General features: G+C 41.1%; 1 protein-coding gene across 2 annotated transcripts; it reads left to right on the top strand.

Moving 5' to 3' along the window:
- The first annotated feature begins 31,636 nt into the window (after positions 1-31,636).
- On the top strand, positions 31,637-84,276 carry SETD7 (SET domain containing 7, histone lysine methyltransferase). Of its 2 annotated transcripts, none has more exons than XM_057502628.1 (8): positions 31,637-31,819; positions 39,520-39,649; positions 59,407-59,608; positions 63,441-63,630; positions 67,731-67,812; positions 70,502-70,619; positions 73,373-73,530; positions 78,050-78,519. In XM_057502628.1, the coding sequence occupies exons 1-8, from the start codon at positions 31,780-31,782 to the stop codon at positions 78,060-78,062; spliced, it is 933 nt and encodes a 310-aa protein (XP_057358611.1). In that variant the 5' UTR covers positions 31,637-31,779; the 3' UTR covers positions 78,063-78,519. The 2 variants fall into 2 exon arrangements, with proteins under 2 accessions (XP_057358611.1, XP_036785578.2); XM_036929683.2 differs by lacking the exon at positions 78,050-78,519 and adding an exon at positions 78,528-84,276 and having other exon boundaries at positions 31,640-31,819.
- The last annotated feature ends 44,610 nt before the right edge of the window (positions 84,277-128,886 follow it).

Genomic DNA, 128,886 nt, shown 5'->3' with positions numbered 1-128,886 from the left:
AAAATTGACCATACCCTTAAGACCATCTACATCCACATGACCTTTGCAGTATCTCAGAATACCTCTGGATTAGGTTTCCCAGTTTGAAACTACTGACATAATGAATAAAACATTGGCTTTTGAGTCAGAAAGACTGGATCTGAATCATGACTCTGTCACTTCCTGTGTATCTGGAGAGGTATGCCACTTGCTGTCTCTAAGCTTCAGTGATCCCTGTTATAATATCTATCTCAAAGTTGTTTGAAGAAGTGCATGAAATTATTTCTGTAAAACTATCAACCACAGGGTTAGGATCAGTGCAGATGTTTCCCTTTCCAGTTGCCCTGCTACCAACGTTCTGTCTACTGTGGCACTAACAACTTCTACTGCAGCACTTACAGTTTTGAACCATGCTCTGTAGTTATTTACATACAAGCTTACCTCCCCTAGTAAACATAATCTCTTAAGGGCATCAGCTAGGTCTTCTTTCCTCAGTCCCACCACTTGCTATTCACCCCCACACACATACATGTACACAACTCCTAGCCTAATACCTTAAACACAGCAGTCATTTGACAAATCTATGAGGAATGCCAATTTATGAACATTTTCCACTGAACTTAGTACAGTGTAATCACAAAGCTTGCTCAATCTATACTTATTGATTGGCTCATTGCTACAAATCCACATGCCAGCCACCACCTTGAATTTCACCAAGGGGAATGCTAGAGATGTGTGCTCCACAGGAGTGCACAGGCATGTGCATGCATGCCACAAATGCCCCCTCAGGGGATTGTGCTAGAAAGGCATTTTGGTCCCTGGTGTGCCTGTGATTAAGAGGAGGTGGGGTGAGTTGGCACCCCTCTGGCCTGCTGAAGGCTGTATGCAACGTGGTCAAGCCAAGTAGATGGAGTCAGGTGGTACTTCTCTTGATAACCCATCTTTGCTTTTCTTAAATTGTGGTAAATTATGTATAAAATTTATCTTAACCATTTTTTTATTTTAGATGTGCTTTTTTGGGTATCATTAATATACAATTACATGAACAACATTATGGTTACTAGACTCCCCCCATTATCAAGTCCCTACCACATACCCCATTACAGTCACTGTATCTTAACCATTTTACAAATATTTTTTATTAAGGTATCATTGATAAACAATCTTATGAAGGTTACACATGAGTAATATTGTGGTTACTACATTCACTCATATTATCAAGTACCCTCCACATGCCACCTTAGAGTCACTGTCTATCAACATAGTATATCTCTTCTTTTTTGTTGTTTTTTTGACATAGCTTCTTTTTTTTAGTAAGTATTATTGATATACATTCTTATGAAGGTTTCACATGAAAAACATTGTAGTTACTACATTCATATATATCAACTCCCCCCATATCCATTGAAGTCACTGTCCATCACTGTAGTAAACGCCACAGAGTCACTAATTGTCCCCGTGGGTCTTCCCTGTGACCCACACACACACTGTGTGTACCAATCATAATACCCCTCAATCCCCTTCTCCCTCAATCCCCACCCAACCTCTCCCACTGCTCCACTTTGGTAACTGCTAGTCTCTTCTTGGAGTTTGCGAGTCTGCTGCTGTTTTATTCCTTCAGTACTGCTTTGTTGTTATACTCCACAAATGAGGGAAATCATTTGGTATTTGTCCTTATCCCCCTGGCTTATTTCACTGAGCAAAATACCTTCTAGCTCCATCCATGTTGTTGCAAGAGGATTTGTTTTCTTCTTATGGCTGAATAATATTTCATTGTGTATATGTACCACATCTTCTTTATCCATTCATCTACTAATGAACACTTAGGTTGCTTCCATTTCTTGGCTATTGTAAATAGTGCTGTAATAAACATAGAGGTACAAATGTCTTTTTCAAACTGGGCTCCTGCATTCTTAGGGTAAATTTCTATAAGTGGAATTCCTGGGTCAAGTGGTGTTTCTATTTTGTGTTTCTTGAGGAACCTCCATACTGCTTTTCACAATGGTTGAACTAATTTACATTCCCACCAGCAGTATTGGAGGATTCCCCTTTCTCCACATCCTCACCAGCATTTGTTGTTGTTTGTCTTTTGGATGTTGTCCATCTTAACTGGTGTGAGGTAATATCTCATTGTGGTTTTAAATTGCATTTCTCTGATGATTAGTGATGTGGAGCATCTTTTCATGTGCCTGTTGGCCATTGAATTTCTTCTTTGGAGAAGTGTCTGTTCAGATACTCTGCCCATTTCTTAATTGGGTTGTTTGCTTTTTGTTTGTTGAGGTGCATGAGCTCTTTGTATATTTTCGATGTCAACCCCATATCAGATACGTTGTTTATGAATATGTTCTCCCATACTATAGGATGCCTTTTTTGTTCTACTGATAGTGTCCTTTGCTGTACAGAAGCTTTTTAGTTTGATATAGTCCCACTCATTCATTTTTGCTTTTGATTCCCTTGCTAGGGGAGATACGTTCATGAAGGAGTTGCTCATGTTTATATTCAAGATAGTTTTGCCTATATTTTCTTCTAATAGTTTTATGGTTTCATGACATACATTCAGGTCTTTGATCTATTTTGACTTTACTTTTGTGTATGGAGTTAGACAGTAATCCAGTTTCATTCTCTTACATGTAGCTGTCCAGTTTTGCCAACACCAGCTGTTGAAGAGGCTGTCATTTCCCCATTGTATATCCATGGCTCCTTTATCGTATATTAATTGACCATATATGCTTGGGTTAATATATGGACTCTCTATACTGTTCCACTGTTCTATGGGTCTGTTCTTGTACCGGTACCAAATTGTCTTGATTACAGTGGCTTTGTAGTAGAGCTTGAACTTGGGAAGCAAGATCCCCCCTGTTTTATTCTTCCTTTTCAGGATTGCTTTGGCTATTCTGGGTCTTTTGTGGTTCCACACAAATTTTAGAACTATTTGTTCCTGTTCATTGAAGAATGCTGTTGGTATTTTGATAGGGATTGCATTGAATCTGTAGATTGCTTTAGACAGGATGGCCATTTTAACAATATTAATTCTTCCTACCCAAGAGCAATGGGATGAATTTCCATTTATCAGTATCCTCTTTAATTTCTCTTAGGAGTCTCTTGTCGTTTTCAGGGTATAGGTCTTTCAATTCCTAGGTTTGGTTTATTCCTAGGTATTTTATTGTTTTTGATGCAATTGTGAATGGAATTGTTTTCCTGATTTATCTTTCTGCTAGTTCACCATTAGTGTATAGGAATGCACAGATTTATGTGTATTAATTTTGTTTCCTGCAACTTTGCTGAATTCAGATATTAGATCGAGTAGTTTTGGAGTGTATTCTTTAGGGTTTTTTATGTACAATATCATATAATCTGCAAATAGTGAGAGTTTGACTTCTTCCTTACCAATCTGGATGCCTTTTATTTATTTGTGTTGTCTGATTGCCATGGCTAGGACCTCTACTATGTTGAATAAAAGTGGGGAAGGTGGGCATCCTTGTCTTTTTCCTGATCTTAGAGGAAAAGCTTTCAGCTTCTCACTGTTAAGTATGATGTTGTTTGTAGGTTTGTCATATATGGCCTTTATTATGTTGAGGCACTTGCCCTCTACACTCATTTTCTTGAGTGTTTTTATCATGAGTGGATGTTGAATTTTATTGAATGTTTTCTCAGCATCTATGGAGATGATCATGTGGTTTTCATCTTTCTTTTTGTTGATGGCGTGGAAGACATTGATGGATTTTCGAATGTTGTACCATCCTTGCATCCATGAGATTAATCCCACTTGATCATGGTATATGATCCTCTTGATGTATTTTTGAATTTGGTTTGCTAATATTTTGTTGAGTATTATTTCATCTATGTTCATCATGGATTTGGTCTGTAGTTTTCTTTTTTGTGGTGTCTTTGCCTGGTTTGGGACTAGAGTGATGCTGGCTTCATAGAATGAGTTTGAAAATATTTCCTCTTCTATTTTTTGGAAAACTTTAAAGACATGGATATTGTGTCTTCTCTAAATGTCTGATAAAATTCAGTGGTAAATCCATCTGGCCCGGGAGTTTTATTCTTGGGTAATTTTGTTCTTGTGTAGTTTTTTGATTACTAATTCAATTTCATTGCTGACAATTGGTCTGGTTAGATTTTCTGTTTCTTCCTGGGTCAGTCTTGGAAGCTGTATTTTTCTAGAAAGTTGTCCATTTCTTCTAGGTTATCCAGTTTGTTATCTTATAGATTTTCATAGTATTCTCTAATAATTCTTTGTATTTCTGTGGTGTCCATCATGATTTTTACTTTCTTATTTGTGTAGATTTCTTATGTGTGTAGATTCTCTTTTTTTCTTAGTAAGTCTGGCTAGGGGTTTATCTATTTTGTTTATTTTCTCAAAGAACTAGCTCTTGGTTTCATTGATTTTTTTCTACTGTTTTATTCTTCTCAATTTTATTTATTTCTTCTCTGATTTTTATTATGTTCCTCCTTTTGCTGACTTTAGGCTTCATTTGTTCTTCTTTTTCCAGTTTCAATAATTGTGACTTTAGACTATTCATTTGGGATTGTTCTTCCTTTTTTAAATTGGCCTAGATGCTATATTCTTCCCTCTTTGAACTGCCTTCGCTGCAACCCACAGAAGTTGGGGTGTTGTGCAGTTGTTGTTATTTGTCTCCATATATTCCTTGATCTCTGTTTTAATTCGGTTATTGATCCATTGATTATTTAGGAGCATGTTGTTAAGCCTCCATGTGTTTGTGAGCCTTTTTGTTTTCTTTGTACAATTTATTTCTAGTTATATACCTTTGTGATCTGAGAAGTTGATTGGTAGAATTTCAATCTTTTTTAATTTACTGAGGCTCTTTTTGTGGCCTAGTATGTGGTCTATTCTGGAAAATGTTCCATGTGCACTTGAGAAGAGTGTATATCCTGCTGCTTTTGGGTGTAGAGTTCTGTAGATGTCTGTTAGTTCCATCTGTTCTAGTGTGTTCAATGGCTCTGTGTCTTTTCTTATTTTCTGTCTGGTTGATCTGTCCTTTGGAGTTAGTGGAGTGTTGAGGTCTCCTAGAATAAATTCATTACATTCTGTTTCTCCTTTTAATTCTGTTAGTATTTGTTTCACATATGTAGGTGTTTATGTGTTGGGTGCATAGATATTTATAATGGTTATATCCTCTTGTTGGACTGACCCCTTTACCATTATGTAATGTCTTTCTTTGTCTCTTGTTACTTCTTTGTTTTGAAGTCTATTGTCTGATACAAGTACTGCAACACCTGCTTTTTTCTCCCAATTAGTTGCATGAAATATTTTTTTCCATCCCTTCTCTTTTAGTCTGTGTATATCTTTGGGTTTGAGGTGAGTCTCTTGTAGGCAGCATATAGATGGGTCTTGTTTTTTTATCCATTCAGTGACTCTATGTCTTTTGATTGGTGCATTCAGACCATTTACATTTAGGGTGGTATTGATAGGTATGTACTTATTGCCATTGCGGGCTTTAGATTTGTGGTTACCAAAGGTTCAAGGGTAACTTCCTTACTATTTAAGTGTCTAACTTAACTCACTTAATATGCTATTACAAACATAATATAAAGGTCCTTTTTTAACCCTTCCTTTTCTTCCTCTTCCATTCTGTATATATTAGGTATCATATTCTGTACTCTTTCTCTATCCCTTTTTATTACCTCTGGTGACAGCTATTTAACCTTAGGAACACTTCCATCTATAGAAGTCCCTCCAAAATACAGTGTAGGGATGGTTTGTGGGAAGTAAATTCTCTCAGCTTTTGCTTATCTGGAAATTGTTTAATCCCCCCTTCAAATTTAAATGATAATCTTGCCAGATAAAGTATTCTTGGTTAGAGGCCCTTCTGCTTCATTGCATTAAATATATCATGCCACTCCCTCCTGGCCTGTAAGGTTTCTGCTGAGAAGTCTGATGATAGCCTAATGGGTTTTCCTTTGTATGTGATCTTATTTATCTCTCTGGGTACTTTTAATAGTCTGTCCTTATCCTTGATCTTTGCCATTTTAATTACTATATGTGTTGGTGTTGTCTTCCTTGAGTCCCTTGTGTTGGGCGATCTGTGCACCTCCATAGCCTGAGAGATTATCTCCTTCCCCAGAATCGGGAAGTTTTCAGCAATTACTTCCTCAAAGACACTTTCTATCTCTTTTTCTCTCTTCTTCTTCTTCTTATGGTATCCCTATAATATGAATATTGTTCCATTTGGATTGGCCACACAGTTCTCTCAGTATTCTTTCATTTTTAGAGATCCTTTTTTCTCTGTGCCTCACCTTCTTTATATTCCTCTTCCCTAATTTCTATTTCATTTATTGTCTCCTCCACTGTATCTAATCTGCTTTTAATACCCTCCATTTTTTTCTTCAATGATTGGATCTGTGTCCTAAATTCATACCTGAGTTATTGAATATATTTCTGTACCTCCATGAGCATGTTAATGATTATTATTTTGAAATCTCTTTCAAAAAGATTCATGAGGTCAATTTCATTTGAATCTTTCTGAGATGTATTCATAATTTTTCTTTGAACCAGGTTCCTTTGACCTTTCATAATTTGTGGTTACCTCTAGTGCCCAGAAGCTCTGCTCTCTGGAGGTTTTCAGCCCCTGGAGCAATGTCGGGAGTCGCAGAGGAGTGGTGTTGGTGCTTGTGGGAAGGAAAGAGCTGTTTCATGCTTCCTGGGTGCTATGTCTGTCTCCACTGCCAGAACCAGTGGGCCGAACATGTAGGTCTAAGCCTCTATGCTTTGTGTTTGTAGCTTCCATAGGCAGGGCTTTCCTCTGCCTGGCCTGACACCTGGGCAGGGGTTGCCGGTTTGCGAGCCTGAGCCAGGTGCAGGCTGGCCAGTAGGAAGACACAGCAGGCTGTGTGTCATGGTTAGGGGGCCTTGGGGCTGCATAGCCAGCCATGGGGATGGAGCTCCTGAATATCATTTAAGCTCCCAACCTGCTGGGCAGAGTGCACCCGGACAATTTTGTCTACCTGTCCTTTCTCCTGAGCAGTAAGCTCTGTGTAATCCTTGCCCCTTTAGCAGCCCTCTTGCTTTTTGGAAGTCTCTCAGGCTTCCCACCCAGATAGGCCAGATATGAATCCCTGTTTTCCACAAGCAGCTGGAATCTCCATCTCTCCAGGTATTCCTCCTGTCTTAGCTTTCCAACTCCACTAAATCACCAGAGCACCATGCAATGTAGGTTTGTACTCCCAGAGCAGATCTTCAGAGCTAGGTGTCCAGCAGTCCCATGCCTCCACTCCCTTCCCACTCTCTTTCTCTTCCTCCCACCAGTGAGCTGTGGTGGGGGAATGGCTCAGGCCCTGCTGGGTCACAGCTTTGGTACATTACCCTGTTCCATGAGGCCTGCTCTTTTCTCCAGGTGTATGCAGTCTGGTGCAGCCTTCTCTCCTGTTGCTCTTTCAGGATTACCTGTATTGATTACATTTTCATATTACATGTGGTTTTAGGAAGAGGTTTCCATCTCACCTCTCATGCTACAATCTTTAATCCCAGCATAGTATATCTTAGCCATTTCTAAGTGTACTGTTCAGTGGCATTAAGTACATCCACACTGTTGTGCAACCATCACTACCATCCTTCTCCAGAATTCTTCTTATTTTGCAAAACTCTATGCCCATGAAACAATTCCCCATTCCCCTTCCCCTAGGCAACCACCATTCTACTTTCTGTCTCTATGAAACAGAACACTCTGGGCTCCTCATATAAGTTGAATCAATCATTCAGTGTTTTTCTTTTTGTGACTGGCTTATTCACTTAACATAATAGCTTCAAGGTTCATCCATGTCGCAGCATGTGTCACAATTTCCTTTTTAAGGCTGAATAATATTCCATCGTGTGTGTGTGTGTGTGTGTGTGTGTGTGTGTGTGTGTGTGTATACACCACATTTGGTTTATCCATTTATCCACCAATGGACTCAAGTTTCTTCTACTTATTTTTGTTCACAGCTACTGTGAACAAGGCTGTTATGGATATGGTTGCACTGTCTTTTTTTTGTTTCTATCTCTTTATCTAAATATTCTCTTTCTCCCAGTTCCAGTCTATTTCTAATTCTCTTAATTTCCAACATCAACTCCTTCAACTTCTCAAATACAGCAAGGACACAAAGTTCATTCCCACTAGAACTGAGATATACAGAAAAATGTAGCTACTTTTGCCTGTAATTAATTTGATCTTTTTCCTTAGCTCTGAAGCTATGAAAGTATTGGAGGAAAATTAACATGCCCTACCATATTTAAGTTTGTTTTGATATGATTATGTCACTCATTTTAGGATTCAATCTTTTTGGATAAAAATGCTCACTCCTTCAGGACTGACTACACTTTTGTGGGGATGGACTTTTGTTCATTGGGGAGGTGGTTACATGAGTACCTTTGTCAACATTCAAACTATGTACTTAAATCTGTGATTTTATTGTATGTAAATAGGGGTAGTCAGTAAAGTTAATTACAAAAGCTTTTAAAACCTCTGTCTTTCAGGTAGCCTTTCCCTCCCCTTGCTTCTCTCCTAAAACAGCTCCTGGTTGTGTGAAAGGAGAGATCTTTGTGTCCTGGGCTTATCCTAGAACAGAGAGTCTAATCAGTTTTCCAACAGAAGAAGAATGTTGAATATAATAAGACAAGGAAATGGGTGAGACCTACATTTGCCTCCCCAAGAGGGGAAGAGGAAGGGTTCTCTAGCTTGGTATGATCCAAGTAACAAAATCTGGTACTTTCCCCCTGGATTGTCCCAGTGTAGCTGTGCTCCAGGGTTCTTTCTTTACTGTCATTGGTTGACAAATGTTTTCACCTGCACCATGGCAGGATAACCAGCCAGTTCAGAGACTTGTTTGGCATCTTTCTGAAGTGCTAAACTAGCACATTTTTTTACTGTCCCCATGGTGCTGGGTGGAGGGTGTGGCCCTGGTTTGGTGCTTGTGTCTGGGTGTCTGCTGACTGCAAACTGCTGGTGTCAAGATGGGCTTCCTCTTCCTCCTGGTGCTAGGAGCCTCAAATGCAGAACATGACAGCAGCTGGTTCAGCAACTCCAGGGCAGGCAATGCAGGGACAGTGCAGGGTTTGGGTGGGGGGGCTCCTCACTTACCAACATGGCCTCATCTCAGTTCTTGCTGCAGTATCCTGGACTTCTCACCACTTTCTCCATCTCGCTATGAGGTCTTCCCCAAGCCCTGCTGCAAGGCCACTCAACCAGTGCTTACAGAGGGGCCCTGTGGTGAGACCACCAACTCTCAGTTCAGCTTATGCACCATGAAGATGCTGAGGGCAGCTCAGGAAAGCTGAACTCAGTGTCCTGATCACACTGCTTTACTTTTCTATGACTGTATCAAAGAGATCATGTACTAAAAGACCAATGCCCATTAGTAATTTCTAAGCAGGCATACTTGTTAAAGGGTTTAGGATTAGTTGCTTGAGGCCCAGAGTCCAGTTATGAAGCTTGGAGAATTTAATAATTTACTCACTCATCAAACACTTTGAGTGCCTTCTGTATGCCAGCACTGTGTGGGTGTTAGATGTACGATAGTCAGCAAAGCTGACCCTGTCCTGTCCTCATGGACCTTACAGAAGAGGAAAAAACTGACAATCAAATGATAACACAAATGAGTAACTACACCCTCTATGAAGCTCCATGAAAAGATTCCAAGGTTCTATCTCCATTAGAATATAAGCTTCACAAGAGTTTTGTGTATTTTGTTCACTAATGTATCCCTACCACCTAAAAGGTGGCTTGGCACATATTACATGCTAAATGAATATTTGTTGAATGAGTGAGTGAGTGAGTGAATGAATGAGTGAAAGCTATGAGACTATTTCTGAGGAGTTAGGGTGAATTCCCTGAAGTACTATCTTGGCTGATGTTAAAGATAAGGAAGTCAGTTTTCTTAGCTCCAGTTCTACTGAATGAATTCGCATTAACCAAACCATCAGGAGACTAATTTATATACCACATTACACACTATTTTTCCAGTGGGAAGTATATCTGATTTAATATTTCCCTAGAAGCACCAAAAAAAATTCCAAGGGGAACTATCTTCAGCATTACTAAAATTCTGTTGAGTTGAGCAGTAGAGAGCTCTCAGGGAAACAAATTAATCATCAGAAGGCTAATATATCGGAATTTGGAATCAATAAATTGGAAACTACACACATTTAAAGGATGCTCATTCAAATCATTCATACAACTTAAATGAAATCACTTTTCTACCAGACACATGTAGATCAAAGTTCCTCCCCTCTCTTGTTAGTTCTGAGGAATCACAGCAACTTGGAATTATTTCTTTTCCTAGATTCCAAGCTGTCAACTATACTAATGTGAAATCCCAGTGCCCTTTGATATTTGAGAGGGCTCTCATTTTTTGCTTTTGGCAGACTGTGGACCTATTCTCAAGGCAGTTTCCTCATTGAGCGTGTGCCATTATACCTTCCTCCTTGTTCTTGGCATCCTTTTAAATCAAGAGTCTATGAGGGCTTTTGTATGCCTCTTATAGAAAGGCTCCCATGTATCCATCTGTACTCTCAAGGTAACATATTTATTTATGGATATGTGCGTGTGTTTCTGTGTGACTCTCTTGTGCATCTGCATTTGGGTGTATGAATTTATAGTGTGACAGCAAAGTCTTGTGCTTTACTTCACAAGCTCTTTGTGAACATTCCCCTCACTGTTTAGGCACACCACTCAGCCATGGATGCATACATATGCATATCTAGGTGTTCAAAGTGCATACACATATTTGCTGTCACAAGTCCTTTGGGGGCACTTTGAGAATAGCTGGCTGTCCTGAGATAATAATCTGTTTAAGCCAGATGCAAGTTGAGTCAAGGGAGAATCTAGAAGGCTGGGCTTTGCCTGGACACAGACAATCTCTCATTTGCTGAGCCCTGGAGAAAAGAAGGGAATGCGTTAATATATATATGAGTGCTAGCAGATCTCAGAAGAGTATTTTGCTCACAAAAACTGAAAATAGCATGTGGAAGTAGGACATTGGAACCTTATGGAAAAGAATTAAAGGGCATTTTGTAACAAAATGCAGTTGGGAAGGTAAGGGACATCTGTAGTCCCACATGGGTCTGAAGCACTGTGGAGCCAAAGGGTCATTTTTAGCTCATCAAACATTGTAAAGTTAATCTCTTAAAAATGAAGATTTCCCCCTCACCCCCCACTTCCTTCACAAAACAGATATTCCTGGTCACTGACTTCCATATCAACAATAGGACAACAAATTATTTCCTTCAAGTGACAATGTGGAACTTTCACAGACACCCTAGGTCCCAATCATTTTCCTAGGAGATCTGGGAAAGAACTGTCAACCAGGCAGCAGGGAAGAGTTCAGAGCTGGCTTGTGCTGGGTGCTCTGGCCCCAGGCCCTTGGAGGTCAATGCACTGGGCCCGCAGAATCACCACGTCTGGCCTGCCCTCCCTCCTTTCTTCCCTCAGAGACTTCACATTCTCATGAGTGCTGAACATGCCTTAAACATTTCCTTCAAAACAAAAACTCATTTCTGTCACCACACACTAACTGCCTCCTGTGATGCAGTCATAGTCATCAGGGCTGCTGCCTGCCCAAAAGGTGCTTTTAGACAAATTAGAAAAGGGGTGCCTTACACTCTATCTTTGTCTATTTAAAAATTATCATACTAGAATGATCTTTTTTGCATAAGATCATTTAAGGCCATCTGCAGGGAATCATTTATGATGTCTAGGATGTGAAAGGTGCCCTCTTAGAGTTAAAAGTTTGGGCCCTAAAGCCAAACAGTCTGGATCCAAACTCAAGCATTGCCTCTTCTAGCAATCTGATATTGGACAAATGGCTTAATTTCTCTGAGCACAGAGTTTCCCCTTTTTATAAAATGGGGAAAATACACCTATCAAGGGTGTTGTAAAGCACTCAGCATGACACTCCTCAAATTGTGTGGGGGGTGCAAAAAAAGGACAGGAGTACACATATATTAACAGCACACATGGTGTGAATTAAAAATGGGATTTATTGAGCAAAAACTTACAAGCACATAAGGAGTGTTCATGAAACTCTGAGGTCCCATAGTTCCCCAGAGGGTTGTGTGGAACTCGGCGCTGGAGGGCAGACACACCATGGAAAGATCTCAGAAGACGGACTCTGCACTTTAGTGCTCTACACACATTTGAGGAAAGCAGCGCAGGAAATCTGGATGACTCTGTAGTAACGGAGCTTCCTGAGCTGTGAAACAGCCTTGTTAGAGTGGGAGGCTCCAGGGCTCAGCCTCTGACAGCCTCTTCCTCCCCCATCGAACTACCCAGCTGAGCTGGCTTCTTGCTACAGAGGGGGAGGAAATGAACCTCCAGGGCCATAGATTTTCTCTGAGGATGTCATGCAAGAAAATATGTGAGTAAACTGAGGCATTTGCTTGCCCGTGGCAAGGGCCAAACTCAGCTTTTCCAGCTTCCAAGGCCAAGGGTCTTTCTTCTTGGCCATACTGCCTCAACTAACAAGTCAGCCTAGAAATCATTGAACCAGTTTAATTGAAACAATTCCAAATTTCTTAGGGTTGCAAATCAAAAAAGATATTAGAGATAATGTGATTCAATCCTACATTTGTGGTTAAAAGTAAGACTCAGAGTGGGTGGTTTATTTGGTTACCAGTAAGAGGTGGCAGAGCAGGACTTGAGCCTCCTTACAAGTTCATTTCCTTTTAAGTTGTCATGAAGTACAGTTTAAAATTGCTTAGCACACAAGTCACAGAGATCCTGTTAAAAAGGGCTTTATAGCTATGGGAAAAATACAAATAAAATTAGGAATTAGAAAATAGCTTAGCACACATACATAGGAAACTATAATTCCTTTTTAAAAACATAAAAAACAGAGCTACAATAATAAAGAAAAGACAATAGTTTCCTAAGTAAAGCAAGAAAGCAAGGAGACCCAAAGATGATTAATTTGGTTCAAAGCCTTCGACTTCCGTAAATAAGGAGCAGAAGCTAAATAATTTAGCTAATAATGATCAGGAAAACACTACTTATTAAAATCTTTGAAATGTAGTCAAAGATTTGTTCAGAGAAAAAGTTGTAATCTCAAAACCTTTTTAGTTTAAAAAGGATGAATGTGAAGGAAGTGCTTATTCAACAAGAAAGAAAAGACTTTTTAAAATCTAAGGAAAGTAGAGGAAGGAATTAAAAATGAAAGCAGAATATAATAAAGCAGAAAACAAAACCAGTGGCATTGACTGTTGGCAGTCCATACTCCACGTTTCTTGCACTCCTGCACATCTCAGGAGCAGACCCAGAGGCTGCTTTTGTTTTAGACTATCTTTTCAAGAATGTTTATGTAGCAAGCAGCTTTGGAAGACAGAGAGGATGTCTCTACCTGAAACCACAGGCAGGCATTCTTACAGTCCATTTTAAACGATTCAGGTTCCCTGAGATCAGGATTCTGATTCCTCTCCCTTAACCCAACCCACTCTTATGAGCAGGGGTCCTCCTGGTGAGTAGCGCAAATGCTGATATTCTCTCTCCACCCCGGAGGCTTGTGCATTCTGCCAGCAGAGTGACCTATTAGTTTGCAAATAGGATAAAATCTCAGACTCTTTTGTGGGTCTTAATTTTGGTAAAGAAATCTAGAGCTGGATCACTGAAAAAAAGAAAACAGCAACCACACGAACATTCCATGAAGGTAGCCTAATCAAGAAAAACAGGGAAAAATACAAATAAAGTTAGGAATTAGAAAATAGATTAGCACACATTTATAGAAAGTTATAATTCTTTCTAAAAAACATTTATTTATTTTATTGAGGTATAATTGATATATAAAATTAGTTTCAGGTGTAATATAATGATTCCGTATTTGTACATAGGAAACTATAATTCTTGTAGAATTATTTGTGTAACTACGTACTAATATTTTGAAAAGCTGAGTGTAATGGGTAATTCATGAGAAAAATGGAAAATACCAAAATTCATTCAAAAAGAAGCAGAAAACCTAAACAGGACAATCTCATGCAAGAAATTGAAAGGGCAGAGCCAAGGTATTGGTCTGCTCAGCAGATTATCCATGGTCTCTCAGTGCTTGCCCACTTGAGTTTCCCTGGCCCTCAGTCAAAGATTGACGGCCTCATCAGCCACAGCCATGGCTCTGCTTGGAGTGGTCAAATCTGCCAGCCTTGACTCCAAATATTATGATATGATAAGATGATCAGAATAATTGTATTTTTTTCATGGACAAAAAAGAGAGACTCCTCTAGAGCTGCTAACCCAATTCCAGTGTGTGTTGGTGGGGAGAGGGTCTTCTCACTCATGACACCAAGCAATTCTCGAACACCACTGGAGTGTCCAAAAATTTAACTCAATTCTGACACCATCTGTCCAAAGACAGCACCAGATTCCCCAGATTAAGGGCTCTATCCTACAAAACTGTCCCCCATCCCCCATCCCAGATACCAGTTGCAAGTCCCAGACTGTTCACCATGCTTCAGACCTACCAGCTACAGATCAGAGGTTCCCACTACCTCCCCATTACATTTGATTAATTTGCTATAGTGGCTCACAGAACTCAGGAAAACACTTATGCTTACATAGGGCAGGGTCCCAAACAAAGGAACTTCTATCCTCATGGAGCTTGGGGCCTGGCTTGGTGGCATGGAAAAGCATTCTGGTTCCCCAAACATGGAAGCTCTATCCAACAGACAAGTGGGATACAAAAAAGAGCAAAATGCTCTTCTCTCAGGATTTTGTGAGGGCTTCTTTGCATTGTCATGATTGACTAAGTCACTGGCCATTGGCTGATTCAACCTCTCCCCAGCCCTTGGGTGGGATCAAAAAATCTGTCATTAACATAACAACACACCCCTTTCACTTTTAATGGCTCTCAAGCTTTTCCTGGACCTGTGGATGAAGACCACATATACCTGGGAAATATGGGAATGACCAGATACACATTTCTTATAAGTCATTATATCACCAAGATAAAAAATTATTTCTAATAGTACACATACATATTTCTTTTGAATCCTCTTTTGATTTTATGCAGTTTTCTTTATTTAAAAAATAACACTTGCTTTGGAAATTGATTTGACAAGCACAGTAAAATCACCAGATTTTTGGTACATATCAGTGCATCCCTTTGTTTCAATCTGCTGCCATAAAAGATGACTCTTGCCTGTATATTCCACCCATTACAACAGAGCAGTGGTTCTCCAACCATCAGCATAGCAGAGAACTTGTTAGAAATGCACACTCTTGAGTGTGTGTCCTCCCAGCCCACCTACTGACGCAGACACTCTGGTTGCGGGAACCAGCAAATTGTATTTCAACAAACCACTCAGCGATTCAAATACCTGCCCAAGTTTGAGAAGTATTGTAATAGATTTCGTTCATGCACTAGAATTGGCTTCTATCAGAGCCTACTCCTGCTGGTCGCATCAAAACCGCTCAGGAGGGAAAAATTCCATTCCTTTGCAGCCCCCCTCTCACTATAAATAGTGAGCACTTGCTCACCAGCAGCTGGAGTTTTGGCCCATCCTCAGAGCTCTCCAGGCTCCATAAAAGCTGCCGCGGAATAGCAATTGCTGAAAGACCAAGGATAGTCATACGTGCTGAGGGGAAATTCCGACTCTCTTTTAGGCTTTGCTCAGTAAGGTCATAAAGTGGTGTTGCAGTGACAGATTAGCAAAGCAAGCGTTGCTCCACGGTGTTTTATTTTGTTTTGTTTTTTCATGAGGAAAGTTAAGATGGGACTATCTCATAGCTACAGCCCCTAGTTCTAATTAAATGTGGGATTTAAAGAGACAGCAAGATCTAACACGGAGGCTACAAGCAGGAAAGACCAGAAACTGGAATCCTTTCACTGTTACTAATTCACCCGTACAACCTTGAGAACATTACTTAAGCTTTTAATTTTTAATATTTTTCTGTGTGAAATATGAGAGATAATAACCCCTCCTTCCTTTATCACAGACAGGTAGGTGGATTGATTACATGATCCAGAAAAGAGGCTTTAAAAGAAAAGAGCCGCAGGCAGAGCTGGCCCAGTCCCACCTCCTCCCAAACTCAGGCAGGGATCAAGCAGGGCTCCCTCAGCACGCATCTACGCTGAGCGGCTGCACGGACACCACCGCCAGGGCACCAGGACAGCGCAGTCCTCAGCCTCCCCTCTGACTTTAGGAGTGGTGGGGAGAGGTGGGAGGTGCTTTTTCCTGATCCTGTTACCCCAAGGCTAACCAAAATAAGTGGTGTGAGCCCAAAATAGGGGTACACGCCTAAAAAATGCAGGATTTTGTAAATCAAAGGACACAGGCTGTACTCCTGTCACTTTCTGCACGATCTCTCCCCCAACACAAGCCCTTCCAAGAGTCTGTGGTCTACCCCCATTTCCTTTCATTAGAAGGCCCTTGGAACCATACCTTCTCTTTACATCTTTATGCATCCTGGGTGCTCAATACATGTTTGTTGAATGAAATGAAAAAGAAGAATGAATGGATTAATTCTTTCTCTTTGAGAGAGGGCTTGACACACATTTTATCCTACTTTCCCATTTCTTATGGCTAACAACATTTCCCTGAATTCTCCCCGCTGTGGACTGCTTGGGGCCAGTGCTTTTTGAGATACAGGATTTTGTCGGAATGAGGATCCTTAGCTGTTACTCAGACAACCTTCCTTTCCGTAGCATACCAAGTCTCAGAGAGAAGAAATGACCTGGATCTATGCTTTGCCTAGAAACTTCATTGTTAATATGTTAAGTGATTGATAATCAGTATATCGAAGGACTTAGAAACTTTAAGAAGCAAAGAGATTTGCAATATAAGTAACATCTGGGCATTGTGAAGAATAAAGAGCATACTCACGCACAAGGCAGCATTTGCCCCTGTGTTAATACAACTGAATTCAATGAGCCAGTCACAGAGAGCAAAAGGTAACCTTTTGAAAATAGGGTCAATGTAGTTTCGCTCCCACAGACCTGTTTGAGTCCTTTACAGGGTTACAGCAGCCCTTCCCGGAGCTCCAGGGGAGAGCAAATGTGCCCTCCAGGCATACAATCAAGACTTTCAGAGCTGTTCTCCATCTATCACTCATTTGTGCTAATCAATGTATGAGGGAGACCCTAGTCCTTAGAGATGACAAGGCTGGGACTTGGCTAGAGGAGCATCCTGCTCATGTGGACCAGTCAAAATTAGGGAAATAATTTAAGGCTTAAAATTAAGTCCACTGTTGGGAAGAAAGAAATTTCCTTTGCCCTTCAAGTTTCTTCTAGCTGGCCTAAGAATCAAATTGATGTGAGACATATTAACAGGAGGAATAAACAAAGTTTAAGTACATACATGCAGGCAAGCCATAGACATGGGTTCCAAAAACAGGGAGAATGAGGCATAATATTTCATCCTGAACTAAGAAGAAGGAAGTAGGGGGTGTGAGACTTCAAACCAAAAAGGAAGTAATTCACAAGAATTTGAAAAAAGTAAATGTTTGGTAAAAAAAATTACATGATGGGCCACACAGAAATTATGTGTCACAGTGAGAAAATCAACAGACTGTCACATCCCTCCCTGTCTACCACACTTAGTTTATATTATAATATAGTATCTATGGTGATAGCTCTCCTCCTGGGGCACTTCCTCCATCTAAATTCTTCCTATGCAGTTCGGGGCATGGAGGACTGTCAGAGTCTTTTGGGCCTTGATGATTTTCAGTCCAAAATAATGTGCATGTCACAATGGCACATCTAGGGGTAGCCTGCCCTTGGTCCCTAAGCTACCCAGCAGGGCGGGTCTGAACAGAATTCTAAAATGTACAAGACTGTTCTGTCTTTGCTGTGTTCCTTGTCTACTTCCTTTGCAGAGGTTGTCTCATCAACTGCATACCTTACCCTCTGGGGCCTGGCACCAGGTCCTCTCCAGAGCCAACTACACTTTTCTACCTCACACTTGATCTGCCCTCCCAAACATAATGCTTTTCCTGCATTGATGTCATTTGTGCAAAGTAAAGGGTTGCTATTTCAAACCCACTGACAGTAGACCAAAAGAGGGGCTAGATAGCCAGAGAGAATGCCTCCTTCTTCTGATAGCAAACTGAGACCACATCCAATCATACCACTTACTCTTCTCAAGTGGAGTGCAAGGCCCACTCTTCTCCCTTGTAAGGATATGTGCAGAAGGCCTCAAGCAAATAACAGAAAAATGTCCTGGCATGTCCTCAAAACATAATTTTTCATGATAATACCACCACCATTTGTACACTGTCTACCAGGTATCAGGCCCTTCAAATGTTTCCACTACCCTATGAGGTGTTACTACCCCCATGTTACAGATGGGGAAACTGAGGCTCAGAGACATTAGTACCAGCTTTTTGGTGATAGAGCTTGGATCTGAACCTGGGTCAGCCTGACTTCAACATCTATATCTGTAACTCGTACATTTTCACATTCAGCTGGACTCTGAGACAGCAGACTCATTCCAAGCTGCACTGATGGCCAGACAGTATCTTAATGTCAGGGGCTGGGCAATGCTATAGAAGCGGCCTCTTCCTCCTCTTCTGCATCCCACATTCTCACCTGTATGGAAGCTGACTTCCTGCACCTTTCCTCTCCCACTCCCCACTCCCTTCAATCTCTCTACCTTTCATGGGTAGTTTCTGATCAAAAGGAGTTGATGGCTCTTTATAACTATCTTTTCCTTTTTTAAAAAATGGGGAAAAAAACAAGTTTATATTTTAGCATGTGACTGCATGATTTGCTATAGTAAAAATATGAAGCCAGAACAAAGAACATAAAAGACAGAACCCTTAGAAGGGACACACCAAGCCTCTCCAACCATTGCAAAGCTATTTTACATGTTGAAGAAATCACAAACACCTCTAGCTACTGTGCCCTTGAAAGGCTCTCTGTAACTGACCCAAGCAGTGGGACATTCTTTGTGCTCCTCTTGCACATAACACCCGTATGAATGCCCTGGCACTGACAGAGAAAGATGCTGGAGCAGTGGAACCAGCCTTAACTTGGAATCAGTCAAGTATTTAACTACTGAGCAGCCATGCGGAGTCAGTCAGCCTCTGTGGGCTGCAGCTCCCCATCTGTCAGTGACTTCCAAATGCTGGTGCCAGGTGGGCCATAACCACATCACCTGAGGACCTTTTGAAAGTTCTACTCTACTCTGTAACCCTGATTGAGTCTCTCTCAGATGAAGCCTAGGAATTGACATATTTTTAAAAGTTCCCTGGGAGACCCCTGCCCATAGCCAGACTTGGGAACCATTTAAGTAGATGATATCTATCATATCTTCCAAACTCAAAGAACTTATAACATTTTCCCCTATTCCACTAAGAGCAGCTGACAGCACCCCCAAGGTTGCTGGTATCACCAAGTGCACTCCAAACATGAGGTAAAAGGAATATTGGTCTCTATTGCAAACCAAAGACCCAGAGGATGGGCTTTGATGACCATTTAAATCAAGCAGGGAGGGGCTTGGCTATCAACCAAGAAAAAATGGGGTTTGGCTCTTGCCTATCTACATGGAAGGTAGTTTGGAGTTTACTGGAAACAGAGATGATCCGTAACATGTTCTTCACAGATCCTACTAGAAAGAATGTCTCCCTGTCTAAACAAAGCAAATTCCTTGCTTCCAAGTTTATTGACAAACAGAACCAACTTAAGAGTTTATGTTTTTATATTTGAACATTCTTGCTGAGCAAAATCTCTGTGATGATAACATCTTGTGGGGAAGAGGTTTTAGATAGCAAAATGCCAGACACTAATTCTTATCTTAGAGAATTTTTGAAAGAAAGAACTTGTATTACCATTATGGGGTAAATTGTGTCCTCCCCTCTGCCATGAAAAGATATGTTGGAGCCTGAATCCAAGTACCTCAGAAGACAACCTCATTTGGAAACAGGATCTTTGCAGAAGTAATCAATTTAAAATGAGGCTACTAGTGTGAGCCCTAATTCAATATAACTGAAACCTTATAAAAAGGGGAAATTTAGACACAGGGACAGGCATCATGAGAGATCATGTGAAGACACACATGGAGAACATGCCATGTGACTGGAGTGATGCCTCTCCAAGCCAAGGAAACTAAGAGACGGCTGGCAAATGCCAGAAGCTAGGGAGAGACAAGGAAGGTTCCCCTGCGTGTTTCAGAGGGAGCGTGGGCCCTACTCTCACCTTAACTTCCAGCTGCTAGCCTCTAGTACTATGAAATGATACACTTCTGTTGTTTTAAGCCACTCAGTTTGTGGTACTTTGTTACCACAAATCGATTTTGGATGCAATTATCAACATAGATTTTTAAATAATAACAATAACAAAAATAAAGGCCACCATCTGTTTCTCCATTGTCCATGCATGATCTCACTTAATACCTATACAAGTGATGAAAACAATGATGTAAGAAGTGTGACTGTTCCCATTTGACAGGCAATGAAACTAAGCTATTTCAGAGAGAGAAATGACTTGCTCAGAGGACATGGCTATGATAACCCAAAGCCTGGGTCATCTAACTTTCACACTTGTAGCCCAGTATGCTCTGCTTCCGTGGGGGCAAACACGTACAGTCTGCGTTCCGCATTTGCCTAGTTATAAAGAGATGACTCATATATTGTGATCCTTATGTTTCCAATGAGATTTTTTCCCTCCCCTGAATTAGCCCAGTTGATATATGAACCATTAGGGCTACAGATGAAAGAGTCAAATATCTATAATATTTAATATATTAATTTGGTTGAGCATATATTTAAATCTCACATTATATACAAAATATCTTAATTCAGAAACATTGCAATCCAATCTCACATTATATGACCCAATATTATTCAGACTCTTCACAAACATCTTCAACATCTCTGGGGCCTTTTGGGATCATCTAACACAGTTTTCCAGAGCACATTCTTCTCCTGCCTAAAGCACTTTAAATTCTGTACCAGACACTGTCATTGGAAGTGCTATCTCATTTTGTATTTGTCCACTTAATTCAGATTCATCATGGCTACAAGTATAACTATTTACCCCTATTGCTTTTAAGTGATCTTTAAGAGTTCATTTACAATGGTATATATAACACTTAACAATTGTGAGGTCCTCCTTCAAGAAATAATAATAAACCATCTGTTAAATCTCTTTGCCTCCTTCTTTACCAATTCTCTGAGGAGACCCTCTGTTCAAGCTCCCCAAATTAGGGCTGATTGAAATTGTTTCAGGGTACAGAGAACAGTTTCTTATTAAAATAACAAGAAATTTTAGAGGAGCTCCTATATAAGGAGACCTCTCTGCTCTGTGAGGCCTGACTTGGAGGCAATAAAAGCTTTGGCTTCAAAATAATGCCACAAAGACCAGATATGTGGGTGTAAATGCCTGAAACTATCTAGTGGTAATTTCAGTGATGAAATGATTATTTTCAGGGATGAAACCAAAACTGAACCTATTATTTTTTTAAGTTGTATTTTCATGTTTATACTTAGATAAGCAGGAAATCCCTGAGAAAGCTTTTGAGCCACCAATTAGTTATGATGTGCTTGGACCTAGGTTTGCAGAGGAATTCTCTCCCCCATGTTGATTCTAGCCTCTAGAATTCAATGTGTGGAGGTGTTGACATCAGCACCGCCCCCAACCCCTCTCTGCTGCATGTAGAACTGCAGGAATGTGCCTTCAGACAGGCGCAGACCTGCCCAATCAGTCATGAGCGGCATGACTTTTTCTGCAGCCTCAGCCCAGCAGGTGCGAATTCGAGGCAGGCCATGACAGCTTCTACCCTGCTCTCAGATTCTGCCACACCCCTGGCCCTCCTTCCTCATCTCCCTCTGATGGCAGCTGCTTTTCCTCAAGCACTAACTAGCATTCAAGATACACATTTAAATTGTACTTCTCATTCATTTTCCCTGCTTTGTTTCCTGGAATTTCAACATATTTTTTTCTACCGAGCATTGTGGGTTAAATAGGCTTTTTGTGGACTAGTCTGGGAACATTGTTTCCAGTGAAAATGCTTTCTGTGTTGGAAACAAACAACATACACAAAGAAACATTGGGAGCATGACCTCTTTGTAGAGCTGGGACTGCCTGTCCGGCCTCCTGCCTGTATCAAGAGTTAAAGGCTACCAGTATTCTCTTTTGAAATCAGGGCAGCCTGTATTTTAAAATATGTCTCAGTCTAGAATGGAAAACTATGAATGTGGCCACATGTGGGGGTATTCTGAGAAACAGACTGTTTTGATTTTTTTTTTAATCATCCTCTTTTTAACTGGGAAGGCAAGTGTAGAAATAAAGTGCTATGATTGCCTTTTCCTCTTCAGGAAAACAGCAGCCCTCTGAGGAGAAGGTGATAGGAAGTGATTAAAGTGTTCATTCACTTGACAAAGATAATCTACTTAATTAATTAAATCCTTCAGCAACTGTCTACTGAACACCTCTGTCCATGTGCCAGGCCCTGTTCTAGGTATTCCAGCGAAAACAGACAAAACAAACTAGGTCTATGGAGAGACTGACACTAGGTAACAGAATAAAACAAATACACAAAACATGTAAAGTAGGGACAAATGCTGGGATGAAAATTAACCCAGGGGAAGTATTAAGCAGACGTGTGGCTGGGGAGCTCCTTTTGGTTGGATGGCCGAAGGAGGCCTCCCTGAGATGGGAGTTTTCTACTAAGACAGAATCCCAGCTATAAGAAGATATAGGCAAGAGAATTCCAAGTCAAGGGAGCAGTGTGTGCAAATGCCCTGATGTAGGACAGAGTTCTACTTTATTCCAGGAACAAAAGGGTCAGTGTGGCTGGAGTGCAGCATCTGAGAAGGAAGGAAGGGGATGTGAGCGTTGCTTGCAGAGGTGGCATGGGACCAGATTCTGAGGGCCTTATAGCCGGGAGAAGCTGTCTGCATCTGCTCCTAAGTGCAAGGACAACACTGGAAGGCTTTAAGCAGGGTAATGGCTTGTGTGATCTGACTTGAAAGGCCACTCTCCTACTCCATGAGAGGGCAAGAGTAGAAGCAGAAGCATTAATCAATATAACGACAGTCAGGACGGCGGTGGCCATCAGGTACTGTGCACTTACCATGTGTCTGGAACTCCTTAAAGTGTGTTACCTGCATGATATTGATTAATGCTCACAACCACTCTATGGAGTGGTAATTATGAGAATATCCATATTACACATAAAGGAAATAAAGCCTAGAAAAGTAAAGAAACTTGCCTCTAGCTGGAAGGGCTTTCTAAAAAATAATCTCCCTTCATGATGGTACAAGTTAATAATAGTCATTATAAGAAAACTTTTTTAAGTGAGCAAACAGAAAAAATTAAATCACTTGAGATCACATTACCCTGCCTTAACATTTTGGTGTATTTTTCCAAATATTGTGCTTTGCAAATATATTATCTACTGTCCTCTAAAGCCTATGACTGCTTTCTATACATAATTCCTAGAATACAGATTTCTTACATTTTTATTACTAGTTCTAAGAATACTGTCTACAAATCCATCTTGAATGACAGTAGGAAAAAAATGTTGAACTGTAATACATAGAAACAATATACTATTGGGTAGTTAACTAATATAAATTATTAATTAAGAATGGAGTTAATTGAAAAATTACAGAATATTATATAGCCTATAAGACCATTTTGCCTACCCTTATATATTTTGAAGTGTCTGAAAGGACATATACCACATTCTTTAGAGAGATTACTGCTGCTTGTTAGGGTTTCAATTGAGTTTTACTTTCTTCTTTCTGATATTTTATCTTTCTAACATCTCTACAATGAGTGTTTTTCTTCTACAAGTAACAAAGTAACTGGTGGCTAAAGAATTGTAGCTTAAGATCAGATTTCTTAAAAAATTTAATGAAGTTCTCCAAGGAGTATTTCTCTGTCCTCTTCTATGCCCACAGCTCAAAAGTCATCTGTCAGATGTAAATGGCTCTCATGATGGCCATATCCAGCCACCTGCTCTGCTGGGCCTGTTTGGATGGGTCCCTCACTGGCAGAGAACACGTCCTGGTGATCTGCCTGCACATGTCCCCCAGACACCTGTACAGCCAGCATTCTGCTGGATACCAACAGAAATTTCTGCCCTCCACCTCAGCCATCATAGCCAGAAAAGCAAACTGAACAACTTGGGCCCAAGTAGTACATCATCTCAAATAAGGGGGATCACTTGGGACACCTCCATATGAGTGTACTCCAGAGATAAATTCAAAGCTCTCTGCCATCTGAGGCCAGCTATGTATATGCTCTTGTGGTTTTGTCCTTCACAAGTCCACCTTGTGTGGCACCATGAAATTTGACATAGAGCTTCCTCAGAACTTTCCTTTACTCAGACATCTTTTAGAATTGCTTCTCCACCATGGTCTTGTTATTTCCCTTGCCTCTGTATGTGCTTCTTCATGGTTTGGGCAGCTATGGCTCCAGGCCCACTACCACTAGTTATGTGACCTCAGGCAAGTGATCAAGTTATTTAAACTCAGAGGTTCAGGTTTCCTCATCTATAAATGGAGGTAATACTCTGTAAGGTCATTTCCAGGATTAAATGAAATCACAGGACGAAGCTTCTGGGATACAGTAGATAGTCTCTAAATGTCATTCTCTTCTCATTTCTCTCCTGTCCTCCCATGCCCACCCTCTAAAAGTTCACATTACTCTGTATGAGATGTGTGGTATGGTTGAAGGCCCAGTGGGCCTTGATTTGAGCCCCATTCAGCCATGTTTTAGTTGCAAGTTCCTGGGCATGTCTAAACCACTATGGTCTAGGGGATTACAATCAGATACGAATAAAATCATAGATACCAAATTATTTTCTATTCAGGATAAAGCTCTCCAAATACTAGAAAAAAATGACAACAAGAGAAATAGACCTCTGGATGAAAATGAGCTTATAAATAATATAAATCCACTGTATAAATTTTCAATACAACTATTTTGAAATAGGAAAGTTAATTGCAAAATACCCAAATCTTATACAGGATTGGTGGGAGGCAAAAGAAAATTGACTTGCCCCTCTCTTGTATCTCATACAACTAAGAATGATCTTAGCCTGCTTCAAATCACCACCTTTGGCCACACCTGAATGGGTAAAGAATCGAGGGGGAGGCAGTGCAGAGAGGAGTACAGGTAATATGGGAGAGGTGCCCCACCCTCACAGTTGAGCAATAACTAGGCTGCTTACTCTGATGGGAAACCCATGCTCAGCCCAGGGTTGAGGAATGTCCAGATGCCAGGTAGGGAAGAGATGCCTGAGGCTTGCAGAGGACCTGCCCCCACAGCAGGGCTGCTCCATTAACATTGTTCTCCAAGGAGCCAGGGCCTGCCCACAGGGTTGCTTCTTTATGGTCCTCTATCTTGAGTATGGGAACATTTGAGCTGGGCTTTTTAAATTTGGCAGAAAGATATTCCAAAATGTTGGCCACAGCATCTTTTCCTGGGAATTGATCTACAGACTCAGCAAGGAAGATCAATAGGACCTTAAATGACCTAAAAGGACACTGTGCATTCAGGAAGACTGCAAGGCAGATCCCTAGCACAGTACATGCAGAGAAGGGATGGCTTAGTACCAAGCTTCTCTGGGTGTGGCCAACCTATGGATTGAGGGAGTAATTTCAATGCCAGGTATCCCAGAAACACTGATCAATGCTGATTGTTTGTGGCTTGAGTTAATAGGGCCATGTGAATATTTTCATTTCTAGGTATTGAGTTTAAAAATCAGAGCCCTTTTGGGGCAACGAGGAGGACACTTTGCTCTCCAGGCATGTTATAGTAGATGGCACCTGCACCTCAAGGTGAAATTTCACAGCTCATCATAGCACAAGGCCAGCCTCTCTATTCCCTCACAGAAGAAAAATATCCCTGAGCTTGGTACCCAGAAAAACATGGGCAGCTCTACCACAGCCCAGGACATCTGGGTCTTAACAACTTGGTCACTTTACCCAAAGTACACAGTAGGCTAAGGAAGGTCAGGCCACTGTTGACAGCCCATGAAGAAAAAATGAGGTGCTTCTCCAAGAACTTGGGAACCACTTCACTCTCAGAAAGTTAAACTAGCAAAATCTGCACCCACAACAGATTTGACTAGAATTCAGCAGTAGTGAACCAAGACAGTGACTGAAGAATTTGGAGATACCCCAAATTCATATCAACATGGCTTGACTGTAATAGCAGGAAGGTAGAAACAGAATGTGATTACGTGCAAATCTGCCTAGTTGGCTGTATAGGATGCTATGTGGGGTTTGAAGAGACACAAGCATGCAACAAAAGAAGCCCAAAGCCTAAGAAACTGGCAGGGTTATCTACAGAGGGATGGGTGGGGCTGGGAGGCACCTCACGCTTTCAGGACATTGTGTCAGGAGTACTTCTCTTAGGGACCACACAACTAATTTCATTTATTCTAACTCCAGGTTAACTAAGCAAACATCTGTATGGAATCTGTCTTCTCAGTTATACTTGTCTACAAAGGGAGACTATGCTTGCCATGATAGGATGAGTATTCCAGTTTTTTGGTCATAATTCAGGTATGTACATCAGTGTCTGGGGGCTGGTTAATGTGAGTCCACTTAAGGAAGGTCAGGGTCTGAGCCTTGATGAATGTTGTGATATTTGTGATAAATAAGTCAGCTGGAAATACTCTTCCATTCATTCTGTGTAAAGTAAGGCCAAAGAGTACACAAAGTAGCCACCCTCTGCAATGTTAGCTTTTGCATATGATTGACTACAGGATGCAATCACCTTAATTAATGCCCAAGAAAATAATTTTTTAAAGCAGTAAGATAAAATACTTAAGAAAACACATTCTGTTTTGATGGTCGTTGTATTTTTTTCAAATTTTTGCATCCTACTGCTTTTTGTGAAGTAATTTCTAAAGCAGTTGCCTCTGAAAATTATTTCCAATTTCTCTCTCTCTCTCTCTCTCTCTCTCTCTCTTATTTCAAATTACGTCACTCAGCAGCTTCACCAGACCCAAGCCTGACAGGGGTTTTCATATTCCATAATGCAACGACCAAAAGAACCAGGCACACAACAGAGGAAGAATACTTGCCCAGAGTGGACCCAGACAAGGCCTGGGCTGCATTCTTCCTTCCCCATGCCCCAGAGCATCTGAATTTAGTTTACTGGATGTACTACAATGCCATTAACAGGTTGCAAGAACAGGAATCAAGCAAAAGAGAAAAAAGGAAGCTTAATGTGCTGCGAGGTGTTTTAATGCCATGGCAACTATGATGTCTTCTCTATTATTTAATTCACTTCCTCAGGCCAGGTTATTCTGCCCTCTCCTGTACTTCCTTTTGCCATAATCAAATCAGGTCACCCTGAATCCATGAGTCCTTTTCACTGCTGCAGTCATGTCTATTTCCAGCAGAATGAATTTGCTCCCTCCCTTCCTGGGCTCCCAGACCTTCATTTGGTGCCCTTGACGTTTAGAGTTGCTCTTCACCATGCTCCACATGCTGTAAATGCTTCCCTTTCATCCACGTCTCCTCCCCCACTTCCTTCTCCTTCCTGCTGCTCCTCTCCCTGCCTCTCCCTCCCGCTTCTGCAGATGTCGCTAACACAGTTAGCCACTTGATTAGTGACTCAGTGATTCAGAATACAAGGACCTTGCTTCTCCTGAGGCCCACGCCTGTCTTCCCAAAGGAAAATAAGGCCCCTTCCTGGCCCCCAGATCCCAGTGCCCTTAAGTTGAGATGACTTGGGACTCGGATATTCAGTCAGAGTTACCAGAGCTTCTTCCCCTTTCGTTTCTTCTGTGCAGACCCCTTGGGCTCTTCATGCTCCATTTAGCTTTTTCCCAGGGAAGGTGGACAGAGAAGATTTGACCTTAGAATGTGTGTAGCCCAACTTCCTTGCTTGCAGATGAGAAAACTAAGGTCCAGAGAGCTTAATTGTCCAGTTACATGGCTAGTTCCTAAGGAACTGAAACAAATGGGGTGAAAATTCAATCGAATTGGCAAACTTGGTGGGGAAAAAAACTTAAGGAATGAGGAGTACCAAAATGAGACTAGAAGAGTCCCTTCACCCATTCCACCCTTGTTCCCCTGCTGGCAATCATAGCAGATGGTCACAGCAGAGCCATAGGTCCACCAGGACATCCACAGAGGCTCCTGCTTCTCAGGATCATGGAAACCCAGAAAATCTATCTCCTGGGCCCTCCAGCCCTACCAGCAGGGCAGGATAAGGAGTCAGTGACAGGCAGCACTAGTGAATTCTGCATGAGTTCTAGATCCACTAGGATTCTCACAATTGGCTTAGCATGCATAGTGGTAAACTGACAGAATTGTTTCCCCTAAATGTAAGAAGGTGTATACAGTTCAAGATGCCTATAAAGATATATTTATTGCAAAAGCATCAGTCTCTAAGTAAGCACCAATCTTCTGTGGGGAAAGACATGAGTAGTAAAAGGAATAAACTAACTCTGTATTTTGCTGCACCAGAAGAGGGACTTAGGCTTCCCAGCATTGAGTGTAAAGAGAGGAAAATGTCCCTGTATGCAAAGGAAGCAAGCCTGGGCAGCTTGGAAAAGCTGCTCCTTGGAGTGAGCATGGCAAGTCCCACGCCAGGTCTGGGCTGGGTGTCCTGTGCAGTCCCGTTGCTCCCTGGGAAGGCCTGTTTGCGCTCTGGGATCTTCTGAGTTAGGAGCCCAGTCATGCTGCTGCTACACATTGTAATGCAGAGCTTTACAGATTTCCTAGCCATGACCACATTGGTGGGGACAGAGTATGATAGAGGGGAATGGCGGGAAGCAAATGGAAAGAGGGTTTGTGGAATGAGCTTTCAATGAAGAAAACTGGGAAAGAATGCCATGCAAGCAGATTTGGGGCCTGTAGATATGGGAAACTAGAACAACTCAAAAACACTCTTCAGACTTGGGCTAAAACAAAGCACTTTGCCAAAACACAGGAAGAGGATCCAGTCTGTGAGAAAGACACAGCACTGTTTATATAAAACAACTTTCCTCTCAGCAAAGTCATCCCTGACAATGCTTACCCATCATTTTGTACCAGGCACTATGTGGGGTCCTGGGGTTCTGAAGAAGAATCAGCCAGGCTAGAGAAGGATACTGAAAACATATACAGAATGATTTGTAAAAATGCAAATGTACCTTCAAGGAATTATAAAAACATTTTCCCTAAACTTTGGGCCCGGAGCCAGCAGGAAGGCATGGGTGGGGGAAGAGGGAAGGACTGTCCTGGCTGCTGCTGGCCTCCTGTGCAAACCTGATGAAGGCTCTCAGGGAGCTTTCCCTCCTGTCATTGTACTTTCTGGCAGGAAGACCCTGGTAGCTTCTGCCCCCACCCTTACAGGTCCAGACGTGGCCTGCTTCAGCGATGGGGGCTGGGGTCAGAGTTCCAAGTGTTGTCAGGGTAGCAGGTGGGAAGTGCGCACTTGATAGATGGGGTATTAGGAACAAGCTAGGAAAACTTCACAGCACGGAGGAGACAGATGGACATCCTCCTCAGCCTAGAGACAGGGGCAGAACCCTGGGGACATGATTCCCTCCCCCACCCCCACATACCCACCCGCTGTGAACTTGCATCTCTATGTTTCCACCTGCATATTTTGAGGAGAGATTTCTTCCAATCTACCCTCCCCCTGCCTCTTTGCTTCCGTTGGCGTTCAGCATCTTTTTGCACCTGAAAATAAACTGGAAGCTGGGGAAGAAGGTAGTATGTGGTGTGCTTCTGTGCATCATTGTAATTAATATGTAAGGAAGGAGATGATATGCTTTAAAAAGGGGGAAATAAAAAATGCCATATGACTCAAAATCAGTGAGTAACCAAGCTCACTATATGATGGCTTTTTTTTTTTTTAATCAGAAATAAAATCCTGTTCCTGTGGTTCATGTTTTAAAAGGATGTAACCTGAAGTGGTTCTTTCATCTTCCACTGCAGGAACGCCTACTCTGTGCGGCTTCGGAGCCCAGTTATCTCTACTGGAGGACTTCAAGTGGATTAAACTTAAGCCAGAAGACTTCTGAGAGGTGTAGGCTGGGCTGGAGGACATCAGAGAGATCTAGCCTAAGCTGGGACCTTCGGGTGGTCTAGTCTAAGCTGGAGGACCTGAGTGGTATACAGCCTGAGCTGGGGACGTCAGAGTAGTCTAACTGAAGCTGAGGGAGCTTATACCAGTGTAGCCTAAGTCTCTTACCTCTGGGGAGAGGAATCTGGCCTGGCAGGGGTGGCCAGCCTGGGCCCTCTGCAGATGAGCAGCACTAGGACCCAAGTTTCCTAACTCCCTCCAGAGCCCTTCCCTCTATTTCTAAAACAGGCACAGGGGTTTGAAGATCCTGCCCATCCCCCACCCCCGTATGGAATAAGCGTCTCTAACATTGTTCTCTTTCTCACAAAGGAAAAACTGAATTTAAGAAGAAACACAATATTCTATAACAATACCTGGTTTTTAAGCACAGAGCCAAAAGCAAGGCGTGGTCTCCCGGATACTGAAAGTACTTTGAAATCCCCAGTCTCATTCGTTCAGAAACAAAATGGAACAACTTTCTTTGCTCCCTCCTGGTCCCTCTTCCCGTGGCAGTAGCTGTTCTTGGCAGATGCCCAGTGCGGCACCCGGTAATTCTACGGTACATTGTGTACATTTGCATCCATTTAACCAGCTATTTACAGCCCCCTTTTATCGCCACCTGTAAGAAGCAACGCCATTATGATACTAAGTGTCTGGGCCGGAACCGGGGTCCCCATGATTTTCTCCACGGGAAGAGCTGAATCTGTGGAGTGGTTGGCACTTGGAGAAACAGGGAGACAGCTGGGGATACCACACGTACAGGGCGGGAGGAGAGAGAAGGAGTAGCGCCAGACGGGGGGTCCTTCCTCGTTAGCTCCGTTCGGCGGCTCCTTCTTCATTACCACCACCGCGAGGAGGAACCTGCAGGGCCTTCCGTGCGGCTAGTTTCCTGCCTGATAAAGAGGCGCTGCCATTTGGATTTCCTGAATTTCTGAATCACTCAAGACGCCCGACGATCCCGAGGAGAGTGGGGACGGGACACCCGGGGGTGGCAGCCGCAGTCCAGTGGATCGGGGCTGGACGTCACCCCCTTGAGTCTGGGAAACCTGCTCGCGGATGTGATGCGGAGACGGGGGGACACCTGCGCTCCCCTGCGTGCCGCACTCGTGCAGCTCCGGGTGGCAAACGGGGTGAAGTGGGGGCGAGGGCGAAAGGAAGTTGAAGCGCTGGAGCGTCAAAACGCTGCCTTATCCTCTCCGCTCTTTGGAGGCGGCCCCGAGGGTGGGCTGGCGGGCACTGCGAGGAGGACTACCAGGTTGCCCCTGACACACTTGAAGGTCGGAAGTTGTGAGCCCCCCGAGGGCGGGCGCCCGGCGGTCCCAAGCGCCGGCGAGAAGCCCGCGGCTGCAGGACGGCGTGGAGCACTCGCAGCACACCAAGCCGCGCAGAAGCAAAGATAAACCCTGAAGGGCCCGGGGACTGGCCGTCTGGAGCGCAGAGTCAGCGCGTACCCCGAGAGCCTTTCGTTTTAAGGAGCCTTACTTTGGGAAGGGACAGGGAACTGTCAATCAGCGAGAGAGGGAGAGCCCCGGCGCTGGGTGATGTCAGCGGATCATCTGCTCGATAACAAAGAGGGGGTGATACAGGAGAAAGTTGCAGCGGCGGCGCGGCCACAGCGGCACCCCGGAGCCTCGGGCAAGTGGGCAAAGGGAGTGGGGGACGACTGCCGCCAGCCTAAGGCCAAGGAATCGAAAGGGCTCTAGGGGGAGGCAGTGCGAGCCAGCCCCGACTGCCCCTCCTCTTCCTCCTCCTCCTCCAAACTCGCTGGGTTCAGCCCCGTCGCTCGCTCAGCCGCCGGGAGCACCAGGAAGGACGGGAGGCAGCCTCGAGGCCCGGAGCTGGGCAGGGTCCCCAGCCGCCATGGATAGCGACGACGAGATGGTGGAGGAGGCGGTGGAAGGTACAGGCATTTCTCTGGGGCTGCGGGAGGAGGCGCCGAGGGCTCGGAACGCGGAAGGAGTGGCGGGCTGCCTTCGGCACGGCGCCCGGCCCCGCGGCCGCCGCTGTCCCCTGCGCGGGTGGCCCCTCTAACCGGCCCGGGCAGAGGCCGGACAGCCACGGCCATGCCGCCGGGAGCGCGCACTGCGCGGCCGGACGCAGGCCAGAAACCGGGCGCCGCCGGGCCGGGGCCCCGGGAGGGCACAGCCGCTCCATCGCGCCCGGCCACCGCCTGCGTCCGCCCTCGGAGTTGCAAAACGTGCCCCGCACTGTGGCCTTCCCCCTTTCAGGGATGGAGGATGTGGTGCGCCAGAGGACAGCCCCTGAGACTGGTGGTCTCCACGGAGCAGCCCCCCGCCTAGGCCCCCCCGGAGCCCCTCTCGGGCGGTCAGCCCTAACCTTCCGCTCGCCGCTGCGACCCGCCGTGACCGCGGCCGTGTCCGGGTCCGTCCCCCGGCGCAGCGCACAGGGCCGGACCAGGCACGTGGCAGCCGGGGCCGTAAGCGGTCGCTCCTCTGAAAGGATGGAATCATTGCAGAGCAACGGCAGACTACGATCCCGACCCGGGACTCGAACGAACGCCGACCTGGAGGCGGTAGCCTTCCCTTCCGCTGCCCCCGAGCGAACTCAGTGGAGCCGCCCCTCCCCCTTCCTGCTTCCCAGCGCGGGTGCCGCCGCCACACTGTGCAGGCGCGCCGCAAGCCCAGCCGAAATTGCTGGGTGACACTTAACTTTCTGAATTCCATGCAGTTGGCTGTGGGTGATATCACCGCCTTGGTGTCGTGTTTCTCCGCCCCTTCTCTTCCAGCGCCCCTCCCCCGACTTTTCTTGCCACTTTGTTTTGCCGAGTTTCTCCACCTCTTTTTTTTTTTTTTTTTTTTTTTGCTAGTTCTAAAAAGCGAGGTGGGGATGTTATACAATCTAGTTGTTTGTATCATGAGATGTTATGATGTTATGATTTTGTAACAGCGAATCCTGGAAAATACTCTTTAGTGTGTTTATTTATTTGATCCTTCCCCAGACAGTACGTCGTGATGTTTTGCAGTGTTGTGTGGTATTTTTCCAGAATATTTTAAACCAGTGTCTAAGTAAATAATTTTTAGTTTTTGGTTGAATCTGGTCCCTATCTAATTTGTATAAACAAGTTCTCATAGATCGTAAAGGAAAACAAAGTGGGAAGCTGTACAAATGCACAAGGATATGTAGTTATAGCTACCTTGGGAGGAGAAACAAATTTTTATGTTTTCATAAAATATAACTGACTCCTTTTGCAATGTTTCCGAGGCCTCAGGGTGAGATTAAGTATAGTAATATTTCTGAATTCTCTAAAAGGTATCCATCCTAATATGACTGTTAAAACTTACTTCTCCATCCAGCTTCAAAGAGTGTTTGTTGGGGCTGTTGATTTAATTTCACAGTGTTGTGAACTCCCAGAACTGTTTACCTACCTAATAAGTAAAGCCAATGTTGGGGCTTACTGGGGCCCAAAACGCTGATGGAGTCCCTCCATTGGAAGTCTGCATCCAGTTTCAATTGTTGACTTCTTTTGCCTTCCTGTTATGAAAAATAAGTGAAAATTGCTTTCCTTAATTTGTTAGGGCTTGCTCTCACTCTTCAAATGAGACTTCTTAAACTTTTACTTGTAAAAATTTAATGCAAACACTTGATCACCAGCAGTGCCCCCTGAGTTAAACTACCTCCCGCTTTGAAGCTGTTTAGAAACATAAGGCCCAGTTGTCCATGGTCCCTAAGCTCGTTGCAGAATGTGAACAAGCAGCTTTAGAAATGTGGTGGATGTTTTTGAGACTTCCCAGTGGATAGAAATCAAGAAAGTTCTTTATATATACAAGAGTAGTTCTGTTATATAAGATGACCATATACTTTATTGTCCAAAATCAGAATATATTTGAGAATGAGAGGGGTCAGTGTTAATACTTAGGCTGGGACAACTAGCCTAAACTTTGAATGTTTGGGGAAATCTGGGACAAGTGGTCACTGAGTTGTACCTAACAGTAAACAATTAGAGTAACAGAATCTTTCGAAGGCCTTAGAAACATCTAAGGCTCAAACTTGCGCACTCTCTAGAGCATGCATGTGCACACACAGTAAACTGCCCCAGTGGGTTTTTCTCTAGCCATTCTTGGCCTTTTTAGTGTCATCTGTAATAGTCTTTACTTACCATCTAATACATGCATGGGGGACTGATATAAGGCTTGTCTGAATATCTTGATGTGGAAATACCAAGAAAACTAACCTGTTCTCAGTGGTCTCATTGTCTTAGCTGTTACACTCATTGCTGTAACTCTTTAGTTGTTATTGTGTGCAGGCTGTGTACTAAAAATATCACACATATTATTCATTCAGTTTTATGAGGTGGGTACTAATACCCTAATTTCATAGAGGAGGGAGAACTGAGGCATAGAAAAGTCAAAAACTAATTTGAGGACCCTCTGGGAGGTAGGATTCAGGCTTGGACCTCCAGAGCCCCATTCCACTGTACCAAACAATTTCCAAGTTTTTTATTTTGTATTTTTAATTAGTCAGTTGAACATATGAACTACTTGGCAACTGAGTTTATAAGCAACAGTTCAATATTATGTTGTGACCACTTGTCATCGATGTAACTCAGAGGTTGTGCGATAGTTCAGTGACTTTCAGAAAAATGTATTTGGAGGAGAATTTCCCACCTCTGAACAGACATCCTTTCCCTTCTTTTCCTCCCTCCTTAGCAATTTACTCTGGGGGAAGAAATTGGTCTCTTCAGGGCTTGAATTTACATGTCTTCCGTCACCTCATGTACATTTTGGTTCACTGTCGTTTGAGTGAGATTCTAAACTCAAGAGAGGCTGAATCCCCGAGGGGCGGTGGGTAGGAAGGAGTGTTTGTGTGTTTGGAAAGGCAGGTTCCTTTGGGAAGGCAGCACGCCCTGGGCCTCAGAGGCCTGAGAACTCCTCCTGAGCTCCTGCTAAAACTCTTGGAGGCTCACTGGTTCAGTGGGCAGTGATATTTAGCTTTGGGAACAGAAATATTTATTACTATACCTATTTCTTTGTCTATTCATAGATACAGAGATGAATACAGTGTAGTTCCTAATATAATTTCAAATAAATGTATCATATCTAAGCAGATGAATTATAGTGGTTGAGAGGAAATAAAAAGTGCTTCCAGTTACAGTAAATAGGGAATGATTTCCCAGAAGAGGCAGTATAGTGTTGATTTGAATTGAGAGGGGAACTGTGAGTAAAGAGAGGTTTGAAATTATGCAGGCACCTTCAGAGACTAACCATTGGGCTGTGCTGTAACAGGCAGCGTAGAAACACACATATGGAGGCTAAGGCAGGGGAAGGGGGTTGTCTCAGTCCGAGGTTGTGGACTGCATGCTGGAAGCTGTGGGAGGCCATGGGGCTCTTTAGAGCTCGAGAGGCTGGGGAGCAGGGCTCTGCCCTGGGAAGATGAGTAGGCAATGGTTAAGCAGGTGAGATGCAGCTACAAGTCCCTTTGCTATAGTCCAGATATGCAGTTATGAGGGCAGGACAAAACAGAAAGGCCTGAAACACAGAGGTGACATTGAGGAGGAAGAATACTAAAAAGGGGGAAATATCAGAATCTCCAGAACTAAGGAGCCAGAATGAAAACAAGTGGCTCAGTGTTCCACTGCTCCAACCCCCTCACAATATTAAGGATATTTTTAACAGTCCCTCTAATATCTGATCCTTCCTGTCTCTGCTAAGACTGCTCCTGCTCAGTACTTCGGAAAACTGCATGCTAAGCATACTGGTAGCTCCCTCTCTGTGTGGGCCACACATTGAAATTATGACCCTCACAACTGATCACTGAGCTCTTGCAAAGAATTACTCTCAAAAATCAAATTATGTTTTTAACAGCCAGTACAAATGTATCATCATAAGGGCATGGTGATGAAAAAACAGAATTAGCTTGGTTTTTAATTATTATAAAAATTCTTTTAAGGGCTTCTGCAAAACCAACAATGCCTGTAAGTGCTCTTGTTCTGAGGCAAGGCATGCACACGTGTGCGCTCACACACACACATGCACACATGCATGCCCCACTCCCAGACCTGCTGTGAGTAAGCCTGAGGCAGTAAGCAGCAGGTGTCTGATCCAGAGGGAATTTCCTTTGCCAGGATACATCATTACGGCATGAAACACAGGCCCGGCTCTCATCAGGTTAAGGAAAAAGTTCAGAGGTAACTTGAGGGGAAAATTTTAACTTTCTGTTCAGTAGATAATGATCTTTAGAACAAAGTGATAAGGTAGACTTGTGAAACTGGTGCATTTTTTTCCCTTTCTCTAACATCTATAAATATTTAAAATCATGCCACCGACACACAGCACATGAGCTGGCACAGCATAACCAACACAGAGTGGTCATTCAAGGGAGTTTTCCTTGTTGTCTGGGTCTGGTGATCAACCTCAGTTTAGTGGGAACTGGCCTGGAAAGTGCATTTTGCAAATTGACCTCAATCAGAGCAAGGGGGATTAGCGTTTTTCTTCCTGTTAGGGAGCACTTGGAAGGGATAGGAGTTTGCAGTCAGGATATGCTGTTTGAAGATACATGTAGTTAGAACTCTCTTAACTACAAAGCCTTCTCCCACTTCTCTATGGCGACCTGAGGATACCTACCTCTTTGGAGGAACCTTCTGCCACCATCAGCAGGGAAGAAAGGCTGTTCTGCTAGTTTGCTCTTATCCATAGAAAAAAGGAATAGAAAGATTTGGGGCAGGGGCTTTCAGCATGCATTAACACATCTGGAGTGGTTAATGTGTTTGTGGGCAGGCAGCGTTGGAATCTGGGAGGTTATTGTGAGGTTTAATTTCGATCACAGGAAAGCTCATAACCCAGCGCCAGCTGCATGGAAGGTACACAAACTTTTTCGTCTCTGTATGTCAATGTCCCTATCCATTAAGTTGACTATAACTGACCAGACAAATATTACATGATCTTAGTGTCAAGTGGCATGTTAACAAGAGTTGTACGAGCAGCTCTTCCAGCACAGATGTTGAAAGGAGATGTGATGGCTTGGCCACCAGTCTGTCCTCCTCCCTGCATTTCCTTCTATGGAAAGTATTTCCATTGTCTTGATTGTTTTGGTTGTGGCTGTTGTTCTAAATATTATAATGTTCTACTGCTGGAAAACCACTCGAGCCTATTAAATATACAAGGTGGAAGTCTTGAATGACCACAACCCTTACTGTCCAGTTCCTTTTAATTGATCACATCCTGTTAATTGATCACATCATCCTCCTTTTGGAAAGACGAGAAGAAAAGAGAACGAGCCAACAACGGCCCGGCCCCGCCATGGTCGGGTAGAGGAGGCATCAGGACTCGCTCACAGCAAGCGGCCTGAACACCTGTACAACGGCAGGACGCGTCCTGCTGCTTCTTGAACACGTGATGTCACCACAGGCGCAGCCATCTTGCCGCAGCCCTTCACGGCTCTCTCCCCTGAGCCTCCGAGGGTGATGGGATGCCTTTCACTGGCCTGTTGAAAGAGGCATCCACACAAGTAGAGTGGATGTTCATGTTTTTGCTTTCATCTCACTTGAGTACTGTCCCTCACAAGTAGAATGGAGTGGAGTTCATGTTTTTGCTTTCATCTCACTTGAGTACTGTCCCTCAAGTGCTTTTAGTGAGTTATATGACACTTTCAATTTGCTCTGATATCTAAGTTCCAATATTGAGGGCGCACCTGCAGTGTTTTATTCAGAAATAGGGCAGCACTGCTGTGCGGAGGCAAGGAAACAGTGTTCATGTTTTTCACATTTCTCTTGATCTAAAGTAGAATACCAAATTTAATCAAACATAGCATTTTGAAATATGTGAGCTCAGAGAAAGCATCTTCAACAAATTAGTAATTACATCAATATACATCTAAAATAATTATTCTGATATTCCAACCTAAGTCAAAAGTAAAATGCTAAATTCCTAGGAATGTTAATAGCTAAATGTAATTTTATCCCAACAAATTTCATAAAAGAAAGCTTTCAGCTTTACACTGAGTGGTTTTTTTAATGAAAAGAAAAAAGTAGATTCAATTTATTTCAATGAGAGAAATGTCTTCAGTAGATATTTAGAAAATAATTGTTCAAGTTATTTCATATGACTCAAGTGTTATTGAATTAAGCCACATACAGTTGGTTTTTGAGCAAGGAGAAAGCATTGATGGCCTTATTCCCTCCCAACTATTAATTTCCTGGCCCTTGATAGAAAAAATTTATGTTAACAAGAAAGGAACCTTATCAGTTGTGATTTATTTAAGGAGGCATGTTTTATCATGATATAGTCTAGGTAACTCATTCTATACAGAGTCTGATGTGGCAATGGTACAGTGTATTTGTTCATTGTAATTTTATGTTTATGTAAACAATAACACAAATAAGGAGTTTTTTTGTTTCTTATTAGAGTGCTTACTTACCATCTCTTCTGAGGGATGATACTCCTTTATCACTTTACTGTTGAGGAGACTAAAGCATTTACTATGGTGGTATGGTTTGTGTTTTATTTTTTGTCTGTGAGCCATCTGGAAGCCACATTTAAGTGTTTAATGTCCTTGCACTGCACACAGTATTTAATGCTTTTATACCTTTCTCATTCATGACTCAGGCTGTTATTAACCCAGGAAAAAGCCAGTAGATTAACTACTGCCTTCATTTTCACCTACCTATGCAAAATTAGCTCACCAGAATAACTGGGGAGACACCATTAAGGTGATTTCTGGGTTTTGTGGAATATACAAATAGTTATTTTAAAAAGCCCAAACACTGACTATGAGCATAAATACCACTCAGCGACCCAGGAAGAACCAACAATTTAAAGATAACAGTGTGACAACTGCTCCTTATGTCCAAAATCATGGCTCAAATGGCCATGTGGAGATTTCTGATCATATTTAAAGCCACAAGCCCTCTGAACACAGTGGTACAGGGGATATGACAGTGTTACTGCTAAACATTCAAAGCTGAAAGATTTTGTAAAGTAATGCATTAAGTTCAAGCTTAAGCTTAAGTTCAAGCTTACAATGACTCTGAAGTTCATGTGTTAGTACAATGATGTTTATAAATATTAGGGCAGTTTTAGACACATGACTATGTCCCTTGTTATTTGAGTGTAACAAATAGCATTGGGGTTTTTTATTTTAAGTCAACTGGCTCACAGTTCTCCACACCTTATTGTATAAGGATATATAAAATCATATTGTGTACTTAGTTCTCGAATTAGGTGACTTAATGCAAAGACAATGTATCTTTCTAATAGACCATAGACCATAAAGATGCTCTCTCAACCGCATTTCAGCTTGACATGCATGAAAGTTTTGGAGTCATTAATCCCGAGTAGGAGAAGCATTATGTGGCGAAGTACTTGGTAAACTGAAGCATACGCTGCAAATGTTCTGATAACAACACTCAGTCCCCAGGAACACACAAGCTTATTTTTGGTTCCTTTCTATGTGTCTTAAGTCCTTTTGTTATGGACCAGCCCATTCACAAAGTGTACATAATAGTCAAGTTGATACTGCTGATACAGGCAGAGAAACCTTGGCATTTCCTTGTCCCCTCAGGCCTGGAGGGGCATGTGAGCACTGGTGTGGCAGCAGAGGAACATTGAAGAGGTTAAGGTTTACACTGTGGTTCCCTTTCCCCAGGGCACCTGGATGATGATGGATTACCTCACGGGTTCTGCACAGTCACCTACTCCTCCACGGACAGATTTGAGGGGAACTTTGTTCATGGAGAAAAGAACGGACGGGGCAAGTTCTTCTTCTTTGATGGCAGGTAATGCTCGCAGTTTTGTTTTGTTTATGGCAGGGGTACCAAATTACTTTATTGAAGGAATGATACAAATGAAAGAATTTAAGTGGATGTTTTGGTACAACTTATAAAAAGGGAAAAGTAACCCCAACATGCGTGCCCTGCTGGGTATGGGGCAGCTACCCCTGTGGCCATGGGGGAGCCAGCCTAGAGCTCAGCTCCAGCATCACTGCCTCCTGGGGTGTCTTGTCAAAGCAATATTCTGCTGTACCAGACTCAGGGCCCCCATCTTGCACAAGTTAGTTACATGGTCGTTGGTGGATCTCACTTGCTCATTCAGGCAGTGAGTCTCAATGAAATCACACAAGGCAGGATCATTTTTGTTAGCAACCAGTTTGGCCAGTTCCTGAAGTAGCTAATTCCCCATTTTCCAAGTGCAGTGCACACCCACTCTCCCAATCGTCGCTCTGGTTTCTTTGTGTCCTGGAAGAGGATTTGGTCACCTTGTTGGTTCTGCAGCTTCTAAATTTTCCCAGCATATCCTCCTAACTCACGATATGGGTCAATAAAATATTTTGCAACCTTTTCAAAGCCACATGATCACGGTGCAAGGCAGTGAGACACAGGAGGTGTTACAGCTCCAGACTCGGCAGTGTTTGAAATGCTTGTCTTTGGCACGACTGGTCATTATGTGTGATACCTTAATGCTGGGGTCCAACTGATATTTTCTTTGTTCTACATCTAGTTAAAGTACTTGTCTAAGCAGGGCTCTCTGTATTTCACTTTCACCTCCTGCATGAGAACACAGTGAGGCAGAAGTTGCCTACCCTCTTAAGGCCGGTGGCAATGACTAATAACTTTTCTCTTTCAAGGAGAGATGGAGTTGCCCAGCTTTCCAACAATGACTTTTAAACCATGTCAGCTTCAGAAATGAAGAGTGGCCATGTGAATTTCTCAAGCATTTAGAAGGAATTCAGAGTCATGGAAGGGGCACTCCTTTCTGACCAGTTGATTGGGTAATACCAGAATGGTTAGCTAGAGCAGGTGATAGGATCCTGTGGGGTATAGCTCCACTCACTAAGCTCTTGACATTGGTAGTAAAGCAAAACTAAACCTGGGAATTCCCCTGGGGAAGGGAATGTCTAAGCTGACAGTTGAAAGGTGATCGCAGGGACTGACTTGTGAGCCAGAATCCCTTTTTGGTACATGGAGTGCGTTGTTTTTAAAGATACTAAAATTTCCTCAGGCTCTTGATAATCTAATCTAAGGAGGGATGAGGAAAACAATAAAAACTCATCACAGGATTTTTGTGAAATTTCATTTTGATTATTAATTGCAGCCTTCTCTTTCCTATTGTCCTCAGTCCCACATCCCATGTCTTTTTAGCAGAGCTTTGCCTACAAATCGCACATTTTAAAGCTCAGATATTTTACTTCCTGTCTTTTGCCCTCCTGTGAATACCTGGTATATACCAGAGCCGCATGGAGGACTCTTTCAGGATTTGGCATGAGTGATTTATCTCATGACCCCTTTAACCTGTCCAGAGGGAAACTTCTCCTGCCTCATTCCCTTGGCAGTTTGTTTATGGCTCTTTTCCAGAAAGTGTTACTTTTTATCTCATGCTGCAATTATTCTTTTATTCATTCAAGAAATTTCTATTTATGTAAATGTATTATTTCCCCTACAGGACAGAGGTTTCTTGAGGGCAGAATCTGTATCGATTTTATCTTCTATGCTTCATAGCACTTTCCTTTAATTTGATACTAAAAGAAAAACATTCTTACTGAATGAGTATGAAAGGTGTAGGAAAGAGTAGAATTCAACCAGAACACACACACACACACACACACACACACACACACACACACACACACACTCACTCATGCTTTAAACCTGGGATTTTGATGAACATACCCAGTAGTTGACTGACTTTGGGAAAACAGTCCAGCAGGTGTGGTTGAATTTAGTGTTGGTAACCTGCGTGCCTCACAGACCTGATCCACAGAGTACTATAGAGTTAGACTGAGCTTCCAAACCAGTCTGCCAAGAATGAGCTACATGTTAGCCTCCAAGATACTGATCCTTTCCACCCTAGGGTAGCTGAGTGGGGCCTGAGACTACCCGAGCACCTTCTTCCCTCTGTCAAACTAGTTACTTCTGGCTCCAAGCAGCTTCTTCCATAACCCTGTGTGCCATACAAGAGGAAGTTGGCTTGCATGCCATGACATGAGAAAGCTGAAGCACTAGGTCTGGTTGAAGCACTAGGCCAGTTACTATCTATGGGATAGAAATAAATTCATTGACTTTTTTGAGACTCTAATTCCCTAGTTTTCATACCTGCCACTTAAACAGCTGTAGAGATGTAGGTCAAATAGCAGACTCAAAGAATGGTGGTATTAGCAAGGACCTCAGGAGGTTACCTTTTTAGCCTTCTTCATATAGATGCAGACTGATGCCTTGAGGGGAGAAGGTCAGTATCGTTGTTTTTATGATAAAGCAGTGAGGTGACAGGTTCTCAAAAGGTCACTGTCACCGACTTTCTTAAGCCCAATACTGATCAAGTTATGACATTTGCTAAACAGTTTTACCATAAAAAATTAATAAGATAGATTTTTTTTAATTTTATAATATAAATTGTTAAGATAGATAAGATTTTCATATGAATAAAAGGCAGTAGAATCTAGGTCTTTCTGTGTGGGACTGCAGTATTTGGTTGTGGAGAAGTCAGCTGTTTCTACATTAGGCAGCACCTTAATTTTTTTGTCTACTAATTTTTCTTCCTATTACTGCTCCCAATTTTTAGGGTCTGATATATCAGGTAAGGTAAAATAGGGACCCTGTGCTTTTTCTGCCAATCAGGAGGCTTTGGTCTGGAAAAATGACTCCCGAAAAAGCTGAGATCAAGATTTTGAACAACAGATGAAGAAACAAAGTTGCTGTTAGAATTTTAAAAAATTGTTCAAACCTACAGTGCTGGCTTATGTTCCCATCAGAGAATTCTTTGCAACTGTAGGAAACTGTGTTTGGAAAAATCACAAAGTGTAGTGACAGAAGATTTGGCCTGATACCTTCCAATCTTATATAAAACCTAAAGCTGGGTGTGTGATTTTTTTTTAGCCCACTTTATTGAGGTATGATCCACATACAAAAAGTTCTACATACTTAGTATATACAACTTGGTGAATTTGGAGTTAAGTATATTTTTATGAAACCATCACCCTAATTTATGCCATAAACTGTGTATGTGATTTATGAGGTTTCAAATATAAATTTATATCAAGAAAATTCTAGAATCCATTTTCCCTTTCCATAGAATATGATAAACCTGAATAGGAATTGAAAATATTCAGGTCACCAGGAAAAATGACCCTGTCAAGTTTTTTAACCAAGTTCCTAGATAGAAGCAGAATATTTTATTTTAATATTACATGTGTAGCAAATAATTGGTAGAATTAAAAAACTTCAAAAAATACAGAAATGTAAAAAGTGAACATACTCCCTCTTCTTTTTTTACCCCCACCACCAGGTCACAGAGTGAACCACTGTTGTCAGAGAATTTAGGCACTTTAATTAAATATATTCAAGTTAAAATAAGGAAATAGCTACCTATTTCTAAATCATTTTAAGTAACCAAAATTTTAGATAGCTATATAACTTTACATAAAATTTTAGCCATACAAACATTTACATAGCCAAGTAAGGCCTTTTTACTAATATCTCAGCTTCAGAATTTTTGCTGGTTTTGAGATCTTAGCCAACAGTTAGCCTTTACTTCATTATATGAGAAAATGCAGAACAGAAAAGCTGTTATTACAACCAGCTTATTACGTCAGGAAACCTAAAGTCAGACCACTCATCCTTTTCCAGATAGTTTATCCCATAAATGAGGAATAAATGGGAAAACTGACCTTATTTTTTAAATTATCTTTTCAAGCAGCTATTATTTTCCATTTTCTCCCCTTTTTAAAGAAAAGAAGAAAATTGTCCTAAGATAAAGTAATTGGAACTTAATATCTGCTCTGGTCCTGAGATCGAGGCATTTAGACATTGAGGAGAAAGGAGTCCTGAGGCTCTGTGGTGTGGCTCTGGAGTCTCTCTGGCACCTGTGGATTCGCTGGAGTGCTGAGGAGTATTACAAAATGTTTAGCATGCAAAATACTGTGACATACACATCTCTCCTTTGTATACTAACCCCCAATTCTGGATGTTCATTTCAATGATTTTTTTCCTTAATTGTTCTCTTTTCACCCAAGATTTATGGGTATAAAGACAATTTAGCAGTAATTCTTGAAATCTGAGAATGGTAACAGAGAGGTATTTCAATGCTGACTGGCTTCAGGCCGTGTCACATTCAGGAATCATATGATTTTTAGCTTGATTATGAGATATAGATGAGTTCATGCATTCACTTATTTTTTTTATATTGATGCTTCAGCTTGACATGCCAGTTAGATGTCAAAGTGTTATGTACTACGCGATGACTTCATTCTCCATCCCAGTCATTTTCTGACATTGATTTATTAAACTAATGTGCCCAGTTAAGAGGGCTTCTTGGCATTTATTGTTGCCCAAATAACCTAAGTGAGGCTGCGCATCTGATGATTTCAAGCAGCTATTATTTTCCATTTTCCAGTGAGAAAGGTTGACATTTTCCAGGTCTACGTGGGCATTCTTTTGGCTTTTAGAAAGTGCTTGGTCACACATTAGAGAAATTGGAGTTGGAATGGACTTCTAAAGTCATGTATTCCAATTTCCCACACAAGGCAAAGGTCCCATCTTTGTTCCTGATAGCCATCCAGGTTTTGTTGGAACCAGGCTGAACAGATATATTCATCTGCATTCTAATAAACAGTTCTGATTCAGGCAAAAATTTGTGTGACATACAAGAAGAAAGGCAAAAGAAATGGTTAACTTTGAATACCTACAATTTGTTTAACACTGGACACGTTGCCATCATAACCATCTGTGAAGTAGATTTTATGATCCTTTTTTACACCCTGAGGCACAGAGTGGTTAAATAACGTGCCCAGGGTCACCTAGTTAGTGAAACTGGAGCTGAGATTCAAGCAAAGGTGACTTCAATTCCCTAGCCACCCTCTTTTCACTGCATCTACTAGCCTTCTCTGACCAGAAGCAAGGAAATCACTCTGATGCTGACTGCCTTTCTTCCATGCTTTCATTTCACTTGAGGTTGCTTGTTACTTATAACTTCAAGTTCAGAGTTCAACAAAAGTTCAAAGGAGTCCTCAGGTGAATTCATTTACTTTCTTATTAGAGCTTGCACAGCTTGGTAAGAGCTTTGCAGATTCATGGAAGATTTTCCAGAGCAGTCATCTCAGAAGAGCCCTGTTTTGGTAAGTTGGCCTCCACAAACTTGTTTCCTGACTTGTGAGATGGGGATAATTACACCTGCTTCTCTGAGCTGTTGTGAAGATTTGATGAGAAAACTTGTGAAGACCTTGTAGAATGAAAGAACCTAGCAGGCACTCATGGAAAAACATGGCTTTTTTTTCTATTACTGTTATTTTTCTGTTACTGTTAAACTTTTTCTCCAGCTCTGTTGAGATACTATTTACATACACCATATGTAAGTTTAAGGTGTAAAACGAGGGGTTGATGCATGTATATATTGTGAAATGATTACCACAATAAGGTTAGTTAACACCTCTTTTGCCTCACATAATTACTTTGTGCATGTGTGGTGATAATATTTAAGATCCACTCTCTAAGCAATTTCTAGTATATTATATAATATTGTTAGTTATAGTCATCATGCTGTACAATAGAGCCTCAGAACTTACTCATCTTATAACTGGAAGTTTATACGCTTTGACTAAAGACTCCCCATTTCACCCATCCCCCAGTCCCTGGCACCACCACCATCCCACCCTCTGTTTCTATGAGTTAGGCTTTTCCAGATTCCACATGTAAGTGAGATCGTATGGTATTTGTCTTTGTCTGACTTATTTCACATAACATAATGCCCTCAAGGTCAAGGATGGATTATTACTTTTCATCTTTTATTATTGATGTTACTATTACTAGTTGATAACAATGGCTAGCAGTTTTCTTTGGATTTATTTTTAGAGAGGAAACTAAACTTCACTAATTGCTCTTCAAATACTTAACTGTTATCTTGAGCCATTATAATAATCAGATCCTACAGACTCACTGATCTTCTATTAAAGGAACTTGGATTATAGCACATGATATTACATGGAAGCACTGTAGTGCTCCAGTCAGCTTTCTTATCAGCCTCTGGAAGAAGTTGAAGCTTCTAGCTGGATGCAGCCCTAGCACATGATTAGGGCTCATCGTTGATGCTTTTCTTTATGTGGTTTTCAGTATTTTAAGAGATTATATATAATATAATATGTCAATTATATCTAAATTTTTAAAAGAAATAATATTATATAAAATAATTTATAAAACAATGTTTAAATACTAAGAGCCACAGTTTTGATTACAGATGGAAATTTAAAGATGAATTCAGTTAAAATGCCCCTCTTAGTTCTTAGATTGGGATCTTATTGATTCCAAAACATGAAGGAAAAGCTGAAACTGTCAAGTCTCCTAAGAACACTTTTGTGTTTTCAGATATTAAAGAGAATTTTTAAATGAAAATACAATGATGTTTGAATAGAAGGCTGATTATTAGTCTAGCTAAACAATTATAAAAATTCTCCTATTTCTATGCAAGTTGGATTTCCTAATTTAATTTATTGCTAGAAATTTAAGTACAAGAGCTTTGATAAAACAGGTAAAAATGGTCTATGTGTATATATACAGAAAAAGAATTTAATTAAAATTGGTGTTTCAGTGTTCTTTACGTTTTGCAGTTACTTGATTCAGATGATGGTGCCATTAAAGTCAAACTGTTGAAAGACCATTTTCGTAGTTTCTTAACATACTAAAGAATATGCCAAGTTGTTGAAAAGGACTTTAACAATATACAAGTCAAGAACATTGTGTATATGATGATATATGATCCCCTTTTTGTTAAAACAACAAAAGGTGGAAAAATGCATAATATATAAAGGAAAAAGGTCTTAAATGGTACATGCCAAATTAGGTCAGAGTGCTGGGAATTTCTACTTTCTACATCTTTGTAGTGCTTGATTTGTTTTTTATTTGTTTGTTTTACAAGGATATAACTTTTTTCACATGAACATATAACTTTCCCCAATCAGTGGACCACTCATAATTATTCTAGATAGAGAGGAATTTTTCTTGCTTTTTTTAAAAAGTAGATTTAAACCAGTTTTGTACCTTTCTTTGACTATATATTCCATAGCTATTTCCCCAATACTGCTGTTTTAAGCCCAGTTTCTCAGTAGAAAGCTCATTTCATATGCATGAATGCACATGCTTAATAATAATAATAGCTGTTGTTTATTTGAATCATCACTATGTCCCAGATCATCTGTTAAGCACTTGATATGTATCAACCTATTTAAGCCTGATAATGACCCTATTAGGAGCTGCAGTTTACAAGTGAAGAAATAAAGCATAGAGTTTAAGGAAGTTTCCTAACTTACAGACAATATGAACATAAACTTCATATAATGAATACTCCCTGCAATTGAGTAAAATTTTTAACATTGTGGGGGGGAGCCAAGATGGCGGCTTGAATAGAGCAGCGGAAATCTCCCAAAACCACATATATTTTTGAAAATACAACAAATACAACTATTCCTAAAAGAGAGACCAGAAGACACAGGACAACAGCCAGACCACATCCACACCTGCGAGAACCCAGTGCCTTGTGAAGGGGATAAGATACAAGCTGCGGCCTGGCGGGACCCGAGCACCCCCCAGCTCCCGGCGGGAGGAGAGGAGTCGGAGCGGGGAGGGAGAGGGAGCCCAGGACTGCTAAATACCCAGCCCTAGCCATCCGTACCAGAGCACAGACACAAAGTGCATGCGTAGGGTGCTGGATACTAGGGAAACAGGACAGTAAGACCTGTGAGCGGGTCCCCACAGCTGGCACCCCTGGGACAAAGAAAAGTGAGTGCTTTCTGAAAGACTTAAAGGGACAGGGACCCCACAGCTGGATGGAAGCGTCCTGGGATACTTAGCCCAGCAGCTGAGAATCCCAGGGAACTCCAGGCGCCCTAAACCCCTGGGTGGCAGTGCAGCTTGGAGGCCCCTCATAGCAATAAACAGCCTCCCGCCTGTCTCCCCTCCAACGCGGCTCCTCCATATCGGAGCAGCAGACTGAGGCTGGCCACATCCATAGCAACTGCGGAGCTTAACTCTGCAGCAACTGCACAGCTTAACTCCACAGCAGCCAGGCAAGAATCAGAGGCCCAATCTGCACACAGCTGCCCAGCACAAGCCGCTAGAGGTTGCTGTTCTCCCAGGACAGGAAGGCCACAAACCAGCAAGAAGGGACGTTCTCCCAGCTGACACACAGCACCAGCCCTGCACAAATACCTCTATTGCCATGAAAAGGCAAAAGAATTTGACACAGACCAAAATCACAGAGTCAACCCCTGAGAAGGAGATAGACCTAACCAATCTTCCTGAAAAAGAATTCAAAATAAAGGTCATAACCATGCTGACGGAGCTGCAGAGAAATATACAAGAGCTAAGGGACGACGTCCAGAGGGAAATTACAGAAATGAAACAATCTCTGGAAGGATTTATAAGCAGAATGGATAAGATGCAAGAGGCCATTGATGGAATAGAAACCAGAGAACAGGAACGCATAGAAGCTGATGCAGAGAGAGATAAAAGGATCTCCAGGAATGAAACAATATTAAGAGAATAGTGCGAGCAATCCAAAAGGAACAATTTCTGCATTATAGGGGTACCAGAAGAAGAGAGAAAAAAAGAGATAGAAAGTGTCTTTGAAGAAATAATGGCTGAAAACTTCCCCAAACTGGGGGAGGAAATAATCGATCACACCACGGAAGTACACAGAACTCCCGACAGAAGGGACCCAAGGAGAACAACACCAAGACACATAATAAAGTGGCAAAGATCAAGGACAAGGACAGAGTTTTAAAGGAAGCTAGAGAGAGGAAAAAGGTCACCTACAAAGGAAAACCCATCAGGCTATCATCAGACTTCTCAACAGAAACCTTACAGGCCAGAAGAGAATGGCATGATATATTTAATGCAATGAAACAGAAGGGCCTTGAACCAAGGATACTGTATGCAGCACAATTATCATTTAAATATGAAGGAGAGATTAAACAATTCCCAGACAAGCAAAACTTGAGGGAATTTGCCTCCCACAATAAACCTCTACAGGGTATTTTAGAGGGACTGGTCTAGATGGAAGCACTCCTAAGGCTAAACAGATGTCACCAGAGAAAATAAAATCACAGCAAAGAAAGCAGACCAACCATATACTAACTAAAGGCAAAAAATAAAATCCGCTACCCACAAAAGCAGTTAAAGGAAACACAAAGAGCACAGAATAAAACACTCAACATATAAAGAATGGAGGAGAAGGAATAAGAAGGGAGAGAAATAAAGAATCACCAGATAGTGTCTATAATAGCTCAGTAAGTGAGTTAAGTTAGGCAGTAAGATACTAAAGAAGCTACCCTTGAACCTTTGGTAACCACGAATCTAAAGCCTGCAATGGCAATAAGTACATATCCTTCAATAGTCACCCTAAATATAAATGGACTGAATGCACCAATTAAAAGGCACAGAGTAATAGAATGGATAAAAAAGCAAGACCCATCTATATGCTGCTTACAAGAAACTCACCTCAAACCCAAAGACACGCACAGACTAAAAGTCAAGGGATGGAAAAACATACTTCATGCAAACAACAGGGAGAAAAATGCAGGTGTTGCAGTACTAGTATCAGACAAAATAGACTTCAAAACAAAGAAAGTAACAAGAGAAAAAGAAGGACATTGCATAATGATAAAGGGCTCAGTCCAACAAGAGGATATAACCATTATAAATATGTATTCACCCAACACAGGAGCACCAGCATATTTGAAACAAATACTAAAATACTAAAAGAACTAAAGGATGAAATAGAATGCAGTGCATTCATTTTACGAGACTTCAACACTCTACTCACTCCAAAGAATAGACACACCAGGCAAAAAATGAGTAAGGACAGGGAGGCACTGAACAACACACTAGAACAGATGGACCTAATAGACATCTATAGAACTCTACATCCAAAAGCAACAGGATACATATTCTTCTCAAGTGCACATGGAACATTCTCCAGAATAGACCACATACTAGGCCACAAAAAGAGCCTCAGTAAATTCAAAAAGATTGAAATTCTACCAACCAACTTTTCAGACCACAAAGGTATAAAACTAGAAATAAATTGTACAAAGAAAACAAAAAGGCTCACAAACACATGGAGGCTTAACAACATGCTCCTAAATAATCAATGGATCAATGAACAAATTGAAATAGAGATCAAGGAATATATGGAAACAAATGACAACAACAACACAAAGCCCCAACTTCTGTGGGACGCAGTGAAAGCAGTCTTAAGAGTAAAGTATATAGCAATCCAGGCATACTTAAAGAAGGAAGAATGAATAGTCTAATGTCACAATTATCGAAATTGGAAAAAGAAGAACAAATGAGGCCTTAATCAGCAGAAGAAGGGACATAATAAAGATCAGAGAAGAAATAAACAAAATTGAGAAGATTAAAACAATTGAAAAAATCAATGAAACCAAGAGCTGGTTCTTTGAGAAAATAAACAAAATAGATAAGCCTCTGGCCAAAGTTATTAAGAGAAAAAGATGATCAACACACATCAACAGAATCAAAAACGAGAAAGGAAAAATCATGACAGACTCCACAGAAATACAAAGAATTATTAGAGACTACTATGAAAACCTATATGCTAACAAGCTGGAAAACCTAGGAGAAATGGAGAACTTCCTAGAAAAATACAACTTTCTAAGACGGACCAAGGAAGAAATACAAAATTTAAACAAACCAATTACGAGCAAAGAAATTGAAGTGGTAATCAAAAAACTACCCAGGAACAAAACCCCCGGGCCACATGGATTTACCTTGGAATTATATCAGACATACAGAGAAGACATAATACCCATTCTCCTTAAAGTTTTCCAAAAAATAGAAGAGGAGGGAATACTCCCAAACTCATTCTATGTAGCCAACATCACCCTAATACCAAAACCAGGCAAAGACACCACCAAAAAGGAAAATTACAGACCAATATCCCTGATAAATGTAGATGCAAAACTACTCAACAAAATATTAGCAAATCAATTTCTAAAATATATCAAAAGGATCATACACCATGACCAAGTGGGATTCATCCCAGGGATGCAAGGATGGTACAACATTCGAAAATCCATCAACATCATCCATCACATCAACGAAAAGAAGGGCAAAAACCACATGATCATCTCCATAGATGCTGAAAAAGCATTCGACAAAATTCAACATCCATTCATGATAAAAACTCTCAGCAAAATGGGTATAAAGGGCAAGTACCTCAACATAATAAAGGCCATCTATGATAAACCCACAGCTAACATTATACAGAACAGCGAGAAGCTGAAAGCTTTTCCTCGGAGATCGGGAACAAGACAGGGATGCCCACTCTCCCCACTGTTATTTAACGTAGTACTGGGGCTCCAATTAGACAAAACAAAGAAATACAAAGAATCCATATTGGTAAAGAAGAAGTTAAACTGTCACTATTTGCAGATAACATGAAATTGTGCATAAAAAACCCCAAAGACTCCACTCCAAAACTACTAGAACTGATATCGGAATAGAGCAAAGTTGCAGGATACAAAATTAACACACAGAAATCTGTGGCTTTCCTATACACTAACAATGAACCAATAGAAAGAGAAATCAGGAAAACAATTCCATTCACAATTGCATCAAAAAGAATAAAATACCTAGGAATAAACCTAACCAAAGAAGTTAAAGACCTATACCCTGAAAACTATAAGACACTCTTAAGAGAAATTAAAGGGGACACTAACAAATGGACACTCATCCCATGCTCTTGGCTAGGAAGAATTAATATCATCAAAATGGCCATCCTGCCCAAAGCAATATACAGATTTGATGCAATCCCTATCAAATTACCAACAACATTCTTCAACGAACTAGAACAAATAGTTCAAAAATTCATATGGAACCACAAAAGACCCCGAATAGCCAAAGCAATCCTGAGAAGGAAGAATAAAGTGGGGGGATCTCACTCCCCAATTTCAAGCTCTACTACAAAGCCATAGTAATCAAGACAGTTTGGTACTGACACAAGAACAGACCCACAGACCAGTGGAACAGAATAGAGACTCCAAACATTAACCCAAACATATATGGTCAATTAATATACGATAAAGAATCCATGGACATACAATGGGGAAATGACAATCTCTTCAACAGTTGGTGCTGGCAAAATTGGACAGCTACTTGTAAGAGAATGAAACTGGATCATTGTCTAACAGCATACACAACAGTAAATTCGAAATGGATCAAAGACCTGAATGTAAGTCATGAAACCATAAAACTCTTAGAAAAAAACATAGGCAAAAAACTCTTGGACATAAACATTAGTGACTTCTTCATGAACATATCTCCCCAGGCAAGGAAAACAAAAGCAAAAATGTACAAGTGGGACACATCAAGCTGAAAACCTTCTGTACAGCAAGAGACGCCATCAATAGAACAAAAAGGTACCCTACAGTATAGGAGAATATATTCGTAAATGACAGATCCGATAAAGGCTTGACATCCAAAATATATAAAGAGCTCACACACCTCAACAAACAAAAAACAAGTAATCCAATTAAAAAATGGGCAGAGGAGCTGAACAGACAGTTCTCTAAAGAAGAAATCCAGATGGCCAACAGGCACATGAAAAGATGCTCCACATTGCTTCTCATCAGAGAAATACAAATTAAAACCACAATGAGATATCACCTCACACCAGTAAGGATCGCCATCATCAAAAAGACAAACAACAAATGTTGGCGAGGGTGTGGAAAAAGGGGAACCCTCCTACACTGCTGGTGGGAATGTAAACTAGTTCAACCATTGTGGAAAGCAGTATGGAGGTTCCTCAGAATGCTCAAAATAGAAATACCATTTGACCCAGGAATTCCACTTCTAGGAATTTACCCTAAGAATGCAGCACTCAAGTTTGAAAAAGACATATGCACCCCTATGTTTATCGCAGCACTATTTACAATAGCCAAGAAATGGAAGCAACCTAAGTGTCCATTAACAGATGAATGGATAAAGAAGATGTGGTACATATACACAATGGAATATTATTCAGCCATAAGAAGAAAACAAATCCTACCATTTGCAATGACATGGATGGAGCTAGAGGGTATTATTCTCAGTGAAATAAGCCAGGCGGAAAAAGACAAGTACCAAATGATTTCACTCATATGTGGAGTATAAGAACAAAGGAAAACTGAAGGAACAAAACAACAGCAGAATCACAGAACCCAAGAATGGACTAATAGTTACCAAAGGGAAATGGACTGGGGAGGACGGGTGGGAAGGGAGGGATAAGGGCGGGTAAAAAGAAAGAGGGCATTACGATTAGCATGTATAGTGCATGGGGGGCACAGGGAGGGCTGTGCAACACAGAGAAGACAAGTAGTGATTTTACAGCATCTTACTACGCAGATGGACAGTGACTGTGAAGGGGTATGTGGGGGGGACTTGGTGAAGGGGGAGCCTAGTAAACATAATATTCTTCATGTAATTGTAGATTAATGATAACAAAAGAAAAATAAGAGAAAAAAAATTTTTTAACATTGTTAAATTCCTCTCAACCTTCTTTTTTTCTCTCTTTTTTATTTTGGTATCATTAATATACAATCACATGACCAACATTGTGGTTCCTAGATTCCCCCCATTTTTAAGTTCCCACCACATACCCCATTATAGTCTCTGTCCATCAGCATAGTAAGATGCTTTAGAGACACTACTTATCTTCTCTGTGCTATACTGCCTTCCCCATGCCCCCACCATGTTATGTGTGCTAATCATAATGTCCCTTATTCCCCTTCTCCCTTCCTTCCCACTCATCCTCCCCAGTCCCTTTCCCTTTGGCAACTGTTAGTCGATTCTTGGGTTTTGTGAGTCTGCTGCTGTTTTCTTCCTTCAGTTTTTGTTTTGTTCTTAAATTCCACAGATGAGTGAAATCATTTGGTACTTATCTTTCTCCACCAGGCTTATTTCTCTGAGCATAAGACCCTCTAGCTCCATCCATGTTGTTGCAAATGGTAGGATTTGTTTTCTTATGGCTGAATACTATTCCATTGTGTACCACATCTTCTATGTCCACTCATCTGCTGATGGACACTTAGGTTACTTCCATTTCTTGGCTATTGTAAATAGTGCTTCAATAAGCATAGGAATACATATATCTTTTTCAAACTGGGCTCCTGCATTCTTAGGGTAAATTCCTAGGAGTGAAATTCTTGGCTCAAATGTTATTTCTATTTTGAGTTTTTTGAGGAACCTCCATACTGCTTCCCACAATGGTTGACCTAATTTACATTCCCACTAGCAGTGTAGGAGGGTTCCCCTTTCTCCACATCCTCACCAACATTTGTTGTTTTTTTCTTTTGGATGGTGGAGATCCTTACTGGTGTGAGGTGATATCTCATTGTGGTTTTAATTTGAATTTCTCTGATGACTAGTGATGTGGAGCATTTTTTCATGTGCCTGTTGGCCATCTGAATTTCTTGTCTGGAGAAGTGTCTTTTCAGATCCTCTGCCCATTTTAAATTGGATTATTTGCTTTTTGTTTGTTGAGATATGTGAGCTCTTTATATATTTTGAGTGTCAACCCCTTATCAGATATGTCATTTATGAATATATTCTCCTATACTGTAGGATGCCTTTTTGTTCTACTGATGGTGTCTTAAATAAAAGAGGGGAGAGTGGGCATTGCTGTCTTGTTCCTGATCTTAGAGGAAAAGCTTTTATCTTTTCACTGTTAAGTATGATGTTGGCTGTGGGTTTGTCATATATGGCCTTTATTATGTTGAGGTACTTGCTCTCTATACCCATTTTGTTGAGAGTTTTTATCATGAATGGGTGTTGAATTTTGTCAAATGCTTTTTTAGCATCTATGGTGATGTGCATGTGGTTTTGTCCTTCTTTTTGTTGATGTGATGGATGATGTTGATGGATTTTTTTAATACTGTACCATTCTTGCATCCCTGAGATGAATCCTTCTTGATCATGAGTGATGATCTTTTTGATGTGTATTTTAATTTGGTTTGCTAATATTTTGTTGAGTATTTTTGCATCTATGTTCATCAGGGACATTGTTCTGTAGTTTTCTTTTTTTGTGATGTTTTTGTCTGGTTTTGATATTAGCATGGTGCTGGCCTCATAGAATGAGTTTGGAAGTATTCCCTCCTCTTCTACTTTTTGGAAAACTTTAAGGAAAATGGATGTTAGGTCTTCACTATATGGTAAAATTCAGCGATGGTGCCATCTGGCTCAGGGTTTTTGTTCTTAGGTAGTTTTTTGTTTAACAGTTTAATTTCATTGCTGGTAATTGGTCCGTTTAGATTTTCTGTTTCTTTCTGGGTCAGCCTTGGAAGGTTGTATTTTTCTAGAAAGTTGTTCATTTCTGCCAGATTATCCAGTTTGTTAGCATATAATTTTCCATAGGGTGTATTCTCTAATAATTCTTTGTATTTCTGTGATGTCCATAGTGATTTTTCCTTTCTTATTTCTGATTCTGTTTATGTATGTACTTTCTCTTTTTTTCTTGATAAGTCTGGCTAGGGGTTTATCTGTTTTGTTTAATTTCTCAAAGAACCAGCTCTTGGTTTCATTAATTTTTCTATTGTTTTATTCTTCTCAATTTTATTTATTTCTTCTCTGATCTATATTATGTCCTTCCTTCTGCTGACTTTGGGCCTCATTTGTGCTTCTTTTTCCAGTTTCAACAATTGTGAACTTAGAGTATTCATTTAGGATTGTTCTTCCTTCTTTAAATAGGCCTGGATTACTATATATTTTCCTCTTAGAACTGCCTTTGCTGTTCTAAGTGTCCCACAGAAGGTGGGGCATTGTGCTGTTGTTTTTATTTGTTTCCATATATTGCTTGATCTCTCTTTTAATTTGGTCACTGATGCATTGATTATTTAGGAGCATTTTATTAAGCCTACATGTGTTTGGGAGCCTTTTTGTCTTCTTTGTACAATTTATTTCTAGTTTTATACCTTTTTGATGTGAGAAGTTGGTTGGTAGAATTTCAGTCTTTTTGAATTTGCTGAGTCTCTTTTTGTGGCCTGGTATGTGTTCTATTCTGGAAGATGTTCCATGTGCATTTGAGAAGAATGTGTATCCTGCTACTATTGGGTGGAGTGTTCTGTAGCTGTCTGTTAGGTCCATCTGTTATAATGTGTTTTTCAGTGTCCCTGTCTCCTTACTTATTTTCTATCTGGTTGATTGTGCTTTGGAATGAGTGTTGTGTTGAAGTCTCCTAAAATGAATGCATTGCATTCTATTTCCTCCTTTAATTCTGTTAGTATTTGTTTCACATATGTAGGTGATCCTGTGTTTGAGTGCATAGATATTTATAATGGTTATATCCTCTTATTGGACTGACCCCTTTATCATTATGTAATGTCCATCTCTCAACCTTCTTTTCTCAAAACAAAACCATCCCAGTTCCTATTTCCATTCTTTCATTTAGGAAAGACCACTTGAAGATGTGCAATGTTTGTATGTTAGGGGAGAATCCATGGATGCATGATGCCTGCTTTGTTCCTATGAAGGGCTCATAATCTAGCTGGAAATCAGAACATATAAGTTGATCACTAGTAAGGACATGGAAGGTAATAGTAAGAGTGGTAATAATACTCCTGGACTAGACTCCAGTGAGGAGCGTGGACTGCAGTGGCAGAGGTCACGACTGGCTTAGTGACAAGGAGGGCCTGTGCAGAGGACCGGTGGGCTTTGGTTAAGCCAGTGACGAGCAGACTGCCTCCAAAACACAACTCTCAGTGCACTTTCAACAAGATCAGAAAGCTACCTCTTTGCAGCTACCTCTCAAATATGACCAGATATTAATGTTTTAGTGGCTATAAAATAGTGCCATTTTCTCAGAGTTTATTTCTTTTTTGAGTAGAAAAATGCCGAAGGTTTGAGAATATTTGTTATTGTCCCAAGGTTATTTTTGTTTTGAATGATAAAAAAAAGAAGAACATGTGACCCGTAACTTTTTTCCTGAATGTGTGTGTCCTCAGGGATTTAAAAGTTTGGTTACATATGTTTTAAGGGAAGAAGCAAGAAAAGCATAATATGGAAGCTAAGATATGTAGGTGAGTGATTAGGGCTGGTGAGTGAGCTACTGTAAGCAGATTCTAGAGCAGGAATCAGCAGATTTTCTCTGTATAGGTGAAGATAATAAATATCTCAGGTTTTGAGGGCCACATATGGTCTCTGCTGCAAGTATTCAACTCTGCTGTTATAATATGAAAGCAGCCTTAGAGGATACAGACAGGAATGTGCATGGCTGTGTTCCAGTAAAACTGTATTTACAGACACAGGCAACAAGCCATGGTTTGCCACGTCCTCTGAAGGAAAAGTTAAAAGGGAAGTAGCACCTTTAACACCAACCAGGAAGCTTTCATGGTATTTCCTCGTGACAGAGTATTTCAAGGCCTCATCATTTTTATTGCCTTGGAGAACACAGTTCATATGATAACATGCCCCTTTTATCATCAGATTCTATCCAAGATACCATAAAAATTTGCAAAGAAAGCTAAGCTGTTTCCTCAGACAGGTGCTGGAAAATAGTGCAGTAAATCTTGCTCTCCAGTGCCTTAAGAATTTGCATTTGTGCACCTGATGTCACGTTTGTTCTTAGTATTGTGATACTAATTAAGTATGGGAAATACGTACAAGTCCATATTACTGTTTAACTGATTCCCAAGACCCATGCCTTGTAGATTTGATCACAAGACTGAGAAGTCTGTCAGGGATAACTGCCCAAACACACACAGTAATGGTTGAATACTGCTAAGAATCCAGTCAGCAGGGTTGCCCTATTTCACAAATTAAAATCCAGGGCATCCAGTTAAAAATGTATTTCAGAGAAACAACAAAAAATATTCTCATATTCAATATTTGGGACATACTTATACTAAAATATTATTTGTTTATCTAAAGCACAAACTTTCAGCTGAGCATCCTGTGTTTTATTCAATAATCCTAAAAATGAAAATATATGGTGAATTCATTTTTGCTCTATATATTGCATCATCATGTCAGTTGATTAGTTATCCTTGAAGGTTGTTCTTTTTTTCATTGTAGGAGTCTAATGACAGTTGAATCTCATTAAATTCGACCTCACTGATTTAGAATTTGGATTATTTATGCAAGAAGTATGCTAAAGTGCACTTTATTCTCTTCATGAATTTACAAAGCCTATTTATCATTGATAGTACAAACAAACCTGAAAGAGAACTATTTATCTCCTTGGGAGACTACAAATAGTGTAATTACAATGTGATCAGAGGCTATCGTTATCTAGACTGCTTTTCATTTAATAATTACAGATCATTCTGTCATTCATTAAAGCAAGGCAAGACTTTACCATGCTAAGGCAGGTGCAGCCACCTCAGTCCCCACGTCCCCCTTAGTGCCTCACCTGTCCTGGGGACACAGCGTGTGTTTGCCAGTCTCTCCTGTCTTGCTGTGTTTTAGTCATTGTGCTCTCTAGAACCTCACACAAAGTTCACTACTTGGCACTCACTACATGCATGTTAGTTGAATTCATGAATGAATGCTATCTGCATATGTTAAAATACCCAAACTGTCTTTGTTGCTAAGCAATTTACATTTTAAATTTTAAAAAATATGATGTGGTCTTCCCTTTATTCCAAATTTTAGTACACAAAGACAATTTTTGTAAAGTTAGTTTCATTGCATAATTGCCTTTCAGAGGCTAACACTGAAAACATGTTATTGAAATTCCACAAGTGTTTTATGAGGAGAAAAAGAGAGAGAGTTCTTGTGAGATCATCATGAGTTCCCCTGTGAGCTCTCTTCTGAGAGAGCTTCCTTCTGTTCTGGGACTACAGGTCTCTGAGTGTATCCGGCTGCTAATGATGCTAGCAAGGCTTAGCCTGCAGTCTTCATTTCTTGCCCCCATTTGCCCTGATCATGTAACCAACACACACACACACACACACACAAGTAAACTCCCATATGTCTTACAAAGAGATGAAGAGGGATTCTTTCAATTGCATACCAATTATGGTTGTCACCATAAATAATACATTAATGACTTAAAACAAGTATGTAGGCAGTTACACATTTTAAACCACATTTGTCTTATTAGAAACCACTGTATACAAGCCATCTGAAAGACCCCTTGGAACTCCCAGTGAATTCTGGACCACTCTTGAGGGAAATTAAGCATGAGTGGTTTGTACCTGGAAAGGGTAAAGCCAGAATACCTATTGCCTGATAGTAGTTGGCATCCAGCCTTGGGAACACCCTCAGATGAGGCTTGTCCTCAGTTTCCACCTGTGGCTTCTTTCTTCTCTGTTCCCTCCAACGTAGTAAAAGGATAAATAGGAACCTGGGGATTAGGAATTAAATCTCCCTTTCTGTCCCCAATCCTACTCATATCTCAGGAGTATTTTTTCTTAGCAATCTAGGGAATTCAGGAGGATGTGCTGAACACAGGTCAGCATTGAAGCAGAGCTGGGCGTGCAGTTCCTGTGTGCACTGCTTTCTTGTAAGAGAGTCTAGTCATGGTCTGACTGCTGCCTCTGTTCTCCCTTCTCTCACAGCACCCTGGAGGGGTACTATGTGGATGATGCCCTTCAGGGCCAGGGGGTTTACACTTACGAGGACGGGGGAGTTCTCCAGGGCACGTATGTAGACGGAGAGCTGAATGGTCCGGCCCAGGAATATGACACAGATGGGAGACTGATCTTCAAAGGGCAGTATAAAGATAACATTCGGCATGGAGTGTGCTGGATCTATTACCCAGTAAGTCTTGTGGCTCTTCATTTTGCTGGAAAGTAACATGCTTTAAGACAGTGCTTTGACTCTTCACAATAAAGAGTAAGATGTATTCTCTATGTTAGAAAATGTGATCTGTGAAACATAAGAGTCACAGTAGCTGAAGCCAGCAGTTAGTTAATAAGGTGTGCCCTCTCACTGATATTCACTAGTGACCGAGATTGTTAATCCTTGGATCTACTATTAGTTCCTTTTCATTGTTGTTTTGGAAAGGAATGATTAATCAAGATTAAAACCAATTGGGGCAAATTATTTTTAAATATTTTATAACAGTCTTTCCTTATGCCCTGTTCCTAAGGTATTCCAATTGGGGCAAATTGGTTTTATTGTACCACTAATAAAAACAAGAATATATTGCTTTTTAAAGAGATTACTTTGGTATATAGAAAGAGATGGTAGAATATTTCTTTGTTGCTATTAATTTTATTTTATTTCTCATGTGTAAGAACTCATCCAGCAATTTCCCTTCACTTTGGACTTACTAAACTGTTGTTAACTTGATTCTACTTTACAGTCCTACTCCCTATGTTATAAAGTGCTGTGTGGTTTATATTGCTTGAATTAAGGTGACTGAAATTAACTTGCCTTTGAGTAGTTGATAATATTTTATGATATTTCTGGACTTTACTAGAGCAAAAAGATGTGGCAAAACTCATGACTGGGAGTTAATGCTCTGACTTTTGTTTGCATTTCAAATACCCCATCCGTTATTTTTGAATTTCCAGAAAATGTGTCAGAAAATAGACCTTACAAAACATTTTATCTAGTGTTTTGTTTTGCCTAGATCTTAGGTCAAAATAAAGTTTGTCTTACTCTGAGCTCAATCAGCATTCACAAAAACAAATGATCTATTACATGTGTAACAAGAAAAGTAGCCCCTGCTAAACTACTCACACATTATTGTTCTTTAAAAATAAGTTATACCTTAGGAACAGGGCATAAGGAAAGACTGTTATAAAATATTTAAAAGTAATTACTACAGTATTTACAGATCTTCTTGGTGTAGGATGTGCAATGATCAAAAGCCCTTTCAGTTACTGCTTAGAAGGCAAGTGGGAGAGGGGAGTGGTGGAGGCGCTCACAGCCCAGCACACTGAAACTTTCATCAATGATGAGTAGGTAGGGTGAGCATCTGGCTGCCCCAGGCTAGGGAGCTGCTGAAATGACAGTGGATCTTGGAGTCAGGATAAGGGGAACTCCATGTGGGAGGATCAGTATAGGAAGGAGGCAAAATATGGATTACCAGATTCTCCCACTATCTGTCATCTCACTTTTGACTATGATCAGTTAAAGTCCCTAGAGATCACAAATGTACTAAGGTGAATGGATCCACCTCACTCAGGGTAGTTGCATTTTGAAACCTTAATGTACAGCTACACTTGAGCCTTTGACTGTAATTACTATCTTATTAAATACTGAGAGAAGACTGCCTTGTAAGAAAGCACTGGGTGGGGGAGGGTATTCACAGCTGACTCACTTGGTAACCCTTGCTTTATGTATGATACCTGCTGGCAGTTGAGGGGGCTCATAACACCTCTCCACCTTCTGGATTGGGAATCAACTAAGAAATAGATATAGGAGCCAGGGATCAGAATGTGGGTTTTATCATGCCAATGCTGGATTGGAGATGTGGTGCGAACCCAAAATCAAAATGGGCTTTTACTCCATCACCCTGTGAACTGAACAGATGGACCAGCTGCAGACAGAGCACTAGAAAGTTGCAGGTTTCCCCTGGAGGAGTAGGGCCTGCCTGGAGGAGCTCCCCAAGGAGGAGACTGGATTGGAGAAGGGAACAGGTACAACCTGTAGGCCCTGCCAGTTCCCAGGAGAGGGTAAGTGAAAATGCAGAGGACCCCTAGAGCAGCACCCTACCCAGTAAAGAGACAGGTGTCAGTGGTGTCAGACATGCCTTCTCACTAATCAAATGAATGACTCCCCCTCCCATGTGGAAGAGCCATTGAGCAGGAGAGAGAAAGCAACAGCTTCTTCCCCAACACTCCTGGACACAGCAGCAAGGACATTTTTTGTGACATGGGGTCAAGATAGGAACACAGGGAGGAAAAAATAATGATTTGCCCTACAGCATTTTAAGCTCACTCTGAGGACAGTTTATTCCTTTGAAAAATTTACCTTGATGAAACTGATGTAAAGATTTTAATTAAAACTTCCTAACTCCTTTTGGAAATAAAAGAAGAATCTCTCCTTTATCATTCTAGACAAATTAAGATTCACTGTCCCCCACCCAAAACCAGAAGTTTAAAGTGTTTAAGGGAAAAAATGTGAGCCCCTAGGAAGACAGAAATCTGTTATAAATAAACAGTAATGTTGATGGCTTATATTAGTCACAGTATGTAAGAAGCACAAGTGCTCCAACACCTCTCAGCTCAATAATCATCACTGGAAGCCTCAAAGCAGATCTTGCAGAAAGTATCATCTCTGTTTATCCTGGGTTTATTAAAATTAAGTCAGGGAAGACAGAGAGCAATAATATATCCCTAATGCACTTTCTATCCATGAAAAATGCTTCCAAGTATTTTTCTCTCTATGGAAGTGCTGTGATTCCTTTCTAAATTTGTAAGGTTTTTTTTTATATACAAAAAGCAATTAAGACCACGGTGAACTGTAGAAATCATGTACCTAATGTTACTTATTCCTGCTGCTTCTCAGTAAGCACATTTGGGACCACTCAGAAGTCACCCTACATCACTGACTCTGAGTAGCTGTTCCTAGAATGTTGACTTGGGGAAATAACCAAGCTTTTAGAAGATATCATAGCATTACTATTGTTATGTCAAATCCACAAAGGTCTCAGATTTTCACTTATACTATCAGGATCTTCTGGGTGGAGGTTGTGGGGAGGAAACATCTCTTACACTCTTAATTAGATTATTCTTTGATTATTAATTAGATTATTTTTTTGGTACTCTAGTTCAATTCAGAGAGTATTTATGGGTCACCTCTCATGTCCCTGGCACTCACCAGCATACAAAATTGTGTGATAGCTTCTGCCCCACAGTGTTTAGTGATCCTTAGGAATGAAGCGAATGATGGTTAAACAGGAAACACAGCTGGCTCCACTCCTAGAAGGAGGAAGGAGGGAGCAGTAAATAATGAAGAGTGGGAAGAAAGAAGTCATAAGAAGGAAGAATTTAGCTGATCTTGTTTCCCTTTTCCTTCATCCACAAAAAGTGATCGCGTAGGATTCTCAGAAAGGCAGTGTCCTCAAGTCCTTCCATTTATTTTTTAGAAAATGCAGACAGCTCTCTTTACTTGTGTACACTAAATTAATTCTCAAATACGTCTGAACTAAAGATTTTCTTAATAGACCAGAAATGCAGAATTCAATGTGGAGGAGTAAATTCACCTGAGTAGCAGGTAAGAATGTCTGGTTACAGATCCCCATCACATTTGGTATTGACCCAAAGTAACACTTAGTTACATTTCCTTCCAATGTTTGTACCTAATATTACAAACATATTTGTTTCTTAGATTACAAACCAAGATAGAATATCTTGTCCAGGATCATCAAATGCAATTTAGTTTCTGACTCTCCAAATCCAGCTGATACACCTTCTATGCATAAAACTTCTGCAACTTCTAGCAGTTCATTTGTGTGGGCTGGATGGGAAGAGATGCATCATGTTTGTCTCCCTTGTGTGAGAAGCTCCGAGTTGTTAGACTATTATGATCCATATTAGTGCTATTAACAATGCAAGTGCACAAGAGAAATTTCTCTAACTCGTGTCATATAGATAAATACTATATGTAATGTTTTCTGGTTTTTGGTTTCTCCTATCAGGATGGAGGCAGCCTGGTAGGAGAAGTGAATGAAGATGGGGAGATGACTGGAGAGAAGATAGCCTATGTATACCCTGATGAGAGGACTGCCCTTTATGGGAAATTTATTGACGGAGAGATGATAGAAGGAAAACTGGCTGCCCTCATGTCCACTGAGGAGGGAAGGCCTCACTTTGAACTGATGCCTGGAAGTAAGTTGACTCTGCTTTAGGTGGGTTGGTCTAATTCCAAAGCGGGTTGTTAGGGCTTAATTTCTTTATTTAATCCACTTTAATGGTGTATGAATCAGCTTTGCTGATATCAGACACCTCAGTGGTTTAGAACAGCAAACACAGGTCTGCCAACAAGCTGTATGCCAGCTGGTCTAGGTTGGGCTTGGCAGGGCCAGACTGCACTTGAGGCTTCTGGTCAGGTTTGCTCCATATGTCTTAATTCTGGGGCCCAGGCTGAAGGGACAGTGGTGACAGGGTCAAGATTTTCTTAGATGTGTCATAGGAAGCACAGCATGAGCATACACCTACAATGCCTCTTGAAGCCTTAGCTTAGAACTGACACAATATCACTTTCACCTACTTTTCATTGGTCAAAGCAAGTCACATGGCCAAGACAAATAGTGAGACAGGGAAAAGCACACCGTGTACTTTAGTAGCAGATACTGGAAAGTAACTTAACAAGGGCATAGCTATGTAATCTAATGCAAGGAAGAAGTGAAGAAATGACAGCAGGAATTCAATCAATTTCAACAAGTTGTATCTCAGGAAAAAACCTGAAATACAGTGTAATGATATTAAAGAATCAGATTAGATAGATCTCCAAGTTGGTACAAATTATAAAGCTGATGCAGCCTGAGCTCTGATCGGGAAAGTTAAATGCATATTTAAAGTTAAAGGCATCCCTTCCCTCCTTCAGAGCCCAGCAACTTCATGGAGCACACACCCAATACACGAGTTAGCCCAGTGGAATCCATAGTAGAAAAAATCTTATTTCCTTTTAGAAGTATAGTATGGCACACTACACATTTTTTCTGAGTATATTTGTAGAAAATCTGGAAAACATTACCAGTTAAAAATCAAGATTTTGTATATTGAGTGACACAACATAAGAAAGCTGTTTGAATTGGTCTGATTCCTCAAAAACAATATTTGCATATACATATTTCCAATCCAAGTTAAAGTTCCAAGGAGAAAGGAGTAGAAAAGGTAATAAATCTAGGCATTAGTAGGCCTAAATATTTAGCTTTTTGTGGTCTCAATGAGAATCTTCATGGAATGATTGTCCAAAAATAGGAAATCTAGCATTTGCATTCAGGTCGAACTTGGGTTATTTTAAATGTCTCCATGTTTGTCTAAGTTAAAAATTGAAGCAGTCTAAATGCAATGTGGGATTCTAGATTGGATCTTAGAACAGAAAAAAGGACAGTTGTGGAAAAACTGGCAAAATCTGAATTAAGTTTGGAATTTAGTTAATATGTTGGTTTCTTACTTTTGACAAACATACCGAGTAATGTGAGAAGCTAAAGTGTGGGATACTGGGGAGGCACTGTCCTCTCTTTGCAACTTTTCTGTAAATTTAAAATCATTCCAAAATGAAGTTGTTGTTTTTAAGTGGAACAGTAATTTTTGAACTCCAAAATCTGGTATCTGTGCTCTTCACATATGTTTTGAAAGGAGACAGTGTTACAATGCTCAGAAATAAAGACACTTGGGCCAGGGGAGGATCCCAACTGGTCATTAAAATTTTAACACTTCAGAAGTGGCACATTTTTAGTGGCAAGAGTCTTGAACTTAAGAGTCACCAAATTTGAGTCTCAGCTCCAGCATTTATTGTACTATGGTCTTGGGCAAGTTATTTATCTTTTCACAACCTGTTTCTTCATTATAAAACATGGATTGTGGCACCTACCATAAAACAGCACAATGGAACTGATTGTTATTGCTATGTTCTTCTTAGTAAAAGTAAGAAACATATTTTGGGAAGTGAGAGTGCTCATTCTTAAAGGAGTGATTATTTTTCTTAGAACTCCTGGTTGCAAGTCACAAACATCCTCTTCAAGTTAACATAAGGCCAAAAAAGGAGGGGAGGTGCTGACTTGCAAGGTTCTGGCAAGCCTCAGTTATTTTCAGGATATGTCGAGCAGTTTAGGTTTGAAATGGGTCAGGATGCATGGCTGCTCTGAGTGACTGGGCAGAACCCAGGCACAGAGCTTGGTGTTAGTGTTCTGCTGTGTCTCTCCCCCTCGCCCTGCTTCAGTTACAATTTGAACTGCTGACTGGCTGGCAGATGAGGGTGTAAAGGGTCACATGGCCATCTGGTCCAGCTGGTGGAGGAAGGAGGAGGAAACCTTAGCAAACATCCTTCCTGCAGTGCTCCCAGCCTGCCCCTCACCTACCTCTCCCCATACACCCTTTCTCTTTATAGTTCCTAACTGTGCCTGGTTCCCCACTTGTTTCATGCTCATTTTCTAATTAAGCCTCTGGTTGGGATTTCTCCTCGCCTCATCTCTTCACCTCTCCACAGAGGAACTCCTTTCCCTGGCTAATTCCTACTTCATCTTTAAGGCTTGGCCCTCAGTCTCTTAAAATTAATGTTTGTCACATGAATGAATAGATTCTAGTCAAAGGACATAGTACAAACTCTAGAGGAGAGGAGGCAAAGTAAAGGATGTGTTCCGTCTGCCTGGAGCATAGGCCAGCCCTGTGGAATAGAGGAAGGGACAGTCAGCGTTGGAAGAGAACGCATCAGCTCCTTGAGAACAGGAAGAGGTGTTTCTCCTACTCATGGCTGCACAGCCCCGATACCATGCTTTACCTGGATTGGCCCTTGGTACATCTGTGATGAAAGGTTTAGACTAAGGAGAGGAGACGGAAGTTCGTAGGACAATTCCTGCACAATAAGAATGTGTATTCCACAGACAACTTTGATTTAAATGTGTGTTTTTTTCTTCTCTGAACTAACTTCCATTAATGAATTATTCCCAGATCCATCCCTCATCCTTCTCTTGCCCTGCTTTTATTAAAGGGGTCTCCTGCCCCCTGCAGGCTCTGTGTCTGGGGCCCCTGCGCATTGGCTTCTGTCTGAGTCTTGGCCGCAGGAAGGCACTGGACCAGGATGTAGAGAAGGAGGGGATAGGGAGAAGCCCTCCCTGTGTCCAGTGGTGTCTCCTGAATCCGTCTCCCACCAGGAAGGTCCCACATCGTTCTAGCTGCCCTTGGCTCCCCCAGCTCTAGAGCACCACCTCCACCTTCGTCTTTGTGACTTAGGGTGGTAGCTTCCTGCTCCTCCCAGTTCCTTGGCCCCTCACTGCCCCTTTTGGCTTCTCTGCATAGCAAATTTCCTGAGTTAAATTCTCTCTCTTTGAAATTCTCAACTGGTCTGTTTCCTGGTTAGACACTGACAGATCTGGATTGTTATCTAACTTTCAGTTTGAGATATTAATTTGGGTTTTTGATTACACACACACACACACACACACAAAAAAAAAAAACAGCAAGAGTACCTGGTAACCATTGGTAATCACTGAACAATGGCTTAATGGGATTATTTGTGGTGCCTTAATGCCCAAAATAATTTACTTTGCAGGAGGAAGCCCTCCAATTCCAACGTATATTTCATTACTTATTAGCCATTGGAGAATCGAATGGCTTCCTTGTGCCCTGGGAGGATTCTCTGAGGCTAATCCTTTGCAGAGAACCAATGGTAGTTCTAGGACAGATGTGTACCTTAGTTTCTGAAGTAAATTACTAATTGGCTTCTACACCACCTTAATAGAAGTAACATGACTTCGTTAATGCTTTATCAAAAGCAGTTCTGTTCTCCCGAATACTGGAGAGGCCGAATGTTTGTTTTTAGTGAAGGAAACAATTGCCAGGGCTGGGTGGTTAGAAGCTACACTCTGTGTCTAATATGAAGGAAACTACTAGAAATATTTAAAACCAGTTTCCATTCTGATCTGACCAGATTGGGATTTCTGTCTCAAAATTTCATGACAAAGCATTTGCTTACTTAGAAATTTTAATTACAGAAGTATCTTTTAAGCCATTTGGGTAAAGAAAAATCAAAAGCTAAAATGACATTTTAAGGGATACATGAGATGGCTTTTCACTAAGACCTGAAACTAAAAGTCAAGAGCAACTGTAAAAACTATCCATTGATCACTGAAGAATTTATTCTAGTCATTATAACTTGAATGACATTTTTCATCATTTCACTCTTTCTTGTCCCATGGATAGAAATGTTTAAAATGCTTTTCCCTAACTCTGTACCTGCACTGAGACTTTTGTTTGCTTTTTAGGTTCAGTGTACCACTTCGATAAGTCGACTTCGTCTTGCATTTCTACCAATGCTCTTCTTCCAGATCCATATGAATCAGAGAGGTAATTTTTTCCTGTGGTTTTAATGGCAATGTTAATTCAAGGTTAGATAACCCTAATGCTGGAAGCTAATGCTCCTCCATGGCTCTCTGCTCAGGCCACGTTCCTGAACAGAAAAAAATATTCATAACATTCCTATGAGGAGTGTTTATTCCCCTGTAGAATCTGTCTCGGCTGAGAGTTTTCTACCATAAAGCCTAGAATAGCCCCTGCATCAGTCCTAGAATGAAACATCTACATAGAGCAGCTGGGCCAGACAGCCAGCTCTGTGCCCTGCCCAGGTGTCCCCTTTCTGGGGCTCTGGTGTCACAGTTTGTGCTGCAGCTACACGCTGGCCTCTGGGGGGAACATTTCAGTCTTTAAAGCTCTAGCTTAGGCAGGAACCAGAATGTGTCCATTTCTACTCAGCCCAGCTGAAGGGGTGTGGAATACAAGACAATTTCTTTATTTGCTAAGGGAGAAGAGGAGTGATACAAAAAACATGTAAGAAGCATAAAAACATTCCAGCTTATAAATTTTTTGATTTGTGAACTCACTCCCAGAGCATCAAGTCCCTTTCCATTTCATCGTATCTAAACTCCAGCTCTTGATTCTTGGTATTGCTTTTCCTCTGGTATCCTGCCTGGAATTCTTATTCCCTAGCAACTGGCCTGTTTACGAGTAAGAGTGCCATCTGCAATTGGTTTTCTCCTTGCCCTGCTCTTTTTTTGTAAGCATGCCTTACAACATGTGACTTAAGCTCCCATCTGAGACATAGGCCTCTTCCCTGGTTTAACTGACAGGGGTGACACCACAATGTCACAGTGCGTGAATAGCCTCTCTCTTGACATGAGATTCTGGCCCATTTACAAAGGGAAGAGTTTGGTCTCTTGTATCAGTGTTTTCTGAGCAGCATAACGATACCCTCAGAATTGTTAACGGCTTATGAAGGCAGACATTTTCTCTTATGCTCATGGTTCTGTAGGTTGGCTGAGGTTCAGCCACTTTTAACTGGGCTCAACTTGGCTCAGCTGGACCAGGCTCATCTCCAGGTTCCAAGTTGGACTCAGATCGGTTTCACATGTCTTCATTCCAAGACTCAGGTTAATGGAACCACAGCCCCCTGGGCATCTTCTTGTGGAGATGAATGGAAACCGGAGAAGGCTGGCAGAAACTTGCCATGCCTCCTAACACCTGAGCCTGGTGTGAAGTCACATCTGCCCACATTCTCATCGCAAAGGAGATCATATGGTGTCTTGCCAATGGTTTCATCCCTGGGCAAGTTCACTGTGGATTCATTGTGACCAAAGAAATGACAATAGAATGTTCTTGGGGTGAAAGGGTTATACCCAAATTTATTCCCACGGTGGCAGGTCAGTCACTAGAATCCTGTCCACTCAGAGCGAGTCTGCATGCAGCAAGCCAGTCTCTGCCCCTGTGCCTCTCTACCCCTGCAGCCATCTCAGTCTCTGTCCTCAGTGCTGCCACCACTCCAGTCTCCTCTCTGCTCTCCTGTAGCCTTGCAGCCATGCCACCGTATCACCCAGAGCAGTGGGTAAAGCTCTTTATATAGAATCAATAGCCATTATTGCCCACATGTGTGTAGTGAGCAAGCCAACCAGGGCCAGGTGAGAATCCTGACCCCAGGAACCTTCACTTTATCCACATATGGCCAAGCCCAAAGACAGTCAGGCAGGGAGATGGCCTCTTCCTGCTTGGAAGAAGGCACCACGTCATATGGCAAAGTAGCAAGATTTATAATTCTATTACAGGGAAGAATAGAAGCAAGTACTGGAAGCAATAATTCAGTCTTCTAGTACATAAAGTAAGTGTGAGATCCACTAACAAAAATTACAGATGATCAGTCCCACCAGTCATTACAACACAGTGCCCTTAGAAATGGAATAGCTGTTGATGGAGCAGGTGATCTCTTATTAAATCCAGTCCAATAATCCCAAGTCCAGTAATACCATTTTCTTGTAAAACAGTGGTTGGCAAACTTTTTCTGTAAAGGGCCACATAGTAAGTATTTTAGGCCTTGTAAGTCTCCGTTGTAACTATTCAACTCTGCCTTTATAACACTAAAGCAGTCACAGACAATACCAAACAATTAGGTGTGTCTATGTTCCAATAAAACTTTATTTACAAAAATGGGCAGCAGCCAGATTGGGCACCCAGGCCTTAGTTACCTGACCTGTTATAAATTCCTTTGTTGGGAAGTGCTTGTTGGATATATTTTATAAACTATCTGTCACTCTTTCATGTGAAAGATTCATCTTGGAACATAATTAAAACTCTTTTCCTCCTCTTTGGCATTGATAAACTCAGGTAAAGCATTAATTAGTTTTGTAAATGTTTTAGCTTGTCCAGGAAGCAGTGAAAATTGTCATTAACTAGAAATATAAAGTTTTTTTAAAAACCTTCTACCAAGCACTGAGTAGCTTTATAAACATATAATAATAATCCCCTTATTAGAGGGAAAATTTTAAACACCACTCTTAAAAGAGGTGTAAGTACCAGTTATTCAATTTCCAATGCCAAAATATTGTGGTTTAACTATCCTCAATATTTTGTGTATCCTCCCTTCCTTCCTTGTTGGGTTATTTTGAATTGAAATTTTGAATTGTGTAGCCATAATGCTATTTTGGTGGTTGATGTAAGGAGCGACACATCAAACTAAAAGAATCATTATTTGACTCTTTTTCTTATTTAGGGTTTATGTTGCTGAATCTCTCATTTCCAGTGCCGGAGAAGGGCTGTTTTCAAAGGTAGCAGTGGGGCCTAATACTGTTATGTCATTTTATAATGGAGTCCGAATTACGCACCAAGAGGTAAGTGGGGTAAAAGTGGAAAATCAACATGATTGGTTAAAGGGCTTTGTTTCAAACACCCTTAATTTTCTCATTAGTCCCTTTACTTTAATATTCACTGAAAATATAAGGGAACAAACAGATAGGCTTTTTTGTAAATTTGATGTGATATTGTCTGTTACAGTCTTCAGATTGCTATAGTACAAATACCGTAGACTGGGTGGCTTATAAACAACAGGAATGTATTTCTTCCAGTTCTGGGGGCTGGGGAGCCTGAGATCAAGGTGTCAGCAGACATTTTGGTTGTCTGGCGAACCAGAGCCCACTTCCTGGTTCATAGCTGGCCCTCTTCACTGTCACTTGTCATGGTATGGGGAAGGAGGGGCATTCTGGGGCCTCTTAGAAGGGTACTGATCCCATTCGTGAGGGCTTTGTCATCTTCATGACCTAATCACCTCCCAAAGGCCCCACCCCCTAATGCTATCACACTGGGGATTAGGTTTCAACATACATGAATTTTGCAGCAGATACAAGCATTCAGTCTATAGCAGAAATTTTTGAGCTTTTTTTCTTATTTGACTCTCTTTCTTATTTTTTTGGAGTTCCACAGCTGTTTTATAGAAACTGGGATAGTGCTATAATTGCTTTGTACTGGACTATACCCAGTCTGAAATATTGAGATCTAATTTGACTCTGTCTATAGTTAATGTATGACCTTGGACAGGATGCTTTATAGGAAGGGCCCCTACCTCTCTTTGTGTGAAAGCCATACAATAGCCTACATCTAGCCAGGAAGGGTTCTACTGCCAAAAATGAAAACAAAAATAAAAAGTTAAAGGGTTGAGTCACCTCTTACCTTTAAGATGCCATCTTTGCTATATTTCTCAGATTTCATGTATTTTGTTTTTGTTTCTTTATTTCACAATGAATTTCCTCTAGTGTCTTCATAAGGGCAAAAATTTCTATGCTTTTAGCACAGCTTGGTCTCTCCATCTGGTCTCACTTGTAAGAAGTGTATGGGACTTAAGCTTATCACTCAAATCCCACATTCATGTCTTCACTTTTTCCATTTATTGCTATAAAAAGCTAAGGGGGGAAATGCCTTGAAATAATCAAGAAATTGCACATTCAGACCAGTTGCAGAGGCAAAGATAGCTATGCGTTCAGCCCGAGCTGTGGCCTGGCACACAGTGTCCTCTTGTGATGGCCAGACCCCTGTACTGGCAATCCTGAAAGTCCAAGAAATTCAGCACATTAAAGGTGACTCAAGATATTGATATATAACTTATTTATTCAAACATTTTACAAATAAGGAAACGGAAGCCCAGAGAGGTTAAGCAATTTTCCCCAGGGCACAAATACAGTATCTAGCAGAGTTCAAGCAGGGTTTCAAATAGCAGAATCTGGCTCCGTGCTGAAATTCACTTTGCTGTACTGTAAAAATGAATGAGGCACCCTCTTTGCCCTCGTGAAATTTAGATTCTGTTGGGGACATGAGGAAAATACACCACTAATGGCAACATAGGTCTGGTACCAAGCACCATATATCAGACGTGACAAGTCTAGAATATTAAAATCCACAAAGATATTTTTTGCTTCTATCACTGCTGTATCCCCTGCACCTGGAACAGTGGCTGGCCTATGGTAGGCACTCAGTAAATATCTGTTGAATAAATCTCAGGTATGAATAATAGCATAACTGTACTTTACAGGCAAGGAAGGTGGTATACTCTGAGACAACCGTTTGGATGAAAATGTGATCCTATTTGCTCTAAAAGTCTATTCTGCTGGCATCAGCAGATCCCAGGGTGTGGTTTGGAGTGGGGAAGCCTGTTGGTCACTGCAGGTAGTGAGGACTGTGAACATAAGAAAGTGCACTGGTGATCGGCGCCTGTCTGTGCTGGTCACATTGACTGCCACCCTGCAACAAGGGTGTAGGACTTCCCTGGAGTGCAATTTTGCATTCCTTATAGTTCTTGTTCCATTTGATCTTACTTTTTTCTTTTGCCTCATCTTCCCTCGGGGTTCAGGGGATTTGGGGGCTGATCAAAGAAAAAGATATGAATGTAAAAGGCAATCACACACAACAGCTTTATGATACTGGGTGGCAGTGGCACAGAGCCCTCCCAGCATAAGACCATCCAGAGGTCTGTGGCACAGAGGCCACCATCCAGAGGGGGAGGAGGGGAGAGAAGTCCTGGGAAAGAGCGGGATCAGAAAGAGGACTTTTAGCTGTCCAGGTGTTGTGCCACAGTGAGGAGTCTCCGAGCCAGCGTTGCAGAGGACAGGAGCAATCCAGGGTCTTTATGTTGTGGGGTGTATCTTATCTAGTGCTAACAGATGTGAGGTGAGGTGTCCCCTGGAAAGCAGACTGTAAAAGACTAAAACTGTGTTTTGTTTGGGCTACTTAAAAAAATAATTAGATATGTAAAAATTTGAGTTTGGTGCTGATGGGCTTTTGAGATAATAGGTCTTGGTCTGCAGTGAAAAAATTAACAACCTGGGGACATCTGATTATATTTTTGTGTGTCTTTAAAAGGGATTTTAAGACCTTTTTCTCATATAAGGAAAAATCAATGAATAGTAAATTGAGTTGCCCTGTGTTGCCCACACATACTGTTTGCCCACAGGTGTGCAGAAGGCTCCCTGAAGTTCTTCTCTTGTATGTAGCATTCAAACCATGATGTTTAAGGACAAAAGAGTTACTATCTTTGATGTTCTCGAAGCTGTGGGGGGAAGGTCCTCTCCAGAGTTCGCCGTCTTGTTCTCCGCAGGTTGACGGCAGAGACTGGGCCCTGAACGGGAACACCCTCTCCCTCGATGAAGAAACCGTCATTGATGTGCCTGCACCCTACAGCCATGTGTCCAAGTACTGTGCCTCCTTGGGACACAAGGCGAATCACTCCTTCACCCCAAACTGCATCTATGATATGTAAGTCTGACTCTGAGCTGCAGGGGCAGATCTGTGCCCTACCTCTCGGACTCTGAGACAGAGGAGGGCACCTAAAAGGTGTTATCCTACCCTAGAGGAAGGCCACTCCCACAGAATGTCTGAGGCTCCTCTCCCCAGGGGCCTCGCAGTTATGACTTGAAACTGAGACTCTAAACAGCCCCACTTTCTGGCCTTGGCAGGCTAAGAAATGGACCAAGTGCTCCAAAGAGTAAACACGCAATGGAAATACTCTACTTAGTGAGTTCTCTGTTATGGTGGCTTTTTGTCCTTCAGTTGTCCCATTCTGGAAAATTAAGGATAGTGTTATTTGAAATATAAATAAAAATTAAATTACTCTGCATAGTGAGATCAGTGAGCCCTTTTATGTCTTGAAAGGGAGAGGAAAACAAAATCTTCAGTAATATGAATCATCTGCTATACCAAATTCATAGAGACAGAATGTAAATCAGTGGTTGCCCAGTCCTGGGGGGAGTGGAGGGAAATGGGGTCGATAGCTTATGAGTATGCGTTTCTTTCCAGGGTGATAAAGTGTTCTAAGATTCAATAGTGGTCATAGTTGTGCTACCAAGCAGCTGCATCTGGGGAGGTCTCTCCCTGCACACTGGGTGAAACTTCAACCAGATGGGGGAGGATTCTTTGATCTAGAAAGAATTCATGAACAGGTCAGGCGAGTGTAGGTAAGGAAGGAATTCATTAAAGCAAGAGTAGTCGTGGATGGCAGAAGCCATGCAGGCAGCAGAGAGCAAGGAAGAGCAGAGGGAGGAAAGGGAAGCTCACTGAACTCCTGCTCAGCACAGGGCAGATCTCCTGCCAACTCTTGAAGCCAGGGTTACCTGGCGTCCAGTGTCTGCTTGAATCTGCACAGCATGGGAACTAAGTCCCTACCACCCCAGAATTTGGGGGAGCCTCAGACCACTGGATGGAGTGAGATTATGTTCCGAGAACTTCCCCAAAGCAAAGAAAGGAGATTTTCCGGCAGGCTACTAAAAAACATGATAGTACAGCTGACGTCCTGTCTGTGTCACCCAGACAATGAGAACTTGCACGCCCAAATCAGAGCTCTCAGTAGCCCTTCCCTACTTGTCTGAAGTAGAACAGAGAGAGTGAAGACTTGTGCTTAAGTCTAGAAAATTGAATGAAGTAGCGAAGAAACAAGATGCTTACCACTGGGAAAAGTGGTCTCTTATTAATCTCCCAAGGGGTTTGGAAGTATGTGGAGACAAAACACAGTGAGTTAAGCAGCAAAAAGTATTTAAGGCAAAGTACACACTTGAAGAAAGGGGAGTGCAGGCAGCCTCAGAGGAGAGGTGTCCTTAAAGGCTTAGGATTCATGTCTTTTAAGGATTTCAAGAATGGGGTAAAGGGCCAAGGGAGTGTAGGCTTGACTTGTGGTCTCATGATGTCTATCTTTGTTGAGAGACATGTCATCATTCAATAGTACGTTCTCTAGATGCTCTGTAAGATAAACTTAACACAAGGAATTTAGTGGTTCCATTCTTCTCCTAGATAGTAGTTACTGTCAAGCAGTGGAAACATACCATTTAAGACTGCTCGCCCAGCCTTGAGATAGAGGCAGTTGTTGACTAGTTATCATAAAATATGTTAGGACTCTTACCTCCTAACTCCCTGGCTTTTAAAGTGGAATCTTAGCCTTAAGATGGAGTCCCTACTGTTCTTACTATTTATATCTTGGCATTTTCCATCATAGGAAAAAATTTATCAAGCTGCTTGTCCCATGTCCCTGCTCCAGCTCAGTTGCACAACTGAAAGCCACTGAATTGTACACTTTAAATGGATGAACTTTATGATATATGTTGTATCTCAACAAAGCTGTTGTTTTAAAAAATCAATTAATCCCACCTCTCTCCTGGGGTTTGAGCCTCCCCTTCCAGCTGCTCATTGAACCTCTTCTTGGAAAGCTCCGTTGATGGGGAACTTATTGGTACCCACACAGGTAGCTGTCTGAACAAACTGAGAGAGATATTATGAAATTAGCTTTTGGGCTCTGATGATTAGAAAGTTCTTTCCATTGAGCCCTGGCACATCTGGCCCGTGGCCCTAACTAGCTCCCTTTCTTTCTTGTGCACTTTGTCAATTTCTCTTCCATATGGTAGCCCTATGAATATTTTAGTACTTTTCATGTGCCCCCAAAGTTAAGCATCTCTGTTCCTTACAGGACACTGTTGGGATTCTGTGTATCATCGTCATTGCTGTCTTTAGCTCAGCCTGACAATGCCAGTTCTTCCTGGGAGCCAGGAGCTGCGTTGCAACCTTTTCTGCTTAGTTATAACTTGCAGTCCTTCTGTCCAATTGCTTGTTAACATAAGCAGGATCAAATCATGTGCATTTAATCTTTAGGAAAATTGCTAGAATTTGAACATCCCCTGTTGCATCTCTGTGATAATTTAAAAATTGTTCTGGCAGTGACTCGCTCTCCTTGGCAGCCAGTAACAAGTACTGAAGCTGCAACTTCTGCTTAAAGGGCGGGCAGAAATGGCAGAGGTCATGTGTCATGTGAAATGAAACTGACACTCTTATTAACTCCAAGGCTCTCCTGGCCAATGTGAATTAGGCCAAAGCATCATTCTAAGATGCAAGCAGCTTAAAAACAACTTTTTAAAGGGTGGTAAACCAACAATAACAAAAGCTACTTAGACTGCTCTTTTGAAACAAATTAGCTCTGTGATTGTATTGCACTGACATGATTTTTCTCACCCAAAAGAAGAGAGCACAAGAGATGGAACCATTTGTGCAAAATCAAGTCCCTGTACTTTCTGGGGTTATTTGCTTCAAGTCCAATGTGATGAATGAGTCATTTGGGGTAACAGGAACACTACCTGAATAATAATCACATGTAAAATTCAGGTACTGATTCATGGTTTTCATTTGTTGCCAAAATCATTGGTATTATTATGCACACTTTAATGTAAACAAAGCAACACCCATGTAAGTGGTTTTAACTGCAACCTAATACAAAATGCTGAATGGACAGACAGAGAAGAACTACTCTCCATTTATAAATATAGGTAACATGTCACAAGGGGCCAAACACCTAGGTGCAGAGGTTTGGTTCAAGGGCTAATTAATTGCACAGCTAACATTTACTGAGCTCTTACTCCGGACTGTTGCTGTGCTAAAGACATCTCATGTATCATCTCATTCAACCCTCCCTGAAACTCTGTGGGGCACCTGCTGTAACTATCCCAGATGGAAGACAGGCAATTCAGGTCTTAGTCAGAATGGCTGGCTAAGTGTCCTCAGCCATTGTGCCTCAGTGCCACCTTGAAGAACCAACACCTAAAATTGAGTTCTTTCTTTTTACTCTGACCCTTTTCTACTCTGAAAATAATGATAGTGGGCAGGAAAATGAAAATACAAGAGGATTATAAGAGAAATCTTAGGCTTCTTCTGCGATTTTTTCAGTGTACAAGATTAACTAGAGCTCCACTTCAGGAGTGTGTTTTTAATGAAATATTTTAATTTAGAGACAAATAGTTGTGATTTTAATAAGGAATTCCTGAATCCCTGGTCCAGGGATCTCCTCTGTGATGGAGCACCATCTGAGAGTTCTGCGCATATATGTGCATGCTCACACACGGACGCACGTGCTCACATTCACAGTAACTAATATCAGTTGAGTCCCCACTTTGTGTCAGGCACCGGGTAAGGTGCTTATATCTGTGACCCCATTTTCTCTAAACAACAACTCTTGTAGGATAAGGATCACTACTGTTACTGTGATTTTGCAGATAAGAAAAATAAGATTCAGAGACACGAAGGTGAGCTTTGTGTTCAGAGATATGAAGAGGAGGCAGTAATAGTGTGTGGAACCAGGACTTACACCAAAGTCTTCTGACCCCACATCCAGTATGCTTTCCAGGAACAATGATGCCCAAGTAGTAGGGACATAGAGGCCTTCTTGGAGTGAGAATGAGGTAACTTTGTGCCTCCTATAAAATACATCCCTAAACCACCACCAATAGAAGGAGCACCAAGTACTTACTCTCATGCCCCATGTGCCAATCTAAGGGCCTGGAACCTTCCATTTGGTGTCTCAATGTCCTTTGTTCAAATTGTGACCTAAAATGAATGAGATTGATTTGATCAGATGCATATAAAAATAAAGCTAATCTCCGTCTAGCCAATGTCTGACATTCACCCGTTTTGGGTTTCGGCAGCTGTTAGGTGAGCTAAGTCCATTTCTTATTTAGCTCCTGTTCTCCTGCAGGCAGATGTAAAGGTGGAGCCTTTAGCGGAAGGAAACACAGCCACAACGTTAGCCTCGCCTCTGGTCCTGAGAGGACTCGTTCAGTAACTGGTGGCTGTCCCCTTCACAGGGTGCTTCGCAGGGAAATACTGAAGGAGCACATTGGCAGAGAGGTGTGAACTTCCCTTTTGGAAAGAAATCTTCATCTCCCTTTATGCTAGAAAGTCATACTTCTTCTATTGGTATAGGGGGGAATACAGAGGTTTTAATTTTGTTTTGGAAAATCCACAGGGCTCTTTCCTAAATTCCAGAAGTACCCTGGTGAAACCTTCTACACAAAATGCAGCCAGGAAACCTGATGCTACAGGCTAGCTGAGCTGAAATGCTGACAGGCTGCCTTGGATCCGATTTTTCATTAAGGACGGATTTTTATTGTTGACGTGATTATTGGCTTATAAATAAAGTGATAAATATGCACAACGAAGAAGATAGAGGAGTGCCTTTTTAAACTTTAATGTGCGAATAAATCACCTGGGGGGGTTGTTCAAGTACAGAGTACAGTCGAGCAGTTTGAGGCAGGGCTGAGATTCTGCATGGCGAGCACACTCCCAAGTGAGGCTTGGCTAGCTGATGTAGGGACCCCACTTTGAGGCCCTACCCCTGATGTCCAGGGGAGAGCTTGTGGGTGATTCCTGCATCAGCCCTGATAGCCTTCGCTTCTGTGCTCCTGGTCTGGCCCAGGCCTGACTGTGCGCATCTTGATGTCTAGGTTTGTCCACCCCCGTTTTGGGCCCATCAAATGCATCCGCACACTCCGCGCTGTGGAAGCTGACGAGGAGCTCACCGTTGCCTACGGCTATGACCACAGCCCCCCTGGGCAGAGCGGACCTGAAGCCCCCGAGTGGTACCAGGTGGAGCTGAAGGCCTTCCAGGCCACCCAGCAGAAGTGAAAGGCCTGGCTCTGGGCTTCGGAGACCTGGGACAGAAACTTGGATCTATGCACTACGTTTATCCGACAAGGGACAACCAGGGACTGCTCATGCTGTGACGTCACATCCTCTCCGCGTTAGCAACAACTTTCTCACATACTAACTAGGTTTGACTCTATTACTCATACCAGATTTAAAATTAGCTAGCCTTGCAACAATGTCCTACTGTGAGGGACTGTAGAGCACTTGACATAAATCAGCCTGATGTTCTTGGGTGGTTCCAGGCTAAATCTGTACCACCTTCGGAGATGCCAAATGACTGGACTGAAAAAGGGAAAAGGGGGTTTTTCAGCCATTTTTAGTCAGTGATTTTTCCATGATGTTTTTCCTATGGCCAATGCAAAGTGTGTTATCACACTTGGATGTGTGCCATGTGGAGGATAGAGAAGTACTACATTTTTATTCTCTAAATGTAGTATAATTTGCCTTTTAACCTTTGATCTGTATCCTGCAATAGAATGGCTTTGTTTTTTCCTAGCAAACAGTGCTCCATTTTTTGAGTCATGTGATTCACCCCTTGGTCCTATTCTCTATATTAGGTATCTTTTACAAGAGAAAATTTCCAAATGGATTTCGTGTCAGTGCCACTGTGTAGGTCTCTCTGGTTCTTTCTGTATCATTGTTTCATTATTATGTCCTAATATAAAGAACTGGCTCATAGGGCCAGGGTATTATTACAGAATTATTACTCTCGCATGTAAACAAAGATATCTTTGCTTTAAGATGTGAGAAGAAATGAATTTTCTCTGTTTGCATTAAGTTATGGAAGAGTTGTAATATATACTTTAAAAAAGAAGAGAGGAAAATTAGTATTTCTAAGCAGTAACTGCAACAATTTTGCAATATCTTCAAAATATTTGTGCAGTAATTTTTTTTTTCTCCCTGGGTACACATTAAATCTACATAACATAGAGCAGTCTGGCTTTTGGCAAAGTGCATCGAATTCAAAAGTCAAATAACAAATTTGAATTCTAACAGAATTCAAATTCGGGGTTTTTTTTTTTTAGTCGCTACTATTAAGAGAGACATACTGATCACTAGGTACAAATCAAACCACAATGCTAAAACTCTTCATCGTATTTCAAGGCACTCACCTGCTTCCAAGCATTGTGAATGAAAAGTAACACCTGTAGAGTTTAAAAGCCATGATGCCTGTAGCATTTCAGACATTTTGCAAGCCATGTGTAATCACAACTGCAGAAATAAGGAGAAAAACCCTGTTTTTTAGTTTAGCTAGCTAGGTATGTAATGGAACTGGGATTGCTCTGAATGAATCCTTAGAGTTTGGGGGTTTTGTAAGCACCCTCCCCACATGCCATAGCCATGTCCTTTGGATGCCTCGGTGATGTAACTGGGAGGGCTGAAGAGAGGCAGCTGCTCTGACCCGCAACTGTCGGCGGGGGCACCTATCACCTGAGCCAGTTTGGGCTTTGAAAGAGAGAAAGCCTTCCAAGCTATAGCTGATAGTGAACGCTGGCTGAGTAGAGAAGGCTTGCTGGGAGTAATAGAAGAGGAAAGACAGGCAGAAGGAAGTTTGCTATTTCTTGTCCGTTACACATTACTCTTAGGAAGAATTTAACAAAAGTGCTTGATCCTGGGCTGCTCACACTTCCAGTTCAGGTGGCTCCTGGGCACAGGATTCAGCCCTCAAGACAGAAGCAGCCCATCCCTTCTCTGCAACACCAGGCAGGCTTCCTGGAGCTCCCCTGTGCTCAGCAGTGCCAGAGCAGGTGGCCCAGCAAGCCGTGCAGCTAGGTGGTGGCCATGATTTCAGGGAGATAAGCTGATGGTTCACACAGGAGAAGTTGTTGGGGCTGCCAGAAAGGTCTGCCACAAAGGGAACTGAATAGAGTTTTTAGATTAAAGGCACCAGGATAGGAAAGCTTCTATTCTGTAGAAAGAGACCATTCTATAAACTGTGACAGATGGGCAGAGTCTTGGGACTTGTATTCTGACGGGTGCTTTAATTCAAACTCATCCCAGACTGAGTGACTGTTTCAGGAGAAAGATGGCTTTAATTAACCCCAGTCAGCTAGGTTGTGGAGCCAGGGCAGGGAGAGTAGGGTGCAAGTCACACCTCCCAGTGCAGCTACTATGCTTTGAATGGTATCATTCCTGACGGTGATACTGTTTTGGTGAGCTGAAGGGAGTGTAGTTTCTGTCCTAATGGGCTACTTTAATTGCCCCATTCAAACGGAATTTTTCCTTTCTCTTTCTTTTTTATATGTAAGGGATTGAAGAGTTGTAAGTAGTGATTAACCAACTAATCCATTTGTCAAGTTAGATATTGAATGAAAACACCGAGTTTAAAACTCAGCAGCGTGTCCATGACCTTCCAACAAATCCAAGGAAACAATACACCCAAGCTGTGCCTCTCTTTCTCCCTCCTCTCCTCCTCTGTCTTCTGGCTCTTCTTTCTCGTGTCCTATCTCTTTCCTTTTTTCTCCTGTCTGTGGGAATGCCTGGGAAACAACATCTCTCCCACTCCTTTCCCTTCTCTCTTTCCCTGTTCTGAGCTTCTCTCCTCTTCCTAGTACCTCTCCCTAGCTTTGTGTGTGCCCGTCAGAGCCCTGAGTCTACCACTCATTAGGTACTCTGGCTGGCTGGCTCTGTCGCTCCTGCTCTCTCTGCGCCCCCAGTCCGTGCAGGCACGTGCACGCGCGCACACACACACACATACACACATTCCCAAATGTAAGGCTTTGTCTTGTGGAATCAGAGCTGGGCTTGAGATTCACTGTGTTGTGCAGGTAGGTAAAGAAGTCAAGAGGTTGAAGTTCCATCAGGAATTAATGGGTGAGGAAGTAAGGGCTTATTCCTTGTTTGAGCCAAAGTCTGAGAGGGGACGCTTTGGCTGTATTTTTCTACTGAATCTTTCCATCCGCTGTGTGTGGAAGGAAGCATGGCAGAAAACACCCAATCTGGGAGTTTCTGCAGCGTAGTAATCACAACAGATGTGGGAAGATTCCACGTGGTGGGTAAGAAGTAACTTCATGCTCTCCCAAAACATGGCTGGTTCTGGGGGTGTGCATGACGCCAGTCTCAGGAGATTCACGCAGAGCTGCCTCAGTCCAACTCCTGCATGCCTAGATCTTTCCTTAGCAGCTTTTCTATGATGAAATATTATCTTGTGTTAGAGCTAGGAATAGGAACTAATCTGTAAGAATATGTCCCCAAATGGACATTTGAATGGACTAACAAAAACAACTGTCAGGGCTGAATTTCCGACACAAAGGAATGACGAGTAAAAAGCAACAGGCAAGGCAGACTCGAGTTTTGTAGCACCTGTTCTTAGTTGACCTGCCTCAGCCCGGGGCTACCTGAGAAATAAAGAGGGAAATTGGTTTTTCAAGATCTCTTTGAACCTGTCTGGGGCTGTAATTAAACTTGTTTACCCTCGGGAGGGTTCTTCACACTTGAAAAACGTTACTTATCATCAACGATCTGGAAAGGCCACCATGAAGGCAAGTGTAACCATTTACAACATTTGATTGTAACTATTACAATTGCAGTAACTGTGAACAGCGTTGTCTTCTCAGTGAGACAGTATGTGGCACTTTAGAAACTTTCCTTTAATATATAAAATTTTAAATCACTGAAAGTAGTTTTGCTTTACTTTATTTTAAAACAGTTGCCTCAAGTTTCTGTCTTAAGAGTAGTGATTTAGAATCCAGGCATCTTTTATTTTAGAAGAACAAGCAAAACTATGTTGCCAGACTGATAGTTGTAATGTTTACTTGCCACAGATCAAAGGTTCACAAAATATATCAAATTTACATCTACCTGATGTACTCTGGTAGGTTGTTCTTTCTGTGATCTTTCCCTTTAGGAATTTGGATCCTCGGAATCAGTTTTTCATTTTTAAAAAACTAAATTTTAAGTTTTATTTTGCCAAATGTGTGCATACATATTCAAAGCAATGAAACTATTTCAAGCCATACAACCACAGGGGTGGAAACCCTTTTCACAAATTTTAATGTGTTTGTATGTAAATAGATGTTTGTATGAAATATTTTCATGGTAGAATGAATATATTTAAATGAAGTTGAGTTATTCCAGTGCTATTTAAACAAATTACAAAATTTTTGGTGAGAATTATGAGTCTATTGAGATACAATGCAGATCAATTTTGATTTTTAAAAATCAAAAGCCTACAAATCACTCTGACTCATGGCAACTTCCCTGCGTTGTTGCACCTGACATGGAGAGAGTGTGTAGGCTTCCCCAGTGCCTCAGCCACTTGCTGGTGTGAGTTAGGTGCTCGTGGAGGTGTGTGTCCACCTTTTAGCGACATCACTCTGGGCCTTCGGGGGCCAAGGAGTGAATTAGAGGCATTAGAGACACTGGTGCAGTTATCCAGAGCACAATTTATTTGCAGGGCAGCAGAATCAGAAGCCAGATATGGCCATGTGACCCTTGGAAATGGGTTTGCTGGCCGCCATCAACCGCCACCCTTACTGCCTAGTCACACATGTCAGGGAGGCTGCCCACAGTGGAGCTGGGGTTCAGACCCCAGGGTGGGACTTCACGGTTTTGCCAGCAGGCCTGCCTCCTGACCTTCACCTCACAGAGAGGAAGGAGGAGGGAGCAGCTGGCAAGGGGCCTGTTTCTCAGCACAGTGCATTTCCTGTCTCAGCTCTGGGAGACTATGCACCAAAGCATCCAATTTCCAACCAGAGAGAGACGTCCTCAGATAAGGCTAATCCTTGCTTCCTCTGTGTGTGACTTTACACACACCATTGTTAGAAGTCGTTTTAATATCAAGACCAATCACATCCCTAGAACAAACCTCCCAACTCTCCTGATATCACTAGAACACTCCTTTATAATGACATTCAACTTGAGAGGGTTGGGTTTCTTTTCCATTTTGGTCCTGGATATAATGAAATGATAAATATTATGACAAATTTTCACTGTGTATACTAGCAATATGTACACACATGCCAATATATCTTAACATATCACCTTGGTTACATTTTAGGTCACTATAATTATAGTGTGAATTCATGTGTTGGGGAATTTCAGGGACTTTGTAATGCCTGCTTATCATGGAAGGAATTAGGTTCACGGTTCTGTGCTCCCTACTTCAAAAGTTTTCCTCCTGGGTTTTCTATGTTCTTTTTTTCTCCTGAAATGCATTTATTAGGTTGTGAGGTATGTTTAAGGATTGTAAGCCAGGGGTACGCTTTCAGCATTTATTGCAACCAAAAGTAACCCCATCACAGTTAATGAGCATCTTTGATTGGTCTTTTGTGGAATTTGAACTAAATCTCTGAGCCTTATTCAATATCTATAATTCTATGATTTTTTTAAATTATGGGAAATTAATGAGAGATGTTTACATGAAAAATGTTTGCCTTTGCTGTGTGATGAATGAGTTTTTTGTAGTGTGTCTGGGTGCATGTGCAAGAGAGTAGGGAAAATGTTTCTGAAACAAAACTTGACAAATATTTGTAATGAAAGTAAATTTAAAGATTGCTATAATTGCGCTATAGAAACAATGCAAGTATTAAACAAAATATACAATCATCTGTCTTTGTCTTCCTTTGGCCATCTAGGGCAGAAAGGCAGCAACGTTTTTCTTATGATATGTCTACCTGTATATTTAAATTATTAGGCAAACTTTATATTTTAAGTTGTTTAAAAATATTATTAACCATTTATCACTTTCAAAGCATCAGAGTAAGACCTAAGAAGGGGCATAGAAAGGTTGGGAGCTTGTTGTATATTTGGCACGACTCCACATGCACCCACAAATCCAGAAAAATTAGCCACATCAGCCAAAGGTGACTGACTGACTACATAAATATTAAGGGTATTAAATGTAAATGAGATGATCAGGGAAAAGATGTGAAGGATGGGAAACTTGAACTCATGGTTGAGAGAAGCTATAGGAATTTTGTTACATGTTGTGGTAAACATTCCCAAACTCTCCCCTACAATCTTCTCAAAGAACAAAAAGAACAAAAATCAGTGACATGGGGCATAAAAATAGTGTTTTGCTATTAGCTGGTCCTTGTGCTCAGGGCCCAAAGTAGTAAATTTTGGTGAGCTGGGCCAAGCTACATGAGGCAGAAGCAGATAATGAGACCTCCTGCTTTATTTTACCTCCCTCAGCTGCCCAGTTCTTGATCTTACCACATTTCCTTCCATTGAAGGAAGGAAGCGGTGGGATTACTAAATCCAAACTGATGCTGGGTCAGCTTCACCGTGTGGATGGAGATGCACCCATTAGCTGTGTCTTCAAGGCAGAGTTTCAACCATTAATACACACCATTAATATTCTTCCTTCTTGGTGGGGAGAGATAAGTGAGATTAAAATTTTAATGCAAACTGGGTTGAGTCTAAGAAGCTAAACTCTCAACCTGAAGGATCAGGCAAGTTTTCATAGGTTAACTTGGTGCAGATTCAAGGGTTGTTGAATAAGGTAATGTGAGGAAGATTGAGACCAAATTATTTTTGTCTCAGTTACTAAATGTCTGCCTTTAGGTTTTAATGTTCCAAACTGTTGAGCCTGCTAGTTTGTATTGGACTTGAAATTACTTCAGTGGTCATCTCTAGAATTAGGTAAAAGTCATTCAGGAAGATTTTCTGCTGCAGTAGACATTAACTCAGCATCTGGCTGATCTGGGCTGTTCAACAAGAAAGCTCTGCCCATATTTTAGAAAACAATTATTGCCTTTCATGTAAAAAGATAATGCTAACTCCCCTGCAATATATTAATATGCATTATGTTTTTCTTAAAGTTTAGTTTCTTTGTGAAAACCACATAGAAAAAGTTCAATTGATTCATCTAGATTGCTACCAAATTTTTACTTCAAGTATCAGAATGCTTCCAGCTTCAAAAACATAAAAACCAACTCAGTATAGCTTAAACAATAAAGACTTGCTATCTCACATAACAAAATGTGTTGAGTGACCCTAGAGTTGGTTAATCCAGCAGCTCAACTAAGTCTTTTTTATCTTTCTGCTCTGCAACGTTCATTCTGAGTTTGTTAGGTTTCACTTCTATGGTCTCCACCAAGGAGGAAACCTAAACCTATGACTTGCAAAGAGCATGCATGGGAGCACCATGATTATCTGAGTGAAGCATATGACTGTGAAAAAATGTGGATAGACTGAACAAAGCTGGGTTCTCCCAGCAAGGAAGCAAGGAGAAATGACGGTTGGGCTGACCACCCACAGTGTCTGCCTCATATGCCACACAGGTTTCGTTTTATTTTCTTCAGAGAAGAAAGGAGGTGTTTCTCCTTAAATGAATAGCTTTTTAAATTAATTCAAATCAATTTAGAGAATTCTCCAGTAGTGGGTGTAGGAGAAGTACTACAAAGATATATTTACTATGTAGCATTTAGAAGGCAGTTTAAAATTTTTAGATTATTTCTCAAGAGCCATATGTTATAGGTACTGATATTACTTCATTGAACAAAGGGGAAAACTGAAGCATAAAGATATCAAGTAACTTGCAGTTAAGTAACACTGTCACTTAACTAACCTGGAAGTGGTAGAGGCAGAGTATGGAGCCAGGTGAGCCAGGTGGCTGGGCTCCAGGCTGCTCCCTTAACACACTTAGGGGAGCCCTCTCTCCTGCCCTTCACTGCCTCATGATGCCCGTTCAGGCCATCTGCTAATATCCTTAGTCATTCTTCCCCTTGATCATTAACTTAGCCAACCTATCAACTGATCTCTCAGACCAGGGTGCTGCCTTGGTCCAATCCATTTGGTACCCAGAGCAGCTTCATACACTTTTATTCTCACCACCTTCTGCTCCAATCCAGAACATCCACACTCTGCCTGGGTTTCTGTCCTAGTGTCTCTGTACCATCTTATTTCTCATTCCTCACCTCCACCACAAACAGCTTTCTCATTGCTGAGGTTTCACTGTTCCTGCCTCCTTGGTGGCCCTCGGGAGGGTCATGTAGAGGAAAGGACCTGGGCTCTGGAGTCAGACTGGTTTTAATCAGCCTTACCACTTTCTGTGTGACACTGCTCTTTAGACTGTATTCAAGCAAATGTGGCTAAAACCTGCCAACATGCAGTTGCTTTGGGATTGAAAGATGGAGTACCTCTTCCTTAGTCTGACCCAGCACTGCCCCCTTCCTATGCAAGCCTTCTTCCAGATCGCCACATGGCTTCCTGCCCCAACTCCTCCCAGTCTGCACTTAAAGGCCTTCCCTGACCACCCTCCTCCACGCAGCTTCTCTAAACCACTTTACCTTCCTCTTTGCCCTCCACACCACTTAGCACCATCTGACTTACTCCATAATTTAGTTATCTAACATGTTTGCCTATTATCTTTCTCCTCCATTGGACTGTCAGCTCCAGCTGGGCATGGATTTTAGTCTGTTTCACTCACTGATGAATCCTTAACATCTGGTACCTAGTAAGCACTCATTTTGAATAAATGAATGAATGAATAAATGGGAGTTAGTATATGCTAATGGTTAGGAGAAATTTAGTAAATCATCTTAGGTTGAAATCCCAGCTTTGCCATGATCTACCTGTGTGACATAACTTCTTTGTGCCTCACTTTCCTTATTTGTGAAATACACCAATAACGATACCTGAAAAAAATGAAAAAAGATTGAATGTTTGACCCATGGAGCAGGCTCACTAATTGTGTCCCTACTGCTCAGGATTGCCACCTTTCCAGACAAAGCCTGCCTCCTTCCAAGAAGTCCTCAACACAGATGCCCTGCCCTGGAAGCTGGCCTGTATCTTCAGGACCTGCCTTCACTAGCCCCTTCTGTGCACCACATGGATACCGACAGGCCATTCCAGGGTATACAGTGCATAGCCTTGGTTGTTTAATGGATGAAACTTCAAGCTCTCCCACTTAGATGACAGACTTTTAGGGACCAGTAAGTGCACCTTAGCAATACTTACAAAGCATTCTCCAAATATTTGATGTGATAATGACTGAGCTAGAGTCTTTTCTTAAAATCATGTTCTCAGTTTGCTCATTCATTCAATACATATTTATTAAGCTTTACCATGTAGCAGTCACTGTCCTACAATATGAATGAATCAGCAGTAAACCAAAACAAAGACCCCACCTCAGGGAGCTTACATTTTCATGGGGACCCTGGTCACAGAGCAGCCAGGGAATGGCTGCATGGGCCAGGTGAGTGCTGTGGGGCGAGGCAGGGCATGAGGAGAGCTGGAAGAGGGATGCAGGGGCAAGAGCAGGGAGACCTCACTAAGGAAGGGAGAGCACACACCAGGGCATCTGGGGAGAAGCTCCAAGGCCAGCCCTGAGAGGGGGCGGTGTGAAGTGTCCACGAACAGGAGGGAGGCCAAGGCAGCTGGTGAGGAGAGAGCACGAGGTGAGGTCCTCAGAGGGGGAGCAAGATTCCAATTTCATAGGGGCCTCCAAAGCCATTTTAAGGACTCCCTTTTAACTCACAGTGTCATGGGAAGTCAACCAAAGATGTACAATATTATTGTTTGTTTTTAAAAACCAGCTTTGTTCAACTTGGTTTACTGCAGGTTCCAAATTGCCTTTAAAATTCTAATTGCTCTTAGCCCTTCAATTGAAGTGCTCTGAAGAGAAAAGCTGTAGGACCAGCTTGCCTGTGCAACAGGACCACTGGTGTTGCAGTGGAGAGCAGACTGGGGTGGGTCTTGGGGTTCCAGGTGATTGCAGGGGGTGGGGGGCCACCCAAGGAGCCACAGTGAGAAGTGGTTGAGTCTTGGATATGCCTTAAAAGAATAGAATCTACTGAGATACGGGGTTGGGTATTTTTTAACACAGCTTTTATTATTATTCAGGTATGATGAGGCCAACATATCACGAGACAAGTGCCACTGAAATGACAGTTGCTCACTCAGAGTTCCCAAGAGGAGGAGGCCCACAGGGACACAGCCAGGTCTGTCATGAGGCAGGGGGAGAGGGGCACAATGTGGGCAGGAGCCTTTGCTGCGGTTTCTGGGAGGAGGAGCAAGCAAGGCAGGTTTAGGATTGGCTGACCTGGATCCTTTCAGTGGGCCTGGGGCACAGGGGCTGCCTGCGGCTTTCTGGTGCCTGGCCCTGGGGCAGCAGTGCTAGAGCCTGTACGAAGCCGCAGGTTGCGGTAAGGGCTCTGCATTGTTGGCTGGCGTTGGAAAGACACAGGTTGTTTGCTACCTCTAGGAAGTGGTAGCCCAAAGTCAGCAAGGCCCCAGCTGTCAAAGGACCAGAATAAAAAGATATGCTTAATACATTAAGAAGTAAGGAATCAGGCCAACTCTGATTTTTGATCTGAGAAATTCAAGAATGGAATAATTACTCAGGAAGAAAATATCTTCTGTCACCATTGCTAATACTGAGGGTCTTGCCTGAAATCACTTGCTTTCTCCCAGTTTTTATTTATTTCCTTATCCAAGCAACTTATTAATTTTTTCATGGTCCAGCTCCCTCTAGTGGTGAGGACTTATCCACATACTGTTCACATACTGACATGAAAATACAAAGCAAAAAGAACTTCACCAGATGATTTAATATATTTTAAAAGCAAACAAGAACACTGGGCTTATGTTTATTCCTCTCTTGAGGTTGTACTTTGACCAACCAAATGAAGACAACATTTCCAGAGCTTTTCAATTTTTAAAATAAGCCCACATTTCAAAAGGGCTCATAGCACTTTTGGAGCTTACAGTGAACTAAGTTGAGCAAAGTTTGTACATTTTTAAACAAACAAAAGCATTTTATGTCCTATTGCTCTTTAAAATCTCCATCTGGCTAGAGCACAGTTTTCTGAAAAATGTAGCTTATGAGTTCCTTTGTCCTAAATTAATCTAATCTTATTTTCCCTGACCTATCACTTATTTTTCTTTTTTCTTTTTAAAGAGTCAAACATGGATGGTATGGTAAAAGAGTCATTGATCACCAGGGGAAGTTACCTTCTAGTTAACCATATGTACAGATTATACAGAATTAAATAGAAGTGTGTAGATACCTTCTCCAATGAGCAGCTTTCTGAGTTTCTTCTAGACTCCAGAACCTGGCACTGAGCTGGAGCCGAGGGAATACAGTTTCTCCAAAATGAGGAAATCTTAAGTAGCTTGGAATAAAAAATGGAGTCATGTTCAAGCTTACCAAGAGCATGAGACATACACTGGGGGAAATTGTGTTCATTCTATAACTACTGAAATTCATTTAAAAAAAGGAAAATCGTTTATTCCAATAGAATGGAGATATTAGAGAACTTTCTTGAAATTTCTTTACTTAGTAGAGCTATTCAAAATACAGCGCTTGGCATGTGTGGGTGTGTGCATGTGTGCGTGTGCGTGTGTGTGTGTGTGCGTGTGCGTGCGTGTGTGCAGGAGCACCACATATCTAGGTAAGACTTACACCACCCACAGCTATGAGGAGCACAGCCAGAAACCTGAAAGCACGGGACTTTCGATCAGCCAGTATTTCAAATATCATGCGCTTTGCTCTGTGGAACTACCCTGACATCACCCACCATGAAACATCAGATCCCAGCCTCAAAGCCTCTGGCCCAGTGAGATGCAAAAGCCAGCAAGAGGGAGGGGAGGAAGAAGCAATAGAAAAATGCAGCTGGTTTTCTAGAAGTCTCTTTTCCAGGTTTCGCCATGGCTCAAAACCTACATACCTCAACAATCTCTGACAGCATTCTTAGCCAGTGCTTCTCTGACTCCAGCGGGCAGAATCATCTGGGAGTTTGTTAACCATGCAGATTTTTAGGCCCCAATCCCAGAGATCCTGCATGTAGAGTGGGTCCCCGTGGTAGAACACAGAAAGTCTGGCATTTCTGCTTTATAATACAATCCTACAAGTGATCTCAGAATGATATTCCTGTGTAATTAAGAAAAGATAAAGCTAAGTGGAATATTCTCTGCCAAATAATAATGCAAATTGTTGTTGGAACATATGCATCTCCCAAGAACTCAAAAATCACTCTCTGGGAGTCATTTTTAAAATCGGAGCAGGGATAAAAAAATTACTCAAACCAGCAGGACTTAATCTGATAAAATATATTTAAAAGCAATCAGGATGTTTGCAATTTTCTTCAAATTCCGCTTGGGGGTTGTTGGGGGAGTGGATGGGGATGTGAATAAAACCCGACTGGCTGTGTGTGTGGATAATGGTTGAAGCTGGGTGATGGATATATGGAGGGTCATTATTGCATTTTTATGTTTCAAAATCTTCACAATAAAGTTAAATAAAAAATGTAAATAAGGTGGTATAACTCTATACATATAAAAAAGCAAATGTCTCAGAGGCAAATAATACTGTCCTAATTCTGCCCAAGTTACTGCCTTCCTTGAATTTCCTGGGCCCATTAGCAAACCAATCCCTATTGCAAGATGGATCTATCCAATGCATTACACACCACATACATAAAAAGGACAGCTCCCCTTGCCTTGTTTCCTTGCTCACCAAAGCAGTCTGCCTCCAGGAAAAAAATACTCTGATCATGCTAGTACATGATCAGATGTGACAGTCATATTCTTCATTATCTGTGACCAACCTAGGATTCTGGTTTTGATTCTGGTCTTGGAAGTTTGGTTAATGAATCTGTCCTGAAAGGTGGAGCTATTCATACATTATGTGCTGACAAAATATCCAGGTTTTGAGCCTCTCTAAAGACCAGGAAAAACATTAAGCAAAGGAAAATTGCCCAACATAATGAATGCTTCCAGATGTAACCTCTGGGAAGAAGCCGGACAGGTGAATAAACATCCACCCAGCCTGCTGTTGCTTTCAGTGAATTTCTGGGGTAAAAATAGTATAGTTTATTGAATGTTGACTATGCAGCAAGCATTGTACTGAGTACTTTCCATTATCTCACTTAATTTTCACCGTTGAAAACATCATGGTGTGTAATTCCTTGGGAAAGATTTCCATCCTAATTGGTTAAAAGAAAAAATGCACTAAGAATGCATGAAAGAGATTGCCCATGAATCTGGAAAAAGGTACCTATGTTGAATACACACCATATATAATCTATAATGTCACATTCTGGCTACCATTCCATTGGAGAGATATATGTACATATCTCCATTATTGAGCATTGTTTTCCAAGTAGAATTTCCATGATACTCCCCATCTCACTACCAAGAATTATAAAGAGTTTACCATTTAAGGTAACATTACTATAAATGCACTTAACCAAGCATTGGTAAACCAATATTATCACAACCCTCTGAAAGTGAACGACTAGTGAGGGTGCTGCTGTCAACCTCCCCACAGTGCAGATTGTAAAATCAAGAGACCTGAAATCCATGTGGGTAAAGCATGTGCCTGTCTGACATCCAGTGGCAATTCCTAATTAAATGCTGAACTTCTATATCTGTCTCATCTCTATCCTTACAAACACACAATTCAAATGTCCTTCCCACACATCCCCTGGGGTACACACACTACATCTTATCATTCTGTTTCACTGAACATTATTTCCTAGTATAACTAAAGGCCCCATTTGTTATTTTAGGTTCTCTTCTCATTGCCTGGACTGACAATCTGGCATCCCTCCAGTGCCCATTCAGCCATGGTAGTTGTTCAGGTACTCTGGACGTGGGACTCAAAGGTGGGAGAACAGTTCACTGGTGGACCCCAGCCCCTGTGTGACCAGGTCAGCCTTTACAGGGCCTGGAATAATGAAAGGTAGTGAGAAGAGCACATTCAATTTGAGGTCAAAACACCAGGACTCAAGCTTTGTGCCCTTTAGTGTTTTTTCCCCTTTCTAAATGAGTCTAATAAAAATTGTTCCATGTATTTCACAGGCCTGTTTTAAGTATAAAGCAGATGACCCCCATGGCACACACTGGACTGGCTCCCCCAAAGCCATTCATAAGCCATTTTTCCCTTGCCTTCCTGTGCCTATGATATTCACATTTCAGGAATCCCTTGCAGCTAGAGCTGACTCCCTAGAGCCAGTTCTGGCCCAGGAGATGTGAGGAGGAGGGCCAGGGTCTCTGGGAGGAGCCTCAGGGAAAGCTGTGTGAAAGAAAGACACACTGTGGTTGTGCTGCCTTCACCTCTTATTCTCCAGTCCCCTGTTCACGCAGCAACCAGAGGGATCTCTTCAAATAGTGAAACAGACCATGCCACCATCCTGCTGAAACCTTTCAAAGGCTTTCCACTGCAGTTAGAATGAAATGCAAACTACTTACAATGGCCCAGCTCCCTGTACCTCTCCAGTATCACTGAGCAGCCAGACCTGCTGCTCCTCAGACTTGCCAAGCACTGTCCCAGCTTCTCCACCTGCTGAGTCCTCTGCCCAGTGTTCTCCAGCTCCTCGCCCAGCTTGCTGTCTTGCCACCTCAGTTTTTAACTCATACAGTGTGTTAGAGGCACCTCTTCCACCGACCCTCTATTTCACCACCCAGTTTGTTTCACTGTTATCCTTTATCCCAATCCACTGTTTTTTTGTATTTTTTTACTTGTTAGTTGTTTGTTTTCTGTCACTAGAATATAAGCACCACTGGGGTACAGCCTTTGTCTCTCTTGTTTCTTACTATATCCTTAGTCTCTTGCACAGTGCCTAAAACACATGAGATGCTCATTCAATATTTGCTAAATAAATGAATAGGTCTTCCTTATGGATCTCCACCTTCTATTCATCAAAGCACATGAGACATTAAACAAGAGTTTGTATTGGGCTTAACAAGTGCTTAACACACGGTATGTGTGATGGTTGGGGGACCTCCAGCTAGAAGTAATCAGGGAAACCAACTTGGTAGCAAAATAAAAGAGTAAGGGAGCAACTGTAATTGGCTGAGAGTGGAATGTGGTGGGAAACACCATGCCATACTCATCACCTAACAGCTTTTTGGATTGCCATAACTATACATACCTGAGGTAGTCCTGGGAAAGACACTTGGATGTGAGAGTGACCAGTCAGTCAAGGTGAAATGTCTCCTTCCTGCAAACTCAGATTCACATGCCAGGGTGAGGTGGCTTCACTGCCCATTTAAATTCCTATTTTTCTTTACTTCCCTCCTCATAGGCCTCCTCTGTTCAAAACAACTGCTCTGATTCATCTCCTTAGGGTTCCCCATATTGGATAAATTTCAATCCAAGGTTAAAACTTCTGGGAAAAGCAGGCCTCCAAAGTTAGACAAGCCTTGCTCAATCTCTGTCTAGCAACATTCTTTTAGAAAAGTTACTTAACATCTCTAAGAGAAGCAATAATACCTACCTCATAAGGGTTACTGTAAAGATTAAATGAGATAATGTACAAAGCTCCTGGGCAGTATGGAACACAGCAGTAAAGCTATAACTAAAACAAGCAGGATGGGCCTGGAGGAAATTTAATGAGGAAAAAAGATAGGGGAAAGGTATGACAAGAAATAGATACTTGGCCTTCCTCCACGGTTCTTGGCTCAAAACCCTTGGACTTTCCTAGGTGATAAGAGCAAAGGGAATATTTTTTGTTATAATATTTTATCTTTTTCCCTTTTTTCCTGAAATAGCTTCAGAGCAATAAGGGTGAAATGAGCTTCTTGTTAATAAGAAGCCCCTTTCACCAGCACCTCACTATGTTAATGCGGTGACTTTTGGAAAGCCCCTGGGTAATCTGAGGATAGAGGGCAGCTGCCTGTGAAAGCAGCCCTGTGATTAGAGGGCTGGGACTTTAAGCGCTACGCACTGACCCAGGGAGGAGAGAGGGGCTGGAGACTGAATTTAATCCCCGAAGCCCAATGACTTTATCAGTTGCGTATATGTAATGAAGCCTCCAAGGAAATCTCTGAACTATAGGGTTTAGAGATTTCAAGGCATGCCGGGAGGGTGGCCCACCCCAAATTCCACAGGGATAGAAGTTCCTATGTTGGGATCCTTCCAGACCTCATATGTATTTCTTCACCTGTCTGTTCACTTGTATCCTTTAATATATTTAATATCCCTTGTTATAAACTGGTAATCTAGCAGGTAAACTGGTTTTCCTGAATTCTGTGAGCCACTCTAGAAAATTAATCAAACCCTAGGAGGCGGATGTGAGAATTTATAGCCAGGGGATCAGAAGAACAGGGGACAGCCTGAACTTATGATTGGCATCTGAAGTGGAGGGCAGTTTTTCTGGGTTGAGCCCTTAACGTGTGAGATCTGATGCACTCTCTAGGTAGATTGTGGCAGAATTTTGTTAAATTTGTGGGACACCCAGTCACTGTCCACTGAGAAATGAAGAATTGCTTAGTGGTGTTGGAAAAAACACATCCGAAATGGTATTTGAGAAAAACCTCCAGCAGACCTCACATTTAACATTGAAAAATCAAGAACATTCACTTTAAGATCAGAAACAAGATGTATGTGTCGCCTGTCACCTTTCCTATTTAATATCTCATTGGACATCTTGACCAGCACAAAAAGACAAGATAGAGGTAAAAAATGTATAGTAATTGGAAATAACGAAAAAGTTGTTCTTATTTGCAGGTGAGTGATTATTTATGTGCACTACCAGAAACAATCTACAAGTAAATAATTAGAATTAATAAATATTTCACTTGATTCCTAGATAAAACCAATATACAAAAGTCAATTGTATTTCCATACATTGGCAACAACCAATTAGAAAATGAAAATTTGCAAAGATACTTTTTAAAAGGAACCCCCAACAAAGTTCTCAGAAATAAATTCTTTAAGAAGAAAATTCTGAAACTTCACTGAAAAACGTAAAGGAAAACATGAGTAAGTAGAAAGATTTACCATATTCTTGGGCAGGAAGACTCAGTATTGTTAAGATGTCTATTGCCCTAAATTGATTGCTATAGTTAAAGCATCCAAATTAAAATCCCAACAGGGCTTTTCACAGAATTTTACAAATTCAATCTAAAAATCAGGTAGAAAAAAAGATCCAAGAATAACCAAGACTGTGGTTGAAGAGCAAAAGGAATGCCTTGCCCTACCACATATCAAGATTAAAATCTTCAGAAATTAAGGAAGTGTAGTGTCCACCTAGGAATAGACAAATAGACCAATGGAATAAAACAGCCCAGAAACAGACCCATGTATACATGGTGCCTTTATTGATAATAGTTGGTCACTATAGATTGGTAGGGGAAGGGTGAGCCATTTCATAAATGGAGCCAAAACAATTAGAATTAGAAATTCATATGGAAAAAATACAAAATGGGATTCCCATCTCATACTATATAAAAATCAATTCTAGGTGGATTAAAGACTTCAATATGAGAAAAAACTCATAAAACATTTAGAATAACAGATGAAACAACTCTTTTTATTTCATGGTAAGAAAAATTTTCTTAAACTAGATACTAAACACACACCATAAGTAAAATGATTGATGGATTCAACTGTATTAAAATTAAGAACACCTGTTACTTGAAAGACACCATTAAAAAATTAGAAGACGATCCATAAATAGAGAAATGATATTTGCCTCATATATAATAGTCTAAGGAGTCATGCCCAGAATATTTTAAGAACTAGTAAAAATTGGTAAGGAAAAGACAAAGAACCCAATAAAACAATAGGTAAAAGATATGGCCAGAATTTGATGAAAGAAATTCATTTTTCACAGAAAATGAAGCACACAAGCAAATAGGCATATGAAAAGTTGCTCATTAGTAAATAAGGAAATTAAAATTAAAATCATTAGAATCCATTTTACTCTCATCAAATTATCAACAACAGAAAAGTTCAGCTGGACAGTACCAAGTGCTGTTCAGGTGTCTCAGGGCCTTTGCCCATTCCTTCTCCCCTCTGCCTGCTATACTCTTCCTTCAAATCTTCTTATATCCTGTTCTTCCCTTCCTTCAGATTTGCTTCAGATGTTACTATCCCAAGAGGCTTTTCCTTGACTATCCTATCCAAATAATGCCCCTTCAGAGTCCATCAATTTTTTTCCCTCTTAACCTATTTTACTATTGTCTTCAAAGCAACCTTTAACATTTCACCACATTCATTCTCTCTCTCTCTCTCTCTGTATTTGTATATATATGTATAAATAAACACACACATACTTTTTTATCAATTGCAGAAACTTTTGAAAGCAGGTGGCTGGCATGCTGAGTAACTTTCAAATAGCAAACACTTAGGGGAAGAGGCTGATTTTGGAAGAAACAGATGACATTCAAGTATAAAATATCACAAAGATGTGGAAACTATTATTCATAATCAAGGTTACCATGAGCAGAATAAATGAAACTAGTTCCTCCTCCTTTCTCCCATAAAGTTATCATTATTTTGCAGAACATTTTGGAAACAAGTTGCTGATACCAGGACACTTCATTCATAAATACTTCCATTTATATCTCCTAAGAGTCTCTCACTTAACCTCAATACAATTAACACAACTAATAAAGTTAGCAATCATCCCCTAATACCATGTAGCACACAGTCTGTATTCTAAATTTCAAACATTCTTTCTCCTGGAGGTGTCACTCCACATCATATTAAATATATCCAAATGCAGGCACAGTGTTGGTTTATGGAAAAAGAATTTTAATGACTTAAACCATTTCATTTATAATCAGTTAGTTTCTCAGCAAGCATTGTACATGGTCCTTTTAAAGGGAAATAATCTAAATTGCTCTTTTGTTTTCAAATATAATTACTATTTTATGAATATTAATATTTTATCAATTAATAATGTCAGCATACTTTTTGGTTTGTAGACATTTAATTAGATGTTTTTAATTTTGCTTTATTTTCATATTTTGGTATCAACCCTTTTTTTTAATCCACAGCTTAACATGTTCATAGCCTCAGAAAGCTCCTCAGTCCTCGGCACAATGCAGAAGCTGCCTAATGGGCAGACAGAGCCTCGTGTGGACAGGAGGTAGGAGAGGGTGACTCAGCAGGCAGCCTCCAAAATAGGACCAGACTTAAGCCCAGAACCTCCTCCTCCCTGAGACAGCTGCCATTGCCCAAGTGCCAAACACTAGGCTGAAGTGAGAAGTCCTGAGATTCAGACAGGAAGAAAGGAGGAATCTCTTTGGTACTGGCACCAAAGAGATGCTGTTTCGAAGAGATGTTGTTTTCCTGCCCCTGTACAACCATCAGAAACTCCACAGTGGGCACAGTTTGGAAGACTTTGATGGCTTCTTTTTTCTTTTTTCTTTTTATTTGGTATCATTAATGTACAATTGCACAAGCAACATTATGGTTACCAGACTCCCCCCATTATCAAGTCCCCCCCACATACCCCATTACAGTCACTGTCCATCAGTGTAGTAAGATGCTATAGAGTCACTGCTTGTCTTCTCTGTGCTATACTGCCTTCCCCGTGTGCTCCTCACCTCCCAGCATACAATATGTGTGCTAATGGTAATGCCCCTCTTTCCCCCTCATCCCTCCATTCCCATCCATTCTCCCCAGTTCTTTTCCCTTTGGTAACTGTTAGTTCATTCATGAGTTCTGTGAGTCTGCTGCTGTTTTGTTCCTTCAGTTTTTGCTTTGTTCTTATGCTCCACAGATGAGTGAAATCACTTGATACTTGTCTTTCTCCACCTGGCTTATTTCACTGAGCATAATACTCTCTAGCTCCATCCATGTTGTTGCAAATGGTAGGATTTGTTTTCTTCTTATGGCTGAATAATATTCCATTGTGTATATGTACCACATCTTCTTCATCCATTCATCTACTGATGGACACTTAGGTTGCTTCCGTTTCTTGGCTATTGTAAACAGTGCTGTGATAAACATAGGGGTGCATCTGTCTTTTTCAAACTGGGATGCTGCATTCTTAGGGTAAATTCCTAGGAGTGGAATTCCTGGGTCAAATGGTATGTCTGTTTTGAGCATTCTGATGTACCTCCATACTGCTTTCCACAATGGTTGAACTAATTTACATTCCCACCAGCAGTGTAGGAGGGTTCCCCTTTCTTCACATCCTCGCCAACATTTTTTTTTTCTGGTCTTTTGGATGGTGACCATCCTAACTGGGGTGAGGAGATAACTCACAGTGGTTTTAATTTGCATTTCTCTGATGATTAGAGGTGTGGAGCATCTTTTCATGTGCCTGTTGGCCATCTGAATTTCTTCTTTGGAGAAGTGTCTGTTCAGCTCCTCTGCCCATTTTTTAATTGAATTATTTGCTTTTGTTTGTTGAGGTGCAAGAGCTCTTTATATATTTTAGATGTAAACCCCTTATCAGATATGTCATTTATGAGGTATTCTCCCATACTGTAGGATGTCTTTTTGTTCTACTGATAGTGTCCTTCGCTGAACAGAAGCTTTTCAGCTTGATATAATCCCACTTGTCCATTTTTGCTTTTGGTTCCCTTGCCCAGAGAGACATGTTCATGAAGAAGTTGCTCATGTTATGTCCAAGAGATGTTTGCCTATATTTTTTTCTAAGAGTTTTATGGATTCATGACTTACATTCAGGGCTTTGATCCATTTTGACTTTCCTTTTGTGTATGGGGTTAGACAATAATCCAGTTTCATTCTCTTACATGTAGCTGTCCAGTTTTGACAACACAAGTTGTTGAAGAGGCAGTCATTTCCCCATTGTAGATCCATGGCTCCTTTATCATATATTAATTGACCATGTATGTTTGGGTTAATGTCTGGAGTCTCTATTCTGTTCCACTGCTGTGTGGGTCTGTTCTTGTGCCAGTACCAAATTGTCTTGATTACTGTGGCTTTGTAGTAGAGCTTGAAGTTGGGGAGTGTAATGCCCCCAGCTTTATTCTTCCTTCTCAGAATTGCATTGGCTATTCAGGGTCTTTTGTGGTTCCATATGAATTTTAGAGCTATTTGTTCCAGTTCATTGAAGAATGCTGTTGGTATTTTGATAGGGATGGCATTGAATTTGTAAATTGCTTTAGGCAGAATGGCCATTTTGACAATATTAATTATTCCTACCTAAGAGCATGGGATGAATTTCCATTTATTAGTGCCATCTTTAATTTCTCTTAAGAGTGTCTTGTAGTTTTCAGTGTATAGGTCTTTCACTTCCTTGGTTAGGTTTATTCCTAGGTATTTTATTCTTTTCGATGCATTCATAAATGGAATTGTTTTCCTCATTTCCCTTTCTGCTAGTTCATTGTTAATGTATAGGAAAGCAACAGATTTCTGTGTATTTTGTATCCTGCAACTTTGCTGAATTCCGATATTAGTTCTAGTAGTTTTGGAGTGGATTCTTTAGGGTTTGTAATGTGCAATATCATGTAATCTGCAAACAGGGACAGTTTAACTTCCTCATTACCAATGTTGGTGCATTTTATTTCTTTGTGTTGTCTGATTGCCATGGCTCGAACCTCCATTACTATGTTGAATAAAAGAGGGGAGAGTGGGAATCCTTGTCTTGTTCCCAATTTTAGAGGAAAAGATTTCAGCTTCTCACTGTTAAGTATGATGTTGGCTGTGGGTTTGTCAGATATGGCCTTTATTATGTTGAGGTACATACCCTCTATACCCATTTTGTTGAGAGTTTTTATCATGAATGGATGTTGAATTTTGTTGAATGTTTTTTCAGCAACTATTGAGATGATTGTGTGTTTTTTGTCCTTCTTTCTGTTGATGCAGTGGATGATGTTGATGGATTTTCAAATATTGTACTATCTTTGCATCCCTGAGATGAATCCAACTTGATCATGGTGTATGATCCTCTTAGTGTATTTTTGAATTCGCTTGCTAATATTTTGTTGAGTATTTTTGCATCTATGTTCATCAGGGGTATTGAACTGTAGTTTTCCTTTTTTGTGGTGTCTTGCCTGTTTTTGGTATTAGAGTGGTGCTGGCTTCATACAATGAGTTTGGAAGTATTCCCGCCTCTTCTATTTTTTGGAAAACTTTAAGGAGAATGGGTATTATGTCTTCTCTAAATGCCCAATAAAATAAAGCAGTGAATCCTTTGGGCCCAGAGGTTTTATTCTTGGGTAATTTTTTGATTACTGATTCAATTTTGTTGCTGGTGATTGGTCTGTTTAGATTTTCTGTTTCTTATTCATCAGTCTTAGAAGGCTGTATTTTTCTAGAAAGTTGTCCATTTCTTCTAGGTTATCCAGTTTGTTAGCATATAGATTTTCATAGTATTCTTTAATAATTCTTTGTATTTCTATGGTGTCCATCATGATTTTTCCTTTCTCATTTCTGATTCATTTTATGTGTGTAGATTCTCTTTTTCTCTTAATAAGTCTGGCTAGAGGTTTTATCTATTTTGCTTATTTTCTCAAAGAACCAGCTCTTGCTTTCATTAATTTTTTCTATTGTTTTATTCTTCTCAATCTTATTGATTTCCTCTGTGATCTTTATTATGTCCCTCCTTCTGCTGACTTTGGGCTCATTTGTTCTTCTTTTTTCCATTTCAATAATTACAAATTTAGACTATTCATTTGGGATTGTTCTTTCTTCTTTAAATAGGCCTGGATTGCTATATATTTTCCTCTTAGAACTGCCTTCTTTGTGTCCCACAGAAGTTGGGGTGTTGTGCTATTGTTTTCATTTGTCTCCATATATTGCATTTTAATTTGGACATTGATGCATTGATTATTTAGGAGCATGTTGTTAAGCTTCCATGTGTTTGTGAGCTGTTTCATTTTCTTTGTACAATTTATTTCTAGTTTTATACCTTTCTGATCTGAGAAGTTGGTTGGTAGAATTTCAATTCTTTTGAATTTACTGGGGCTCTTTTTGTGGCCTAGTATGTGATCTATTCTGGAAAATGTTCCAACTGCACTTCAGAAGAATGTGTATCCTGCTGCTTTTGGGTATAGAATTCTGTATATGTCTGTTAGGCCCATCTGTTCTAGTGTATTGTTCATTGCCTCTGTGTCCTTATTTATTTTCTGTCTGGTTGATCTGTCCTTTGGAGTGAGTGTTGTGCTGAAGTCTCCTAAAATGAGTGCATTGCATTCTATTTCCTCCTTTAATTCTGTTAGTATTTTTTTCCCATATGTAGGTGATCCTGTGTTGGGTGCATAGATATTTATAATAGTTTTATCCTCTTGTTGGACTGACCCCTTTATCACTATGTAATGTCCTTCTTTGTCTCTTGTTACTTTATTTTGAAGTCTATTTTGTCTGATACAAGTACTGCAATACCTGCTTTTTTCTCGCTATTGTTTGCATGAAATATCTTTTTCCTTCCCTTCAATTTTAGTCTGTGTATGCCTTTGGGTTTGAGGTGAGTCTCTTGTAGGCAGCATATAGATGGGTCTTACGTTTTTATCCGTTCTATTACTCTGCATCTTTTGATTGTTGCATTTAGTCCATTTATATTTAGGGTGATTATTGATAGATATGTACCTATTGCCGTTGCAGGCTTTGTATTCGTGGTTACCAAAGTTCAAGGGTAGCTTCTTAACTCTCTGTCTAACTTACCTCACTTATTATGCTTTTATAAACACAGTCAGATGATTCTTTATCTCTCTCTCTTCTTTTTCTTCCTCCTCCACTCTTTATATGTTAGGTGTTTTATTCTGTACTCTTTTGTGTTTCTCTTTACTGATTTTGTGGATAGCTGATTTTATTTCACATTTTATTATTATTTGGTTGGTCTGCTTTCTTTGCTGTGGTTTTATTTTCTCTGGTGACATCTGTTTAGCCTCAGGAGCACTTCCATCTATAGCAATCCCTCCAGAATACACTGTAGAGATGGTTTGTGGGAGGTAAATTCCCTCAACTTTTGCTAATCTGGGAATTGTTTAATCCCTCCTTCAATTTTAAATGATAATCTTGCTGGATACAGTATTCTTGGTTCAAGGCCCTTCTGTTTCATTGCATTGAATATATCATGCTATTCCCTTCTGGCCTGTAAGGTTTCTGCTAAGAAGTCTGATGATAGCCTTATGGGTTTTTCTTTGTAGGTGATCTTTTTTCTCTCTCTGGCTGCTTTTAATATTCAGTCTTTATCTTTGATCTTTACTATTTTAATTATCATATGTCTCAGTGTTGTCATCCTTGGGTCCCTTGTGTTGGGAGATCTGTGGGCTTCCATGGTCTGAGAGACTATTTCCTTCCCCAGTTTGGGAAAGTTTTCAGCAATTATTTATTCAAAGACACTTTTCTATCCCTTTTTCTTTCTCCTCTTCTTCTGGTACCCCTATAATGTGATTATTGTTCCATTTGGATTGGTGACACAGTTCTCTTAATATTCTTTCATTCCTAGAGATCTTTTTATCTCTCTCTGCCTCAGCTTCCCTGTATTCCTGTTCTCTGATTTCTATTCCATTAACAGTCTCTCCCACCTCATCCAGTCTGCTCTGAAATCCTTACATTGTTTGTTTCATTTCTGTTATCTCCCTCCAGAATTCATCTCTTAGCTCTTACATAGTTCTCTGTAGCTCCATCAGCATGCTTATGACTTTTATTTTGAATTCTTTTTCAGGAAGAGTGGTGATTTTAGTCTCACGAGGCCCTCTCTCTGGTGTTTGAGGGATTTTGGACTGAACAAGGTTCTTCTGCTTTTTCATGGCGATGGAAGTGATTGCCAGTGAGTTGCGCCTGTGTCAGCTGGGAAAACAAAGTCCCTTCCTTCTTGCTGGTCACCTTGCCCATTTCCACTGCCTGTGCCAGCTGGCCATGTGCACGGGGCAGCCTGTGCGTTGATTCCCTGAGCTGCCATGTGCAGGGCAGCCCTCGGGATGGCCTAGGGCACTGGCAGGGCTTGCAGGAAAGCAGTGTGTGTTCTCTGAGAGAAAAAAGCCCCTTTGTGCCTTCCAGACTCTGCACCGGTCTCTGCTGTGTCAGTCAACTGTGGGCAGTGGGCAGCCTCTGCATCTGACACTGGGAGATGCCTCTGTGGGTGGGGCTGCTCCCCCGTTGCTCGATAGTAATGGTGGATCAGCCGGTTCACTTGTAGTGTGGGTGGGGGGGTGGGGATGAGCGGCAGGCTACTTATCGCCATGAGAGGCTTCAGTGCTGCATTGCCACTCAGGGGGTGAGGGCGCCTGCAGTTCTTTAATGTTCCCAGCATGGTGGGCTGAGTGTGCCAGGATGATTTTGTCCACATGTTAAACCCTTGTCCCTTTAAGACTTTTAAAGTGTCCGTTTTTCTTTTGTCCCAGGGCAACCAGCTGTGGGAACCTGTTCAGTCTTAGTCTCAGATTTTACTTTTCCATTCTTCTAATATCCAGTACACCATGCAATGTATGTCTGTGCTCCCTGTTCAGATTACTAGGACTAGTTATTTAGCAGTCCTGTGTGTCCACTCCCTCCCCACTCTGATTCTTTTCCTCCTGCTGGTGAGCTGGGGTAGGGGGAGTGCTCAGGTCCCACCAGGTCATGGCTTTGTATCTTACCCTTTTCGTGAGATGTTGAGTTCTCGCAGATATATATGTGGCCTGGCTGGTGTACTGTATCTTCTGGTCACTCTTTTAGTAATAGTTATATTCCTGTATTTTCAAAGTATGTATAGTTTTGGGAGGAGATTTCCACCACCCTACGCATGCCACGATCTTGAGAATTTGGGTGGCTTCTTACTTGCTTTGTTCCTGTGAAGGATATCTGAACTCAAGCATGTATCATTTGAATTCAGTTCTTACTGCCCAAAAAGATTCTGGCTGTAGAAAATTTGGGGATGATGGGAGACATAAGATAGAATACAATAGAAAGTGGAGAAGTTTGTATTAGAAACTACTTTGTCAATTGCAGAATAATGATGTGCCACTTATGCTACAATATAATTATAACTGTCTTAAGACGTAAAGGGGACAGGTATAATTATTATCACCATTTTGCAGATGGGGAAACAGACACTAAGAGCAATGTGACATGGCTGGTTGGGGTCTTACCAAGATTCAGATGGCAGAACTGGTCCTGGCTTGCAATCATGTTACAAGAGAAAAAGATGCAGACTTCAGTATTTTAGGTACATTGTCTTTCTTTCTTTCTTTCTTTCTTTTTTTTTTTGTAGATAATTATTTTTTATTGCAGGGTAGTTGACACACAGTATTACATTACATTAGTTTCAGGTGTACAACACAGTGAATCAACATTATTATATACATGATAATTCCATAGGTACCAGCTATCACCATACCAAGTTGTTACCATATTTTGACTATATATTCCTTATGCTATACATTACATCCCAGTTACTTATTTATTTTACAGTTGAAAGTGTGTACTTTTTTTGTTGTTGTTGTTGTTGTTGTGAGGGCATCTCTCATATTTATTGATCAAATGGTTGTTAACAACAATAAAATTCTGTATAGGGGAGTCAGTGCTCAATGCACAATCATTAATCCACCCCAAGCCTAATTTTCGTCAGTCTCCAATCTTCTGAAGCATAACGAACAAGTTCTTACATGGAGAACAAATTCTTACATATTGAATAAGTTACATGGTGAGCAGTACAAGGGCAGTCATCACAGAAACTTTTGGTTTTGTTCATGCATTATGAACTATAAACAGTCAGTTCAAATATGAATACTCATTTGATTTTTATACTTGATTTATATGTGGATACCACATTTCTCTCTTTATTATTATTGTTTTTAATAAAATGCTGAAGTGGTAGGTAGATACAAGATAAAGGTAGAAAACAGAGTTTAGTGTTGTAAGAGAGCAAATGTAGATGATCAGGTGTGTGCCTGTAGACTATGTGTTAATCCAAGCTAGACCAGGGCAATAAAACATCCACGTATGCATAAGATTTCTCTCAGAACAGGGGGGGTGAGGTTCTAAGCCTCACCTCTCTTGATCCCCAATTTCTCACCTGATGGCCCCCCTGCGACTGTGCCTGTCTTAGGTTGTTCCTCCCTTGAGGAATCTTACCCGTCTCTGGCTAACCAGTCATCTTCCAGGGCCATACAGGGAAATGTAAAGTTGGTAAGTGAGAGAGAAGCCTTATTGTTTGAAAAGGTTAGCTTTTTACTTCTTGGCATATTTATGCCCTGTGGCTTCTATGCCCAGAAATTGTCTTGAGGTATCTTTACCACTTGGAAGAATTATGATACTCAGTAAATTTGATATGAGGCACGAATTCTATTTAAGGGTTGTAATTAGGAAGGAAGAAGAAAAGCTATAGAAGTAGCAGGCAGAAGAAAACATGGGAAGATTGATTATTTCTTTGACATATCTTCTTGTAGAGTAACTTCAGCATGTATAGGTTTTAAACTACTAATTAAATTGCACACACACATTAACATAATAAGAGTATAGTTACATAACCAAACCATACCTGTAATTACCAGCCATCTCCAGTGAAACCAAGAAAACCAGTTAGGCACCTTAGGCATTTGTGAAAACTTACCTATGATATGGTGGATATTGTCCAACTGAACTTGAACAGTCTGAGAGAAATCAGACAAATTAAAACAACCCATTCCAGGGGACTGTTCACATCCCATATGTTCTTTTAACAGTAAATAGTCTGTAGTTGTAAGATTTTGGAGCGCTACAATTTGCACTTCTCCTAATTCTTGGTTGAGTTCCAACAGTATAGATCCAGTCAAATTTGTTGTTTTACTGTATGTACAGGCCAGCTTAGATATCTCCTTCTTCATTCCCATGGCAAGTCCAGGAGCTGGTGGGATGAGTGCATCTACAGCTGTAGCAGTGTGTGGATCTTTGTTGGGGTTTTTTGATAATCATCTTCTGGCATGAGTCTTCCAGAGAGTGCTGATGTTGGAAGTTCTTTTTCATATCGTATCTTAGTTCGTTTATGGGGTAGCCCAATTAGGCTTTGATCCTCTGTATAAACACAAACAGACCCTTTGCCTACACTTTTATATGCCCTTTATACCCTTGTGTAGAACTCATTGGAGGTCTCCACACAGGAACTGCCTTTTTTTTCTTTTTGGTGTCATTAATCTACACTTACATATTATGTTTACTAGGCTCTCCCTTATACCAGGTCCCCCCTATAAACCCCTTTACAGTCACTGTCCATTAGCATAGCAAATGTTGTAGAATCACTACTTGCCTTCTCTGTGTTGTACAGCCTTCCCCTTTCTCCCACCCCCCCATGCATGCTAATCTTAATACCCCCCTTCTTCTCCCCACCCCTTATCCCCTACCCACCCATCCTCCCCAGTCCCTTTACCTTTGGTACCTGTTAGTCCATTCTTCAGTTCTGTGATTCTGCTGCTGTTTTTTTCCTTCAGTTTTTCCTTTGCTCTTATATTCCACAGATGAGTGAAATGATTTGGATTTCTCTTTCTCCGCTTGGCTTGTTTCACTCCATCCATGTTGCTGCAAATAGTAGGATTTGCCCTTTTCTTTCTTATTCCTAGGTATTTTTGCCCTTTTCTTATGGCTGAGTAGTATTCCATTGTGTATATGTACCACATCTTCTTTATCCATTCATCTATCGATGGACATTTAAGTTGCTTCCAATTCTTGGCTATTGTAAATAGTGCTGCAATAAACATAGGGGAGGGGTGCATTGGTCTTTCTCATACTTGATTGCTGCATTCTTAGGGTAAATTCCTAGGAGTGGAATTCCTGGGTCAAATGGTAAGTCTGTGTTGAGCATTTTGATGTACCTCCATACTGCTTTCCACAATGGTTGAACTAATTTACATCCCCACCAGCAGTGTAGGAGGGTTCCCCATTCTCCACAGCCTTGCCAACTGTTGTTGTTGTTTGTCTTTTGGATGGCAGCCATCCTTACTGGTGTGAGGTGATACCTCATTGTAGTTTTAATTTGCATTTCTCCGATAATTAGCGATGTGGAGCATCTTTTCATGTGTCTGTTGGCCATCTGTATTTCTCTTTTGGAGAACTGTCTGTTCAGTTCCTCTGCCCATTTTTTAATTGGGTTATTTGTTTTCTGTTTGTTGAGGCGTGTGAGCTCTTTATATATTCTGGACATCAAGCCTTTATTGGATCTGTCATTTTCAAATATATTCTCCCATACTGTAGGGTTCCTTTCTGTTCTATTGATGGTGTCTTTTGCTGTACAGAAGCTTTTCAGCTTAATATAGTCCCACTTGTTCATTTTTGCTGTTGTTTTCCTTGCCCAGGGAGATATGTTCAAGAAGAGGTCACTCATGTTTATGTCTAAGAGGTTTTTGCCTATGTTTTCTTCCAAGAGTTTAATGGTTTCATGACTTACATTCAGGTCTTTGATCCATTTTGAGTTTACTTTTGTATATGGGGTTAGACAATGGTCCAGTTTCATTCTCCTACATGTAGCTGTCCAGTTTTGCCAGCACCATCTGTTGAAGAGACTGTCATTTCGCCATTGTATGTCCATGGCTCCTTTATCAAATATTAATTGACCATATATGTCTGGGTTAATGTCTGGATTCTCTAGTCTGTTCCATTGGTCTGTGGCTCTGTTCTTGTGCCAGTACCAAATTGTCTTGATTACTATGGCTTTATAGTAGAGCTTGAAGTTGGGTAGTGAGATCCCCCCTACTTTATTCTTCTTTCTCAGTATTGCTTTGGCTATTCGGGGTTTTTGGTGTTTCCATATGAATTTTTGAATTATTTGTTCTAGTTCATTGAAGAATGTTGCTGGTAGTTTCATAGGGATTGCATCAAATCTGTATATTGTTTTGGGCAGGATGGCCATTTTGACGACATTAATTCTTCCTAGCCACAAGCATGGGATGAGTTTCCATCTGTTAGTGTCCCCTTTAATTTCTCTTAAGAGTGACTTGTAGTTTTCACAGTATAAGTCTTTCACTTCCTTGGTTAGGTTTATTCCTAGGTTGTTTTTTTTTTATGCAATTGTGACTGGAGTTATTTTCCTGATTTCTCTTTCTGTTGGTTCATTGCTAGTGTATAGGAAAGCCACAGATTTCTGTGTGTTGATTTTGTATCCTGCAACTTTGCTGTATTCTGATAACAGTTCTAGTAGTTTTGGGGTGGAGTCTTTAGGGTTTTTTATGTACAGTATCATGTCATCTGCAAATAGTGACAGTTTAACTTCTTCTTTACCAATCTGGATTCCTTCTATCTTTTTGTTTTGTCTGATTGCTGTGGGTAGGACCTACAGTACTATGTTGAATAACAGTGGGGAGAGTGGGCATCCCTGTCTTGTTCCCTATCTCAGAGGAAAAGCTTTCAGCTTCTCGCTGTTCAGTATGATGTTGGCTGTGGGTTTGTCATATATGGCCTTTATTATGTTGAGGTATTTGCCCTCTATACCCATTGTGTTGAGAGTTTTTATCATGAATGGATGTTGAATTTTGTTGAATGTTTTTTCAGCATCTATGGAGATGATCATGCGGTTTTTGTCCTTCTTATTATTTGTGCAGTGGATGATGTTGATGGATTTTCGAATGTTGTACCTTCCTTGCATCCCTGGGATGAATCCCACTTGGTCATGGTGTATGATCCTTTTGATGTATTTTTGAATTTGGTTTGCTAATATTTTGTTGGGTATTTTTGCATCTACGTTCATCAGGGATATTGGTCTGTAGTTTTCTGTTTTGGTGGGGTCTTTGCCTGGTTTTGGTATTAGGGTGATGTTAGCTTCATAGAATGAGTTTGGGAGTATCCCCTCCTCCTCTATTTTTTGGAAAACTTTAAGGAGAATGGGTATTATGTCTTCCCTGTATGTCTGATAAAATTCCGAGGTAAATCCATCTGGCCCGGGGGTTTTGTTCTTTGGTAGTTTTTTTATTACTGCTTCAATTTCTTTGCTGGTAATTGGTCTGTTTAGATTTTCTGTTTCTTTCTGGGTCAGTCTTGGAAGGTTGTATTTTTCTAGGAAGTTGTCCATTTCTCCTAGGTTTCCCAGCTTGTTAGCATATAGGTTTTCATAGTATTCTCTAATAATTCTTTGTATTTCTGTGGGGTCCGTCGTGATTTTTCCTTTCTCATTTCTGATACTGTTGATTTGTGTTGACTCTCTTTTCCTCTTAATAAGTCTGGCTAAAGGCTTATCTATTTTGTTTATTTTCTCGAAGAACCAGCTCTTGGTTTCATTGATTTTTGCTATTGTTTTATTCTTCTCACTTTTATTTATTTCTTCTCTGATCTTTATTATGTCCCTCCTTCTGCTGACCTTAGGCCTCATTTGTTCTTCTTTTTCCAATTTTGATAATTGTGACATTAGACCATTCATTTGGGATTGTTCTTCCTTTTTTAAATATGCTTGGATTGCTATATACTTTCCTCTTAAGATTGCTTTTGCTGTGTCCCACAGAATTTGGGGCTTAGTGTTGTTGTTGTCATTTGTTTCCATATATTGCTGGATCTCCGTTTTGATTTGGTCATTGATCCATTGATGATTTAGGAGCGTGTTGTTAAGCCTCCATGTGTTTGTGAGCCTTTTTGCTTTCTTTGTACAGTTTATTTCTAGTTTTATGCCTTTGTGGTCTGAAAAGTTGGTTGGTAGGATTTCGATCCTTTGGAATTTACTGAGGCTCTTTTTGTGGTCTAGTATGTGGTCTATTGTGGAGAATGTTCCATGTGCACTTGAGAAGAATGTATATCCCGCTGCTTTTGGATGTAGAGTTCTGTAGATGTCTATTAGGTCCATCTGCTCTACTGTGTTGTTCTGTGCTTCCATGTCCTTACTTATTTTCTGCCCAGTGGATCTATCCTTTGGGGTGGGTGGTGTGTTGAAGTCTCCTAGAATGAATGCATTGCAGTCTATTTCCCCCTTTAGTTCTGTTAGTATTTGTTTCACATATGCTGGTGCTCCTGTGTTGGGTGCATATATATTTAGAATGGTTATATCCTCTTGTTGGACTGAGCCCTTTATCATTATGTAGTGTCCTTCTTTATCTCTTGTTACTTTCTTTGTTTTGAAGTCTATTTTGTCTGATATTAGTACTGCAACCCCTGCTTTCTTCTCGCTGTTGTTTGCCTGAAATATGTTTTTCCATCCCTTGACTTTTAGTCTGTACATGTCTTTGGGTTTGAGGTGAGTTTCTTGTAAGCAGCATATAGATGGGTCTTGCTTTTTTATCCATTCTGTTACTCTGTGTCTTTTGATTGGTGCATTCAACCCATCAACATTTAGGGTGACTATTGAAAAATATGTACTTATTGCCATTGCAGGCTTTAAATTCGTGGTTACCAAAGGTTCAAGGTTAGCCTTTTTAGTATGTTACTGCCTAACTTAGCTCGCTTATTGAGCTGTTATATACACTGTCTGGAGATTCTTTTCTTCTCTCCCTTCCTGTTCCTCCTCCTCGATTCTTCATATGTTGGGTGTTTTGTGCTGTGCTCTTTCTAGGAGTGCTCCCATCTAGAGCAGTCCCTGTAAGATGCCCTGTAGAGGTGGTTTGTGGGAAGCAAATTCCCTCAGCTTTTGTTTGTCTGGTAATTGTTTAATCCCACCATCATATTTGAATGATAGTCATGCTGGATACAGTATCCTTGGTTCAAGGCCCTTCTGTTTCATTGCATTTAATATATCATGCCATTCTCTTCTGGCCTGTAGGGTTTCTGTCGAGAAGTCTGATGTTAGCCTGATGGGTTTTCCTTTATAGGTGACCTTTTTCTCTCTAGCTGCCTTTAAAACTCTTTCCTTGTCCTTGATCTTTGCCATTTTAATTATTATGTGTCTTGGTGTTGTCCTCCTTGGATCCTTTCTGTTGGGGGTTCTGTGTATTTCCGTGGTCTGTTCGATTATTTCCTCTCCCAGTTTGGGGAAGTTTTCAGCAATTATTTCTTCCAAGATACTTTCCATCCCTTTTCCTCTCTCTTCTTCTTATGGTACCCCTATAATACAGATATTGTTCCTTTTGGATTGGTCACACAGTTCTCTTAACATTGTTTCATTCCTGGAGATCCTTTTATCTCTCTCTATGTCAGCTTCTATGCATTCCTGTTCTCTGGTTTCAATTCTATCAATGGCCTCTTGTATCCTATCCATTCTGCTTATAAACCCTTCCAGAGTTTGTTTCATTTCTGTAATCTCCTTTCTGGCATCTGTGATCTCCCTCCGGACTTCATCCCATATCTCTTGCGTATTTCTCTGCATCTCTGTCAGCATGTTTATGATTCTTATTTTGAATTCTTTGTCAGGAAGACTGGTTAGGTCTGTCTCCTTCTCTGGTGTTGTCTCTGTGATCTTTGTCTGCCTGTAGTTTTGCCTTTTCATGGTGATAGGAATAGTTTGCAGAGCTGGGACGAGTGACGGCTGGAAGAACTTCCCTTCTTGTTGGTTTGTGGCCCTTCTCTCCTGGGAGAACAGCGACCTCTAGTGGCTTGTGCTGGGTAGCTGCACGCAGACAGGGCTTCTGCTTCCTGCCGGGCTGCTATGGAGTTTATCTCTGCTGTTGCTGTGGGCGTGGCCTAGCTCGGGCAGCTACTCCAAAATGGTGGAGTCGCGTTGGAGCAGGAGCTGCTGGGAGGCTATTTATCCCCATAAGGGGCCTCCGAGCTCCCTGCAGCCCAGGGGATTAGGGTGCCCAGAGATCCCCGGATTCTCTACCTCTGGATTAAGTGTCCCGCCCTGCCCCTTTCAGACTTCCAAAAAGCACCTGCCAAAACAAAACAACAACCACAAAAAAAAAAAATTTTTTTTTAATTAAAAAAATAAAAATATAAATAAAAAATGGCCACTCGTTTTTCTTTATTCTCTGGCGCCAGCCTCAGGCATCTGCTCACCAGTCTTGCTGCCCTGTTTCCCTAGTATTGGGGTCCCTCTCCCTTTAAGACTTCCAAAAAGCTCTCGCCAAAACAATACAGCAAAAAAAAAAAAAAAAAAAAAATGGCCGCTTGCTTTTCTTATATCCTCCGCCAGGCCTCCAGTACCCACTCACTGTTCTTGCTGCCCTGTTTCCCTAGTATCCAGGGCCTCCCGCGCATGCACTGTGTCTGCGCTCTGACCCGGATGGCTGGGGCTGGGTGTTCAGCAGTCCTGGGCTCCGTCTCCCTCTCACTCTGCCTACTCTTCTCCTGCTGGGAGCTGGGGGAGGGGCACTCGGGTCCCGCAGGGCCAGGGCTTGTATCTTACCCCCTTTACGAGGCACTGGGTTCTCGCAGGTGTGGATGTGGTCTGGATGGTGTCCTGTTTCTTCTGGTCTTTATTCTAGGAAGAGTTGTCTTTGTTATATTTTCATAGATATATGTGGTTTTGGGAGGAGATTTCTGCTGCTCTACTCACGCCGCCATCTTCTGAGAATTCCTCATTGTCTTTCTTTAAATTAATTAATGCTGCTTTATTTTGTTAAGCTTAGCAAAGGAGTTAAAAGCAGAGTGACTTCATTTTTACTTTCATGTAACAAAACTCCCAGAAGACACATGTTCTAAGCAAAGCTGGAAGGCAATATCACTATAGCATCATGCTGGGAATGAATTGGTCATTTTCAAGAAGCATGATTCAACCATCACATCCAGAATTTTTTCCCTCTTGAAAGCCCTTGGAGCCAAATTTTTAAAGAATCAAGAGGAGTCACTTATGGATCTGAGTGATTTCCAAATGGCAAACACTTTGGGAAAGAGGGCCATTGTGGAGGAAACAAATACCAGACACTGAGTGCAAAGATGTAGAGGCTATGTATGTAACCAAGGCTATTCTAAGCAGGACTGATGAGACTAGCTCCTCCTCCTGCCCACCACAATACTCTAGGGAGGAGTGGGTCCATCGGAGGTTGCTTATTTAGCACGAACCCTCCAGCAGAAGCTCCTGGCTCCACCTTTCCCCACACAATAATGAGGAACGTATCCACAGCCACAAAGCTGAAGACACCTGTGCCATTGGGTCAGGTTGGGTCACAGACCCCTGACAGAAATCTTTATGTCAGTAATCTTCAAGCTCTTTAGATCAAGCAACCTTATCAGAAAAAGCATAGGAGCCAGTACTTCCAATGCATGTTCATTGGTTCATCTAAAATTATAATCACGAACTACACTGGTAACATTATGTAGATTAAGAAACATACACAAAAGAGAATTTTCAGGGATGAGATTAAATAAATAATATTTTTAAATAACTATTTTATTTCCTTTCACTTGATCCTAAAAAGGCTTTTTATTCTCATACACACACAGAGGCCTATGTTGCTGATATTATTCATGAAAGTGGTGGGACTGAAGGTGCTTTATTATTTTGAAAGTCTTGATTCAACATTTCATGATAAAGCAAGGCAGGGCTCTATTTCTAAATCCAGTTTTGTTGATGCTTGCTTTTAATGACTATCAAAGGGGAAAAAAGACCTGACAGAAATCCTTGAGACCAAATAGAAAAACCCCATCAACCAGGCCTTTTAGACTCTGATGCTGGGTTTTAAATTCCACCAGCTGTACAAAGTTTTTAACTGGAATTCTTTTGCTAGATATCCATCACTCCTTTTCGTTCTTGCAAACTAACCAGGTGTTTTGTTTATGTTTTTAACAAATGGATCCATAGTTTAGTGTAAGTCTCAGTTTGAAAGATTTTTCAACAGACTAGGAAATTCTAGCTTTTAAAATGTTTGGATAGGAGAATTTTTTTATAGGTGTCACAGACTTTAGGAAAAAAAGCACATCAGACAGAAACATTTCCCAACATTCACCAAAAGAAATAGCTTAAGTGCATTTGTTTTTATAAAAAGAGCTATTAAAGTATGAAATGCATTCCTTAGTATGAAATACATTCCATATGCTTGTATTATAGAAATGGTCAAGAATAGGTACCATGTCTCTTTGTGAAGGAGAAACATGTAGCATTTCTTTCAATTTGATAGGTCTCTTCATTATTCTGCTATGAGACAGCCAGCGCATATTCTGAATGGCACACAACATTTCCACAGTCACTCACTGTGTGGTTTTTCTAAAAGTCCACAAGTTTTTCAACAGGCCTCCAGGCACGGTTGGAGTTTATATCTCCTCCCCTTAAACCTGGACAGGTTTTGGTGATTGACACTTTGGATGAATAGCGAAGGACTTCTGAGCAAAGTTTGAAAAGGCCCTAGGGCTCCTGCAGGTTCATCTTGGGCCACTAGTGCTGGGTGTCTTTGGCCACCACAGAAGAAGCCTGGCTACCCTGATGCCAATGTGGAGATGCCCAAGAGGAGCGAGCTATTCCAGGCCCCGCTGGTGGAGTGTTCCCCTGCCAGCCTGGAGAGATACTCAAGCCAGAACTGCCTGGCTGGACCACTCCCACATTCCCGACCCACCACAACAGTGAGAGATAATAAATGATTGTTTTATCCACTAGGTTTTGGAGAAATGTGTTCTATATATTTACATATATAACTAGATACAACACATATATTAACTCACTTAGTTCTCACAATAACCCTGTGAGTTATTGTCAGCTCCCTTTCAAAAGTGAGAGGACAGGCAAGCATCAAGAGTTTGCACCCTCAGAACGTCTGGGATTCAGTCCCTAGGGAGTTGGACCTGAGAGTCTCTGGGCAGCTCTAACAGCCTCTTGGACAGAAGAGGACAAATGTAGGGGTCACAGGCGGTGGGGGCAGCTGATCTAGGCAGGAGACTAGCTGTGGGAGATGAGGGGAGGGGAAGCCTCAGGTAGGACCTGGAGGTCTCAAGGAAACACAGCAAGAAGAGTGAGTTTAGGGAAGAGGATTTGGTTGTGTCACTGGTACCTCAAAAAGAAGATGGCCCACAGGAATACAGGGGCAAAGTCAAGGCCCTGGAAGTGGGGTCAGGAATCAAGAGCCTTCTGAAGGTGAGATCATAAAGAGGAAGGGTGTTCATCCAGAAGAGAAGAGGAAGAAGGACAAAGGCTTAGGGAGTGTCTATTTTATTTTACACACAACATTACATGATTAAGTTCCCAGGGTTTCCAGAATTTTAAAATGTATGCCATATAGTTTCTGTGGATGTACAAGGAATAATAGACTCCCAGAAGCAGGCAACATTTACTAATCTTTCATTTGCATAAGAAGTCTATGAAAATATACCAGTTCCCCAAATCAGTGAGGATCTCTTCAGTAATTCAGAAGTTCATGCAAACAAGCAGTGTGCAGTCTTGCCCAGGGAAAAGCTTGCACAGACCTAAACACCTCTCACTTCCTAGGGTAGATGCTATGACTGGCTTGCTCCATGCCTCTCTAACCTGTTAGCATGCTTTCCTGTTGCAGAATCTGGAATGTTGAAAACTCATAGCCTAGACTCCTTCACAACTTGCATTTGGGATGTGGTGTAGGTTCTGCCCTGCACGCTTACCGTTTGGGAAGAATGGAAATGCACAGTAAGAGGGTGACAGGGAGAAGGGCTCCTCTTGCCAGCATGATGTTGGAAGCCTTCAGCTCTTCTGGGGTGGTGCTGGGGACATTTTGGTGTCAGATCCTGAGTGTCCGAGGTGCTGAGAGGTGGGGCGCTGTGGACTTTGTACCACAACCCTGGGCATCTCTCCTGGCTGTGGTGCCTTTCTTGGTAGCATCCAAATCTTGGGCTGCAGGTCTACTTTGAGATTCTGTAAACTGCCCAACACCCTGTAATAAGTCCTTTTCATCTTAAATGAGCTAGAAGAGACCTTAATCTATATTAATTCCACATGAGACTTTAGACAGATATTGTTTTACATTCAAACTTTTATACCATTAATTTTATCATGGATTGACAAATTTTAACAATTTGAAGCTACATATACTTTCCTGGGATAACTTAGTTGAGGAATTGGTTAACCCTAAATAACTTTGGCTTAAACAACACAGAGGTCTTCTACTTCACTGTCACTTAATAGTTAGTCTCAGCATAAGCAGTTCAGGGCTACAGGAACAACTGTGCAGCATCTGGGACCCAGGGCTCTGCTATTCTGTTGCTCTGCCACTCCTAGGACATCACCTAGGAATGATATCTGCATGGCTCATACATTTTCCACTAATTTCCTAAAAAGGTATTTTTCTCTGGAGCAGGTTTAGAGGTTGATAAGATGGCAATAATTCAGGCTCTCCCAGAAAGCCGTTCCCCATGAAGGACTGTGCAGCAGGGCAGCAGGTGGCCACCAGGTGGATCCCTGCCTACACAGGCACGGTTCCCTGCCTGGGCTAGTGCCGTCTTTGTCAGAAAGCCTTAATTCCAATGTCACCAAGTCTCCTTCACTCTTTCACGTAAAGGGTTCTTCAGGTTAGGATTGAGTTTGGCTATGTGTAACTAAAACCTCCTCCAAATGGTGATTACTTTTCTCACCAGAAGTCATGAGGTAAACAGCCTAAGCTGTTGTAGTAGCTATAGGGTACCATTCACCAAACCATTTTGTAATGACAAGACACCCAGTCCAACTCTAGCCTCCCTCTCATATGCTAGACAGCAACAAAAATGAAGGAAGCAAACAGAGGAAAGGATAGTCCTCTTTATAGGGAAGCAAAAATTTCCCTGGAACTCCCCGGCAGGCATCTACCTTGTATCTCTTTGATCAGAATATACCATATGGCCATACCGAGCTGCAAAAGAGGTTAGGATTATTTAGTAGGGTATGTGACATGCCATACAAAATCAGGGTTCTGTTAGTAAGAAAGGAAGAAGAGGGCTGTTATGAGTTGAATTGTATCCTCCAAAAAGGTATGTTGGAGTCCTAACCTCCAGTAGCTCAGGATATGATAGGGTCTGTAAAATGAGGTCATTAGTGTGGACCAAATGTGATTGTCATCCTTATAAAAAGGTGAAATTTGGACACAGAGACAGACATGCATAGAGGAGGAGAACTGAAGATCCAAGAAGACAGCCATCCATAAGCCAATAGGCTTGAGGCTATCAAGCAATGAGAGAGGCCTAAACAGATGCTCCATCACAATCCTCAGAGAAAACCAACTCTGCTGACAACTTGAACTCAAACTTCTGGCCTCCAGAACTGCCAAACAACAAATTTCTGTTGTTTAAGCCAGCCAGTGTGTGGTATTTTGTTACAGCACTCCCAGGACACTAATACAAAAGGAAAGACAAAAATTGGATAGGTGACTTGCAGTCTTTGATGCGTAAGTTTTTAAAAAATAGACTTTAATGTTAGAGCAATTTTAGGTTCACAGCAAAATTAAATGACAAGTACAGAGAGTCCCCATATATCCATATGCCCCAACACATGCACAGCCTCCCCCATTGTCAACAACTCCAATCAAACTGGTACTTTTGTTTCACTGATGAACCTACACTGGACAAATCATTATCACCCAAAGTCCATAGTTGACATCAGGGTTCCCTCATGAGGCTGTCATCTGTGAGTTGGACAAGCATGTAATAGCATGCATCTACCATTGAAATACCATATCCTCTTAGTGAAACATAGTTATTTTATTGCCCTAAACATCCTTTGTGCCACCCCTATTCATCCCTCCCTCCCCACCTGCCCAACTCTTGGCAGCCACTGACCTTTTTTGCTTACTGTCCATTTTTGCCTTTTACAGAATGTCAGATAGTTGGAGTCATACAGCGTGTAGCCTTTTCAGACTGGCTTCTTTCACTTAACACTATGCATTTAAGGTTCTTCCATGTCTTTTCATGACTTGATAACTCATTTCTTTGTAGTGTTGTACAAATTCCATTTCATTCTCTTTTATATTTTCCATTTCTCTCCTCATTACACTCATGCTTTTCTCCTTCCTAAACATATGGAGCATATTATAACTGCCTTGGCATCCCTGTTTGTGAGTTCCATCATGTCTGTAACTTCTGAGTCTTTTCCTAATAGTTGGCCTTTCTCTTGATTATAAATCCTATTTTCCTGCTTCAATGACTGCCTGGTAATTTTTCAATACATGCTTCACTTTTTGAATTTTAAAGTGTTGGTTGCTAGATTTTTTTTCACTCCTATAAATAGCATTGGATTTTTGTTCTGGTACAGATAAATTTCTTGGAATTAGTTCTTCCTAGTCTTGCTTTTAAACTTCTTAGGGCAGGTCCTAAGTAAGCCCCACTGTTAATTTGCTAGCCTTCTGAGGATTCTACCTGATGTCCTGAGTATTACAAGGTTTTTCTGCTCTGGTTGTGGGAAAATAAATTATTCTCACCCCCATATGCATTTGAATATTATTCTTCACTTTTTCTGATGGTTATCTGGGCATTAGGTAGATTCCTCTCACACATGTGCAAATCAATATCCAGCAAAAGGCTTGGAATATTTCTTCAGTTGCATGGTGCTCCCTTTCTGTACAGAACCCTTCTGACTATTACTCTGCCCTGCAAGTCTAGCCACCATGATATCCCTTAATCCTAATCTTGGTCCTCACAACTCAGCAAGATTACCAGGGTTTAGTTTAGCTTCTGCCTTTCTGCACTGTACCCTGGAAATGGCCTCCCAAGCAATGTGCTTTGCAATTGTAGAACTGATCTCATCTCTGTTACCTTCCTTCTGGGGTTACAAGGCCTATGATATCTTTTGTTCAGTGTCTAAAAACTGGTGTTGCATATGTTTTGTCCAAAATCTTAATTAAGACTGGATAGTATGATTGGCTTAAAGATGGCAGAAACCTCTTCCTAAAACCACATATAAAATGAAAATATAGCAAATACAACTAATTCTAAAAGAGCAACAGGAGAAAACGCTGTGACAGACTGCCTACATCTGGAGAAAAGAGCAGACCTGACAGAAAAGGGTAAAGTACCAAAGCCATTACCTGGCTGGATGCAAGCCCTTCCCCCACCAAAGCTCACTAGTGGAAGCAAGAGAAACAGAGCAGGGAGGGTGGAGGCCTAGAACTGCTGAACATCCAGCCTTGGAGAACTTCTCTGGGAGCACAAATCTACATTACATGGTGCTCCGGAGATTAGTGGGGTTGGAAAGCTAAGACAGACAGAATACTCAGAGAGACTGAGATTCCAGCCACTTGTGGAGAACAGGTACCCACAACCGGCTGCTCTGGGACAAAGGAAATACAGGAACTTTGAGAGACTTCCCAACAGTGAGAGAACTGCTAAAGGGGCAAGGATAGCACAGAGCTTGCTGCTCAGAATAAAGGATAGGTGGACAAAATTGTCCAGGAGCACTGAGCCTAGCAGGTTGGCAATTTTCAGGAGCTTCAGGCACTCCATGTACCTGGCTGGCAGCACAGCTTCAAGGACCCCACTGCAACAGTCAGCCTACCGCTCCTTCCACCTGGCCAGCACTGGCTAACAAACCTGATGTCCCCACCATTGCATCATTGCCAGAAAGAGGGCAGCCCTGCCTATGGCAGCTACACAGGTGTACCATGAAGTCTCTTCCCTGTGCACTTGGTCCACTGGGACTGGCAGTGGAGGCAGGCACTGCAGCCAGCAAACAGAAAAGAGCTCTTTCCTCCCTGGTAGGTATGAGTGTTGCTCACCTGCGACCCCCACGATCAAAGCAGGGGCTGAGCAGCTCCAGAGAGTAGAACACTTCTGGACACTACTGGGAACCACCTACACCAAGTTATTACTACAAATTTGAAATGTCAGAAGAACCTGGTACAAACCAAAATCACAAAGACAACAGAAAGAGGACTAAGTGAAACTGAACTCACCAATATTCTTAAAAAGATTTCAAAATAAAAATCATAAACATGCTCACGGAGCTACAGAAAAATAGTCAGTACCTCAGGGAGGAATTCAAGAAAGAGATAGAAACCTTGAAAAATACAGTATCTAAAATAAAACATACAAAGGAGGGATTTAAAAGCAGATTAGAGGATTAAAGATGGTGGTGTGAGAGGTGAGACAGAGGCTTCCTCCTAAAACTACATATAATATGAAAATATAATTAATGCAACTAATCCAGAGAGAGCAACAGGAAAGAGAACTGCGCCAGACTGCATACGACTTGAGAAAAGAGCAGACCTCATGGAACAGGGTAACGTACCAAAGCTGTGGCCCGGTGGGACCCAAGCCCTTCCCCCACCCCAGCTCACCAGCAGGAGGAAGAGAAACTGAGCAGGGAGGGAGTGGAAGGCCTGGGAAGGCTGAATACCTAACTCTGGAGATCTGATCTGGGAGCACAAACCTGGGTGCTTTCATGATACTCTCATGATTACGGAGTTGAAAAGCTAAGACAGGCAGAATTCCTGGAGAGACTGAGATTCCAGCTGCTTGTGGAAAGCAGGGATCTATATCCAGCTGCTCTGGGACAAAAGATTATACCTGTGTGCCCAGCCCACTGGTTCAGGCAGTGGAGACAGGCACAGCAGCCGTAAAGCGGGGAACAGCTCTGTCCTCTCCCTGGCACCAATCCCACTCCCCTGCAATCCCCAACATTGCTTCAGGGGCTGAGCAGCTCCAGAGAGTAGAGCTTCTGGACACTAGAGGGTGCCGTACACAAATATGAAATGCCAAAGGAAACTGGTACAGAATAAAATTAATATAACCCCTGAGAAAGATGACATGGACCTCACGACTCTTCCTGAAAGGGATTTCAAAATAAAAATCATTAACATGCTAATGGAGGTTTTGAAAATATATTGAAGAACTCAGGAATGAATTCTGGTCAGAGATCCAATCATTGAAGCGCACAATGGAGGGTATTAAAAGCAGATTGGATACGGTGGAGAAGATAAAAGAAATAGAAACTAGAGAAGAGGAATACAAAGAAGCTGAGGCACAGAGATAAAAAAGGATCTCTAAGAATGAAACAATCTTGAGAGAACTATGTGACCAATCCAAATGGAACAATATTCACATTATAGGGGTACCAGAAGAAGAAGAGAGAGAGAAGGGGATAGAAAGTGTCTTTGAGGAGGTAATTGCTGAAAACTTCCCCAATCTGGGGAAGGAGATCGTCTCTCAGGCCACAGAGATCCACAAACTCCCAACACAAGGGACCCAAGGAAGACAACACCAACATATATGTAATTAAAATGGCAAAGATTAAGGATAAGGACAGACTGTTAAAAGCAGCCAGAAAGAGAAATAAGATCACATACAAAGGAAAGCCCATCAGGCTAACATCGACTTCTCAGCAGAAACCTTACAGGCCAGAAGGGAGTGGCATGATGTATTCAATTTAATGAAGCAGAAAGGCCTGGAACCAAGATTAGTTATCCACCAAGATTATCATTTAGATTTGAAGGAGGGATTAAACAATTTTCAGATAAGCAAAAGCTAAGAGAATTTACATCCCACAAGCCATCTCTACAGTGTATTTTGGAGGGACTGCTATAGATGGAAGTGTTCCTAAGGATCAATACCTGTCACCAGAGGTAATGAAACCACAGTAAAGAAAGTAGAACAGCTAATTAATAAGCATATGCAAAATTAAATTAACTATTCCCAAAGTCAATCAAGGGATAGACAGAGAGTACAGAATATGATGCCTAATATATAAAGAATGGAGGAGGAAGAAAAAGGAGGAGAAAAAGAAAAGAACCCTTAGATTGTGTCTGTAATAGCATATAAAGTGAGTTAAGTTAGACTCTTAGGTAGTAAGGAAGTTAACCTTGAACCTTTGTTAACCGCGAATCTAAAGTCTGCAATGGCAAAAAGAACATCCCTATCGAAAATCACCCTAAATGTAAATGGACTGAACGCACCAATCAAAAGACATAGAGACACTGAATGGACAAAAAACCAAGACCCATCCATATGATGCCTTCAAAAGACTCACTTTAAACCCAAAGACATACACAGAAGGGATGGCAAAAGATATTTCATGCAACTAATAGAAAGAAAAAAGCAGGAGTTGCAGTACTTGTATCAGACAAAATAGACTTCAAAACAAAGAAAGTTACAAGAGACAAAGAAGGACATTACATAATGATAAAGTTGTCAATACAACAAGAAGATATAACCATTATAAATATCTATTCTTTGCTCCCAACACAGGAGCACCTACATATGTGAAACAAATACTAACTGAATTAAAATGGGAAATAGAATGCAATGCATTCATTCTAGGAGACTTCAACACTCCATTCATTCTGAAGGACAGATCAACCAGAAAGAAAATAAGTAAGGATACAGAGGCACTAAACAATATATTAGAGCAGATGGACCTAACAGACATCTACAGAACTCTAAACCCAAAAGCAGCAGAACACACATTCATCTCAAGTGCACATGGAACATTTTCAAAGATCATATATTAGACCACAAAAAGAGCCTCAGTGAATTGAAAAGGACTGAAATTATACCAACCAGTTTCTCAGACCACAAAGTTATGAAACTAGAAATAAATTGCACAAAGAAAATGAAAAATCCCACAAACACATGGAGGCATCACAACATGCCCTTAAATAACCAATGGATCAATGACCAAATACAAACAGAGATCAAGCAATATATGGAGACAAATGACAACAATAATTCAACACCATAAAATCTGTGGGATGTAGCGAAGGCTGTGCTAAGAGGAAAGTATATTGCAATACAGGCCCACCTCAGGAAAGAAGAACAATCCCATATAAGCAGTCTAAACTCACAATTAATGAAACTAGAAAAAGAATAACAAATAAGGCCCAAAGTCAGTAGAAGGAGGAACATAATAAAGATTAGATCAGAAATTAATAAAATTGAGAAGAATAAAACAATAGAAAGAAACAATGAAAGCAAAAGCTGGATCTTTGAGAAAATAAACAAAATAGATAAACCCCTAGCCAGACTTATCAAGAAAAAAAGAGTATACACACACAAAAAGAAGCAGAAATGAGAAAGGAAAAATCACTATGGACACCACAGAAATACAAAGAATTATTAGAGAATACTATGAAAAATTATATGCTAACAAACTGGATAACCTAGAAGAAATGGACAACTTTCTAGAAAAATAGAACCTTCCAAGGCTGACCCAGGAAGAAACAAAAAATCTGAACAGACCAATTACCATCAATGAAATTGAACTGGTAATCAGAAAAACTACATAAGAAAAAAACTCCTGGACCAGATGGCTTCATTGATGAATTTTATCAACCATTTAGTGAAGACCTAATACCCATCCTCCTTAAAGATTCCCAAAGAGTAGAATAAGAGGGAACACTTCCAAACTCATTCTATGAGTCCAGCATCACCCTAATACCAAAACCAGGCAAAAACACCACAAAAACAGAAAATTACACACCAATATCCTTGATGAACATAGAGGCAAAAATACTCAACAATATATTAGCAAATTGAATTGAAAAATACATCAAAAAAATCATAAAGTAAGATTGATTCCAGGGATGCAAGGCTGGTACAACATTTGAAAATCCATCAACATCATCCACCACATCAACAGAATGAAGGACCAAAACCACATGATTATCTCCATAGATGCTGAAAAAAGCATTTGACAAAATTCAATATCCATTCATGATAAAAACTCTCAACAAAATGGTTATAGAGGGCAAGAACCTCAACATAACAAAGGTCACATATGACAAACCACAGCCAACATCATACATAACAGTGAGAAGCTGAAAGCTTTTCCTTTAAGATCAGGAACAAAACAAGGATGCCCACTTTCCCCACTTCTATTCAACATAGTACTGGAGGTCCTAGCCATGTCAGTCAGACAACAAAAAGAAATAAAAGGCATCCAGATTGGCAAGGAAGAAGTTAAACTGTCCCTGTTTGCAGATGACATGATATTGTACATAAAAAATCCTAAAGAATACACTCCAAAACTACTAGATCTAATATCTGAATTCAGCAAAGTTGCAGGATACAAAATTAATACACAGAAATCTGTGGCATTCCTATACACTAACAATGAACTAGCAGAGAGAAATCAGGAAAAAATTCCATTCACAGTTGCATCAGTAAAAATAAAATACTTAGGAATAAACCTAATGAAGGAAGTGAAAGACCTATACCCAGAAAACTACAAGACACTCTTAAGATAAATTGAAGAACATACCAATAAATGGAAACTCATCCCATGCTCATGGATAGGAAGAATTAGTATTGTCAAAATGGCCATCCTGCCTAAAGCAATCTATGGATTCAATGCAATTCGCATCAAAAGACCAACAGCATTTTTCAATGAACTAGGGAAAATCGTTCTAAAACTCATATGGAACCACAAAAGCCCTCGAATAGCCAAAGGTGAGAAGGAAGAATAAAGCTGGGGGCATTACGCTCCCCAACTTCAAGCTCTACTACAAAGCCACAGTAATCAAGACAATTTGGTACTGGCACAAGAACAGACCTATAGATCAATGGAACAGACATGAGAGCCCTCATATAGACCCAAGCATATATGGTCATTTAATGTATGGTAAAAGAGTCATGGATATACAATGGGGAAATGACAGCCTCTTCAACAGCTGGTGTTGGCAAAACTGCACAGCTACATGGAAGAGAGTGAAAGTGGATTATTGTTTAACCCCATACACAAAAGTAAAGTCAAAATGGATCAAAAACCTGAATGTAAGTCATGAAACCATAAAACTCTTAGAAGAAATTATAGGCAAACATCTCTTTAATATAAGCATGAGCAACTTCTTCCTGAACGCATCTCCTCAAGCAAGAGAAACAAAAGCAAAAATGAACTCATATGAAAGAGGAGCCAAGATGGTGGTGTGAGTAGAGCAGCAGAAATCTCCTCCCAAAACCATATATATTTTTGAAAATATAAAAAATTCAACTATCCCTAAAAGAGAGACCAGAAGATACAGGACAACAGCCAGGCTACATTTATACCTGCGAGAACCCAGCGCCTCACGAAGGGGGTAAGATACAAGCCGCAGCCTGGTGGGACCCAAGTGCACCTCATCCCAGCTCCTGGCTGGGGGAGAGGAGTTGGAGCAGGGAGAGAGAGGGAGCCCAGGACTGCTAAATACCCAACCCCAGCCATCTGTACCGAGAGCGCAGACACACAGTGCATGGTGTGCCGGACACTAGGGAAACAGAACAGTAAAGCTTGCAAGTGGGTCCCTGCAGTGGGTTCCCCTGAGACAAAGAAAAGCAAGTGCTTTTTGAAGTCTTAAAGGGACAGGGACTCTACAGCTGGACAGAAGCATACCGGGACACTCAGCGCAGCTGCTGGGAACCCTGGGGAACTCTGGATGCCCTAACCCCTTGATGACAGTGCAGCTCTGAGGCCCCTCAAGGCCATAAACAACCTCCCGCCTATTCCACCTCCCACGTGGCTCTGCCATAGCAGAGCTGCAGCCTGAGAGGGTCTACGCCCACACCAACCACGGAGCTTATTCCACAGAGGCAGGGCAAGAATCAGAGATACCGTCTCCATGCAGCTGCCCAGCACAAGCCACTAGGTGTTGCCTTTCTCCCAGGATACGAAGGCCACAAACTAGCAAGAAGGGACATTCTCCAAGTTGACCCATGTGCCAGCTCCCCACAACTACCTCTATCACCATGAAAAGGCAGAAGAGTTTGATCCAGACCAAAACTACAGAGACAACCTCTGAGAAGGAGCTTGGAGAGACAGACCTAACCAATATCCCTAAAAAATAATTCAAAATAAAGGCCATAACCATGCTAATGGGGCTGCAGAGAAAAATGCAAGAGCTAACAGACAAAGTAGGGAGGGAGACTACAGAAATAAAACAATCTCTGGAAGGATTTAAAAGCAGAATGGATGAGATGCAAGAGGCCATTGATGGAATAGAAACCAGAGAACAGGAACGCATAGAAGCTGACTCAGAGAGATATAAAAGGATCTCCAGGAATTAAACAATATTAAGAGAACTGTGTGACCAATCCAAAAGGAACAATATCCTCATTATAGGGGTACCAGAAGAAGAAGAGAGAGAAAAGGGGATAGAAAGTGTATTTGAAGAAATAATTGCTGAAAACTTCCCCAAACTGGGGGTGGAAATACTCACTCAGACCACAGAAGTACACAGAACTCTGAACAGAAGGGACCCAAGGAGGACAACACCAAGACACATAATAATTAAAATGGCAAAGATCAAGGACAAGGACTGAGTTGTAAAGGCAGCTAGAGAGAGGAAAAAGGTCACTTACAAAGGAAAACCCATTACGCTATCATCAGAATTCTCAACAGAAACCTTACAGGACAGAAGAGAATGGCATGATATATTTAATGCAATAAAACAGAAGGGCCTTGAACCAAGAATACTATATCCAGCACGATTATCATTTAAATATGAAGGAGGGATTAAACAATTCCCAGACAAGCAAAAGTTGAGGGAATTTACCTCCTACAAACCACCTCTACTGCGTACTTTAGAGGGACTGTTCTAGATGGGAGTACTCCTAAGGCTAAATAGATGTCACCAGAGAAAATAAAATCACAGCAAAGAAAGCAGACCAACCAAATACTAACTAAAGGCAAAACATAAAGTCAACTACCCACAAAAGTAGTCAAAGGAAACACAAAAGAGAACAGAATAAAACACACAACATATAAAGAATGGAGAAGGAGGAATAAGAAGGGAGAGAAATAAAGAATCATTAGACAGTGTTTATAATAGCTCAATACGTGAGTTAACTTAGACAGTATGATACTAAAGAAACTAACCTTGAACCTTTGGTAACCACGAATACAAAGCCTGCAATGGCAATAAGTATGTCTTTCAATAGTCAGTCACCTTAAATGTAAATGCACTGAATGCACCAATCAAAAGACACAGAGTAATAGAATGGATAAAAAAGCACGACCCATCTATATGCTGCTTACAAGAGACTCACCTCAAACCCAAAGACATGCACAGACTAAAAGTCAAGGGATGGAAAAAGATATTTCATGCAAACAACAGGGAGAAAAAAGCAGGTGTTGCAGTACTAGTATCAGACAAAATAGACTTCAAAACAAAGAAAGTAACAAGAGATAAAGAAGGACATTACATAATGACAAAGAGCTCAGTCCAACAAGAGGATATAACCATTATAAATATATATGCACCCAACACAGGACCACCAGCATATGTGAAACAAATACTAACAGAAATAAAGGAGGAAATAGAATGCAATGCACTCATTTTAGGAGACTTTAACACACCACTCACTCCAAAGAATAAATCCACTAGACAGAAAATAAGTAAGGAAACAGAGGCACTGAACAATGCACTGGAACAGATGGACCTCATAGACACTATAGAACACTACATACAAAAGGAACAGGAAACACATTCTTCTCAAGTGCACATGGAACATTCTCCACAATAGACCACATACTAGGCCACAAAAAGAGCCTCAGTAAATTCAAAAAGGATGAAATTCTACCAACCAACTTTTCAGACCACAAAGGTATAAAACTAGAAATAAATTGTACAAAGAAAGTAAAAAGGCTCACAAACACATGGAGGCTTAACAACATGCTCCTAAATAATCAATGGATCAATGACAAAATTTAAATAGAGATCAAGCAATATATGGAAACAAATGACAACAACAACACAAAGCCCCAACTTCTGTGGGACGCAGTGAAAGCAGTCTTAAGAGGAAATTATATAGCAATTCCAGCATATTTAAAAAAGGAAGAGCAATCCCAAATGAATAGTCTAACATCACAATTATTGAAATTGGAAAAAGAAAAACAAACGAGGCCTAATCTCAGTAGAAGGAGGGACATAATAAAGATCAGAGAAGAAATAAATGAAATTGAGAAGAATGAAACAATAGAAAAAAATCAATGAAACTAAGAGCTGGTCCTTTGAGAAAATAAACAAAATAGATAAGCCTCTAGCCAGACTTATTAAGAGAAAAAGAGAATCAACACATATCAACAGAATCAGAAACGAGAAAGGAAAAATCACGACGGACCCCACAGAAATACAAAGAATTATTAGGGAATACTATGAAAACCTATAAGCTAACAAGCTGGAAAACCTAGAAGAAATGGACAACTTCCTAGAAAAATACAACCTTCCAAGACTGACCAAGGAAGAAACAGAAAATCTAAACAAACCAAGTAACAGCAAAGACATTGAATCAGTAATCAAAAATCTACCCAGTAACAAAACACCTGGGCCAGATGGATTTACCTCAGAATTTTATCACACATACAGAGAAGATATAATACCCATTCTCCTTAAATTTTTCAGGAAAACTGAAGAGGAGGGAATACTCCCAAACTCATTCTATGAAGCCAACATCACCCTAATACCAAAACCAGGCAAAGACCCCACCAAAAAAGAAAATTACAGACCAATATCCCTGATGAACATCGATCAAAAAATACTCAACAAAATATTAGCAAACCGAATTCAAAAATACATCAAAAGGATCAAACGCCATGACCAAGTGGGATTCATTCCAGGGATTCAAGGATGGTACAACATTCGAAAGTCCATCAACATCATCCACTGCACAAATAATAAGAAGGACAAAAACCACATGATCATCTCCATAGATGCTGAAAAACATTCAACAAAATTCAACATCCATTCATGATAAAAACTCTCAACACAATGGGTATAGAGGGCAAATACCTCAACATAATAAAGGCCATATATGACAAACCCACAGCCAACATCATACTGAACAGCGAGAAGCTGAAAGCTTTTCCTCTGAGATAGGGAACAAGACAGGGATGCCCACTCTCCCCACTGTTATTCAACATAGTACTGGAGGTCCTACCCACAGCAATCAGACAAAACAAAAAAATAGAAGGAATCCAGATTGGTAAAGAA

The sequence above is a fragment of the Manis pentadactyla genome, chromosome 5 (genome assembly GCF_030020395.1).
Source record: "Manis pentadactyla isolate mManPen7 chromosome 5, mManPen7.hap1, whole genome shotgun sequence".
Classification (NCBI taxonomy): domain Eukaryota; kingdom Metazoa; phylum Chordata; class Mammalia; order Pholidota; family Manidae; genus Manis; species Manis pentadactyla.
Note: the sequence above shows the minus strand (reverse complement) of the source record. Positions and strands in the feature narration are given on the sequence as shown.

Excerpts from the sequence above, each read along its gene's own strand:
- SETD7 (XM_036929683.2), top strand. The coding sequence starts at position 31,780 with ATGGATAGCGACGACGAGATGGTGGAGGAGGCGGTGGAAG. Across the intron at positions 63,631-67,730 it reads CTTTGAACTGATGCCTGGAA|GTTCAGTGTACCACTTCGAT; the intron begins GTAAGTTGACTC and ends TTTGCTTTTTAG. Across the intron at positions 67,813-70,501 it reads GATCCATATGAATCAGAGAG|GGTTTATGTTGCTGAATCTC; the intron begins GTAATTTTTTCC and ends TTTCTTATTTAG.